Source organism: Oncorhynchus mykiss, chromosome 19 (genome assembly GCF_013265735.2).
Source record: "Oncorhynchus mykiss isolate Arlee chromosome 19, USDA_OmykA_1.1, whole genome shotgun sequence".
Classification (NCBI taxonomy): Eukaryota; Metazoa; Chordata; class Actinopteri; order Salmoniformes; family Salmonidae; genus Oncorhynchus; species Oncorhynchus mykiss.
The window spans coordinates 17,973,014-18,097,631 of NC_048583.1; the positions used below are offsets into that span (position 1 = coordinate 17,973,014).

A 124,618-nucleotide genomic window follows, 5' to 3' on the forward strand; every position below is an offset into this window, starting at 1 on the left:
CCCGCACCTTGTTGTCACTACCCCCTTCTTTAGGCTCCTGAGCCAGGTGGTGATCCCTGGATCTCTCCCCTGCCTGGCTCCCGGCCTCAAGGGCGTCGACGAGTCTGTGGTTCTCTGCAGCCTGTTGCTTGTTGAGCTTATCCAGGGTTTTATTCGAGGCTTTGAGGTCCTCATACTTTGGGAGGATCCTCTTGAGCTCGCGGACGCAATCTTTGCAGTAGTCCTCTGTCTTCTGCAGCTTCCTCTGCAAGTCCCGTTTCTCTTTCTCCAAGTAAACACACCTGTCTTCCAAGGACAGGCTCTCCATTTTGAGCATCTCTCTAGTCCTAGTCTCCTCGATCTTGGATGGTGTATCTTGCCTCTGACTTTCTGGGTATGTTTTGGCCATGTTGAAAGTGACAGGGTGTGTAATGAGTTTGGAGGTGGGACTGTGAGTGTGACCACCAGGCATTTTCTGTGAATTGCTGCCACTTGTTGAGCCTGAGACATTGTGATTGGTTGAAAATGGGCGGTCTTCTGCCATGTTTTCTCTTATCTTCTTGTTGAGGCTGAGGTTGTCCTCCTCCAGTGATACCAGAGCGTTTTTCAGTCTGTCCACCGTATTCTCCAAATCGAATATCATCTCAGATTTGTAGTCTGCTCCGAGTGCTCGGTCTCCTGAGCCACTACGTCTCGGGGAGCAGTCAGAGTCAAAAGCCCTCGGTGAATGCCTGTAGGATGCTCCATGCATCTCTGATTTATTTGTTTCTTTCATCAATGAAACATTGTCCAACTTTTCTGAAGGTATCCCTGATTTGCTGTTACAGTTATGAAGAAGAGGCTGCGTTCTCTTCACGTGCTGTGAAACTGGTGTGGTCCACTCAACCTGAAACGAGTGCAAGGAATGAGTGAGAGCCGTGTTGCTTTCATTTAACCATGAACCATATAGTCAATAATACAAAATTCTTGTGGGTTTAACACAGAGTTGTATACACAGATGAAGTTGGAAGTTTTACATTTACCTTAGCCAAATACATTTAAACTCAGTTTCACAATTTCTGACATTTAATTCTAGTAAAAAATTCCCTGTCTTAGGTCAGTTAGGATCACCACTTTATTTTAAGAATGTCAAATGTCAGAATAATAGTTGAGAATGATTTATTTCAGCTTTATTTCTTTCATCACATTCCCAGTGGGTCAGAAGTTTACATACACTCAATTAGTATTTGGTAGCATTGCCTTTAAATTGTTTAACTTGGGTCAAACGTTTCGGGTAGCCTTCCACAAGCTTCCCACAATAATTTGGGTGCATTTTGGCCCTTTCCTCCTGACAGAGCTGGTGTAACGGAGTCAGGTTTGTAAGCCTCCTTGCTTTTCAGTTCTGCCCACAAATGTTCTATAGGATTGAGGTCAGGCTTTTGTGATGGCCACTCCAATACCTTGACTTTGTTGTCCTTAAGCCATTTTGCCACAACTTTGGAAGTATGCTTGGGGTCATTGTCCATTTGGAAGACTAATTTGCAACCAAGCTTTAACTTCCTGACTGATGTCTTGAGATGTTGCTTCAATATATCCACATAATTGTCCTGCCTCTTCATGATGCCATCTATTTTGTGAAGTGCTCCTGCAGCAAAGCACCCTCACAACATGATGCTGCCACCCCTGTGCTTCACGGTTGGGATGGTGTTCCCTCGGCTTGCAAGCCTGCCCCTTTTCCCTCCAAACATAACGATGGTCATTATGGCCAAACAATTCTATTTTTGTTTCATCAGACCAGAGGACATTTCTCCAAAAATTACAATCTTTGTCCCCATGTGCAGTTGCAAACCGTAGTCTGGCCTTTTTATGGCGGTTTTGGAGCAGTGGCTCCTTCCTTGCTGAGCGGCCTTTCAGGTTATGTCGATATAAGACTCGTTTTACAATGGATATAGATTATGTTGTACATGTTTCCTCCAGCATCTTCACAAGGTCCTTTGCTGTTGTTCTGGAATTGATTTGCACTTTTCGCACCAAAGTACGTTCATGTCTAGGAAACAGAACACGTCTCCTTCCTGAGCGGTATGACAGCTGCGTGGTCATGGTGTTTATACTTGCATACTATTGTTTGTACAGATGAGCGTGGTACCTTCAGACGTTTGGAAATTGCTCCCAAGGATGAACCAGACTTGTGGAGGGCTACAATTAATTTTTCTGAGGTCTTGGCTGATTTCTTTTGATTTTCCCATGATGTTAAGCAAAGAGGCACTGAGTTTGAAGGTAGTCCTTGAAATACATCCACAGGTACACCTTCAATTGACTCAAATGATGTCAATTAGCCTATCTGAAGCTTCTAAAGCCATGACATCAATTTCTGGAATTTTCCAAGCTGTTTGAAGGCATAGTAACTTAGTTCATGTAAACTTCTGACCCCCTGGAATTGTGATACAGTGAATTATAAGTGAAATAATCTGTCTGTAAACAATTGTTGGAAAATGTATTTGTGTGATGCACAAAGTAGATGTCCTAATCGACTTGCCAAAACTATAGTTTGTTAACAAGAAATTTGTGGAGTGGTTGAAAAACAAGTTAATGACTCCAACCTAACTGCATGTAAACTTCTGACTTCAACTGTAACGTAAACTCGTACATCACCTTGGTCCGTACAATTGCCCTTATTTTAGCGCCCCAAAAACGTAATACTTCCAGATCAACTGTAATGTCAGTACCATTGTAAAGCACAATTTCTCCCCTTTCCAACAGAATCAATTACATGACCTAAATGCTGCCCGTTTCTGCATGATTCAAGCAGGCAATGAGCCCCGTCGGGTATTTTTTTAAATGGCGGGTGGGGAAGCGAAACTAATGCGTGATAGTGAGAGATGTATGGGAAAATTGCTTTCTTTCACTCGATCTGTCTAACTTATCACCTTATCGCCTCTAAAATGTAAATAAAACACTATAAAGAGTTTATATAATGTGTCATTCATTATATACCTATTTGAAGGTTTGTGTCAAATTTGAATCGGGTTTTTAGGGCGGTGCTAAAGTGATCTTAGAAGTAAACCACGGCTTTGAGAATGATGATCGCATGCAATGATGACAAAAAAAATGACTAGGTATCCCCCTTAACCCCATCACTGTCCATTATTTGTTTTTAAAGGATGATAGAAGTGCTACACCTGGTGGAGAGAGATTGTAAGACAGAAATAGTTGCTTTATGCTTGCTGTACGTTACGACATGACAGGTCAAGATGTAACGGAGGGTCCGATTTTTCAGCTTTTCTCAAATACTATAGAGCCATTACCATGTCTATCAACGCTTGAATAGACACCCCCAATTTTGACTTCAACACAGTCGCTACAGTCCCATTAGTTTTCTTTGTAGCCTCGTTTGAATGTTGCGGGTGCGCACATTTGTACGGAATGGGGTTAGTTGACGTTACATATTCAGCAGCCATTCTTTATTAGCCTACTCTCCAACAAGTAGGCCTCGCATAAGGAACACTTAAGTCTTTCATCATGAAAGCCTAGTCTATATACTGTATAACAATCATCGAGCAATGTCATTACATAAAAATGCAGATAGATGAAATGCAGAACATGATATGTCGTCATTAACATTCAACCTCGTTGCCTTCTCTTGGAGACAGAGGGGCCTCAGGTGTGCAGGAGCTTCGTCTTCTCATGCTGATCTCTGGGGTGAAAGCCGGTTTGCAGCACGTTTGGACCCTGAACCGAAATGGCCCTGATATGACAGGAACCTAAAACATTAATGAGCAGGGCTTAAATGCCATTACATTTAGGATCGTTTAGATATTGTTCCAGCTAGACCTCTCATTTCAAAATTCAAGGCTAACAAAATGTTTGGGCTAAAAAGCCAGCTACCTACAAGGCGACTGTAGCTAGCTAACTAAATAACACGGTAGCTACTGTAGCTAGCCAAAGCCAGGCGTTGCTGGCTAGCTAATTAGCTACCGTTACAGTAAAACATGGTCAATAATGAATAACTTACCCTCTGCAGGAACTCCGTTTGCGTGTAGCTACATGACACGTTCAAAATGCGAATTCATAATCGTAGCTAATTCGTTTCAATCAGAGTGTGAGGTTACCATGGTAACCGGAATTCCGATGTCCCTCAAATTTGAGCTAAACTCTGATTGGATGTAGTCATCAACAGTTCTTTCACACTTTTTTTTAACACACCTTTCAATTTTGGGGGGGTTTGTGAGCCTTTTGAGACTGAGCCTTTTGCCACTTTAATTAACAAGTCATGTCGTATCTATAAATATACTTAGTATCGTCTTCGGAAATATCTGAAGATATTAAATCTTGTTCTATAGTAGGCCTATTATAGGCCTATTTACAACGTTTCATGGACAACTGGTCTGTTGTATCGTGTACCACCACTCACCCTTATACCATGTTGTAATACAGTCTCTTGCCAAGGTACCCTTTTCCTATTACAACGGGCTCAACTTACCTGTGATCTCACCCTGTCAAATGTCTATGATGTTTTGCCCCACTGAGAAAACATCTGGCATTATCTAGAAAAAGAGGGACATGACACTTGAGCCCACCTACATGTGTGGAAACTGAAAAGTTACCTACAAAAGTCACACAAGATACAGTATTCAGAGAAAGAAAATGTTTCAATGTCTGATTCACTGGGCCAAAGGGCTGAGGGTATTTAGCTGGGGTCTTTGGGGTGCTAATTAGAACCAGGCCCTGTTTTATAGGCCTCTCACAACTGGTGGAGGGATATAGGCCACATCACTGTCAACTTACCTCATAACATAACTTTTTTTGAAAGAACACGCAAAACAAAATGTCATTGACTGTTAATTGTGGCTTAATTTACACATCCAGGACCAACGTGTCTTTTCAGACTACTTCTTCATATCCATTAATTTCTTCACCCACACAGCTGTTGGGATGGCCACTGAACACTTGGGGAAAGTATAGTCTCCTCGGGATAAAGGTTCAAATAATGTCGGGGAGCGACATGGATTGGGTTCCCTTCACTTCAGCAACATGACTCCTCACAATCTCATAATGATCCGCTCATGCACATAGTAGTTATTTAACAAGCTCAACTGTTAGAAGACATGTAAAAAAAAAAATAATCTTTATCTCACTAGTTTTTGTCTAATCACAGTTGCCCTTCCTCGCGTTCATCCCTTTCAGTTGTCACCCAAACACTTGCTGACCTTACAACTCATTCACTGACGCTCGCCATCTGGCTGGACGCCAAATCCCAGGTCGTAAACAGACAGTTCCCTTTATGCCTTGGTACCCTTTATGCCTTGACACCCTGTGAGGAATAACAGCTGACACGGGGAAGGTGACACATTCACAGCTCCTCGTCGTCATCCCCCTTGAGAGACTCTCAGTGCCCTCTGTGACACTGTGACGTGCCAGCACTTCATCTAGTGTGTCTGCCTATTATTCAGTCGGCCAGCCAGCTCAGGAAAGGGATGGAGAGAAAGACAATGAGGCCTTTCCACAACATGGAGTCAAAAAACCCTTTATTTGAAGTAAGAGAATAGTATACAGTGCCTTGCGAAAGTATTCGGCCCCCTTGAACTTTGCGACCTTTTGCCACATTTCAGGCTTCAAATATAAAGATATAAAACTGTATTTTTTTGTGAAGAATCAACAACAAGTGGGACACAATCATGAAGTGGAACGACATTTATTGGATATTTCAAACTTTTTTTACAAATCAAAAACTGAAAAATTGGGTGTGCAAAATTATTATTTACTAATATTATTTACTTTACTTTCAGTGCAGCAAACTCTCTCCAGAAGATCAGTGAGGATCTCTGAATGATCCAATGTTGACCTAAATGACTAATGATGATAAATACAATCCACCTGTGTGTAATCAAGTCTCCGTATAAATGCACCTGCACTGTAATAGTCTCAGAGGTCTGTTAAAAGCGCAGAGAGCATCATGAAGAACAAGGAACACACCAGGCAGGTCCGAGATACTGTTGTGAAGAAGTTTAAAGCCGGATTTGGATACAAAAAGATTTCACAAACTTTAAACATCCCAAGGAGCACTGTGCAAGCGATAATATTGAAATGGAAGGAGTATCAGACCACTGCAAATCTACCAAGACCTGGCCGTCCCTCTAAACTTTCAGCTCATACAAGGAGAAGACTGATCAGAGATGCAGCCAAGAGGCCCATGATCACTCTGGATGAACTGCAGAGATCTACAGCTGAGGTGGGAGACTCTGTCCATAGGACAACAATCAGTCGTATATTGCACAAATCTGGCCTTTATGGAAGAGTGACAAGAAGAAAGCCATTTCTTAAAGATATCCATAAAAAGTGTCGTTTAAAAGTTTGCCACAAGCCACCTGGGAGACACACCAAACATGTGGAAGAAGGTGCTCTGGTCAGATGAAACCAAAATTGAACTTTTTGGCAACAATGCAAAACGTTATGTTTGGCGTAAAAGCAACACAGCTCATCACCCTGAACACACTGTCAAACATGGTGGTGGCAGCATCATGGTTTGGGCCTGCTTTTCTTCAGCAGGGACAGGGAAGATGGTTAAAATTGATGGGAAGATGGATGGAGCCAAATACAGGACCATTCTGGAAGAAAACCTGATGGAGTCTGCAAAAGACCTGAGACTGGGACGGAGATTTGTCTTCCAACAAGACAATGATCCAAAACATAAAGCAAAATCTACAATGGAATGGTTCAAAAATAAACATATCCAGGTGTTAGAATGGCCAAGTCAAAGTCCAGACCTGAATCCAATCGAGAATCTGTGGAAAGAACTGAAAACTGCTGTTCACAAATGCTCTCCATCCAACCTCACTGAGCTCGAGCTGTTTTGCAAGGATTCAGTCTCTCGATGTGCAAAACTGATAGAGACATACCTCAAGCGACTTACAGCTGTAATCGCAGCAAAAGGTGGCGCTACAAAGTATTAACTTAAGGGGGCTGAATCATTTTGCACGCCCAATTTTTCAGTTTTTGATTTGTTAAAAAAGTTTGAAATATCCAATAAATGTCGTTCCACTTCATGATTGTGTCCCACTTGTTGTTGATTCTTCACAAAAAAATACAGTTTTATATCTTTATGTTTGAAGCCTGAAATGTGGCAAAAGGTCGCAAAGTTCAAGGGGGCCGAATACTTTCGCAAGGCACTGTACATGTAAGTGTATTCACAAACAAATGCACTGTCAGGATTTGTGCAAAATAAAGCAAACAGACAATAGAACACAGGAGAACACAGATACAAACAGTTACAATCAATGGTGCCTCACTGGCAGACAGAATTTAGGATGGTGCGTGTGTGTGAGGGTCCTATGCCGAGGGGAAAGTAGTGACAAGGTCATGGCCCTCCGGGGGTCTTGTTCGGGCTCGAGCGTGGGTCTCGCAGTACAGTTGGCCCTCCACGAAGAAGTAGCCCTTCTGTTTAAGGTTGACGTCACAGTCGGTGCACACGAAGCAGCTAGGGTGGCGGAACTTGTCTCTCGCTTTCACCACTGTGCCCCTATAGAAGAACAACAGAGGTAACAACAGGAGTAGGCTGAAGTTACCGCTGACGCTGATCTTGGGTCAGTTTAGCATTTCCCCCACTAATGGTTAGGATTGGTGGAGGGGGCGCTGGAGCGGGGTTGCCAGATTACAAAAGTACATCAATGATTTGGGAGAGTGCTGCCTACCTCATCTAACCACTCAAAGTACACTGAGTATACCAAACATTATGAACACCTTCCTAATATTGAGTTGGTTAATTTTGTAAATTACTATTGTAGCTGGAAACGGCGGATTATTTTATGGAATATCTAAATAGGCGTACAGAGGCCCATTATCAGCAACCATCACTCCTGTGTTCCAATGGCACATTGTGTTAGCTAATCCAAGTTTATCATTTTAAAAAGGCTAATTGATCATTAGAAAACCCTTTTGCAATTATGTTGCACAGCTGAAAACTGTTGTCCTGATTAAAGAAGCAATAAAACTGGCCTTCTTTAGTCTAGTTGATTACCTGGAGCATCAGTTCGATTAAAGGTTCAAAATGGCCAGGAACAAAGGACTTTCTTCTGAAACTCGTCAGTCTATTGTTGTTCTGAGAAACAAAGGCTATTCCATGCGAGAAATTGCCGTTTCCAGCTACAATAGTCAATTGCAACATTAACAATGTCTACACTGTATTGCTGATCAATTTGATGTTATTTTAAATGGACAAAAAAAAAAAGCTTTTCTTTCAAAAACAAGGACATTTCTAAGTGACCCCAAACTTTTGAACGGTAGTGTAGATTTCTACACTATGACGTTGGAATAATACTGTTAAATTTTGAGAATTATGATAATGCTATTTAAAAAGACTGCCTGAAATATCAGCCTGTTTTAGTGTGATGGAGTTTTGGCCTGGTGACATTACCAATAACAGAATTCCAAACCTCTCTGCCAATAACAGCTAGTTTTCCCCTCCCCACGCAAACCACTACCAGATAGTCCACAAAAATATTTTTCTGGAGAAATTGCTCTTTGCTTAGAGTTTATTTCAACTATTTTAATTGAAAACAATCAAAGTAAGGTATTTAATTGTTGCCCAGAAATGATTTTTTAAATGGCTACATTGGACTTTTAAGAGGCAACTAGTTTTTGGCAGAACATTTTAGGTGTAACTCTTCTGGCTTGGGTACCAGTTTGTTTCTGTTATCATTATACTCCTTGCCACTCCTTGTCTGACCAAACACTTTTGATCAACACAACTAAGTAAACTCTCTGTAGAAGAAAGATACTGTTAGGCAACACAGGGGGTTGGTGGCACCTTAATTGGGGAGGACTGGCTCATGGTAACAGCTGGAATGGTATCAAAGACATCAAACGTGTTTAATGCTATTCCATTCGCTCCGTTCCCACCATTATTATGAGCCGTCCTCCCCTCAGCAGCCTCCTGTGTTTGGAATGACACAGAATAAAAGGAGTGGAATGTCATCTCAAAACAGGTTCTGGATTTCAGGCTATAACTCTTCTTATTATAATAAGTATTGAAAGAAATGGGTGCAACTCAGTACCAACTTTTCATATGATATTCTCAGAGCAGCTTCGTCTTCGAAGTACTCACACAATGCCGTTTCCACACTTGTCACACAGGGGCAGCTTCTGCAGGTTTCCTGTGGGCGGCGGTGGCTTAGTCATGGGCGCTCTCACCGTCCTCGTCACCATGGGGCGAGTGCCTGGACAACACATGGGACACACACTATTGGTACCCTAATCCCTATATAGTGCTCTACTTCGAGCTGGTCAATACAGTACATAGAGAATAGGTTACCATTTGTGACACAGAACACAAGTCACAAGCAAATTATTAAAATTAGAAGCATACCGTAATTGAAGGATATTAAATAATTTTAATATTGAAATACAAAAAAGGAGCAGAGCGTTAGCGACATATACTGTATATCGTCACAGATATGTCGCCATAGCACAGTATATTGATGATGTCACCATAACACAGTATATTGATGATGTCACCATAGCACAGTATATTGATGATGTCACCATAGCACAGTATATTATTGATGTCACCATAGCACAGTATATTGATGATGTCACCATAGCACAGTACATTGATGATATCACCATAGCACAGTATATTGGTGATGTCACCATAGCACAGTATATTGATGATAACACCATAGCACAGTACATTGATGATATCACCATAGCACAGTATATTGGGGGAAAAAGGGATACCTAGTCAGTTGTACAACTGAATGCCTTCAACTGAAATGTGTCTTCTGCATTTAACCCAACCCCTCTGAATCAGAGAGTTAGAGCTTGATGATGACGCCATAGCACAGTATATTGATGATGACGCCATAGCAGAGTATATTGATGATGACACCATAGCACAGTATGTGACGATGACACCATAGCAGAGTATATTGATGATGACACCATAGCAGAGTATATTGATGATGACGCCATAGCAGAGTATATTGATGATGACACCATAGCAGAGTATATTGATGATGACACCATAGCACAGTATATTGATGATGACACCATAGCACAGTATATTGATGATGACACCATAGCACAGTATATTGATGATGACGCCATAGCAGAGTATATTGATGATGACACCATAGCAGAGTATATTGATGATGACGCCATAGCAGAGTATATTGATGATGACACCATAGCAGAGTATATTGATGATGACGCCATAGCACAGTATATTGATGATGACACCATAGCAGAGTATATTGATGATGACACCATAGCACAGTATATTGATGATGACGCCATAGCAGAGTATATTGATGATGACGCCATAGCAGAGTATATTTGTGATGACGCCATAGCAGAGTATATTGATGATGACACCATAGCAGAGTATATTGATGATGACGCCATAGCACAGTATATTGATGATGACACCATAGCAGAGTATATTGATGATGACACCATAGCACAGTATATTGATGATGACGCCATAGCAGAGTATATTGATGATGACACCATAGCAGGGTATATTGATGATGACACCATAGCACAGTATATTGATGATGACACCATAGCACAGTATATTGATGATGACACCATAGCAGAGTATATTGATGATGACACCGTAGCAGAGTATATTGATGATGACACCATAGCACAGTATATTGATGATGACACCATAGCACAGTATATTGATGATGACACCATAGCACAGTATATTGATGATATCACCATAGCAGAGTATATTGATGATGACACCGTAGCAGAGTATATTGATGATGACACCATAGCAGAGTATATTGATGATGACACCTTAGCACAGTATATTGCATGCACGGATACATCATCTCAATCTATTGCACACTTCCTGTATATTCACCAGCATTGAAACCCCCCCCCCCCCCCCCCCCCCAAACAACACAGTGGCGATCTGTCATTCAGGGTAGGTGGGGCAGAGTACCACCACCTGTTTTGAGCCCCATATTTTTACATAAATACATAAATAAATAAATATACATACATACATACATACATACATACATACATACATACATACATACACACACATACACAAAGAAATAAAATGTTTTGGGCTTGCTTGTTTTGCATGTTAATTTGGCATTACTACGTAGCACATTTCAGTTTACAAACAATGTAAAAAAATAAGTAAAAAAAAGATATATCATTGAGTTAAATAAATCCTCATTCAAACATGGTCTCTTTTTTTGTTTTCTTGAGTGTGGCAGCTCCAAAATGCAGATGTTTCAGCCTAGCTCAGTGCTTTCTGCGGTGGTGGTGCGAGCCAGCAGAAAATAGGAGCATTGCGCCGTGATTGGCTCAGTGTTCTGTCACTCATGGGGACACTACGTCATCACCAAGTTTAAGTCCTTAGTAAGCATAGACATCCAAAATGTCAACCCTTTGGGTCCTGCCATAGAGTTATATTGCAAGTACCCTTCCAAGAAGGCTCAAGGTCATTGGCCACAGATAAATTACATCAAATCACATTATATCTACAGTAGCTTTGATTGGACTGATCATGTCAACATTTTAGTTTCAAAGTCTTAGCTAGCAGTCACCATCATGAATCAAGTCGGCAATCTACTGACAAATCCTTTTTAATCCTTGTCATATGAAGAGAAAAAAATGAAGAGAAATTAGATTAAACCTATTGGTGCTCATCGGCCATTGGACATAAAGATTACACAACAAGTTGGAAATCGCAAATTCAACAAGGATTGTAAGGATTCAGTGGCTAACTGTGAGCATTGCAAAGCAACCACTAGCCTGCTATATTACCCCCCCCCAGAGTTCCCACCATAAATCCAGAGAATGCCAGACTGATGACAAAATTTGCCCTTACAAGACCACCGCCACCTTCAGAAGGTGAGTCCAAAAATGTATTGTATGCTGCTGCATAAATGATGTAATATGTCATCTTTCTAGTCATCTCTCCTCCTTTCAGGCTTTTTCTTCTCTTGACTTTATATTGCGATTGGCAACTTTCAGAAATTAGGTGCATTACCGCCACTGACCTCGTTCGTCTTTCAGTCACCCACTAGGGTATAACCAATGAGGAGATGGCACGTGGGTACCTGCTTCTATAAACCAATGAGGAGATGGGAGAGGCAGGAATTGCAGCGCGATCTGCGTCAGAAATAGAACTGACTTCTATGCTAGCCCTTGGCAACGCAGACGCTCGTTGGTGCGCACGAGCAGTGTGGGTGCAATAATTGAATAATATTGACATCTAAATTTATTTTGCAACGCAACGCGCACGCGAGCGGTGCAGTCAGCCTGTTAGGTTGAAGAGGTTTTCCAGACCTGGTATTTTTTTTGTTATTTGTTGGTAATTTCATGCGATACCAGATCCATTTATGAAAACCTGGTCGAGGAGACCAGGGCAAGTCGGTCTGATGCTTTTGTGAAAGAAAATGACAGCGTCCGCTTCGTCGTAAAGGGATCTGTCGTCTGTCAGGACGCAGCTATTGATGTTGAACAGGGTCCACACCAATTGGCCAGAGCCACACCAAGACAATAGGCTTTTCAGTTGTTTTTTTTTTTTTTTTTTAAATAGAGAAACTATTTTCAGTTCCAAGGATGGCGATTCTCCTAATCTGGATGGACAGACAATAGATGGTGGTTCTAAGTAAATTACACATAATATCACTGAGCTCACAAGCCCTAGAGCAGCGATCAAAGTTTTGTTGGAAGCTGCTGTTCTTGTTTTTGGATGACATTTTTGCCCTGTAAAAAGGAAGAATTGTTTTTAAATTATAACCTAAACCTAAAGTAACCTAAATTATGTTAAATCTTTATTTCATACCATAGAAACATATTTCATTTCATTCACAGATAAGTTCAGGGATAGCCTTGCAGCTGTCCATACAGGTTATTTTAGTTGTTACAGTACAAGCACACACAACGACAGTCATTAATAAGAAGCTGTCGACTTGTCAGTCAATGCCATGTAAATCGGTATCGTTGATGGAAGTCATTATCTTATCGTATCTTAAACACTATAGGTTGTTCAGAGCAGGTTGCCTCAAGCAACTCAATTCAACATTCAAGTTTATGTTTACATTGGTCTTCTGCAAATGGTGGACTTCAAAACGGATCACAATATGCGTTTGTGTGGTTAAATGAGGTTTGAGAGAGAAAATAAAACGTTGCTTACCACTGAAGATTGGATTTCCAACTATAAACCACATGCATAGTTGACAAAATCAGACACTAAAGAGGAAGTAAAAATAGACAACACTAGTCTGTCACAGGTCTGACTGGACAAATACGTTTTGCGTAAGCAAATCTGAGGACTGAGAATTCCTGCCTAAAGTTTTTTTAATTTTTTTACAAAGCATCCGACTGGGTATATAATATATACTGAACAAAAATATAAACGCAACATACAACAATTTCATTGATTTGATTGAGTTACAGTTCATATGAGGAAATCAGTCAATTTAAATAAATTAATTAGGACCTAATCTATGGATTTCACATGACTGGGAATACAGATTTGCATCTATTGGTCAGACTCCTTAAAAAAAATGAGCATCACAATGGGCTTCAGAATCTTGTCACAAGTATTTGTGCATTCAAATTGCCATCAATAAAATGCAAATGTGTTCGTTGTCCGTAGTTTATGCCTGCCCATTCCATAACCCCGCAATCACCATCAGCAAACCGCTTGCCCACACAACGCCATACATGTGGTCTGCGGTTGTGAGGCCGATTGGACGTACTGCCAAATTCTCTAAAACGACTTTGGAGGTGGCTTATGGTAGAGAAATTAACATTCAATTCTCTGGCAACAGCTCTGGTGGACAGTCGGCATGCCAATTGCACTCTACCTCAACTTGAGACATCTGTGGCATTGTGTTGTATGACAAAACTGCACATTTTAGAGTGGCCTTTTATTGCCCCCAGCACAAGGTGCATCTGTGTAATGATCATGCTATTTCATCAGCTTCTTTATATGCCACATTTTTGTTCATAGGCCTTATCTATCACATCAGTACCACCCAAAGTGACCGTGTTAGCCTGCTGAACCAAAGCCTAGACATGTAATCTGTTCACTACTAATTCATTGGTATATAGAGTTCACTCCTTGTGTACGCACTTTTCAAGATCAGAACAATGTGAATTCTGAATTATCTCCCTGTACTTTGTCTTATAAAATGAATGCCCAACAAAATACTGATTTCAAGTGATTTCTTCATTTTGATTGTGGCTCTTTCCAATAGTTTTTGGGGTCAAAATGTGTGCGATGTTGATAGCTAGAGGTGTTAATTAAACTATAGGTCTTGAAGTGAGTGAGCGGTAGAGAGTTCACCCACACTGACGACGACTTGAACACCAACAGGTTTGTCCTTGATGTGTCTCATTGAGAAAGAATACATTATTATATGCAACCGTGAAGCTCTTCTTAAGTGCGGGACTGCAGCATTATAGCCTGGAATCCACACTGAATGATGATATCATTTCCCACCCATATCATAATGAAAGGGAAGTTACTTAGTGGAGAACTGACCGTCGCTGTCGACAAAGTCCTGCAGGGCCTTGAAGGAACCTGATTGCCGGGGCTCCTGGGGCTCCTCCTGGTCTTTCAGGAGCATGCGGTACACATCAGACTCCTCGATGGAGGTCAGCGTCTTGCTACTGCAGAGAGGGAGACACACACAGAGATGAGCAAAAATATACACACACACACACACACACACACACACACACACAAAGAGGTGAGCATTAACAGATGCAGCACACACAAACACACACAAAAATATCTCACATTTTGTGGAGATGGAGAAAAAAAAGGGAAAGGGGGATACCTAGTTAGTTGTACAACTGGATGCGTTCAACTGAAATGTATCTTCCGTATTTAACCCAACCCCTCTGAATCAGAGATGTGCCAGGGGCTGCTTTAAGTCGACATCGGCTGCACCTGTTCCATCCGAGATCTGCGGCTACCATGGAAAGCACTGTTCATCTGCCCCAGCAGACACCAGGGTAGTCATAACAACACTATCCTCCATATCAGATTTAACATCGGAGTCGTATTGAGGCCTGGGGGTCCAGAACTCCCCAGCTCCAGGTTTAGGGACGGGCTGTAAGTCATAGGGGGAAATGATGCCTGCCAGCTGGGGCACTCTCACTCCAGGGCCCTGAGGCTTTTGGTTATCACAGGCTGCATCAGGTCAAAAGGAGACCTGCCAAACATTACAGAGACCAGACCTGGGGTCAAATACTATTTGAAATAATTTCCAAATACTGTTTTTAGTGCTTTATTGAGCTTTCCTGGCTTAATGGACCAATAAAATAGTCCCACAATGGCAAACCCCACCCATGTGGTACTCCAGGCAGGCTAGAAGTATTTGCGCTCAACGTACTTGAAAGATTTCAAATAGTATTTGAACTCAGGTCTGACAGAGACACACATAACACAGGCATCAGCAGACGTCCATAAAAGGAAGTGAAGAGAGGGAAAAACAGAGAGGAAGAATGGATGGGAGGAGAACGGAGAGAATGGAGAGAGGAGGTTAGAGATGACATGAGGTGAAGAGGCATGAGTGTGCAGACGCCTTTCGTATACACAGCTCTTTTTATAGCCACCACCCATTGTCAGAACACCAAGTCATCTAACCAGAATTTGCTGAAAGAGATCTACAGGCCAATAATACGACACATGGATTGAATACGCTATATATGTATACATACACTGAGTGTACCAGACATTATGAACACCTTCCTAATATTGAGTTGCACCCCTTTTTGCCCTCAGAACAGCCTCAATTCATCGGGGCGTGGACTCTACAAGGTGTCAAAAGCGTTCCACAGGGATGCTGGGCCATGTTGACTCCAATGCTTCCCACAGTTGTGTCAAGTTGGCTGGATGTTCTTTGGGTGGTGGGACCATTCTTTTCTATATGCACTACCATTCAAAAGTTTGGGGTCATGTAGAAATGTCCTTGTTCTTGAAAGAAAAGCACATATTTTGTCCATTAAAATAACATGAAATTGATCAGAATACAGTGGAGACATTGTTAATGTTGCAAATGACTATTGTAGCTGGAAACGGCTGATTTTTAACGGAACATCTACATACAGTTGAAGTCGGAAGTTTACATACACTTAGGTTGGAGTCATTAAAACTTGTTTTTCAACCACTCCACAGATTTCCTGTTAACAAACTATAGTTTTGGCAAGTCGGTTAGCACATCTGCTTTGTGCCTGACAAGTAATTTTTCCAACAATTGTTTACAAGACAGATTTTTTCACATATAATTCACTGTTTCACAATTCCAGTGGGTCAGAAATTTACATACACTAAGTTGACTGTTCCTTTAAGGCTTGGTTGCAAATGGGTCTTCCAAATGGACAATGACCCCAAGCATACTTAGAAAGTTGTGGAAAATGGCACAAGGACAAGAAAGTCAAGGTTTTGGAGTGGCCATCACATAGCCCGGACCTCAATGCTATAGAACATTTGTGGGCAGAACTGATAAAGCGTGTGCGAGCAAGGAGGCTGTCAGGAGGAATGGGCCAAAATTCACCCAACTTATTGTTGGAAGGCTACCCAAAATGTTTGACCCAAGTGAAACAATTTAAAAAGGCAATGCTACTACCAAATACTAATTGAGTGTATGTAAACTTCTGACCCACTGGGAATGTGATGAAAGAAATAAAAGCTGAAATAAATCATTTCTCACAACTATTATTCTGACATTTCACAATCTTAAAATAAAGTGGTGATCCTAACTGACCTAAGACAGGGAATTTTTACTAGGATTAAATGTCAGGAATTGTGAAAAACTGAGTTTAAATGTATTTGGCTAAGGTGTATGTACCCTTACGACTTCAACTGTAGGTGTACAAAGGCCCATTATCAGCAACCATCACTACTGTGTTTCAATGGCACGTTGTGTCAGCCAATCCAAGTTTAGCATTTTAAAAGGCCCATTGATCATTAGAAAACCCTTTTGCAATTTTGTTAGCACCGCTGAAAACAGTTGTACTGATTAAAGAAGCAATAAAACTGGCCTTTAGACTAGTTGAGTATCTGGAGCATCAGCATTTGTGGGTTCGATTACAAGCTCAAAATGGCCAGAACCTAAGAACTTTCTTCTGAAACTCGTCAGTCTTTTCTTGTTCTGAGAAATGAAGGCTATTCCATGTGAGAAATTGCCAAGAAACTGAAGATCTCGTACAACGCTGTGTATTTCTCCTTTCACAGAACAGCGCAATCTGGCTCTAACCAGAAAATAAAGAGAAGTAGGTAGTGTGTATATATATATATATATATATATATATATATAGATATATATATAAATAAATAAATAAGTGGAGGCTCCTCAGTAAAATGTCATAAATATAAAAATAGTACAACATTAAAAAAAGATAAAACGAAAAATTATATTCATATATCACCAAATAATTGGTTAAAATATACTGTTTTGCAATGAAGGTCTACAGTAACTTCAACAGCACTGTCTGTGCTTGCACCATGGTGTAGCTGGAGGAAAGATAGCGTCCATCCTCCTCTGGCTACATTAACTTCAATACAAGATATAGGAGGCTCGTAAGGCCTCACTCCCTTCCATAGACATACATGGTAATTATGACCACTTCCAGAGGATGTCCTCCAACCAATCAAAGCTTTTGCAGTATGAACTGACATCGTGTCCATCCGATCATAGATGTAGGATCAGATAATTAACTTAGTTTGTTGTATTGGGATTGTGCCACAGAGCATTATGGGGGTTCTATGTGTTGAGAAGCTTGGTGACATTGTTGGATAGAGATTAAGAGTGAAGAGTGATAGTTGAGCATTTTTGGGACATTATTCAATTCAGATTAGTTTTTTCAAAATGCAGGAGATGGATGAGGTATATTATACATTGTTTTCTTGGGTTTAGAACTTTATTTTTGGGTCCAGTTAGTGCAATGTATTTAAATTTGCCTTGCTAGCTAGCTACCAGCGCGAGTGTGCAGTTTTCTCCGCCAGAATGGTAGAATGGCCAACGCTGCCGAAAATGTTGGACTTTTTGTTGAAGAACCCCTTTCATTCTCTGGGGTACACGGAAAAGGTGCGAATTAAAAGCGAGGGTCGACCTCTGCCTGAGATCAGTTTCATGGAGAAGGATGAAAAGGTGAGAGCGTTCAATACCAACTGGCATCACATGCAAAGCTGGTTAACAGGGAGCCTATTATCAATCCGCCTGTAAATGCACGCTAAGGTTCTTCACATGCTGAACATCTTTTCTGAGATTTCGAAAAACTACTCCGAATGATTTGATAGCTTCCATTGCATCATCCATTAAAAGTTAGACTAAAAGAGAGAGGTTGACGCGGCGCATTTCTTCTCATGCGCTCAAGTAGGCGTTGCACTTTCCTCCGGAATTTATTTAGCAAAGATGATAACACACAATCACTCCGGACCGACAAGTAAAAACTCATGACATAAATGTCTCAGCATCCCAGGCTACGCCTAAACATTAGAAATCTGACATGCTGTATGGTATCTGCTGTATGGTATCTGCTGTATGGGTTGAAAACAATACTTTTTTCTGTCTGATCAACTGTAGGCTACTAATTAGAGCAGCTGCATACAGTCTATGAGCCCTGTCCATCTGGTCAGGGTAAACTAATTGGTAGCATTATGTATTTATAGTCCGTTTGTGTGTCAGGAGAAATGGGAAAGTGACAACATGTTGGTTATATTCAAAATTGGGCTGGCTAGGTTGCCTATATGTTTTGAATCCAAAATTATTCACTGGAATGAATCAATCAACATAATAGTGATGTGAGTCTTTTTTTTATTTTTATAAGGCCTACAGTTGCACACATGCATAAAGCTCGGCCCCGTGATTTATATTGTCTATCAGTTGTCGTCTGTGTCTGGGTAGAGGAAATCCCCCTCCTAATCTAGTCTAAATACAGAGGTTTTTTTAAAACCATGTGACTTGATTAAGAAAAACTGCTCCCATCATAGCCCATATAAAACGTTTTTACAACTGATTATTAATTGTCATACCTTATAAGGTTCAGAGTTTTCCTAGTTAGGTTAACATATAAGGGAAAACTCCAGGCCCTAGGGGGTAAAAGTTGCTCCACTGCTCTGGGCCCTATGGTGCCCCCATTTTACTTGCAGCTGTCAGTTATCGTCAGGTATGTGGATGATCAGGGCTTTATTCAGGAACGTTTCTTGGGTTACATGATGTCTCATGTGCCCGCTCATCCACTGGCACATTGAATGTTTCCCTTCCAAGCACTGTGAGTACCCCTATCAATTTCCTCTCATTACTGTATGTAGAGTCAATCACATACACGATCCCATTAACACATCAAAGATCTTACTCCTTGCTTGGACTAACTCATTCTTAGCTCTTTTGTCTACCTGTGTAGTGTTTTGTGTTGTTGTTTTTTGTCTTCCCAGTAATATCGTGTCCTCCTGCACTGGTCAAGCCTCTGAACACCTCAACTCATGCCTCATACCCTCATTCAATCACTGCTGTGGTCCCCTTTTCAACACTGTAAGTAGCCTTCTCATCCCTCATAATATTGTACTATAAATGTCTTTAGGTTAAAATAATTAGTCTCTGATGATTTTTTAAACACACTGTGGTCTCTGTGTGTTCCGGGCCTATACTGGAGGTCCCCCATCCTCCTCAATTTTCCAAGTCACCAGCCTCCACTGAAATACTGTATATAAATATATTTTTTACATTGTATGTTTTATATTCAATCTACTTGCAGTGAATCAGCTCAACATCTCCTCCTCATTCAGTCATCTAACAGACTCCCATCCAGAGCGACCCACAGAAGGAACCAGTGCCAACGCCCTGCTCAAGGGCACGTTGATAGATCTCCCACAAGGTCAAAAACGGGGACCAGAACCAGTGACCTATCAGCCACCGGCCAAGCTCCCAATCGCCAGTCCACCAGCCCTCCAAGATACCCCCCACAGTTCCCCAAGAGCTGCCCCTCAACCATCCGAGACACCCCCCCAAGAAAAATGTAATTATCACGCAAAAACAATACCAAAACAAATGGTCTATTGATTCTGTATCCTCACACCAAAATCTGCAGAGCTACGATGATTGTATGTCCCAAATATTCAACATTTTGTTGGTGGCAAGAATTCTGTACAATAATGTTAGCTGAAAAGCACAAAGTCTTGAATCTTGCTTAGTTTTATATATCAACTCATACACCCTGTACCATAGAATCCATACATCAAAAATATCTTCCCAACTATTTTCCAATCTATATGGCACAGCTGTCAACATCCTTGTCCTCGAATGAAACTGGTAAACTTTCCTATTTATGCTATTTTTATTCCTCTGCCAGTTTTGATCCTTTATATTCGGCAGACAGACCAGTTCCCTACCTCCTCCCGCTACCACCTGCCTCCTCCCTTTTTGGGGTAATGCTGTAATCATTTGGTTGTAATCTTGGATTGAGCAGACCTTCCCATATAATTGTGATAACTCTACCATTCCAATTTACAATATAATTTAAAAACAAAATCCCCTTTTCAAACATATTTTCCATAAATACAGGTATTTTATCAGAACATCTGAGTTCAGCCATAATATTTGTTCTATCTTTTCAGGGGGATGAAATGTAAATTGTAGCCTGCTTTGCAATGCTTGTTTGGGGGATTTTCTTTTTCAATTCATTGAAAATGAGACACGGAAATCTGCACAAATGTAAAAAGGTCATTTTTAAACAATGGATGAGCTTTTCTTAGTAATCTACTTGAGAACCATTTAGGGTTAAACTTTTGGATAAGTAAAGATTTTAGAGAGAGGTTTAGTGCTTTGCTATTTAAGAATCTCAACCCTGCCAGTGTATACTCATTTTAAAGATGGGCACGCTTTATCTTGTCTGGTTTAGCATCCCAGATAAAGCTAAATATTATTTGCTCATATGTTTTGAAAAACGAATCAGGAGTAGGCAGCGCCATAAGTCAACTAGTAAACTGAGATAAGACTAAGGAGTTAATCAGTGCATTTTTTCCATAAATAGACAGGAATTTCCCTCTCCATGGTTGCAGTTTTCTGTTGAAATTCATCGTGGAGATCTCATTTATATATTTTGTGATATGAATACCAAGTATGTCTACTTGACTGTCAGACCATTTTATAGGTAAACTGCAGGGTCGTTGTACACTTATCGTAATTAGGTTTTAGTCCAGAAAGGTTATCTAGATCTTCAATGAAACATTGCAGGGATCTAGCTTACGGACTTAATATAAAACTTGAGTCATTGACATATATGGACACCTTCGTTTTTAAGCCTTGGATTTCTAACCCTCTAATGTTATTTGATCTGATTTTAATAGCTAGCATTTCGATGACCATAACGAATAGATATAGTGAAAGCGGACACCCTTGCTTAACTCCTCTTGACAATTCAAAACTCGGAGAAGTAGCCGCTATTTACCATTTTACACCTGGGGTTGCTATACATTACTTTTACCCATTTCATAAGAGAATCACTGACATTGAAAAAATCCAGGCATTTATAAATAAAATACAGCCTTTCCTTATCAAAAGCCTTTTCAAAAAACGCTATAAATACCAGGCCTGGCTTCTTAGATGTTTCATATTGTTTTATTATTTCTAGTAGTTGTCATGTATTTATCTCCAAGTGTGGACCATTCTTGATACATATGGGTAGAAACAACGTTGATTCAACCAGTTTGTGGTCACAGGACCTCACTATTACAAGCACTCAAAAGTTTCTACTGAAATGTATCCTTTCTGGTTTCTACTACACTACTTGATCAAAATATGAACAGTGAAGAGCCGCTGTACTGAACTGTACACTGTAGGCTGATGTGAACCTCGGCTAGCATGATTTATGTCTGTCTATCAGAAACAGCTCCTGCTCAAGCCAGGGAAAAAGTCATTCCTGTGTGCTTGGGTAATACATGCACCGTGGTGACACCCCATATATCTGCTAGCTAGGCTAATGAGATCCACATGACTTCCTGGGAACTGAAAAACGAGGATACAAGACTCTCTATATCCTCCTCTGATTTCCATACTGTCTCAATAAAGTGTAATATATATATTTTTTTTTACACACACACACACACACATATACATATATATATATATATATATATATATATATATATATATAAACAAACTCCCCAAGTACAGGTGTGTCAAGCTTGTAGCGTCAATCCCAAAAAGACTTGAGGCTGTAATCGCTGCCAAAGGTGCTTCAACAAAGTACTGAGTTAAGGGTCTGAATACTTATATAAATGAGATATTTCCGTTTTTTATTTGTAAACATTTCTAAAAAACCTGTTTTTGCTTTGTCATTATGGGGTATTGTATGTAGATTGATGAGGGGGAAAAAAATAATGTAATCCATTTTAGAATAAGTCTGGAACGTAACAAAATGTGGAAAAAGTCAAGGGGTCTGAATAATCTCCCAACGCACTGTATATATGTAAAGTACCTTGACATAACATTTAACGTGTTCTAGAACATAAACTATCAGAGAAGACGACAGTGGAAGCTAACACAGCAATACTGGTGTCACCATGACGACAGATAGAAATCAGACAACCACCCATCAACCCACAGACCATCTCACCAACCCGGCCAGCCAACTCACCCCTCTGGCTTGTCCTGGACCAGGCCCCTCATCTGTCCGTGCATGGCGTCCTGGATGTTGCCTGAGGAGTAGAGGCCTATGGGGGTGTTGTAGGCTGTGCTCACCACCTGACGATGGTCGTCGATGTTAGCTGCAGCTACAAAGGGCTGGGCCTTGCGGTTGTGACCCGTACCAATGGGTTTGAACTCCTGAATGGAGAGCGAGAGAGAAAAAGACAAGGAGGTCTTATGTGATGTTCTCAGACGCACACAAACACCAACAGGTGTAGACACAAATACAACTAAAACAAATACACACACAGTCCCCCCCTCCCCCCTAATTAGATCCTCATGGTATCGCTCACCTGTTGCTCAGCCTCCAAGTTGATTTTGAACGGGTTGGCTTTCCCGTCTTCCGTGACTTGAGGCGACCATAGCCTGGTTTCTGGTCTGGGAACAAGAAACAGGTCATGATTAAACAGAGTTTACTGTCAACTCCCTCGACCGCAGGTGAAACGATTATGACCACAGACCAAACATTGGTTTTACATGGCAGCTGGGCCACAGTACACTGAGCACTCATAAATCAAACCCAACTTCATAGACTTCCTTTGGTGTGTGAACAGTATAAAAGCGTGTGTGTGTATGAAAGAGTATTTGTGCGAGTATGTGCGTGGGCATGTATAAGTGTGTCTGTATTAGAGAGTGGGTGTGTGTAGCTCATTTCTTGGTGTTCTTGGGTATGAAATTGTCTTTTTCCAGCTCTGGAACATTCTACATAAGATGGGACCTTCTATGTGGTATTAAAGCGATCTTGGGATCCATCAAGTACAGTAAGTTCTGTAGATAGTCAAACATGAATGTGTGTTTGACTAGCTATGTGTGTCATTGGATACACCCATTGGTAGTCACTTGTGTCACTGATGTTTGTACACTTCTCTATTGTATGGTGTGTGCTTTTATGTGAGAGGCGTGTGTGTATTTGGGTATGTGTGTTTGTGAGAGTATTACTGTGTGTGCACGTGAGTATTAGTGTGTGTGTACGTTTATGTGAGATGTGTGTGTGTGTATTAGTTTGTGCGTGTAAGTGTGTGCATGTCAGTGTGTGTGTTTACGTGAGAGGACTGTATGTGGGGTGGGCATCAATGTGTGCATGTCAGTGTGTGTGTGTGTGTATGTTAATGTGCATGCGGGTGTGTGTGCATGTATGTCTCCAGTGTGTGTGTACGTATCAGGTGAGTGTGTACGCGTGTCTGTATCGGTATGTGAGTGTCCCACAGTGTGACCCCTGACCTCTGGACGGTGAGAATGAGCTGGTAGATGGCATCTTTGATCTTGTTCTGGGCCTCACAGTGCATCATGTCCTCCGCCGGGATGCCCTCGATGGCCAGGATGACATCACCAGGACACAGGTTGGCCACCGCCGCCTTACTGCCCGGAGTGATCTGCCCAGAGAGAGAGAGAAAGAGAGGGGTGACAGAGATGGATCATTATTAATTCAATTGTCACAAATTATTATAATAATGGTTGCCGTTATTAGTGTCGTCTTCGTTTACTTTGGTGAAGTAAGCAAACGTCGTCACTTTTCATACTTAGAAAGTGAACTGAACTGAGAGAGAGGGAGATGGAAAGAGAGAGACGGAGACAGAGAGAGGGAGATGGAAAGAGAGAGACGGAGACAGAGAGAGGGAGATGGAAAGAGAAAGACGGAGACAGAGAGAGGGAGATGGAAAGAGAGAGACGGAGACAGAGAGAGGGAGATGGAAAGAGAGAGACGGAGACAGAGAGAGGGAGATGGAAAGAGAGAGAGAGAGACGGAGACAGAGAGAGGGAGATGGAAAGAGAGAGAGAGAGACGGAGACAGAGAGAGGGAGATGGAAAGAGAGAGAGAGAGAGACGGAGACAGAGAGAGGGAGATGGAAAGAGAGAGAGAGAGACGGAGACAGAGAGAGAGAGACGGAGACAGAGAGAGGGAGATGGAAAGAGAGAGAGAGAGACGGAGACAGAGAGAGGGAGATGGAAAGAGAGAGAGAGAGACGGAGACAGAGAGAGGGAGATGGAAAGAGAGAGAGAGAGACGGAGACAGAGAGAGGGAGATGGAAAGAGAAAGAGAGAGAGACGGAGACAGAGAGAGGGAGATGGAAAGAGAGAGAGAGAGAGACGGAGACAGAGAGAGGGAGATGGAAAGAGAGAGAGAGAGACGGAGACAGAGAGAGGGAGATGGAAAGAGAGAGAGAGAGACGGAGACAGAGAGAGGGAGATGGAAAGAGAGAGAGAGAGACGGAGACAGAGAGAGGGAGATGGAAAGAGAGAGAGAGAGACGGAGACAGAGAGAGGGAGATGGAAAGAGAGAGAGAGACGGAGACAGAGAGAGGGAGATGGAAAGAGAGAGAGAGAGACGGAGACAGAGAGATGGAAAGAGAGAGAGAGAGAGACGGAGACAGAGAGAGGGAGATGGAAAGAGAGAGAGAGACGGAGACAGAGAGAGGGAGATGGAAAGAGAGAGAGAGAGACGGAGACAGAGAGAGGGAGATGGAAAGAGAGAGAGAGAGATGGAGACAGAGAGAGGGAGATGGAAAGAGAGAGAGAGAGACGGAGACAGAGAGAGGGAGATGGAAAGAGAGAGGAGACAGAGACAGAGAGAGGGAGATGGAAAGAGAGAGAGAGAGACGGAGACAGAGAGAGGGAGATGGAAAGAGAGAGAGAGAGACGGAGACAGAGAGAGGAGACAGAGAGACAGAGACAGAGAGACGGAGACAGAGAGTGGAGAGGGAGAGAGACGGAGACAGAGAGAGGAGAGGCAGAGAGACGGAGACAGAGAGAGGAGAGGCAGAGAGACGGAGACAGAGAGAGGAGAGGCAGAGAGACGGAGACAGAGAGTGGAGAGGGAGAGAGACGGAGACAGAGAGAGGAGAGGGAGAGAGACGGAGACAGAGAGAGGAGAGGGAGAGAGACGGAGACAGAGAGAGAGAGGAGAGGGAGAGAGACGGAGACAGAGAGAGGAGAGGGAGAGAGACGGAGACAGAGAGAGGAGAGGGAGAGAGACAGAGACAGAGAGAGGAGAGGGAGAGAGACAGAGACAGAGAGAGGAGAGGGAGAGAGACGGAGACAGAGAGAGGGGAGACAGAGAGAGGAGAGGGAGAGAGACGGAGACAGAGAGAGGAGAGAGAGAGACGGAGACAGAGAGAGGAGAGAGAGAGACGGAGACAGAGAGTGGAGAGGGAGAGAGACGGAGACAGAGAGAGGAGAGGCAGAGAGACGGAGACAGAGAGAGGAGAGGGAGAGAGACGGAGAGAGAGAGGAGAGGCAGAGAGACGGAGACAGAGAGAGGAGAGGGAGAGAGACGGAGACAGAGAGAGGAGAGGGAGAGAGACGGAGACAGAGAGAGGAGAGGGAGAGAGACGGAGACAGAGAGAGGAGAGGCAGAGAGACGGAGACAGAGAGACGGAGACAGAGAGAGGAGAGGCAGAGAGACGGAGACAGAGAGAGGAGAGGCAGAGAGACGGAGACAGAGAGAGGCGAGGCAGAGAGAAGGAGACAGAGAGAGGAGAGGCAGAGAGACGGAGACAGAGAGAGGAGAGGCAGAGAGACGGAGACAGAGAGAGGAGAGGCAGAGAGACGGAGACAGAGAGAGGAGAGGCAGAGAGACAGAGACAGAGAGAGGAGAGGCAGAGAGACGGAGACAGAGAGTGGAGAGGGAGAGAGACGGAGACAGAGAGAGGAGAGGCAGAGAGACAGAGACAGAGAGAGGAGAGGCAGAGAGACGGAGACAGAGAGAGGAGAGGCAGAGAGACGGAGACAGAGAGTGGAGAGGGAGAGAGACGGAGACAGAGAGAGGGAGATGGAAAGAGAGAGAGAGAGACGGAGACAGAGAGAGGGAGATGGAAAGAGAGAGAGAGAGAGAGACGGAGACAGAGAGAGGGAGATGGAAAGAGAGAGAGAGAGACGGAGACAGAGAGAGGGAGATGGAAAGAGAGAGAGAGACGGAGACAGAGAGAGGGAGATGGAAAGAGAGAGAGAGAGACGGAGACAGAGAGATGGAAAGAGAGAGAGAGAGAGACGGAGACAGAGAGAGGGAGATGGAAAGAGAGAGAGAGACGGAGACAGAGAGAGGGAGATGGAAAGAGAGAGAGAGAGACGGAGACAGAGAGAGGGAGATGGAAAGAGAGAGAGAGAGACGGAGACAGAGAGAGGGAGATGGAAAGAGAGAGAGAGACGGAGAGAGACGGAGACAGAGAGAGGGAGATGGAAAGAGAGAGAGAGACGGAGACAGAGAGAGGGAGATGGAAAGAGAGAGAGAGAGACGGAGACAGAGAGAGGGAGATGGAAAGAGAGAGAGAGAGACGGAGACAGAGAGAGGGAGATGGAAAGATAGAGAGAGAGACGGAGACAGAGAGAGGGAGATGGAAAGAGAGAGAGAGAACTTGAAGTGAGAACCCCGGCTGCTGCCAAGGTATATTTTTTACGATTCTCTCCCATATATAACTCAGACTTATAAAACCCGATTATTCAGAGTGAGGCGGAGAGAGAGAGACGGAGACAGAGAGAGGAGACAGAGAGACAGAGACAGAGAGACGGAGACAGAGAGTGGAGAGGGAGAGAGACGGAGACAGAGAGAGGAGAGGCAGAGAGACGGAGACAGAGAGAGGAGAGGCAGAGAGACGGAGACAGAGAGAGGAGAGGCAGAGAGACGGAGACAGAGAGTGGAGAGGGAGAGAGACGGAGACAGAGAGAGGAGAGGGAGAGAGACGGAGACAGAGAGAGGAGAGGGAGAGAGACGGAGACAGAGAGAGGGGAGAGAGACAGAGGCAGAGAGTGGAGAGGGAGAGAGACGGAGACAGAGAGAGGAGAGGGAGAGAGACGGAGACAGAGAGAGGAGAGGGAGAGAGACGGAGACAGAGAGAGGAGAGGGAGAGAGACAGAGACAGAGAGAGGAGAGGGAGAGAGACGGAGACAGAGAGAGGAGAGGGAGAGAGACGGAGACAGAGAGAGGGGAGACAGAGAGAGGAGAGGGAGAGAGACGGAGACAGAGAGAGGAGAGAGAGAGACGGAGACAGAGAGAGGAGAGAGAGAGACGGAGACAGAGAGTGGAGAGGGAGAGAGACGGAGACAGAGAGAGGAGAGGCAGAGAGACGGAGACAGAGAGAGGAGAGGGAGAGAGACGGAGAGAGAGAGGAGAGGCAGAGAGACGGAGACAGAGAGAGGAGAGGGAGAGAGACGGAGACAGAGAGAGGAGAGGGAGAGAGACGGAGACAGAGAGAGGAGAGGGAGAGAGACGGAGACAGAGAGAGGAGAGGCAGAGAGACGGAGACAGAGAGAGGAGAGGCAGAGAGACGGAGACAGAGAGAGGAGAGGCAGAGAGACGGAGACAGAGAGAGGAGAGGCAGAGAGACGGAGACAGAGAGAGGAGAGGCAGAGAGACGGAGACAGAGAGAGGAGAGGCAGAGAGACGGAGACAGAGAGTGGAGAGGGAGAGAGACGGAGACAGAGAGAGGAGAGGCAGAGAGACAGAGACAGAGAGAGGAGAGGCAGAGAGACGGAGACAGAGAGAGGAGAGGCAGAGAGACGGAGACAGAGAGTGGAGAGGGAGAGAGACGGAGACAGAGAGAGGAGAGGCAGAGAGACAGAGACAGAGAGAGGAGAGGGAGAGAGATCAGTAAGGACCGGGTGGGTGTATGCTGCTGTTAATAATCTACTATTAGCCAGGCAGAAATGTGTGCCATATTTGTGTGGATCCGTAGTCACACAAACAACATGGGAATAATCCTTCTTACCTCACCACACAAGCATGTCATCTCCATCTCAATTCCTTCCTCCCTTGTCCCCACTCTCCATCACTTCCCCATCTCTCTCCATCATAATAAAATGGCATGTACTGTTCTATGTATACATAATGAATGAACACAATGTAGCCTGCTCTATATCAGTGCCACCTCATCATCCGCCTGTAGTTAGGTTGGCCCGCTCTATATCAGTGCCACCTCATCATCCGCCTGTAGTTAGGTTGGCCCGCTCTATATCAGTGCCACCTCATCTATCTGACTGATTGTAGTTGAACAAACCTCTTTGGGCCTAATTGATCTGTTAGGTTAACTGTAGGCCCACTTCTAGTGACACAGACTCCCTTTAAGCACTTCTGGTCCATAGAACCTCTAATAAAAGCATAGACTTGCATGATTCTATTTCCTCCTAACACCTCGTTGCCACAACGTTGCATATAGATTTGGGAGAAGGTTGTTCATGAAATTACCCTATGGCAACATTTTTGACGACCCAATTGTGATGATAGGGTAGCTGGATTTTGTGCACAACAACCCACAACTATATGCTATTTATGTTCATGCCAATTAAGAAGCAATACCCAAAACTCCCAACTCAAACGTCGATTTTGTTGCAAAAGTTGAAATATACATTTGCTGGGAGTTTGCCGTTTGTTTTAGTAGCCCGTCTACTTGACAGTGTCCCGGCCTCCAGAGTACATGGTTGAAACCTCTCTGTGTATGAAGTCAGGAGGTAAACCTCTCTCTCTGCGTATAAAGTCATTTGCCCTCGCTGGTATTTGAGCTGGTGCAAACTGTTTATTTCCCCCATCTCTCTGTGTGGACGAAGTAAACACGTGTTTCGTCCTGCCAACTGACAGAATACAGACGGAATATGGACACGAGCCGGGTCGAAATGATTGGGTTTTATACGTGGTAACGAGTAACATACGGGAGAGAATAGTAAAAAATATAGAGAAAGAGAGAGCAATTGAAGTTAAAACCTCAAAAGTAGCCGGGGTTTTAACTTCAAAATGCTCCCTATTTTTCGTCCATTTACTTCAAATGCTCTCTTTCTGTGTGTGTGTGTGTGTGTGTGGTGTGTGTGTCTCTCTCTCGATCTCCCTCTGTCTCTCACCGCTTGCAATATTTCTTTCTCTCATTCGCTCTCTCTCTCTCTCTCTCTCTGATGGGGTTTTCCTCTCTGGTGGAAGAGAACCATATTGCGTTTCAGGCGCCACAGACGCAACGTTGTAGCTCTCACAGGGGAGACGTTACATTGAAGCTTGGATCACGGGCCTATAAATAACCCAGGAGGAGAGAGTCACGGGATGCGGAGGGAACGTGAGTGATTTACACGATTCAAACTTTGCCATTTTCCTTGACAACCATCTGCATCTCCCTGTGGCGTGCATCATTTTTATTACTCTCCTATCCATTCCGACAGTCAGTCCCACATCGCTCCGAAACCCGTCATTTGGCCTTTTTTTTAAAAACGTTTGCAGATCTGTAAGGTGAAATCAATACGGTGGAAAGGTCCTCCATTACACTGGAACCCATCCAGGCTCTTCAGATCTGCAGACCTTGAAGGGTTAGGGCCAAAAGGAGGGCAAGGAGGCGAATTGGGAGCGGCTCCAAAAGTTTCCTGCATGGATGGACCCCTGGGGTGTGTTCGGGAGGGAGAAAGCAACGGTTTGAAAACGGGGAGCTACGACCATAACTTGTCCAATAAGAAGCCCTCATTTTCATTTTGCTATGCGGTACACACACACACACACACACCACTGAACACAACCCCTAGTTTCTTCCCTACTCCGCTTCCAGTCCCAGCCAAACATGCACGGCCCGCAGCTAATTTAAACATCACTCGTCATCCGTCCTGGATTCCCTCGTTTACTGGAACCCGGGCAATGGACGTCAATTAATAATGTTTCGTTTACGCTTTCACTTGGAAACAAAAATCAACCGAAAAAGGGGATGTTTTTTTAAACAAAAAACAGCCTGGGAAAACATCCCCGAGACAAGATAGAGGTTAAAAGCTCTGCGAGCGAGAGGAATGTGCCAGTGGCTAAATCTCATTGCAAGTGAACAGCCCCTGGAACGAGAGCTAGTAAAGACCACGTAGAGAGGGTTTAAGAAGCTTTCGATCAACGACTGCTGTGTGAGAGGTTAGCAGTAAAGATGAGAGCTTGTCTAGTGGGTGGATTGTGAAGGGATACGTGGCCATACAAAAGGCACACACGGACAGGGTCAAGGGTACATGAGGGGATTTAAATCAATCGAGGAGAAAGATTGAAAAACAACGAACGGAGTCAGATTGTACTTCATCCCCCTGATGGTTAAGGTTAGGCTTGGAGATACGGTAATCTGACCCTAGATCTGTGGTTAGAGGGCACCAGCTACCTACGGTGCCTTTGAAAAGGTGTTAAATAATAAACCCTTGTCTGACATCATGGCCGAGACCCCAGTTTTGGCCCCTCCCTCTCGCCAGCCTCCCTCCCTTTCATCAGCTTGTGGGTTCTCTGCTCACACAACAGGTGTGTAGTGGCCATCAGGGGCCGATGATTCACAGATCTCACCGGTAACTCTTTTAGCTCCCGGCCCTGGTGCCAGGCCTAAACTTAGACACACGACAGGGATTACTGATACTCCTATGGTTACACACACACACACACACACACACACACGCCTAAGTTAAAATACAAAACTATACACACACACACACACACACACACACACACACACACACACACACAGAGAGACAGACAGACACACATACAAGCACACACACAATGTTAACACAAACACATGATGATCTCTCTCACACACCTTCAGTTGAATGTCTTAACTTGAGCAAAATGAAGGGCATTCTCTGAATAACTCCAGCTAGATGCCTCCCCAGGAGGCTGCACTTTGGTCGCCAGCTATTAACCCATTCCCAGCAGCCTGCGTTCATTCAGCTGCTGTGTGTGTGTGTGTATCCTAGTAGATGATGCAAACAGCTATTTCCAACTGAGCTGCAGATATTTACTGGAACACGGGTGTGTGTGCGCACGCACGTACATGTGTGTATGTGTGTGTTCCCCCAGCCTTCCACCACATAAGAAAGACCCCTGCTGTATCATGGTTTAACACAACCCTAAAAGACACATTCACAATCCAGTGGTCTTTCACTGTACATATCTAAGGCTGTTAGGGAATGGCTGAGGCTGTGTGTGTGTGTCCAAATGGCCTCCTATTCCCTTTTTTGGTGAACTACTTTTGAAGAGATTTCTATAGGCCCGGGTCAAAAGGAGTGCATACTGCATGTTGCCATTTGGGACGCAGACTTTTGGCAGCGTTACTCTGTGGTCAGTCTGGTTGAATACACAGAGCTCCTCCCTGCTGTTTCTCATCCTAGCGCAGCTAGTTAACTGAGACGAGAGGTTAAAGGGAAGGTGAGCCAAGTACGCCGGCAGTAAGAGAGAGAAGGGGGGGATGAGGGGGGTGAGAGACACACGCACACCATAGGCTAAAACAGAGCGGATCAACATAATCCCCTACACACAGAATGCAATGGTGGAACGGTTGAGTATAATCTGACCATTTGTGTTCTCTGTAGGAAGACACACACACACACACACCTCCCTACTACTGCCTCCTTCTCACCCACACAAACACCTGGCACCAGGCTCACTCAAAAGATGCTCGAGCACACATCACACATGCGAAACATACTGTAAACACACAATCTCCCACCCATTGTCAGTCTTCTCAGTCTAAAAGTATCAGGTACACTCTCTTACCCTGGAGATGGTGAGGGGCTGGTTGAAGTCCTTGCCGCCAGTCAGTCGGAACCCCCACGGGGCCGGACCATTTAGGACAACGTCCAGTGGCATGTCCCCCTCTGTGTCCCTCGTCTCTGTAGCTGGAAGTACACTGGTGTGTGTGTGTGTGTCCCAAACACAACCGGGTTCTCAGAAACAGAGCAGCGGGACGACTTACTCGTGTACCCTTTTAAACTCGCGGAGGGGTGGTGGTGGAGGGGGGACCCCACCCCCTGAGTGAAGTCATTGGCCCCGACTCAGGACCAGAGGCATTTCTCCCTCTCTCGCTCTTATTCCTCCTTTGGCTGGCGACACTTACTCCCGTGCTCCTTTACTTCTGTTTGGTCTCGCTCTCTATCACTTTCTCTCTCCCCCTCCTTCTCGGATGTAGCAGCTCTTTCCCTCTTTCTGAACACGATCCTGTACCTGTTACACTTGAACTCAGCCAACTCATGTAGCGTCATCCTTCTCCAGCTTCGTCTCGCTCTCTTGCTCCACCTGTATGCCTATGAACATCCAGGGGAAGAGTGGAGGTAGGCCAGTGTCTGTGAGCGTGCGGCCCACTCGTCTCTCCTCGTCCCCGGGTTGCCTCGGAGCCTGCCTGACTGGGTCCTCCACTCCGCACTCTGGCTGACGCGCTTGTCCGGCTGCTCCTGCCCTTATTTGGTCTGCAGGCGCAGCTCCTCGCGCAGGGCCTATTGATATTTAGCGCTCCCAGAGCACTCTTCATTTAATTTGAGATCTCTGGTTATTTTTCTGTTTGTGATCTGGACACGAACCAATCTCCATTCTTAACGTTTCACTCACACACGCTCTCTCTCGTGAGTGTTTGACAGAAACGAGTTCGGAGGCGTTTGCATAACCATTAGTGGAGGCAATTGTTCTTCATCTCTTGCACTCCTAACAGAAACCGTTACAAAATATATAATGCAATTAAGTCATCCGTCAAAACACAAGCAGTTCTTATGTGTGTATGTGCATGACAACAATGTAAGTGTAACGGATGTGAAACGGCTAGTTTAGTTAGCGGTGCGCGCTAAATAGCGTTTCAATCAGTGACGTCACTTGCTCAGAGACCTTGAAGTAGTAGTTCCCCTTGCTGTGCAGAGGGCCGCGGCTTTTGTGGAGCGATGGGTAACGATGCTTCGAGGGTGACTGTTGTTGATGTGTGCAGAGGGTCCCTGGTTCGCGCCCGGGTATGGGCGAGGGTACGGTCTAAAGTTATACTGTTAGATAAGCGCACAGTAAACATTGAAGCAAGACAAGCTAACCTATTATAAAGTTGTCAGCCCTCCCTGTGTGCATAAAGTCTGTTTTCATAACGTCTATGGGGAGGAAGAAAACCAATCAAAACAATGGATGGGCCATTAAAAAAAAAAAAAAAAACAAGCCCAAATATGACATCATATCAGTCGTTCATTCTCCCTTCGGCGTCGATCTCCTGAAATGACTAACATAGCTCCCTCAAGACGTACCAGTCCGGGTTTGTTTGTACAGTTGCCATGGGGACAGGTTTTAGGAAGGAGCTGACTCCTACACAAATAAAGGATGTCTGGGATGGTGCGTGTCTGTAGAAGGAGTGTACACACACGTCTCCAAATACGTACCTACCTCACATAGAATACTTTAAATTGTCTTGGTCCAACTATACAGTCCAAAACATATTGGGGCAGCGTGAACTTGAACCTTTCCTGGAACATACACACAGTTTACCAATAGAACAAAGGTATACCCAAACGCGCTACAGCCCAGCTGTAAACAAAACGCTCCGATGGGAGACGATTTATGCCGAAAACATAAGCCTTTTGTTTGTTTGTCCCGTCAATAAATCTATCAGATTTACCCAGCAACAGAGGGCTCCTTTGTCTTTATCCTCCCTGATCGTCACCAGCTGAAGTATCCTGGGGCAAATGTTTTTTTTTGTTTGTGTGTGGATACATACAGCTTAATTGCATACATCATTCATTCCTACGTGGACCACACCAGAACATAACTACTGTATAACCATGTCACACCAGTGAGAAAAGGAGTCCGCCTGTTACCAGACTTTCCAAAGAGGGGAAAAATACAGAAATTATCAGGCAGAATTTATTAGGAATATAGTACCCAGAAATCGTAAAATGAAAGCAGAAAGACTGGTAGAAAGACTTGTAATAAGAATGTCATTGCAATGCATCCACTTGAGTTAACATTCGGACAAACCTAAGAATCTGCACTTGTAGCACCCCTTTCTGATTCAATATACACAACTCCAATGTGAGCCGGGATCCTCCAAAAGCCCACGTCTTCAGTCCAAAACCTTTAAAGTCCCCGAAAGTGGTAGCAAAGGCAAACTAGAAATATTTAAAACATTACATTCTATCCTCATTCAATTACGGGTAACGTACCTTATACTCCATTTTGATCTCCAGAGCGGGTATCCCTTGTAACACTACAAGGTACCACTTTACACTAAGGTACCTTTCATAAAGAGCACCTTAAAGTAGTGTAACCCACTATAACTATAACCCACCCACTTGTTTTTTTTTTGCATACTGTATGGCTGTTTGGGGCGATTGAGGTGGATGTAGGAAAAGGTGGTGTGAAAATGTGAGAGAAAAGAGAAAAGGCAACCCAAACGGATGGTGGGTGAGAAAATAAGAGTTTATAAAGCAGTGGATCATGTCATCGATTTACAGCTGCATACAAAAGACGTACAAAAAAAAAAAACAGCACCAACAGACACGCAGTGCTCTCACATGCCAGGGTAGTGTTCATTAGGGATAGCAACGGGAAACGTTTGCAACAGAACACGAACATTTGCATTTCTTATTTGACATGTCCAGGTAGTCAGCTTTCTTCTGTTTGGTCCCTAATGAACACGACCCAGGGAAGGGTGAATGAAAAGGGGATGGTGAGAAAAATAAACGAGAACAAAAGCAACCAAAGACAGAAACCAAAAATAAAGTAATTACATATTAAGGTGCTTAAACAATTGTTCTGCGGCCAGTGTCCTTCCTATGTGAATACATACTCATTTACACACGGGAAAAAAAGGCCAAATAAATTCTTAAAATCACATTCATTGAACACAAAAAGTATGCCTAACAAATGTTATTCAAATACATTGTAACAAGCTATTGCATTGACACTAATCGTTTCATTCATTCCGGACAGTAAAAAGGTCGCCGTCAGAATGATCTAGAGAAAAAAAACAACGCCAGGAAGATAACTATATAATTCAAATTACGCCGCTTATCTGATTATATTCATTTAGAGTGAAGTAAAACATACAATTTGGACAAAGGCAATGAATGTGGCGACAACATTAGCTAAGTCATTCCTAATACAGTATTCAACAGCGATCTTAAAGAAAACCTCGTCATAGAATAAAATAACACAATTTCAAAAAGGAGGCTTGTGTTATTGACACCTGAAGGTTTGTTGTATATTGACAAAAGTAAATGTCAGACTTGACTGGGAACAAATGTAGGCTATTGTCTCGTTATCTTAAACATGGCAAGGGGATTTTGCTGTGGTTGAAATGAGCCAAAAGCACACTTTACCTTAGGCCACTTCAACTAGAAGAAAGTACACAAAGTAAGCTGAGAAACTTATGTTGCTCTATCCAAAGTTATATTTATGGACGGAGACATCTAAATGACGTCCTATCAATATTCAATACTTTTCCCACTATAAATATCTTCACATACAAGAAAAGTGGGGAAACGGGTTGCTTTTGCATATGTTTTTCCAACGGTATCAAACTCCTAAAGCCCTATCGACAATCCAATCTAGCTGTCACGTGTAAAATCCGTAGTTTACTCATTCATTTCAAGTGAGAATAAGGATAAATCGCCAAATCCATCGATCAATAAAATCCCAAATCTATAAATATTATTTCCCATCTAAAGTACAAAATGTACTGTAATTGTTCAAACAGAAGGGCTAAAAAATAAAATATCGACGATTCCACATTTGAAATAACTCGCCCATATAAGAGTTTGCAAACACTATAAAATGAGAAACTGGAATTGACTGTAGGCCCATAGAGGGCAGATATCTAGAGCCTTCCGGTGCAATGCATTTGCCTCCAAACACATCTTACCCTATCCCGTGGTATCCAGCAACACTTTCGGGTATCATGCATCATCATTTTCACTAGAGAAATAGGTGAGTGTTCCTGTGTTGGTGTATTACATTTATGGGGGGGTTCTCTATTGATTTAACACTGAGGAAAAAGGGGAAAAAAACATGTCCAAAACCAAGATGGCTGACATGTTGAAGTCAAGGCAATCCTGAGTGGCAGTTTACTTGGCATCTCTAACTCTATCTTTACCATATTTGACCTTTCTGAATGTTACACAATCAACTTATCAATGCAAGTTATTACATTACTGGGTTAAAATATATCTAATAAATCAAATAAAAGCAGATGTCAACATTTAAAGGTGGCCATCTTGTTTGGCTACCCTTCCTTCAGTATCTGAGGTGAAAGGAATTCAAAAGTATGGATCTTCTTCTACAGCTTCTCGATCCTTTAGAAAATAATTGTTTAATTAGTGGAATAGTCTCCTTTAGAGTTGGCTAGTTAGAGCTAAAACAAAATATTTTTTTGTGACGTTGTCGCACATGCTTGAGCAAGGCTTCTTGGATGACCTGTCGTAGTGAGGTCATCCTAGGGTCAGCTCCACCTCCCCCAATCTTAACCTTAAATTAACCATTGGTGGGGAAAGTGCAAAACTGACCAAAATCAGTGTCTGGGGGCAACTTTACTCCGGGTTGGTTGTGTCCAATATGGGTTGTGCTAGAGATGGAAGGGTCCAAGTAAGGAGGGTGCGGGGGTGGACCGGATTCATCATTACAGTTTCTTGACGTAGTTTCCTGGAAAGGTTCCAAACTGCTTGCTCCGTCGGGAAGTCCCTTTTTAAAAACACAAAAACAGAGATGCCAATTTTCCACTATGTAGACATCCACGGTGACATTAAAACATCATTATAGGTCGTAATTGTAAGCGAGAATGTGTTTAATAAAGGATAATAATAAACAATGAAAGGTGTCCGTTTACATACTGTAGCCCACTAGAAGTGATTGATTCTAGAATTTCAGTGGTTCTTCTATGCAGAGGGAACTATCCAAAGAATTGCTGTATTAAATTGTGTATTCAATTATTGCAAAAAACACAAATGACTCCCTGCACCATTAAAATAAACCCAAGACTGTACATTCAAACTAAAGTTTATTTTTCAGAAGCTGTCTGTGTAGTTAGTAGCATTCCTACCAGACTGCAATGTAATCAACATCCAAATCAGGAAATGAAAGATCTCGTCGAGCTAATTGTAAGATTTCACAGAGGCCCCCCAAAAATCCCATTGCAACATGGCTGGACTTTGAGGAAGGAAGGAAATACAAGGACCTAGAATTAAGGGGTCAAATTAATTCTCAGTGCAACCAGTCTTTAGTGGATAATATCACCGCTTGGTATCTGGCTGAGTGGTCAAAATGGATTAGGTGGACATTTCAGAGTGGGAGAGGAAGGCCCTGTTCTGAAACAACTCCTACTCCCTAGGCACTTCCCCTAGCCCTTAATCCCTAGACACTTCCCCTAGCCCCTAGTCCCTAGGGAATTCCCCTAGCCCCTACTCCCTAGGCACTTCCCCTAGCCCTTAATCCCTAGACACTTCCCCTAGCCCCTAGGGAATTCCCCTAGCCCCTTCCCATAGCCCCTACTCCCTAGGCACTTCCCCTAGCCCTTAATCCCTAGACACTTCCCCTAGCCCATAGTCCATAGGGAATTCCCCTAGCCCCTTCCCCTAGCCCCTACTCCCTAGGCACTTCCCCATAGCTCCTAGGCATTTGTAAATCTGAGAGGACTGCATAGAGCTAAGTAATGTGGCAGAAATTCCTGCTTGCCTATCAGAGGGCAAGGTGGGACCATTACCACATTTCATATCCTTATCAAAGTTTTTTAGATGTACGCCCCAAGTGCCTATAGGCTAGCGGTTGTTTCAGGATGGAGCTGAAGTGTGTTGCACTCAGGCCACAGGCAGTAGATCACACAAGGAACTCGAGCACCACCTACTGGTCAGAGTGAGGTAAGAGTTGAACATAAATGCGATTCAGTATCCACTGCTGCAAATCTCCTAACTTGCAGGGCTCTCTAACCCTGTTCCTGCAGAGCTACTGTCCTCTAGGTTCACTCCAATCCTAATCTAGCACACCTGATTCTAATAATCAGCTGGTTGATGAGATGAATCAGGTTAGGCACGACTGGGGTTGGAGCAAAAACCTACAGGAGGGTAGCTCTCTAGGGACAGGGTTGAAGAACCCTCTACTACAGCCTACCAGAGCGTGCACCCTTCGATCCTCCTTATAACCTTGAAACTATTTCCGATCTTCTGTCATGACTGAATAGACAACAGCTTTGCTTTTTAACAATCAAGTACTGCAATTCTGTGAGGAAAAGGTGAAGTATTTATTCTTCTCTCTTACCGACAAACCAGCCGTCGTCGCACTTCTCCATGACATCCACGATGTCCCCCTCCTTCAGCTCCAGCTCGTCCTCGTTACGGGGCAGATAGTTGTACAGGGCCTGGAACCTGGGGGGGGACACAACCAGGGCTGTGTGAGAAACGTGGCCCACACCACTATAGCTTTGTGATAAGATCATTATCGATGGGTGATGTTGATGTAGGCAGTTAGCCTAGCGGTTAATTGGACCAGTAACCGAAAGGTCGCTGGTTCGAATCCCAGAGACAACTATGTGGGAAAAAATGTGCCCTTGAGCAAGGCACTTAACCCTAATTGCTCTGAATAAAGAGAGTGTCAGGTCAAATGTATGTTGATGATAATGCTGATTGTACAAGTGATAAGGGGGCTATGCTGACAGATCATACCTGACTCCAAATGAAATAAATGTAATGCAGAACATCTGAGATGATGTTGCTGAAGAGATAGATGATTACTAGAACGACCGACGGGGCCACAACCATGGAAATACTAAACCAACATAGTTACAGTCCTATGATAAGAATATTGTTGTGTCAATGATTGAGATACATGTATCACTAGCCACTTTAAACTATGCCACTTTAATGTTCACCTACCCTACATTACTCATCTCATGTGCATATACTGTACTCGATACCATCTACTGCATCTTGCCTATGCCGTTCTGTACCATCACTCATTCATATATATTTATGTACATATTATTCATCCCTTTACACTTGTGTGTATAAGGTAGTAGTTGTGGAATTGTTAGGTTAGATTACTCGTTGGTTATTACTGCATTGTCGGAACTAGAAGCACGAGCATTTCACTACACTCGCATTAACATCTGTGTATGTGACAAAGAAGATTTGATTTGAGATTCTACTGTTACTTACAGGTCTCCTCCACCATGGAGCGAATCCTGCACAAACCTCTGAGACAGAGATAGAGAGACAGAGAGAGAGAGAGAGAGAGAGAGAAATAAGTACACTGTGACAAACAGTTGATATGGTGATATAAATCCACTGCTTTGGAGAGTCACACTTATCATTTGGCTCCATTCCCCTTTCAGATGAGAACAGAATCAAATAAACCCCCGTATCCACTCCTTAACAAAAACACACCCAATCTCATTGCTCGATCCCCCACGAAGAAACAAATGCACTACAATGTGGTCCAACAATATCATGCACTGAAATCCAGGGGTAGCCAACAGGGTATTTATTAGAGGACAAAGACTACATTCCCCACAATGCACAGCTGCTAGTGTCACGCCCATACCCTTCGACCTCTAACAGGCGACAGACAGGACCTTCGGGTCGCGACAGGGCTACGGGGGGGTTTACCGTCGACCGCGAGGAGGTCGTGCTTAAAGGGAGGCTGAAAGAACCAGAAATGCGACAACAACAAGAAGACAGACGGCCGTCAGCCTCCATTTTCAGAAAGAACAAGAGCAGGCATTTTGACCACAGAGAATCACTGGTATTGTCCCGAAGGACACCCTATTCCCTATATAATGCGCCATTTTTTGTTACAAAGGTAAAGGTTAGTGCATTCTATAGGGAATACGTTGTCATTTGACACAAAGACACTTCGGTTGCAAACTCCTGAGCCACTCATGCTTTAGGCAAGGGCGGTCTTCCCATGCATACAAAGGCATACACCGTTTATACAGCATAGGTGATTTATACCACCTCTTATAGGCTACACACAATACATCTAAAAAAAAGCTAGCCTGGGTACACACACTGGCACTCTCTCATATTAACACTGGCATACACTGAGCATATGGGCGTATGCAACCAGACATGGACACCAGTCCAACATGCTGCTAATTTACGCATTGTTATCACACAGCCGCGCACACACACACACACACACACACACACACACACACACACACACACACACACACACACACACACACTTCACTGGTCCAACAGGTGAGTAAATCAAATGTATTAGGGCACAACACACACATACACACAGTCCGTCAGGGTTCATTTGAGTTAGCGTTTCTTATAAGTTGTTGTAACACAATATGAGCACCTGCAGTGTCTTTTTTTACCTTGATCTTAGGGGACCTGGGCTCTGGAAAGGGGACGAGTGGAGGGGAGGGAGAAGGAGAGGAAGAGAGAGGAGGAGGAGGAGGAGGAGAAGAGGAGAAAGGGAGCGCATGTTGTGTATCAGGGATGGGGGAGGTCGGAGGAGAGGGATGGGGGGGAGCAGGGGAGACCAGGGGTGGGATGGGTTGATGTGAGGCCAAAAGGGAGGAAGCGAGAGGGGTGTGAGAAGTGGGGGGAGGAGGAGTAGAGGATGGGCGGGAGGTAGGGAGGGGTGAGGTGGTGGGAGGCGGAGAGGTGAGAAGTGGAGAGGAGGGTGAAGGAGAGGAGAGGTGAGCGGGAGAGATGAGGGAAGTGGGGGGAGGAGAGCAGGGTGGCACAATCTGTGGCGTGGAGGAGAGGGGGATTCGGGGAGGGGGAGAAAGACGGGACAGTGTAGGAGAGGAAGAAGAGATAGCCAGGGCTTCAGCTGGTTGTGAGGCAGAGTAAAAAGCGGGGGATGGTGAGGAGGGAGGAGAGACGGGGGGAGGGAGGAGGGTGATGGGCTCTAACTGTGCCGGGTTGCACAAAGTGCTGTGACAGCGGGCATCAGCCTGGGAAGGGAAGGAAAATGTGACACCAATCACACCCAGCGTCAAACCTCGAGCTGAATCACCATTCCAAAATGTAGGTTCATTAACAAAGCATTATTCCGCATTACCAAGTAAAATGAGCCAGAAAAGGCAAGATGTGAAACTACAGGGGTTTAGGGTCAATTCCATTTCATGACTGAAAAGCCTCCATACATCCATATATGAATTATAATAAGTACATCTTAAATGTATTATCAAACTGTGTAAAACTGCTTGGAATTGGCTCGGGTTAGGTGTTAGCAAGCATGTGTGTATGTTTCAACTTAGTCTGAAACCTGGTCCACACATCATGCGCTACCTCTGTTTTCAGTCCCTCTCTGTGGACAGTAATAGTACCACAGTCTACATCAATGTTCCTTTCTTCTTCCTCCTCCTCTTCTTCTTCCCCTCCTATAGCTTCCTCCTCTTCCTCAATGTACAACGTCATCGGCCTCTGAGAACCCGCCGTCCTCCTATTCACCCTTTTTGATTGGCTGTCCTGCGTGATGGACATGGGCTGTGCAGTCACGGGCCTATGAAACTCCGTCTCGAGGCTAACCCTGCTCTGTGATTCGTTGGTCAGTGCCACGTGCGGGGGTTCCACGGCCGGCCTGAGAACCTCCCCCCCGTCTTTGTCATACATGGGCTGATCCAGGATCATAGACAACAACTGATCATAGGGATCTTCCACTTGCTGCTGAAGAGACAGGGGTTCTGTTTCTAGTTCTAGGGATACTGGCTGAGCACTTGGCCTGTACCATGGCAACAAATCTGCGGGAGTGTCCGCCGGCTCGGGTTCAGCGCAGAAGAATCCCCCTCTGCCTGCTAGGGACAGTGGTTCGTTCTGTTCACTGTCTCTTAGGCCCCTGTCTTCGAGGTATCCCAGGAAGGAGTCGAGCACGGGGGAGGGAGAGGAGAAGTCAGGAGGAGGGGGCGGAGAGAACGGAGGGACTGAGGGGGGGGAGTCTAAGTCAAACAGCCACTGCTTGACAGCCGGGATGGAGGCAGCGAGACGACTGGATGCGTTTCGGGGCGGAGGGGTGAGCCCTCGTTTGGGCGGTGCGGGAGGGGTGGCCCTCCGTTCTTGAGCTTCCAGGAAAGGGAGGAGGCTCGTGGGGATGGGGTACGGCGTGGGTGATACGGGGCTATCGGAGGAGGGGGAGCCGAGGACGAGCCACTCGCCGGGGGCGGCCTGCAGACGGCGGGTCTTCACAGGAGGAGGGGTGTGGGGGGAGGGGGGCGTGGAGCGAGGAGGATGGTGGTGATGGAGGTAAGGGGGGGTGGGAGAGCTGTCGAATGGCTCCGGAGGGAGGGAGAGAGAGAGAAGGGGTATAAAAGAGGAAACTTACACACCAGGAGTGGAGAAGGTGTGAGGGACTGAGGGAAAGAGGAGATGCACACAAACTCGCCCACACTGCTCGTCCCTCTGCCATCCAAACCCAACAGTACCCTCTCTCCATCTCATGTCATGCTCTAGCACATACACATATTTCACCAGGCTCAAAATGTTCTACACGCGTCTGGGTCCACTTGTGTGAAGCCTCTCCGTTAAAGGGATAGGTCGGATATTTTGACATATTTCGGTATTTGTTTCCTTACCGTGAAAGCAGTCTGTGGACAAGGAGGGACTGTAAATCCACACTCAAATATCCCAATTAGCATTGTAATGCCATCCCTTAGGGTGGACATGACTTCCTCTTTAAGCCACAGCATGTCGACAGCTACTTGAGACGGCATGGTACATGTGTAGGTTTCTTAAAGGGGAGGTAGTCGGATCCCTAACGCATTTACAGCGCTTAGGAAAGAGGCTTTACACAACGTCCAGAAAGAGGACACTGTGCAAGTGACAAGACAACTCTTTGGGGTTTTTACGCTGGGTATCTTTAAAGCCCTTTTGACAACTGCTGATGGAAAAAGAGCTTTCTATATGTATCTTTTTGGTGTCGATTGATTAAGACTTAAAAAGGTGGCTTCAGCGATATGACATCATCGTACACAGCGCGGCAACTTGTTGCTCACTGACATAAAAACACAACAGAATTCAAATCTGCCAAGACAGACTGTCACAATTGGCTTACTCCAGTTTGGGCCCTCCCCTGAGGCGTGTCCCAATGGTGGCTGAATAGTGTTTAACACTAGTTACAGATCTAGGATCAGCTTCCCCTCCCCCAATCCTAACCTTAACCATTAGTGGGAGAAATGCAAAACTGACCCAAGATCAGCATCTAAAGGGCAACTTCACCCTGCACCAGATGTGTGACCTGCTCATTGGGCGCTGCACTGTGGCTCCCATCTGCTTCAGCCTCTGCAGCCTAATGTGTGTATGTGTGTGTATTGTATACTGGAGCAGAAGACAACATTTACAGTCTTTTATGGACCAATAAAATCATTCTTCTTCTGTCCCTACCTTGGCGGGCGTGGAGCCCGGTGTCCTGTTGCTGGGGTAGCCGTGTGGGTCTGGGTGGTGGGAGGGGGCAGGGCTCTTGGATGGCGAGCGTTTGACGATGTCTATGTAGGCCACGGGGAAGATGCCCTGCTTGTTGGTGTCTGGAATCTTCCCCTCGTACCAGTTCTGGTCCACCTGTCTCAGCAAGACTACCCGCTCACCCTGCAGATTGTATACGCAGGTGAACACACATGGACAGACGCACAGATATATGTGCATATCAACGCAGGCAAATATGGGAATTTAAGACACTTCAGTGAACAGATATGCACATTGAACCATGCACAAATCACACCAACACGCACAAATTTGTGCACACACACACACACACACACACTCCTTACCTTGCGGAGCGACAGTTCCACGTTAGTGTCAGCGTTGAAGTTGTAACGGGCCACCCCCTCCCCGATCTTTTTGACGTGTGCTGGTGGAGGAGGCCTAATTGGCTGCTGTTTCTCTGGCAACAGCATCTTCTGTGTGTGTGTGTGTGTGTGTGTGTGTGTGTTTGGAGAAAGCGATGGGGGAAAGCAAAGGTCAGAGAAGTAATCAATTAAACTGCAAACTGGATGATAACACACACACACACAAACAGAATCATTATCATCTGAAACACACACACAAACATAATCATTATCATCCGAAACACACACACACAGGTAGGCGGCAGGTAGCCTAGCTGTTAAGAGCGTTGGGCCAGTAACCGAAAGGTCACTGGTTCAAATCCCCAGAGACCGCAAGGTGGAAAAATCTGCCTTGAGCAAGGCTGTTAACCCCCAACAACAACAACTCTCCAGAACTGATTCAGAGGGGAAAAATGCGTTAACTGCCAAAGACATTTCAGTTGAATGCATTCAGTTGTGCAACCGACTAGGTATCCCGCTTCTCTTTTACCCCACACACACTCAATGTGCTCTACCTCTATGTAGGAGATGGGGAAGATGCCCAGTCGTCCGCGGTGCTCTCCCTCGTACCAGTTGCTGTCGATCTGTCTGATGATGTTGACCGCGTCGCCCTTCTTGAACGTCAGCTCTCTGAAACAACGGTCGCAAGATGCTTCTTAAACCCCCAAAACAACCGTCTCCATGGGCCGGTCTGGTAAACCGGCAACCAATGACATGTATTGATTATATGTGGCCCACGCAGGAATTAAACCCAAAACCCGGGTGTTGGCAGCCCTGTGTTATAAAGGGAACACGCATTGAGTCATACGGAATCGTCAATGTGACATTGTTAACCAGCCAGGAACTAGTCTCGAGCCCAAAGTCGAGGCGTGTTAAGCCGGAAACATTGTGGGAGGCAAGCTGGATGTCTAAGAGACTAAGCCAAGCACCATTTTAGTATGAAGAGCAATGGCAGCAACACTCGCCCATGCACGCCTTTTCAAAGTAGGGAAATTATTAAAAGATGTGAAGGTAAGCAAGTCACTGCTTTTTAACCTACAATTATTTACCCACTGCACCATACCAGTGTCTATAGTACAGTATGTGAACCAAGCAATTTTGTACGTTGACATAGTAAAAACTTCTTTTTTTTTTTTGAAATACGAGGAAGAGTCCTAGAAAACCAATTTATCTTTTTGATAAAAAAAAAAAAAAAAAAACACAAAAAAACATAACAAATCCCAATTTTCACTTGTAGACACTGGAATGGGCTGGAGATAACAAATATGGAGGTCACTGCCCATAACTGCGGTTAACTTTGGCCCCCTCAAAGAAAAATGCGTGCCGTCTTGTTTCAAGCGCCGCGCGTGCCCAGCCTACATGCTTCCAAACCAGTGCAGCACACGCCAAGGTACCCTGCATCTCCTCGCCACACACGTGCATTTCAATTGCATTCAGCCACTCTACTCACTTAGTGGTCTGTGCCTTAAAGTCATATATAGCTCTGGCAGGCTGTTTCTGATGGAGGAGAGAGAAGAGAATGAGTTGGGTCATCTGCTTATGGGAGACCTATGAAGATGAGAGATGAGAGAGGGAGGTATATAGAGAAAGGGGAGAGAGCAGTCTTGTGTTACCAGATATGATACAATTCTATTGACATGTCAAGCTTATCAGGACAGTGAAACGATTCTTATTGAATCAATCAACAACTAGGTAGAGAAGAAAAACAGAAGACTGTTCAAAATAAAACACATCTTCTAAATAGGAGTACCAGTGTTTCCCCTAGAATTGAATAGACGGGGGGGTGTCTAGCTCTTTGGACCCCAACTAAAAGAATGTGGATTCAATTGAAAATGTTGCAGATTTAATGTGCCCACCACGGGTAAATAAATAATCTATGGGAAACACTGGAATGTACTGGTTTAGCTAGGTCTCGCGATGCTATACTTCCAAGTCTCATTCACCACTCGGCTATATTGGGGCCTCAAAGTTAGTCTGGAAAATCAAAGTTCTGGTTTGGCTACCTCTCTGTCCGGGGTGGCTCGTCTGGTCTGCCCCCCTCCCCCGTCGCTGGTGGTTGTGCTGTACCCCCTGGAGGCATCCTGCTCTGTGAGGGGGGGGGAACAGCACAGGGGTCAGGGGTTATCGTCAGGGTCAACAAAACAGTGTTACCATGGCGATGGGACGACACATGCACAGCGGCGCCGGGAGGCACGTTCAGAAGGGCGAAACCGTTACAGCATGCTCAGATAGAAATGCATTGTGCAGAAACTGACACGATCGTCTTTTATGCAGAACATCATGTTGGCTCTATTCGTTACATCTCCCATGGGAGGACTCAGAACGCTGCAGGTGGACATGCAACATTACAGAGCTGACACGATTGTCTATACTCCACGATTAAAAGCGGAACGTCTGTTCTACTCAATGTATTCTGTGTCTTAGCGTTCTGTAGCGTTGCGGCCTCCCTGAGCAAACCACGTTGGTATACGTAATGGGCGATGACATCATTCAGGGTAGTGACATCATTCAGGGTAGTGACATCATCCAGGGAATGAGTGTCGGGCAGGAAAATGACTAAATCAAATAATGAATGAATTAAAATGCATTTTATTTCCATTTCGGGGGAAAACGCATGGTTTGGATAGCGTAGGACAGTAGGATTGAAAGGAAAAGCATGCACGTCACAGAACCGGAACAGAACATTTGAACAGAAGAGAACAGAAGGATAAGTCATTTCAACCAGCAAGCACATACAGTGAGCTCCAAAAGTATTGGGACAGGAACAAATGAACAAAAAATGGAAAAATCGCTGGACATTCCAAAAATATAATTATCCAATTGATAATTTTTTTAAAAAAAATTGGCTATATCGGGATGTCTCATAGTCTGACGAACACGGCTGTAGCTCAGCCACCTTCCACGGCAGACGTGGAAGGCCGACATACTGTCAGAGGACGCGGCGGATTGAGATGCAGTCCGCGCAGTATCTCCAGCTGAAACCGAAACGATTTCTTTTGTTATGTTACTTCGACTGACGCACGGGTGACTCTTAAGGATTAACCCGCGAGTCATTGTGTCATTTCAAAGCCAAAGTGCCGGAGCCCACAGAGTCACAAACAGCTGAAATGGTGTCATTGTCCCAATACTTTGAGCTCACGGTACATTTAAAAAATACTTCAATCCAATTGATAAACCATCCATAACAACATCATAAATACAAGTGGTTCAACATAACAAGGCACATAAAGGGGAGGGAAACGATACAGCAAAAACAACTGAGAATCAAGTAGCAAAAAGAGATCTGCGCCAGCAATAACACAACTAAACCTAGTCATGGATGGATGATACGTCTCAAAATGATAGGGGACCAAATACAGTCAACAACAACATCATTTAACCATATAAGGGAATGAAGAGGAAGCATGCGGTCCCTGGGTATCTTGAGGATGAGCCAATAGGAACAGGGCTTCTTTAACCTCAGCTCTGTTCATTGGCCCCTTGCTGCGAGCACAGTGACTGGTAGGAGGGAGGTGGTCACAGGCAGGCAGTACTGGGGGAGTTGAGGAGGGAGAGGGACTAAGGGCTGGTGTGTGTATGTATGTATGTGTGTGTGTACATGTATGTGTGTATGTATGTGTGTATGTGTGTACTGTATGTGTGTGTGTGTGTATTGTGTGTATGTATGTGTGTACTGTGTGTGTGTGTATATGTATACTGTGTATGTATGTATGTATGTATGTATGTGTGTATGTATGTATGTATGCTCCACCTGCATTGCCGTTGCCTGGCTCCTCTCCATAGTTGTCATTATTGGAGGCGTCGGTATGACGACTGTAACAGGCACTTAGCGGCGACTGTAGCCGCGGCGACGAGCCGTACACCGCTGGACTCCCGTCGGGGTACAAGGAGCCCGAGGAGGGACCCCCCTTGCGGCTCCCCCTCTGCCCCCGTAACGAGGAGCTCCTCTCGGGCACATCCGGGAGGATCTCAGCCAGTAGCCTCCGGAGGATGCTATCGTCTGGTTGCCTAGCGCCGCTCCGGCCTCGCTCCGCTTGGATGTGTTCGTAGATATCCCTCAAGGCCGCATCCAAAGCTTCATAGACGGCTTCTTTAGACTTGGGCCTGGTACTTCGACCTCCACTACTCCTTCTCGAAGTGGGTGGAGAATCACCCTTTTTCCTCCGGAAAGGCACAGGACTGACGAGGAAGGCCAGCTTGGACATCCCCTGCTGGGTTTGGGCTGCTTGGGACGAGGGGGGTAGAGCATGGTGGTCCCCTCCGCTCCCTCCCCTTCCCCCGTGTCTGGTTTGCTGTGTCTGGGGGGGTTTCTGCCGGAGCTCCTGGCGGGCCCTCTCCCGCTCGTGGCGCAGCATGGTGGTGAAGCGGGTGTTGGAGGCCGGGCAGTGTCCTTTACACGAGCTGATGAGGTGACGGTGCTGGTAGCCCTGACCCTGACCGAGAGATTGATGACTAGGGTTGTGGTGGCTGTGGCTGTGGCGGGAGGAGGGGCCGTAGAAGCTCTCGACCGACGAGGTGAGCGAGCAGTGGTCGAAGTCGCTCTCGCTGCAGAAGGAGGATCCTTCGACTTGGACAAAGTCACTGAGGTCCGAGGCGGCTGCATCCTGCTCCGACTCAGAGTACTCGGCCCCCGGGACAGCGGCCCGTCGATATACGAGGGGGTCGGGGAAATTGTGGGGGTCCAGGGCGAGGCGGGGTTGACCCTCGGGCGGGCTCCTCGCCCCCTGGTGAGCGTGATGGGACGTCCCGTTCCCATTGTTAATGTCCTCCTCTAGCAGAGACTCAATGGAGAAACGCCGTTTGGGGTACACGGGTGTCTCCCTGCCCCCGCCGCCTCCTCCCCCGCTACTACTGGCGCGGGACGATGACCCGCCGGGCGTGGTTGCGCCAGACGGGACCTCGCTATCTCCCAAATCGGGCATCGACTTGGACTTCTGGATGAGTTGCTCGTATGTGGAGATGCGCGTTGGCACCGTATCGCGAGGGACCTCCAGGCCCCACGACGGCCCCCAGGGGGAGAGTTTTCGGGGGAAGAGGTGCGGCTGGCGCTCCAGCTCCAGGATGCGGACACGGACCGAGCGGATGACGTCAGAGGGCAGCAGCTGGGCGCGGTCGATGTGGTGCATCTTGCGGTAGAGCTTCAGGAAGCCTGGCGCGTCGTGGGCACGTCGCCGGTGCGGGCGAGGCAAGGAGCGGGTAGAGGACGATGCGGTTTGCCGCAACGGGTTGTCGAATACCAGTGACCCGGCGCTCTCCGAACGGGTAGCCTTGTGCCCGCCGGTGCCGCCCGGGTGCCCGTCGTTGAGCAGGTTGTCACAGCTACGCGACCTCAGCTTTGCGGGCGGCGCGTCTTCGGCGCTGCTCCATGTCTCGGCGTCCTGCCGCCGCGTCTGCCAGCCATTCTTGAAGCAGGTGACGCGCTTGAGGGGCGAGGAGGCAGCCCCCGGGTTGGCACCGTCGATGTCGCGACGGTGGGCGAGGTTGGAGGGCACGGGGGAGAGAGGGGAGCGGAGGTACGGGCCCGGGGAAGAGCTCAAACGGGGGGAGCAGGTCATGTCGCACGCGTCCCCACCTTTCAGACGATCCCATAAACCAGAGCAGCGTGGTAGAGAGGAAAAGAGAGGAAGAGAGTGAGAGGAACAGAGATAAAGAAATAGAGAGAGGGCGAAATGGATGCCATAACAGAGCACTTGAACATACTGTAGCCTTCATTATGCAATGGTGGAGAGGGGGAACGAGAACGAGAGAGAAGCTAAAACGGAGCACTTGAACATCAGTTCCATTGTGCCAATCACAGAGCGCAATGGTGGAGAGAGAGACGGAGAGATTTACAATTACACATCTCACATCCTTTTCACGATACAGTGCACAAAACATTAAGAACACCTGCTCTTTCTATCACTGATCCAGGTGAAAGCTATGATCCCTTATTGAGGTCCCTTGTTAAATCCACTTCAAATCTGTGTAGATGAAGGGGAGCAGACAGGTTCAAGAAGGATTTTTAAGCCTTGAGACTTAGATTGTGTACGTGTGCCATTCAGAGGGGCAAGACACTGCAACGCTGCTGGGGTTTTCACACTCAACAGTTTCCCGTGCGTATCAAGAATGGTCCCACCTCCTAGAAGACATCCAGACAACTTGACACAACTGTGGGAAGCATTGGAGTCTACATGGGCCAGCATCCCTGTGGAACGCTTTTCGTCATCTCGTAGAGTCCATTCCCCCGACGAATTGAGGCTTTTCTGAGGACAAAAGGGGTCTGCATCTCAACATTAGGAAGGTGTTCTTAATGTTTTGAACAGTGTATACGCAACAGAAACAGATGCACGACCGACAAAGGCAGATGACAAAACACTAATCTTTTCTGTTGTCACCACACTATAAGAGACAAAACCTGTGAACATAATGAACGGAATTAGACACCACACAACAGACTTTATTTCACAATCCATTCCTGGGGGGGGGGGGGGTCCCGACAGGGGTGGGGTGGGGTTCCCATTTTTGCTCCAGCCCCGTAATCACACACCAGACTCGACTAATCAACGGCGTGGTTATATGTTGACTTGACATGTGGATTTGTTTGGGGCATGTGTTTGCGTTAGCCTGTAATCCTAGCAGATTTCTTCCATTGGCTATGTTCATTTTTTATTGATTTATTTTTGTATTTCACCTTTATTTAACCAGGTAGGCTAGTTGAGAACAAGTGCTCATTTGCAACTGCGACCTGGCCAAGATAAAGCAAAGCAGTTCGACACATACAACACAGAGTTACACGTGGAATAAACAAAACGTAGTCAATAATACAGTAGAAAAATCTATAAACAGCATGTGGAAATGGGGTAGGATAAGAGAGGTAAGGCAATAAATAGGCCATGGTGGCTAAGTAATTACAATATAGCAATTAAAACACTGGAATGTTAGCGCTGGGCTAAGACAAAAATGTGCACCCCCTGAATTGGACTGAGAAACACTGAGTTAGAACGTTCCCATTAGCTCGTGGAACATGGTTGTTTGTTTACGGTGTCAACACAAGGCTATTTAGACTGGGCTGGATGCTCCTTGACCTGGAAGAGGCCCTCAGCATAGCGTGAGAAGAGGAGATTTGTCTCTCAGTGGGCTTGTGTACGGTCTGATTGCTGTCGGGCATAGAGCGAGTGAGCACAGAGAATGTGTGTGTGTGTGTGTGTGTATATATATGTGCGCGAGCGTGTGTTTATGAATGCTTGTACATCTGCAAGGGAGAGGTTGTTAATATTGAGTGTGTGTGTTTTTGAGTGTGTGCGCGTTTGAGAATGCTTATACATCGGAAGAGAGGAAGGTTGATTGTACTGAGTGTGTGTGTGTTTGAGAGTGCTTACACATCGGGAAGAGAGGAAGGTTGTTTGTATTGAGTGTGTGCGTGTCCTTTATGGGTTTCTCGTTCATGGCCGGTTTCCTCAGGGTGCAGGCTCTATAGGGATCCAGTGTAGCCTATTTATGCGTGAGTGTGTGTGTGTGTGTGTGTGCGTGCACATACGTCTCTCTGTTTGCCTGTGTGTGTGTGTGTGTTGTGTACCTTTGGCTCTGGAGGGGGAGGAGGGGAAGGAGCGTATGGCTGGTTTCCTCAGTGTGCTGCTGCCTCTGTAAGGGTCCAGTTGTTTTGGGGAGACCTGGTTCTTGCCCTGGTCACCCGAAGGCTCCGACTTCCTCCTCTTCCTGTAGTCACTGGCAGCACTGGAACACAAAGTGATAGAACACGCGGTTTTAAAGCCACAATCCCACAGTCTGTCACCTGTTCAGTCATTATTTCTAAATCAGTTACTACTTCAAGGGAGGAAGTAAGTTCTCCAATAATTCGAACGGGGCCTGAGTTTCAGCCCAGCGAAAGCCCCACCACTTTGTTTGGAACAAAACAAGATACGTTGGGAAATGTAACGCCAACTACTCTCACACCTCAATTACTATTTCAATTCAAGGAAAAATGACAGATGGTTCCTTTGACCCAGTTCATATAATATCCTGGGTTACAATTCCCTCTGGTATAATAGCGTTCTTTCGCCCTTTTGTGGATCAACAAAGAGACCCTTAACAAGGAACAAAAGAAAGCGGGAAAAATAGACCTTTAAAAGAAGTTGTTGAACTTGACTATTTCATGAAAACGTCATCCCCGTCAATTCAATTCACAATAGGATGACGGAGAACGACTGCTATTGCTCCTTAAAATTTGCCCTAGAACCTGCGCCGACTCCGGACTACACATGACCCCTGGCGACGAGAGAGTCAGTCGGCCGAACCCGGGGCTCGGCTGTGCCTTTCCTATATGTAAACCTCTCCCAATCTAACTCTCAACAAAAGCCTTCAGATCAAGACTTCTAGTGTGGGTTAAACAGGCTACTAGCCATTCAACTACACAGAATAGAATCCCAGTCAGCCTTCCACGAATAACATCCTCTTTTCAACCATCCCATTCACTCGGAGCCAATCGAACAGATTAAGCCTAGCATCGGTGAAAGGGAATGGGAGGAGGAGGGGAGGAGAAGAGGGACAGGGTTGAAGGACAGAATCAATAGGCAGAGTGGATAATGTATGCAGGGTGTGTGTGGAGAGAGTCACCCGTCACACACACATTGACACAAACCCACAACGACGTATGTTCAATCAACAGAGCTACAAAAACACTGAGTGTCCTTGTGAAGGAGATAATATGAGAGAGAGAGAGATTGAAGACTCACCTCGCCGGCCTCTCTGGAACCCGGTCAGCAGTGGGAGTGAAGTACAGCGACGTCTGAAAGAGGGCAGACAACAAAAGGGAGGGAGAGGAAGAGTGAGCGCCGCACGGACAAAGACTGGTGGAGGAGGAGGCGGCAGTGGTACACACAATGCTCAGCCCGCCACGCTCAAAACGCTCCCCCGGCTGACGGCATGACGGAGGTAGGTTCCACATGGCGTGTGTATGGAAGCTCGGATGGGCCTGCCGGTGGCGCTGAGAGCAGTGACCGCTGATTCTGTTGAACTCTGACCGTGGCCTGTTTGAGGGGTTCTTTCAGGAGGGAGAAAGGCCACGAGTGAAGTGAAGCACTAAAGGGGAGAGCGAGAGAGGAGACGAAGACGCGCCCCCGGAAGACCCGAAATGCACTCTTTGGATCATTGGATTGGCTCCATGTGGTAACAAAGCATAAAACGACAGACCTGAGCCCTGTGCTGATCTAGGATCAGGTCCTCTCTGTCCATATCATCTTATTCGTTTTGAATCCAACAGGAAAACCGACCCCAGATCAGCAGATACATATTGAATCCCAAAGAGGACCTATTCAAATATGAGCTTTACATCTGACATGATATACATGGGTTGACAGCAACCTTTATAATTCATACAGTCTTGAGTCACATCAATAATAAGCTGTCAACAGATCAATTAGATTGCGATATAGCGAGAGAGAGAAAGATAAATTGCTAGACATCATGATTAGAGTAAGTTTTTCACGAGTATATTGGAAATACATAAGTGCAGTACTGTTTATGCTGTTATATTTAAGCAATAAGGCACGAGGTGGTGTTGTATATGGCCAATAGACCACGGCTAAGTGCTGTTCTTGGGCACAACACATCGCGGAGTGCCTGGACACGGCCCTTAGCCGTGGTATACTGGCCATATACCACAAACTCCCAAGGTGCCTTATTGCTATTATTAACTGGTTACCAATGTAATTAAAGCAGTAAAAAATACATGTTTTGTCAGACCCGTGGTATAGAGTCTGATATACCACGGCTGTCAGCCAATCAGCATTCAGGGCTCAAACCACCCAGTTTATAATGAAGACATAAGGCCCGAGGAGGTATGCTATATGGCCATTATACCACGGCTTGGGGCTGTTCTTATGCACGACACAACGCAGAGTGTCTGGACACAGCCCTTAGCCGTGGTATATTGGCCATATACCACAAACCCCTGAGGTGCTTTATTGCCATTATAAACCGGTTACAAATGTAATTAGAACTGACAATCACCATTCAGGGCACGAACCAGCCGGTTTATACCTAGTAATAAACACACTGAATTGAGTCACTAGCAGTAAATACAGGCAGTTGAAGATGCAATAAAGAGATGACTAATGACTGATATGGATGCTGAAATATGAAAATGTCCTGCTATGGTGTACTATACATGGTGACAACTGTCCCCATCAGTCCTCTAGTGACATAGGTACAGTGTAATTACAATGTAGGTACATATTGTGCCTGTGTCGACGTAAGGTGGCCTAATAAAATGTATAGTCACAGTAGGAATGGTGGTTTTCATCCAAATCACGCAACATGTAGGTGATCAGTAACAAAGCCACTGCAGGTTTGCGTTAAACTCCTTATGGAATTGCCGTGCCTAGGGTTGCAAAATTCCAGTCTCTTTCCCCAAATTCCCTAGTTTTCCAGAAATCCTGGTTAGAGGATTCCCGGATTTCCTGCTTCTTCCCTCGATACTCCAGGAGTCTCCCATCCAGGATTTCTGGAAAACTGGAATTTTGGGTAAGTCAGTAGGATTTTGCAGCCTTAGTCATGCCTAACGAGTTTGGCGTGACAAGGAGTTGGCAAAACAGCACAGAATTTTCTGGAACCAGGCTATTCAACTCCCACCCAATCCTCCCAATCCCACAATGCTGATGAATGCCAATGTTTACCTCGGTGAGTCGGCCAGAGCAGATGTCTGGATTATAATCCAGCCGTTTTTTAGGAGGCTTGAGCCCCAAGCAGCGGTGAGGAGGAAGAGGAGGAGGAGGAGGAGGTGAAGATGGAGTGGTGGAGGAGAGGCAGTGGCGTCATGGGGGAGAGAAGACGAGGTGGAGAGAGGAAAGTGACATCCGTTAGAGCACAGAGGAACTGAAGACTGACGAGTTTCAGACACGCTGCACACACACACACTGCAGTTATGATTAAGCCAATTTGAACACACCTAGTACATTATGTGAGCTCCAACACACACTCACTACTGCTAGGCACAACTACAAACCCATAACCACGAAGCAACACACACGCGTGAGCACACACAGACATGCAGATTGTGAGAGCAAAGAGGCAGAAAGCAGAGTGAAAGGGCATATATGCACTACAGCGCAGTGATTCAGTTGTGAAGACAGACGAGCTAAAACATGACGCTGGTGGAACCATCCCTCTCAAAACTAACCTCCAGCCATGCGCATTAAGGAACCTTTTCTATGTTGTGTAGGGTTTACTCAGTGGTGGGGTCAGAGTGCAACATAAATAATATTACAGATGGAAATGTGGTACAGAAACCTGGGCGTTCCTTATTCTGCATGACATCAGAGTCGTGTCTTTTCTAGGCTGCATATTTCTAGCTGAACATTCCGAATCAAGTCAACTTCCTCGACCTAACAACAGACCGACTTAGAACAGTGTTTCTCGCCCTTCTCCCCCAAAAAGTGTGCACTTGTACACTTCCTCTCGTGGATTTCCAAAGGAATGGGACGGGGCAAGGAATATGGTGGAACACAGGAACTCAATCCAGCCCAAATTTAAACCAATCCAATACCATTAATCCCTTAGGTCGCCTAACGTTTAGGAGGAGTGAACGAGTTGACACTTCAGGAGAAGAGGTAGGAACCAAAATGTCTAAACGAGCAAACAGAAAGAAACCACACAAAGCTGCAACATACAAGAGGAGCATGAAGAACGGTGCAGAACGACGCTCTGACCAGATGCTGGGGACTCATTTGTGGATTTTAGCATGTCGTTTCGATTGATCTCGGTTCTGCTCAGTTCTACCGGCTGCTCCACGAGTTTATCAACAACGGTAAGCACACACTGCAAAATAACCTGCATTTTGTTAGCGAAAAATAGCAAATTATACAATGTAGGAAAAGAGGTTTGTAGGACAATTTTTGTGATTAAAAAAAAGGACCAATCCATATTAATTTGGGACTTCCGTTTTGTTTTGCAGTGTATGAGCTTTCAATGTGTCGCAGGGCCAGCTGATAACGAGACAGCCACACTACGCAAAACCAATTCACCAAGACTCAGAGACACAAGCAGACCAGTCACAAGGAGCTGCACACAACAGGCGACTTGCCAGAGCACCCAGCACCCAACAGCATGCCGAAGCAACTACAACAGGAAGGACCCCCAGACTCAAGCTCCTGGAGAGCTACTGTCACACAGGCCTTTGTTCCAACTCAGCACTAACACACCTGATTCAGGCCCAGTCTCTGTCCAGACTGAAGACCGATTATGTGTTGCGAAATAAAACAAACAGCCTTTCGTGTGAATCAGGTGTGTTACTGCTGGGCTGGAACAAAAGCCTGCATATCCACTAGCTCTCCAGTCCGAGAGTTGGACGACTCCTGGACTACATTGTTCCCACCTAGCTACAGTGGGGTGAAGACTGAACGGGTAGAGGGGAGTGGTGTGGGGGGGGGGTATACCTAAGGCGGGGGGGTGCCGAGGTGGGAGTTACGGACCCTCACTTACCGGACGGCCGAACTCCAGCTCGGAGAAGAACTTATACCAAGGCTCGTTCTCTAAATCTATGTCATCTGGGTTTAGCTTATAGGTCTGGAGAGAGTGGAGGGTGACAGAGAAAGAGGGAAGGAGGGAGAGAGAGGAAGAACAGAAAGCACAGAGAGAAATATGGATCTCATGGTTAGGATAGGGTGTGCAGCACCAAGCTGCAGGGGCTGATGGGTAAAGAAGGGTGGGTCCAGATGGAGAGTTTAACACCAGGGTAAAGAGACAAAAACCGTGTTGCTAACCAGGGCACACACCATTACACCCCCCAAAAAATTAAAAATAAAATTGTGGCTAACTATGACGCGTGTCAAATAGAAAGTACTGATGTGCACTTCAGTTTACTCGGTTACTTTTCACATTTCTCATTCAAATAATGGAAAAGGGGATAAAACGTTGAATGGGTTGAAGGAGAATGGTCAATTCAATTGAGAGCTAAAGACATAACATCGGCTCATAAAGTGTCCTGAGGCTAAGAAGCTAAATTGCGTCAACCATCCGCTGTACTGCCCTGTATGAAAAGTCTCTTTGCTACCTTTAGTGCCTTTTGTTACTTCTAGGTTAGACTACTGCAATGCTCTACTTTCCGGCTACCCGGATAAAGCACTAAATAAACTTCAGTTAGTGCTAAATACGGCTGCTAGAATCCTGACTAGAACCAAAAAATGTGATCATATTACTCCAGTGCTAGCCTCTCGACACTGGCTTCCTGTTAAGGCAAGGGCTGATTTCAAGGTTTTACTGCTAACCAACAAAGCATTACATGGGCTTGCTCCTACCTATCTCTCTGATTTGGTGCTGCCGTACATACCTACATGTACTCTACGGTCACAGAACGCAGGCCTCCTAATTGTCCCTAGAATTTCTAAGCAAACAGCTGGAGGCAGTGCTTTCTCCTATAGAGCTCCATTGTTATGGAATGGTCTGCCTACCCATGTGAGAGACGCAGACTCGCTCTCAACCTTTATGTCTTTACTGAAGTCTCATCTCTTCAGTGGGTCATATGATTGAGTGTAGTCTGGCCCAGGAGTGTGAAGGTGAATGGAAAGGCTCTGGAGCAACGAACCGCCCTTGCTGTCTCTGCCTGGCCGGTTCCCCTCTTTCCACTGGGATTCTCTGCCTCTAACCCTATTACAGGGGCTGAGTCACTGTTTTACTGGTTCTCTTCCATGCCGTCCCTAGGAGGGGTGCGTCACTTGAGTGGGTTGAGTCACTGATGTGATCTTCCTGTCTGGGTTGGCGCCCCCCCTTGGGTTGTGCCGTGGCGGAGATCTTTGTGGGCTATACTCGGCCTTGTCTCAGGATGGTAAGTTGGTGGTTGAAGATATCCCTCTAGTGGTATGGGGGCTGTGCTTTGGCAAAGTGGGTGGGGTTATATCCTTCCTGTTTGGCCCTGTCCGGGGGGGATCATCGGATGGGGCCACAGTGTCTCCTGACCCCTTCTGTCTCAGCCTCCAGTATTTATGCTGCAGTAGTTTGTGTCGGGGGGCTAGGGTCAGTTTGTTATATCTGGAGTACTTCTCCTGTCTTGTCCTGTGTGAATTTAAGTATGCTCTCTCTAATTCTCTCTTTCTCTCGGAGGACCTGAGCCCTAGGACCATGCCTCAGGACTACCTGGCATGATGACTCCTTGCTGTCCCCAGTCCACCTGGCCGTGCTGCTGCTCCAGTTTCAACTGTTCTGCCTGCGCTATGGAATCCTGACCTGTTCACCGGACGTGCTACCTGTCCCAGACCTGCTGTTTTCAACTCTCTAGAGACAGCAGGAGTAGTAGAGATACTCTTAATGATCGGCTATGAAAAGCCAACTAACATTTACTCCTGAGGTGCTGACATGTTGCACCCTCGACAACCACTGTGATTATTATTATTTGACCATGCTGGTCATTTATGAACATTTGAACATCTTGGCCATGTTCTGTTATAATCTCCACCAAGCCCAGGCAGAAGAGGACTGGCCACCCCTCATAGCCTGGTTCCTCTCTAGGTTTCTTCCTAGGTTCTGGCCTTTCTAGGGAGTTTTTCCTAGCCACTGTGCTTCTACACCTGCATTGCTTGCTGTTTGGGGTTTTAGGCTGGGTTTCTGTACACCACTTTGATATATATTTGCTGATGTACGAAGGGCTATATAAATACATTTGATTTGATTTAGTGTGTGACAACACACACGCTCTCCTCACCAGTCGCTCACTATAAAGCACCAAACCAGAGCAGAAAAAAAGTGTTGTAATGTTTAAACTACTACAGCAGAGGGCAATATCTTCCTGTCATAAAGCCCGACAACTCTGGTTCATTTCGGCACACCGGGGCCACGTTCAGTGGCCGAACGTGATCAAACGTTTCAGATACAGAGCCAACGTGATTCCTTATTCTACATGTCAGAGAGTCATGTTTACGCTACAAAGCATATTCCTATTAGAACATTCCAAAACGTTAGGTCCTGCTGAACGCGCCCCGGTTGAGCGCAAAAACGCTGAGCGCGCCGTTCTTCAACCGTTTTCCGAGGTTCGTTTGCTCTCGTTTGGTCGGTGTGGCGGCGTGTGACCTGATCAATATGGTTATGACCATTCTGAAATCCAAACTTGTGCAGCACATCATACAAAATCGCCCTCTGGGAAATGACAATCACAACATTCGACTGATTATGGTGCTGTTTCTGAACATCCATTGAATTAAACGTTGCACACCACTTCATCCTGCTGAGCATGGCCCCGGGTAAATGAGGTAAAAATAAAAGTAACGTTGGTTTAACTGTTAATAAATTACTTGGCTGGATTCTTTCTCAAAGTCTAATTTAAAACTTCACCGTGTACTCTGCCCAATACTCTGTACTCTGAGCTTAATATTAAAAGTTCACTTTTATACCTGGAGCAAAAACTCACCTTAACTGAACATACAGAAACTCTCGCTCTCCCACCTCCTCTCCTGAAGGACTTACAGCTAGAACGTCTCCTACACGCCAGTCCTGGGCCTTATTCCTCAGTCACTCTCAATGAGGTTTACCTTGGAGCAGAGGAGTGATTCACTGCAGTGCCCAGCACACTGCAGGCTTGGCTGTGACATTTACCACCCCCAGTGTCTCCTGGGAAATGTAGTTTATGAGCTGCTGGGGGAAAGGCTGCCCACTTTTATTGGCCATCTTGGAAGTGCATTGTGTATTGGACTTGCAAATCAGCTACTTTAGCTCAGGAAGAGGTGAACTGCACTGTGGAGGGGACTGTAGTCTCACGGACACCTCTGTCTAATTGGAGTAAATCTGACCCAGAAGAAAGTAGAGCACCAGACGTCTACAGAGGTCAACCAGCCCCCCCCCCCCCCCCCCCCCCCCCCGGCTACTTCATGCCACAAGGCCAGAACACTGGTGCCTTTTACCAGCTGTCTCAGCTGAGCCCCAGCCCTCGCTGGGTGACCCACGTCTACGAGCTATTTAAAAAGGGATACTTTGGGATTTTGGCAATGAGTCAGACGAACACGTGCGATACCATTTCTATGGTCTCTGCGTCCAGCACGAAGGAAGTTAGAGGTGACTCTGCGAGTCAATGGACACTAGCGTTAGCGCAATGACTGGGGGTCTATGGACACAGTATCTGCTAGCATGCTAGTAGCTACCCACAGACCTCCAGTCTTTGCGCTCACTGGCAGTGATCAGACTTCCATCCAAGAAGTGGACCACAAGATGTTAACAACCGCCTTCTTTATGGAAGGCCATACCCAGACAGAGACGTGATGTGTGTGAACTAGTTTTTCTATCAGCAGCGGAGAGACCCACACCACCACCAGAAACACACACGGTGACGCGACGGAGGCTAGAAACATGGTTTATTGTGGCGTTCTCAGAGAGAAACAGGGAAAGAGACGGCGTGGTTGGGATGCATAAGGGAGCCTATAGCTCACCCTGCATTACAGACTTCCCTGACTCAGTGATATTCCCCCCCACGCCTGCTCCTCTCCCTGTGCTCTACTTGGATTAATTCCCACATTAGTGTGTGTGCCAAATGGCTCTCTATTCCCTACACACTATAGGGCAGTTGGCCCTAGACTTTAAATAACACTGCTATAGGGATTTGGGTGCCCGGCAGGAAGCAATGTAGTTCTGGAGAACCGGTCTAAAGACATTAAATTAAATTGTGTTGTCCCTTTTTAATCTCAATATCAAATCATTTCTGGGTCACAATTAAGTGCCACACTGACTGTTTTCAATTCAAATGTTCAAAAAGAAACAAAAATAGCTTATTTTAGCAAAGAGCAATTTCTCAAGCAAGACATTAGCTAGCTGTCTGGTAGTGGTCTGAGTGGGGAGGGGGAAAACTGAAAACTACCTGTTATTGGCAGAGAGGTTTGAAACTCTTTCTTATTGGTCTATTAACTAATTTACCACCTGGTGATGTCACCAGGCAGGCCAAAACTCCATCCCACTAGAACAGGCATACATTTCAGGCAGCCTTTTCAAACAGCTCTTACACTAAAAGGATATCATCATAATTTCCACAATTTCAGTTTTATTCCAACCTCATAGCGTGGAAATATATATAGAAACACAGGAAAATCATGTGAATGATTGCAGATACTAAACACCATAGAGCAGACAGTCCAGCACGTGGGTGGCCGACCCTCCTCCTGGAGAGCTACCCTCCGGCAAGACGTCGCTCCAAACCGAATCAGGTGGGTTACAACAGGGTTGGAGCAAAACCCTGCATAGCGACAGGATCTCCAGGAGGGTTGGCCAGTCCAATAAAGCTCATACAATACACAACTATCACCGCTATCACAACTTCACCTCTTGCCCTCAATTCCATGTAGCAATTAGCCCCAGCCTGGACAATACAATTTTTTTATTTTTTTTATTTCACCTTTATTTAACCAGGTAGGCTAGTTGAGAACAAGTTCTCATTTACAACTGCGACCTGGCCAAGATAAAGCACAGCAGTGTGAACAGACAACAATACAGTTACACATGGAGTAAACAATTAACACAGTAGAAAAAAAATAGTCTATATACATTGTGTGCAAAAGGCATGAGGAGGTAGGCGAATAATTACAATTTTGCAGATTAACACTGGAGTGAAAAATGATCAGATGGTCATGTACAGGTAGAGATACTGGTGTGCAAAAGAGCAGAAAAGTAAATAAATATAAACAGTATGGGGATGAGGTAGGTAAAATTGGGTGGGCTATTTACCGATAGACTATGTACAGCTGCAGCGATCGGTTAGCTGCTCAGATAGCAGATGTTTGAAGTTGGTGAGGGAGATAAAAGTCTCCAACTTCAGCGATTTTTGCAATTCGTTCCAGTCACAGGCAGCAGAGAACTGGAACGAAAGGCGGCCAAATGAGGTGTTGGCTTTAGGGATGATCAGTGAGATACACCTACTGGAGCGCGTGCTACGGGTGGGTGTTGCCATCGTGACCAGTGAACTGAGATAAGGCGGAGCTTTACCAATGGGTGACAGACAGACGGAGTGTGAAGAAAATTCCAACCCTTTGCGGTCCCTTTCATTTTTGTTAAAGGTCACTGAAATACTTTATGAGGAAACCCTAGAGAAATTATACAAAAACGATATTCAACAACGGGTTGGTCAAAACAAGCATTGTGATTGGCTGAGACGCATTCTAAGGCATACTAAACAAACAGTTCGGCACGGGTAAACCTTTGACGCCAAAAAAGGGCATCTTGCTTTCTGTTCCATCTGAGAAATCCCTGTGCATCCACTGTACCATCAAGCCCAGCCAGCCAATCAATTCACTTGATCTCTACTGTAAAACGCATCTAGACATCATCTCCCCTTGCTTCGAGCCTACACAATTGCTTTATTTGGGCACAACACCTCCACTTTAGTTTGACAGCATCAGGAAGGTGATTGAGTGATACAGAACACTGTCTGTTGAATAAATTAAAATGGGTACAATTTATGAAAATCTAAATATAAGCTTGCTTCTAGGCCTACAGTGCCTTCGGAAAGCATTCAGACCCCTACACTTTTCCCACATTTTGTTACGTTACAGCCTTATTGTAAAAGGAATTAAAATGGTTCGTTTTTTACTAATCAATCTACACACAATACCCCATAATGACAAAGCAATACATTTTTTGGGCAAATTTAAAATAAAAAATAAAAATTGAACTATGACATTTACATAACTATTCAAACTCTTTACTCAGAACTTTGTTGAAGCACCTTTGGCTGCAATTACAGCCTTGAGTCTTCTTGGGTATGACACTAAAACTGCACATACTATACATATACTTTCTTTTATTGTGTTATTGACTGTGTTATGTTTGTTTATTTCATGTGTAACTGTTGTTGTTTGTGTCTCACTGCTTTGCTTTATCTTGGCCAGGTCGCAGTTCTAAATGAGAACTTGTTTTCAACTAGCCTACCTGGTTAAATAAAGGTGAAATTAAAATTTTAAAAACAAGATTGGCACACCTGTATTTGGGGAGTTTCTCCCATTCTTCTCTGCAAATCCTCTCAAGCTCTGTCAGGTTGGTTGGGGAGTGTTACTGCACAGCTATTTTCAGGTCTCTCCAGAAATGTTCGATCGGGTTCAAGTCCGGCCTCTGGCTGGACCACTTAAGGACATTCAGAGACTTGTCCCGAAGTCACTCCTGCATTGTCTTGGCTGTGTGCTTAGGGTCGCTGTCCTGTTGGAAGATGAACCTTCGCCCTTATCTGAGGTCCTGAGCGCTCTGGAGCAGGTTTTCATCAAGGATCTCTGTACTTTGCTCAGTTCATCCTTCCCTTGACCCTGACTAGTCTCCCAGTCCCTGCCAGTGAAAAACATCCCCACAGTATGATGCTGCCACCACCATGCTTCACCGTAGGGATAGTGCCAGGTTTCCTCCAGACGTGACACGTGGCATTCAAAGTGTTCAATCTTGGTTTCATCAGACCAGAGAATGTTGTTTCTCATGGTCTGAGATTCCTTTAGGTGCTTTTTGGCAAACTCCAAGCCGTCTGTCATGTGCCTTTTACCATAAAAGCCTGATTGGTGGAGTGCCCAGAGATGGTTGTTCTTCTGGAAGGTTCTCTCATCTCCACAGAGGAACTCTGTCAGAGTTACCATCGGGTTCTTGGTCACCTGCCTGACCAAGGCCCTTCTCCCCCGATTGCTCAGTTTGGCCGGGTGGCCAGCTCTAGGAATAGTCTTGGCGGTTTCAAACTTCTTCTATTTAAGAATTATGGAGGCCACTGTGTTCTTGGGGACATTCAATGCTGCAGAAATGTTTTGGTACACTTTCCCAGATCTGTGCCTCGACGCAATCCTGTCTCAGAGCTCAACGGACAATTCCTTCAACCTCATGGCTTGGTTTTTGCTCTGACATGCACTGTCAACTGCAGACAAATCATGTCCAATCATTTGAATTTACCCCCAGGTGGACTCCAATCAAGTTGTAGAAACATGTCAAGGATGATCAATCGAAACAGGATGCACCCGAGCTCAATTTCGAGTTTCAAACTTGTTTTCGCTTTGTCATTATGGGTTATTTCGTGTAGATTGATGAAGGGAAAAAATGATTTAAACCATTTAAAAATAAGGCTGTAACAAAATGTGAAAAGGTTCCCTAAGAGAGCATCTATATCATTCATGTTCAAAGGCCACCTTTCTAAAAATACCCCTTTCGAGGATAAATCCCCCCTCGAGCTTAAAAATTAACAAGCATTAACAAGCAGTAAGTTGGACCACTTCAGAACGCGTCATAGAAATGTGTTGATCCCTCTAATGGTTCAGGTACAGTACCTCTAAAGGCTTCTTCCTAGAGCGGAGGTCAGGGGTCTCCGACTCTGTTCCAGTAGACAGAGCCTTTGTGTGTAGAGGGTTTTGTTCCAACCCAGCTCTAAAACACATCGCTGATACATTCTGGTTCTTACTATCTGGAATCGGGTGTATTCATGCTGGGCAGGAACAAAATCCTACACATCCATTGAGTTCTCCAAGACCGAGAGTTGGAGATCACTCACTTACTAGGAACCAAGGATGGTGTAGAGGGTGATTATGGGTAATGGAGTTTTAAATGGCTTGGATAATGACAATGTAGGCCAGGGGTGTCAAACTGAATTCCTGGAGGGCTGAGCGTCAGCGGATTTTCGCTCCTCCCTTGTAGTTGATTGATCAGTTAAGACCGTTGATTAGTTAGGAACTCCCCTCACCTGGTTGTCAGATGAATTCATTTATGTCCGGCAGTCTAATTGGACACCAACTGAATGGGAATGACAAAAAAAAAAACAGCAAAACACACAGCCCTCCAGGAATGGAGTTTGACACACCTCCCCAACCAACCTGATGTAAGCTAATTAAAAAATGTTAAAAAGTGACAGACGTGCTTTTGGGCACTCACCGGCCTCTCCTGCTCCAGAGCGGATGATTTCCCAGGCTCGTACTCAAAGATACTCCGGGGTTCAGCGCGGTACTTTCTAGTGTCCACTTTCCTATCGGGAGGGCCCCACTGATTCCTGCTAATAAATAAATAAAGACATCAGTGTGATCTTGGACCTAGTTTAAGATGATGCCAAAGGCGCACCACTAGCCTAGGTATAGGCTCTAGGGCTAAGGTAACCCCTAAGGTGAGGGGTGTCAAGGGACTAGACCTAGGTAAGGACTAAGCCTGGGTCCAAGGCCCATGTCTAGGCCTACATTGCAGACTATGCCTAAGTCTAAGCCTAACATGGAGACTAGCTAGCCATTGGTCTCGGACCAAGCGAAAGAGAAACCAGACCCGCGGTGTGTCTTACATGGTGTCGGGCGAGTCTCGCTCCCGGTCGCTGTCTCTGGACCTCAGCTGGAGGAGGGAGGGCATGGGCGGGGGTGGCGGAGGCACGGGGGAGGGCTCCCTAAAGGTCCCGGGGCTTCCGCTGCCCGACGGACTCTTGGCCAGGGGCCGGTACGTTTGTGTCCTGGGGGGAGGGTATGCCATGGTGGGGTTGGAGGACTGACCATGTGTGTCTGGGGAGAGAGAGAGAGAAGGGGGTCGTAAACTAAGTATTCTTGCAAGTCGGGTGTTTGAACACAGGACAACGTGACAAACCAGTGGCATACATTTGAATCGTCAAAAAGAGATCGAGAATCTTACCGCTGTCACCGATGACAGTGTATGTGGCGTTGTGCGCGTCGGCATAGTCGTCATCTGTAGAAACACGGAAGGTGAGCAGAACAACACATACTCACACGCACACACACCCTGCCGAGAGTACCCTTTCCCCTGCATCCATTTGTGCGCACATACAGATTCTCTACTTTCGTCACTGCAGAAATATTCTGCCCGCCTCAGAGAAAACCTCAGTGGGCAAACTAAAGCTCCCTGGGTAGCTTATCAGCAAGGTGAATACTGAAGATCAACGTATAAGGACCGAGGAGAACAAAGGGCTGACTATTGAAGTTATCCTTTGAGAACTACAATGAGCTGTGTGTGTGTGTGTGCATTGTTAAGAACAAATATGCCTTGTATTGACTATTTGATTTGGTGACGCCCACACAGCGGAGCAGAGATCGCGGCAGTGCATCTGTAGGTTCGACGAGACACCGCTTCTCCCACTCAATCCCCCTCGCTCTCTCCCCTTCCTCTTTCTATTGCTCTTGTTGTATTCGTCTCGGTCTCTCCCCTTCCACACTCTCGCTCTAATTAGCTCTGGCTCTGTGGAGCTGTAGTGTTCTGGCTCAACAAGGGCACACAGAGAGAAACCCACACACACAAACAAACACAATACATGCATGTCCATCCACACACACACTACATGACCAAAAGTATGTGGGCACCTGCTCGTCGAACATCTCATTCAAAAATTATGGGCATTAATATGCAGCTGCTATAACTGCATCCACTCTTCTGGGAAGGCTTTCCACTAGATGTTGGAACACTGCTGCAAGAGCATTAGCAAAGTCGGGCACCGATGTTGGGCGACTAGGCCTGGCTCGCAGTCTAGTCTGCGTTCCAATTAATCCCAACAATGTTCGATGGAGTAGAGCTCAAGGCCAGTCAACTTCTTCCACACCGATCTCAACAAACCATTTCTGTATGGACCTCGATTTGTGCAGGAGGGCATTGTCATGCTGAAACAGGAAAGGGCCTTGCCACAAAGTTGGAAGTAGAGAACTGTCTAGAATGTCATTATATGCTGTAGCGTTAAGATTTCCCTTCACTGGAACTAAGGGGCCTAGCCCGAACTATGAAGAAACAGCCCCAGACCGTTATTCCTCCTCCACCAAACTTTACAGTTGGCACTATGCATTGGGGCAGGTAGCTTTCTCCTGGCATCTCCCAAACCAAGATTCGGCCGTCGGACTGCCAGATGGTGGAATGTGATTCATCACTCCACAGAACTTTACACCAATCCGGTCGATGCTTGGCATTGCGCATGGTGATCTTAGGCTTGTGTGAGGCTGCTTGGCCATGGAAACCCATTTCATCAAGCTCCCGACGAACAGTTCTTGTGCTGACGTTGCTTCCAAGGGCAGTTTGGAACTCGTTAATGAGTGTTGCAACCGAGGACAGACTGTTTAAACGCGCTTCAGCACTCGGCGGTCCCGTTCTGTGAGCCTGTGTGGCCTACCACTTCGCGGCTGAGACATTGTTGCTCCTAGACGATTCGACTTTACAACAACAGCACTTACAGTTGACCGGGGCAGCTCTAGCAGGGCATAAATTTGACAAACTGACTTGTTGGAAAGGTGGCATCCTATGACGGTGCCATGTTGAAAGTCGCCGAGCTCTTCAGTATGGGGCCATTCTACTGCCAATGTTTGTCTATGGAGATTGCATGGCTATGTGCTCAATTCTATACACCTGTCAGCAACGGGTGCGGCTGAAATAGCCGAATCCACTCATTTGAAGGGTTGTCCCACATACTTTTGTATACATAGTGTACACACATGATGCATGCATTCACACACACACAGCCCAGGTGTTTGACCAATCTTGGTGAACAGCAAAGAAAGACAGACCGTAAAGTAAGCATTTCACGGTATTGTATTAGGCGCATGGGACAAATGAAGTGGGATTTGACCGTACATACTGCAATGGACACACTGTACCGTCTCCTCCGGTCTAGTGCACTTCTGCCCACCTGCTTTGTGAACCATGTGGATCTGCTTGAACATGGTCTTGTACCAGTCCTTCGGCCTATCCACCGTCTGTGGGGAGAGGGAAAACAAATCACAAATCAAATGGAGGCTACGGACACGTCGGCAGGCATATGGGGCGGACAGACGGCTCGATAGACGGACAGGACAAGGAGAAGTCTGTGTCCATAGCCATGTGTCTTTTGCTTGTCCCACACTCGGTCATGTGTCATCGGGTGACGGGGGAAGTTCATCTCATGGCAAGTCCATAACATTGACCACCACCGCGAACGTGACTAGGCAGAAAAGTGTATATTTCTAGTCCAGAGTGTGTGTGTGTGTTTGACCAGACGTACCCGGATGGCCCAAGCTTGGCCACACCTCCACTAATACCATGGTTACCAGCGAGGGGCCAGAAATATTTTCCACACAGCATCTGTCTCTCTCTATCTCTGACTATCTGTTTTGGTCTCTCTCCCTCTCCTCTCCTAGTATCCACAGCCTCTCAATAGAGTGTTGACTAGTGTCTGAAGTACTTTTATACACGGCTGAGATACACACACACACACTGCTCATTGCCCTGTAGTACAATAGTGAGGACTTTGACTAAGTCCCTAATTACAGCTAGCGTACATAGAGAGAGAGAGCGAGAGAGAGAGAGAGAGAGAGAGAAAGGCTGCTCATTGCCCTGTAGTACAATAGCGAGGACTTTGACAAAGTCCCTAATTACAGCTAGCGTACATAGAGAGAGAGAGAGAGCGAGAGAGAGAAAGGGCTCTGAAGAAGAGGTCTAAAGCTGCTGACATCTCAAAAGCATTCCTCCCACTTGGTCCTGCTCACATATCAGACAGGAGACAAGGCTAGTCAGGGCCAGAGGTGCTCCACACAATGGTGAGTCATGCATCCCAAATGGCACCCTATTCCCCATACAGTGCACTACTTTTGGCCAGGCCACATAGGATTCTGGTCAAAAGTGGTGCACTATAAAGGGCATAGGGTGCCGTGTGGGACAGAGCCACCGTCAACAACCACAATATATGAAATATAGGCTTACTGCTCTGAAGCGAAAACCATCCCAACTAAAATTAAAAATAACTTTCTAAGCCTTCTTAAAATGTGTTCTTAAAGTAGGCGTCCAGAGTTTTTTTCCCCACTTGTCTTGTCGTGTGTATGACTGCCTGTGTGTCCACGCCTCACCGTGCGAATGGCGATGGGGATGCCCGTGTCATCCACGGGGCCGATGCCCTCGTAGTGGGGCGCCTTGATGACCGACACCCTCTTCTCCTCCTCTGAAAAGCGGGCGATGGGCACCGTGCTGCTCATGCTGGTGTGGCCCGACATCACCGACTCTGAACCTTCTGTATGGTGTGTGTGTAGTGCAGTGTGTAGAGCAGTGTGTAGTGCAGTGTGTAGAGCAGTGTGTAGTGCAGTGTGTGCAGGGGGAGAGAAGAGGAGGGAAAAAAGGGATGAATAGAGGGATGGAAGAGAGGACAGTGAACTGATGTGAGTGATTTGGATGGGCTGGCCCAGAAAACACAAACACACACACACACACACACACACACACACACACACACACACACACACACACACACACACACACACACACACACACACACCCCCTCTCATCTACAATGTTGGATAATCCCTTCACAGTAGTGGTGAAACAGTTTATTAGAGATATCCACGGAGTATGCCAAACATTAGGAACACCTTCCTAATATTGAGTTACGCGCCTCAATTCGTCGGGTGGAAGGGAATCTACAAGGTGTCGAAAGCGTTCCACAGGGATGCTGGCCCATGTTGACTCCAATGCTTCCCACAGTTGTGTCAAGTTGGCTTGATGTCCTTTGGGTGGTGGGACCATTCTTGATACACACTGGAAACTGTTTAGGGTGGAAAAACCCAACAGCATTGCAGTTCTTGACACACTCAAACCGATGCGCATGGCACCTACTACCACACCCCGTTCAAAGGCACATACATCTTTTGTCTTGCCCATTCAACCCCTGAATGACACATACACAATCCACGTCTCGATTGCCTCAAGGCTTAAAAATCCTTCTTTAACCTGTCTCCTCCCCCTTCATCTATACTGACTGAAGTGAATTTAACAAGTGACATCAATAAGGGACCATAGCTGTCACCTGGCCAGTCTGTGTCATGGAAAGAGAAAGCGGTTCCTAACATTTCGTACACTCAGTGTGTATACGGTACATCATAGTACATGTAGGGATGTGCAACGCCGATGTGAGTTATGCCCCGATAAGCATATTCCCACTGCCAGGTCCACTTTGTCAGCAATTCATTTCCCATTGTGTTCCCCTATCGAGTACTTCCCTTCTGCCTCTAATAGGTGTAAATACATCATATCCTGCAAACAACAATAGTCCCCATTAGATCAACTAACTAGACAAGTGCATTAAAAAGGGCCATTATTTCTGGGCGGTAGAAAGAGTGAGGGGATCAATATCAGAACAAAGTGAAAGTTGAGTATGAGTTGAAATAAATCACCACAGTAGCCTGATGACGTGTAAATTCATAGAAATCTGAATACCGGCTATCAATTGGCATACTCTGTGTGGAGGCGTACATTGTGGTTCAGGATCGTTCTTAGCGTAAGAGTGCTTGGTTATGTCGTGGTTGTCAAGCCATATTCTGTGCTCATTATTTTGTTAAAGGTAGACTCAGTAATATGGCATTGTGGTTAACTGCAGGGCAGCTGCCTGCTTACAAAAAAAAATCAGCCCAGGCTGACACGGTCGGGATCCCCACTCTCACCTGCGTTCCGACTCTGCACGTGAACTCCTCCTGGGCTGAACGAGGCAGGGAGATGGGGGTAGGCCGGGGGTGAGGACGGTCTCTGGGGGTGGGGCGCACCTCCATTCATTGCCACTTGAATAGCTTGGCCCTGGAGGGGGGGGGGACATCAGAACCAGTAGGGTAAAAACAGTGCACTCCCATTTGCAAGAAACAACGTTTATAGTGGTCAAAACGTGATGGGACAGACACCCACATAATGTTATCAGCTGGTTAAGACTCGAAGACTCTTAGTCTCTTAGTCTGTAATAACAATAGGTTTTACCGGTAAGACTAAAATGGTTATACGAGTAGACTGTGATTGTTATGAGAGGAGTGCAACAGACAGTATTGGAAAAGCGTGCTGCATCAGAGAAAACACAACAGGTTAGTTAAAAAAGAAGTAGTGGAGTAGTCGGACGTCAACAAACAACATGGGCTTACTTCAAAAATCAGGTGTTTCATTATTGGTTAGAAATGACACGTAAAAGCCGGTGTCAAATCCTTGTCACATTTAAAGACCCACAATCAAAAACTCCCACAATGGAAAAAAAAAGAGACTTAACAGGCATAGGAAATAAGTTGTTGTACCTAAAAGTTAATGACAGTTGGACAAATCCTCACATTTGTGGTATGTGAGAAACACAAAAAAGACACGCTAAGGTGGGATAACGATGCATCAAGACGTTGTTAGACTAAACCATCAGAAGAGTGCAAAGGGTGATGTTATGACAGTGGGACAGGGGGGATAGGGCATACATGAGCGCCTCACTCAAGACGGGTGAGTGGATTAGTTGGAGGAACTTGTAAACACGATATTGTTTGGGGGTGGAACAGTTTGAGGTTGGGGGGGGGGGGGACTCAAGCTTCCTTGGTGTAGCCAGTAGTTAGCGACGTTGTGGGGGGGGGGGGGGATAGTTACGTTAGTGGCAGCAGCGGAGGTTAGCAGTGGCGCCTCGTCGGGGCCCGTGGTGGACGACATGTGGCTGAGGGTGGGCGAGGGTGAGGGAGACACGCCGGGGGAGTCCAGGCTGCAGATCTGGAGCTCCTCCAGGAGGCCTGCCGTGGAGGACGAATACTGGCTGAGCGCTGACACTGTCACGGGGGAGAGCAAGGGTGACCTGCCCCCCATACCTCCACCAGCACTAACCATGCTAATGCTAACACCGCCGACTACGCCAATTTTGTCCATTCGGTCCCCCCCGCCGCGCTCCAAGGTGGCATATGGGGACGGGACGTACGGAGTGGGCAACAGGGCTTTGAGGCCCGCCAGGTAGTCCAGTGAGTCGGCGCTGTGGCGGTTGTAAGGGGAGCACCGGGCACTGTGGTCGGGGGAGCAGGGGTGAGGAGGCGAGCCCTGGTAGGATGGAAGGGGGTTATGTAGGAGGAAGAAAGGGAGAGAGTTTAATGATGCGGCTGTGCATGGTTGGATGGTCCAAACAGGGCAGGAAGTGACACTGTGTGTGACATAAAATGATGTGCTGTTTTGTCGCACTGCATTATAGTGTGCAGACTGTTGTTACCTTCATTGTGGGGTATGAGGATTAGTGCAATCACGGTGTTTGAAGATATTGGACTCTGAAGAAAACACACTGTGCTCTAAATCTGGCCAACCCCCTGACAAACGCACAATCACAGTTAGTCTGGTTGGTTGATTGTGCCTGACAAACCACTGTGGTGCTGTTGAAGAAGAACTGACAGAGGTTGATTAGGAAACTGAAACTCAGTTATAGTACCAGCACATTCGCTTCGGCCGGTCGAGGTGGAACTGGAGGGGGGCCTTTCACCTTCCTGGCCTCCCCAGGGTCAGAAGCTAGGGTGGGGGCCTTGGAGCCCGGGGGTTTGGGGCTCCGCGGGGCCATCTGGATGGAGAGAGAGGCTGTGTGATGGCTTTGGGAGCCGATGGAGGAGTCTCTATGGGGGGGAAGGTTAGAGGGAGGAGGGGAGGTGGTGAGAGCCTCGGGCTGGGGGATGGGCTGGTGGGAGGGGGGATCAGGGATGGTGACGGGGGTGAGTCTGAGGGAGGACACCTTGCGCTCTGCAGCCTGAAGCTGGGTGGTGGTGGAGGAAGTAGCAGTGGAGGCTTTGACCTTGCTGGTGCCACTCGGGATGGGGTTGGGTTCTGGTTCAGATTGGGGTACAGAAGTGGTGGTTGTGCTCTGGTGGTGGGAGTAAGAAGACCTGCTCTTGACTGTGTAAGACTCTTTGAGGACGGCCTTCTCGTTGGAGAGGGCCAGCATCCCGGGTCCAAGGGTCTTGGCTAGGAGGGAGCTGTAGGAGGGGGGGATAGCGCCTGTGGCGGGGGAGGGGTAGCTCTCTCTCCTAGGGGGCGGGAGGGGGAACTGATTGACAGCCTGTGCAGCCAATTAGAATCAGAGAAGGAAAACAGCAACAAACAACATTGTTTATCAATGGAACGATTAAAATAAAGATATGAGACGGACAAAATCCAGTCCAAAGTAAAATACAAGACCAATACACCCTTGACCGGAACATTTTATGAGGTTGTGGTGCGATTTATTTCCCACTTTAAAGCCAACATCATAAAAATGTGGCCTGAAATCAAACAGAGATCATTTTAGAAGATTGAAGAGATGTGTGGAGCAGACTGCTTCCTGGCTGCGTTTATTATCCCCAAATGACACAGACTCACACTCCTCTGGGGGGAAGAAAGGAATCTTTGATTAGTCTCTTCATCGCCGCTGGAAAACAACATAAACTTATCAACTTGAATCAACAGAACAACTTGACAGGGGAAATTCTCTGGAGGCACTGGTGGTGAAGGAATAACACTGTCGGATTTATTCACATTATAAACTTCCCGATAAAGAACGCTTTAATACTACAGATTCAACACTGATAGCTTTGCCACTCAACTCAATCAGTGTGGTGTGAAAACTCTGGTTAAACGGATTAAACATCTTAAAATGCTGTATAGGAATTCAACAATGCACAGTGTGTGTGTGTGTGTGTGTGTATTCACCTGTGTGGGGGACCTCTTGTCTTGCAGGTTGGGCCTGACACTGCGGAAGCCCTTCGCGGCCAAGGAGGAAGTGATGTCGTCGCCGTTCCTTAGGCCATCGGTGCTGCGTGACCTCCAAGCATCTGGAACACACACACACACAATTACAGGTCACAGTCACACATCTCATAAAACAATTCTACGTGACAACCCATGATGTATCCCTTTTCACTGCTTATAGTGTGAGATAAATTGGATGTGAGCGTCGAGTCAAGATAAGACGGACCACGTTGAACTGCAGTTACCTGAATCTGACGAGTGAGACTCGCTCCCTGCGAGGAGAAAAGAAACGCACACATTAACGTGACTTTTGGTGTGCATGTCTAGACGCAGGGTCCTCGTCAATATGCAGCCAAAGAGACATTGGAATGGTGGGTTCAGTAGTTTGAATACATATGCAAACGAACGAGACAGACTTCTGAAAGAGGGGGAGAATAACATTTAGGGAAGGAAAAAGGGACAATGCAATGACACGTAGAAGGGAACCGGCTAATATGGAGTGCTGTTAGAGTCACGTCTATTCTACACCATCGATTTCTAGCAGAATGTTCCCCAATGTTGTGTTCGACACAATCTATCCTCATCTGAACGTTCCGCAACGCTGTGCCCTTCTGAACGCAGCCCTGACAAAAGCCAATAGAGCCGAGACAAAGCCAGGACATTATGACCCAGTGCACACAAGAGAGATAGAAACCAGGGTCATGTTCTTTCAGCACCAAACGGAAACAAATAAGAGGGAAACGAGGAGGTACAATCTGAACTTTTCCGAATAAAAAAATGCTAGTTTTCCATTGCAAAACATTTTGCCACGCTGTGTGCCCTATTGAACATGACCCTGTGTTACCGTCCGCATATCCCAACTGCTATTAACGCGAGTGTCAAATAGAATGTAGATTTATAAACCTATTAGAGGTAAGAGGACATACAGCAGCTAACCAGCTAGATACAGTGCCTTGCGAAAGTATTCGGAAACCCTTGAACTTTGCGACCTTTTGCCACATTTCAGGCTTCAAACATAAAGATATAAAACTGTATTTTTTTGTGAAGAATCAACAACAAGTGGGACACAATCATTAAGTGGAACGACATTTATTGGATATTTCAAACTTTTTTAACAAATCAAAAACTGAAAAATTGGGCGTGCAAAATTATTCAGCCCCCTTAAGTTAATACTTTGTAGCACCACCTTTTGCTGCGATTACAGCTGTAAGTCGCTTGGGGTATGTCTCTATCAGTTTTGCACATCGAGAGACTGACATTTTTTCCCATTCCTCCTTGCAAAACAGCTCGAGCTCAGTGAGGTTGGATGGAGAGCATTTGTGAACAGCAGTTTTCAGTTCTTTCCACAGATTCTCGATTGGATTCAGGTCTGGACTTTGACTTGGCCATTCTAACACCTGGATATGTTTATTTTTGAACCATTCCATTGTAGATTTTGCTTTACATTGTCTTGTTGGAAGACAAATCTCCGTCCCAGTCTCAGGTATTTTGCAGACTCCATCAGGTTTTCTTCCAGAATGGTCCTGTATTTGGCTCCATCCATCTTCCCATCAATTTTAACCATTTTCCCTGTCCCTGCTGAAGAAAAGCAGGCCCAAACCATGATGCTGCCACCACCATGTTTGACAGTGGGGATGATGTGTTCAGCTGTGTTGCTTTTACGCCAAACATAACGTTTTGCATTGTTGCCAAAAAGTTCCATTTTGGTTTCATCTGACCAGAGCACCTTCTTCCACATGTTTGGCGTGTCTCCCAGGTGGCTTGTGGCAAACTTTAAACAACACTTTTTATGGATATCTTTAAGAAATGGCTTTCTTCTTGCCACTCTTCCATAAAGGCCAGATTTGTGCAATATACGACTGATTGTTGTCCTATGAACAGAGTCTCCCACCTCAGCTGTAGATCTCTGCAGTTCATCCAGAGTGATCACGGGCCTCTTGGCTGCATCTCTGATCAGTCTTCTCCTTGTATGAGCTGAAAGTTTAGAGGGACGGCCAGGTCTTGGTAGATTTGCAGTGGTCTGATACTCCTTCCATTTCAATACTATCGCTTGCACAGTGCTCCTTGGGATGTTTAAAGCTTGGGAAATATTTTTGTATCCAAATCCGGCTTTAAACTTCTTCACAACAGTATCTCGGACCTGCCTGGTGTGTTCCTTGTTCTTCATGATGCTCTCTGCGCTTTTAACGGACCTCTGAGACTATCACAGTGCAGGTGCATTCATACGGAGACTTGATTACACACAGGTGGATTGTATTTATCATCATTAGTCATTTAGGTCAACATTGGATCATTCAGAGATCCTCACTGAACTTCTGGAGAGAGTTTGCTGCACAGAAAGTAAAGGGGCTGAATAATTTTGCACGCCCAATTTTTCAGTTTTTGATTTGTTAAAAAAAGTTTGAAATATCCAATAAATGTCGTTCCACTTCATGATTGTGCCCCACTTGTTGTTGATTCTTCACAAAAAAATACAGTTTTATATCTTTATGTTTGAAGCCTGAAATGTGGCAAAAGGTCGCAAAGTTCAAGGGGGCCGAATACTTTCGCAAGGCACTGTACTTAGTTTTGGGCCCCGTTGAGTGTAACACGGCTAACTAACTAACAAATATTTATAGCTACCAAATAAATCATTGCAATCGCTAAATGTATTTTATCAGAGAACACCACATTGACTATAGATTATAGCCACGCTGCATACGATGGTGTATGATGTGTTTTTATCTTCTAGCACAGTGGACTAAACTAATTACCACACCAGCTGAATCAGTTGTGGTACTGGAATAGATCAAATAAGTGGAACTGGGGGGGTACTCAATGAAAGGTTTAGGAAACACTACTGTAGAAGATGGGAGAGGTTGCTGTTGTTGGGGGGAGCCAACTGAACACAGACATACAGTACCATCAGCCTAACTAATGAATCTATTTCAAACCTCATAGGTTTGACTATGGTTTGCTTCGGGGGGAGCAGCAGAGTGGAACACTGATGACAGAGAAGCCAACACAAAGCCAGAATAGAAAGGAATCTCCCGACTAATCAGAATAAAAACTCTAAAGAGGCTTGGCTAAGTTAGCAGTTTAAGAGGTAGGAGAAAGCTATCAGAAATACATGGAAAGAGGGATGAGACAGTCGGGGTCAGGGAGATGACAGGGAATTCTGGGTACCCGGAGATATTCCGCGTTGACAGGATATGTTGTAATAGCTGATGCCGTCGTGTGCAAAGCCATCGCTGCCTTGCATTTTCGGGGGAGATGTCTTTCACTACGTTACCCATGAGCAACGGGTGGGAGTGGTCTATTACTTTTCACGGCAGGGAAATTAAAATGTGGTTTCCACCCCCCCCCCCATTGAGCGCTAGCTGGGTCCCTAAAATGAACAGCCTGAGGCAGACCGCACTTGAATCTGTCAACTTGTTCTATACAGCAGATTTGAGGTACAAGTTGAGCTTAACCACAGATCTAAAATCAGATTATCGTACCTTTCAACCCTGGCTTTAGTCATTGGGGATGGCATAATATCTGACCCTGTATCAGTGATTAAGGCCAACTTTGATGCTAGGTCACCACACCCTTTAGACCAGGGATTGTCAAATAGGTTTGGCCTCGGGACAATTTTTTTCTGAGCTAATAGTTGGTGGGACAGAACATAATTAGCCTATAATATTAGCACAATTAATTGGCCTACATTACAAATTGAACAACATTTTTAACATCTGATAGTACATAATAAATTCATAGTATATAATACATTCAGTGACTAACAATGGTTTCGATCTGATTACGCTCCTATTCAATTATCATTTTTGTCTATTTCACTGTGTGTTGATTGGTGTGTGGCCTAGGAAATGTGTGGCCTAGGAAACGTGTGGCCTAGGAAACGTGTGGCCTAGGAAGCCCAGGTGGAGAATTATACTCTCTTGCTAAGAAAACGATACCCTCGCTGGATGAGGACACAATTGAATTCCAGACATCGAGCCAAATCAAGGATGCGCTCAGGAGTGCCGAGTTTTGAGTGGCATGCGCAGAGAAATACAGCACAACAAAGAAACGTGCATTTTATGCGCCAACAATGCTTGGGTCGCCTTACACCTGCGAGCCCTCATTTTCCTCCATGAACGCAATATAGACATCCACTAGATCGTGTCCGAGGGGAGATGCAACTTTTCCCATTAAGTAACTTAAGAGGCCTATATGACTGTAAATAGTAACATTATTGTGAGTGCTTATCTGGAGATATTTAGATCACAAGCTGACAGTATTTTACGTTTTGATCTGTCCTTAAAGGAGCAGGCTATCCCGATACAGACATCAACTTTTTTTTTATCTTTAAATGATTTTTTTATGTAGGATGCTACATTTTTGGTCAGTTGAAATTGTAAATAGGCCTAATTTAAAAAATGTAAAAAACTTCTATTAGGCCATAATATTTGGTTCTTGTGAAAGACGCTGTTGAGCCTCATCGCCTACCTCAGCCACTTAAGTTATTTTATATGGGCCTAGGTTCGGAAGAAATAGACTCCAATTATGCCCTCGTCGTTTGTAAAATTAAAATTAAGATTATTGTTGAATTACTTGACGGGTGTAGTTTTTCTCCATCTGCTGCTGTGCAACACTTGCATAACAAGTTCGCTATATTTTCAGCACCTGGCGCTGTTCACCTATTGATTGCAGCTTTACGTTTCAGCACCTCAAAATGGTCCGCTACCTGCTTTATTAGCTGACTGTCTTCTGCATTCTCTCACCTCGTGAATGAAGTTAAAATGTAACTATAGCATTATTTAGGTAGCGTAACTTCCTTCTTTAATGTAAAAAAAAAATCATAATTAATTTGGGGGGGTCCTAATAATATTGCTGGCAGGCAAGATTTGGCCCGCAGACCGCCAGTTGGGGAACCCTGCTTTAGACTATGCAATACCCTCACAAGCAATATTTGTGTTTGATGTCAGTCCATGAAGATAAAAGTAAAAGACAAACACACAACATCCCTGTCTGTTTCCCACTAGATCCAAGCTCAGAGCCAAAATGTAGGGTAAGAGTGAGTCGGGGGTTGCCATGGTTTCGAGCCACCACAGCACCATTTCTAAATTGGTCACGCCCAACCGTGTACAGTGCACACATCCGCTGCAAAGCACGTTGGGAATCCCCTCGACTCGAACAGAGCCCAGTCTTACCCAATCACAGCAAAGCTCTGAGAAACTGACACAAACCATCTAGTTTCTCAGAGGAATGAAAAAAGAACAAAGGTGGAAGAAAAGAGAGTGATATTGAGTGATAGCAGAGGATAAAGGAGAGGAAACGGAGTGACAGATCGTGAGAAGGACGCTGGTGCCAGAGGATGACAAACGACGGTTGTCACAGGGAGTAAGACAAAATGAAAGCAACAGGAAGTGAATGATGTCAGGGCGGTGGAAGGGAAGAGGTGGAAGAAAAAAGACAACATTTAAACAAAGTGGCCATTTTATGTCTTTATGAAACCCCACGAAGGACACTATTAAATAGAATGGTATGGGGTATTAACAAAATTAACAACTGTTACAGTAATTTACTCAATTACAGTGCATTCGGAAAGTATTCGGACTCCAACTTTTTCCACATTGTTACGTTAGAGCCTTATTCTAAAATGGATCGATTCCCCCTTCAATCTACACACAATACCCCATAATGACAAAGCAAAAACAGGTTTTTCCAAATGTAAAAAATAAATAATGGAAATATCACATTTACATAGGTATTCAGAGCCTTTACTACACCCTTTAGACCAGGGATTGTCAAATAGGTTTGGCCTCGGGACAATTATTTTCTGAGCTAATAGTTGGTGGGACAGAACATAATTAGCCTATAATATTAGCACAATTAATTGGCCTACATTACAAATTGAACAACATTTTTAACATCTGATAGTACATAATAAATTCATAGTATATAATACATTCAGTGACTAACAATGGTTTCGATCTGATTACGCTCCTATTCAATTATCATTTTTGTCTATTTCACTTTGGCAGCGAATACAGCCTTGAGTCTTCTTGGGTATGACGCTACAAGCCTGTCACATCTGTATTTGGGGAGTTTATCCTATTCTTCTGTGCAGATCCTCTCAAGCTCTGTCAGGTTGGATGGGGAGTGTCGCTAATTCCGGATGGGCCACTCAAGGAAATCCCCAAAAGGATGATGCTGCCACCACCATGCTTCACCGTAGGGATGGTGCCAGATTTCCTTCAGACGTGACATTTGGCATCAAGGCCAAAGAGTTCAATCTTGGTTTCATCAGACCAGATAATCTGATTTCCCATGGTCTGATAGTCCTTTAGGTGCCTGTTGGCAAACTCCAGCTTCCGTCTGGCTACTTTACCATAAAGGCCTGATTGGTTCTCCCATTAGCACTGAGGAACTCTGGAGCTCTGTCAAGAATGACCATTGGGTTCTTGGTTAAATCCCTGACCAAGGCCATTCTCCCCCAATTACTCAGTTTGGTCGGGTGGCCAGCTCTAGGTGGTTCCTAACTTTTTTCATTTAAGAATGATGGAGGCCACTGTTGTTGTGCAGAAATGTTTTTGTACCCTTCCCCAGTTCTGTGTCTCGACACAATCCTGTCTCGGAGCTCTACGAACAGGTGTTTGCCTTTCCAAATCATATCCAATCAATTGAATTTATTTGGACTCCAACCAAGTTGTAGAAACATCAAGGACAAATCAATGGAAACAGGATGCACCTGAGCTCAATTTCGAGTTTCATATTTTTTATACATTTGCAAAAAAAAAAAAAAAAACTTTCAAAAAACCTGTATTGGCTTCGTCATTAGGGGGTATTGTGTGTGGATTGATGAGAAAAAAATATATATTTAATCAATTTTAGAATAAGGCTGTAATGTAACAAAAATGTGGAAAGCGTCAAGTGGTATGAATCCTTCCCGAATGCACTGCATGTCTTATTTGCGCATCGTCAAAAGTTGCACTGATTGACTGTGTTAGCACGGCCTTCACTTACCCCCTTCAACATCCGTGTGACTCAATGATCGTCTGTACAGGCCTGCGTATGTGTGTTAGGCATACGGGTTGTGTTTTGTTGGTGTGTGTGTGTGTGTGTGTGTGACAGTGGTGTGTATTAGGTGTGTGTGTTAGTACCTGTAGCCAGATTCGGGACACTCTGGACCCGCTTCATGTGGGAGCGGGTGACTAGCAAGGCGGTGCTTTTGCGAGTGTGTCCTCCGCTATCTGAGAAAGCACAGCCAGCAGCCACAGCAGCAGAAAGCAGCGCACACACACACGCACAAGCCAAAGGCCCCCCAGGAAAGAGAAGGCAAAGCACATGCATTACAACGGCTCCATTCTCATAAACAATGGGGGACGGGAGGAGGATGACGGCTCATGTCGAGATGGATGGAGGGAATAGTCTGTACTTACATACATCATAGTATCCTATGCCATTATACACAGTGTTGTTGTTTGGCTTGTCAGCAGGAAGTTGCCCACTGTGATGTCATATCGCTGACTGATTGTCTATGTGTCTACTCTCTTAGGTTGTCAATACTGAATAGACCTAAAACTATAAAAGGAGAGATTCTATAACAATCATCACCAAAAACCTCTCTTAACCGATTGTGTGTTTGTTTACATTCTGGCCGATTCAGGCATGCAGTAAAACACACAGTAATTAAAAGTCCCCCTTCCTACTTCATATGAACTATGACCTCAGCGCAGCTTAACGTTCATGCTTGCTTGGTCATCGACGTGGGAGTAATGAAACGCTGGTTACTTCTCCAAGAGGGCACAGAAACACTCTGCATGCAAAACGTTTCAGCGCACCCTGCCATTTCGAAGGCAACGTTCTGTTGGCAAACACTGTGGGATGTTCAGTGACTCAATAACTTGTGATGTAAACATTAACCAAAGCTGGAGCAAAGCTCTGATTGTAATGTCATGGAAACTAAACGAGGGCATATGCCTGGTGGACTTGATAAGAGCATTCTAGATTGTGCGGAGGCTATTGGCACCTCGATAGGTCTTGTGCTGTGAACAATTGCCATAGCAGGAACAAATCCAGACTTTCCTTGGCAGAGTAACAGACGGCGTAGGAGTGTAATAACACTAAGTGAAGGATTTGTCATCATAGCTACTGTAATGAAACACTCCATACATTTTGGGATGCGGGCCAAGTTTAAGATGGAGCTTAAGAGGCCGATTTATGAATTAAAGGCCGATTTATGAATGAGAGGAATTACGTGGGTGTATAAGTAGATCATAAAGCAATGGAATATGTGTAATGCCTCTATGAATCTACATTATAGAGCAGGGGTGGCCGTCACTCCTCCTGGAGAGCTGTTGGACGGGGGGGGGGGCATGTTGCTTCAACCCTGTTGTAACACAAGGTCCTATGAGCAGCTGATTGGGAGGGTTGGGTTTGTTAGAGCAGGGTCGGAGTGAAACCCTGCAGGAGAGTAGCTCTCCAGGAGGAAGGCTGGCTACCCTTGCTCTATACGTTTCATTGATCAAGGCTGGAATCGGCCGTCCTTCATTCAAAGCTTTTCTGAATGCTAGGCTAATGCTAACAAGATGCCGATACTCTAACAGCTCTAAAGGTCTTCAAACAGATCATTTGTTATAAAAACAAATATAAAAATAAGAGATCTGTTGCGAACTTGCCTCAATCTGAATCTTGAAATGAAATGAGAGATGTTTGGAAAAAAAAGAAAAGAAACCGATGACATAGCTAAGCAACTCCGGCAGCAAGCAGTACTCAACAGCTGGCAAATGTCAACGGATATGCGCAACGCCTTGAGGTCAACATCCTAATGTGTGTGTGCGCTTGTGTTGCGTGGGGTTTAAAAACAGGCCCATCACATACCTGTATTCATGTTGAAGAGTTCTCCTAACAGTTCTACCGTCGCTGGGTACACTTTCCTGGAATAAAGGAATCAGAGATAGCGGTTGGATTATTGCCCACTGTACAGCCCTCAGATGAAACAGAAATCCTACTTCTCGTTCACATTACCTGGTGCAATTCGGCTCGTCACGCCAGGTGAAATGGACATTGTGGATAATACACGTACTGTACCTCAAAAAGTTCTCCATCAGAAATAACTTGAGCGTCTGATTCGAAAACTAAAAAAGTCTCTTAAAGGGGGACATTTTGACTACAGAAAGTAGTGCGGTTGTAAAAACAGACCTAATTTCCTCAAATAGTTCCAACATGCATTCCTCCCATTGGTGTTAAGGGCAGCAGAATTAACATTGCCCCAGTTTTGTGCCAGGCTCAACACGACTCGTAGCCTAAAAATGAACATTCATTCCTGTTTGTTTGTCGTTTTCTTGACTTCTGAAATCAGGTGGATTACTGCTCGGTTGGACACCAGTCCTAGCAGTCATACAGTAGCTAGGGTAGCTGCATCTCTGCAGAGTAGCTCCTGGAATTGAGTATCACAAGCATGTAGTCGTGGAATGTGAAACATTTTAAAATGTTTCCTTCCTTTAATCTATATTGTATGAGGAAACCCCCTTGAGTTGTGCAGCTATTTCCCAGGGGACAAAACACGCAAACTTAAAAAAACATTTTTACATGAATTTATTGGAGGTAATAAAATAAATATCCAATAATTTGTGCAACTATGTGGATGATAATATAAATTCAACTTGAAGCACTGAAAATATATTATACATGGATAACTGAATTTATAAATCAACAAATCTATAACTATTGCATAATATTATAGGCTACACATAGTATGGTCTTTTGTGTGATGGCCTAAGAAAACCGACTTCCTGCTTCACTGAGCACAAGTTAGATCTACAGATACATAACTCGTTAGGACAGAGCGCCAAACAGAGGGACGGGCAGAAACAAACGGGTTCACTTGTGGAGCGATGAGCTCGCGGCTGACGGGCGAATCAAAATCAATTAGTGTACCTCAGATCTGGCACGTCTTAATGCATCTCCCCTGCCTCGCTGTCGACCGGAAACAAAGCTAACCTTACTTTTAAAATGAGGCCATTTTCCAACTTACAACAATAGGGTAGGTATCTTCCTCCGAAAATCCCTGGCAGAACTTAGCCTTAGTTTAGTAAGATATGGAGCAAAATATCACCTTTGTTTTGAGATATTCCCTTCGAGTGTCTGCTATGTTTTTTTGTTTTTTATGTCACTCAATGTCCGCGCTGTCACACTAGCATAACGTCATGATAAGGGACTGATAAATGCTACAGGCCAACAATACAGCTACTTAACTGTACCGTATGTACCCGTACCAAACATACACCAAATGTAATTCCTTAATGCTGTACATGACGGGTGATGAATCAGCTCTGAAAATACTCTTGTCCATGATTGATATAGAAAAAGGCCCTGTTGGAAAGTCCAGGCCTTGGTATATTTGTGTACGTGTGTACATGTTTAATGCATATATGGTGCCTTCAGAAAGTATTCACACACCTTTACACTAATCCATAATGTCAAAGTGGAAACCTGTTTGTCGAACATTTTAGAAATGTATTAAAAAAAAATTGAAAAGCTGAAATGTCTTCAGGGAATAAGTATTCAACCCCTATTCAACCCCTTTGCAAGCCTAAATAAGCTCAGGAGTAAAAATGTGCTTAAATTGCATAAGAAGTTGCATGGACTCATTCAGTGTTAAATAATAGTGGTCAACATGTAGTGGTACAGATCTCTGTAACCCACATAAAATGATCTATAAAAAAGGTGCCTCAAATCGAGTAGTGAATTTCAAAACACAGATTCATCCAAAGAATCTGCCTTGAAGGGCACCGATTGGTAGATGTGAATATTCTATATTTTTTTAATAAGACGCTGAATATCCCTTTGAGCATGGTGAAGTTATTCATTACTGTAGGCTTTGGATGGTGTATCAATGCACCCAGTCACTACAAATATGCAGACATTCTTCCTAACTGAGTTGCTGGAGAGGAAATGACATTGAATGCTCCGGTGCTTGAAATTCACTAGTTAAAATTTTTATTGAAAATCTGCTTGAAAGTCTAAAGTTAAAGACTTGTAAATGGTTGTCTAGCAATGATCAACAAATGAACTTGACAGAGCTTGAAGAATTTTCAAAAATGACAAAAAAAATGGGCTAATATTGTACAATCCAGTCATGCAAAGCTCTTTCCCAGAAAGACTCACAGCTGCAATCGCTGCCAAAGGTTCTTCTACAAAGTATTGACTCAGGGGTGTGAATACTTATGCAAATTAGATTTCTGTAATACATTTTTTTTAAATATATATATATGGGCCTATAATGATAGGCCTGTTTACCAATTGATTCTGGAAGAATATAATTTGTAAATGCTTTATGACAAACGCATAATTCAAGCTACTTAACTATTCACCCAGACCCTCTATTAGTTTAAATGAGAACGTGTTAGTGCTGGGTTAGAACAAAAATTTGCGACGTCGAGGGTACCCCTAAACTGAAAAGTTGAAAAGTACTACTAGAAAACACCATCACACCATTATTTCTAGCCAACCATTTACAATAAAACATGGTCACACAGAAGCTAATCAAAAAGGCAACGCACAGTAATACATTAAATCACAAGCCTTGTAAACGTTTTGTTTACAAATGCACAAGTTAGCAGTTGTGACACAGATGATTAGGTTAGCCACAGAGAGATGTTACTAGGCTGAGGGCACAGAATTGTGTTAAACAAATCATAATATATTTTATATTTGAGATTCTTCAAATAGCTACCCTTTTCCTAGACAGCTTTGCACACTCTAAAGGACACCATTGCTCATGTTTCTTGGCCCAAGCAAATCTCTTCTTATTAAGTGTCCTTCTATAGTAGTTTCTTTGCAGCAATTCGACCATGAAGGTCTGATACACGCAGTCTCCTGTGAACAGTTGATGTTGAGATGTCTGTTACTTGAACTCTGGGAAGATATTATTTGGGCTGCTATTTCTGGTTGGTAACTGTAATGAACATATCCTCTGAAGCAGAGGTAACTCTGGGTATTCCTTTCCTGTGGTGGTCCTCATGAGAGCCAATTTCATCATAGCGCTTGATGGTTTTTGCGACTGCATTTGAAGAAACTTTCAAAGTTCTTGAAATTTTCCGGATTGACTGACCATCATGTCTTAAAGTAATGGTCTGTCGTTTCTCTTTGCTTATTTGAGTTGTTCTTGACATAATTTGGACTTGGTCTTTTACCAAATAGGGCTATATTCTACCTTGTCACAACACAACAGATTAGCTTAAACGCAATAAGGAAAGAAATTCCACAAATTAACTTAACATGCATTCCAGGTGACGACCACATGAAGCTGGTTGAGAGAATACCAAGTGTGCAAAGCTGTCATCAAGGCAAAGGGTGGCTATTTGAATGAATATATTTTCATTTGTTTAACACTTTTTTGGTTACTACACGATTCCATATGTGTTATTTCATAGTTGATGTCTTCACTATTATTCTACAATGTAGAAAACAGTACAAATAAAGAAAAACCCTGGAATGAGTAGGTGTCCAAACTTTTGACAAGTACAGTTGAAGTCGGAAGATTACATTCACCTTTGCCAAATACATTTAAACTCAGTTTTTCACAATTCCTTACATTTAATCATAGTAAAAATTCCCTGTCTTAGGTCAGTTAGGATCACCGCTTTATTTTAAGAATGTGAAAATGTCAGAATAATAGTAGAGAATGATTTATTCCAGCTTTAATTTCTTTCATCACATTCCTAGTGGGTCAGAAGTTTACATACACTCAATTAGCATTTGGTAGCATTGCCTTTATATTGTTTAACTTGGGTCAAACGTTACGGGTAGCCTTCCACAAGCTTCCCTCAACAGACACACACACAGAGCCTTATGTTCAGGGGGATACCTCAACAGTGGATTCCTCCCTCTACAACCTACAGCAAGGCAGCAAAACATTTTGGTTGGGTGAATGTTGGCCCATTCCTCCTGACAAAGCTGGTGTAGCTGAGTCTGGTTTGTAGGCCTCCTAGCTCGCACACACTTTTTCAGTTCTGCCCACACATTTTCTATATGATTGATGTCAAGCAAAGTGAGTTTGAAGGTAGGCCTTGAAATACATCCACAGGTACACCTCCAATTGACTCAGATTACGTCAATTAGCCTATCAGAAGCTTCTAAAGCCATGACATCATTTTCTGGAATTTTCCAAGCTGTTTAAAGGCAGTCAACTTAGTGTATGTAAACTTCTGACCCACTGGAATTGTGATACAGTGAATTATAAGTGAAATAGTCTGTCTGTAAACAATTGTTGGAAAAATGACTTGTGTCACTCACAAAGTAGATGTCCTAACCGACTTGCCAAAACTATAGTTTGTTTGTAGTTTGTTTGTTGTAAACTCAGAAGTTTACATACGTTTTAATGACTCCAACCTAAGTGTATGTAAACTTCCGACTTCAACTGTATGTATGTATGTATGTACGTACGTACGTACGTACACAGTATATGCCTTAATTTCTAAAATATATTGACTCTTAGCTTTCATTTGATATATTGGTGCTCATGGGTCCTTTTAGATGGAAATGCCCATTACTAGTGGTGCAACGGATCACAAAACTCACGGTTTGGATCACGGTTTTGAGTCACAGATCGGATCATTTTTCGGATCAGCATAAAAACAAAAAAAAGGGAGACAAATAACTTTGCTTTCCTTTTATTACTTAAAGAAAACAAAGCAAGGAACTTTAATGTTTAAATCAAATCTTAAAATAAAAAGTTCAATACTCAATTGTTAAATTACAGTGCAATATGAGGCATGTAACCTTCCTTTGAACAATTGTGAATGCAAAAATTGCCTGTGTCCACATCATTAAAAAAAAGTTTTAAAAAAGGCCAAGCAAAGCAGACCTGAGCTTATAACTTCAAATTATATATATATTTTTTAATGAGGATGTCTACATTCTCTGGGGAGAGGGTCGCCCTCTTTGCAGTCACTATGTCCCCTGCCGTGGAGAACACCCTCTCGCTGGGAACTGAAGTGCCAGGCACAGCCAGGTAGCATCTAGCCATCATGGCAATGTGAGGGTATTTACACTCATTGTTTTTCCACCATGCCAGTGGATCACCATCCACTGGAATGCCGCTTGCTGCCTTGTAGGATGCCACCTCCTCTTTGAAGCTGTTGGCAAACGTCTTGCCCGTGTCCTTGCTCACAAAAGGTCTTCCGGCAAAGCTCCTTCATGGCCAAATTATTTTGTGGAGGACATGCCTCTGAGTCTGCACTGTGGCTTGACCCTGCAGAAAAAAATGACTTGATCTAACTAACTATTTATGTTCATAGAACTATAATTGTGGCAATAACATTTAATAAAAATTATCAATTATTATTACAAATTTAAAAAATGGATGATTCTAATAGCAATAGCACAGACTAAGATTAGACTGCAGTATATTATTTAAGTAATTCACTCACTTTTTTTTTACCTCTTCAGTGGCCACAATCAGCGGTGAGATCACTATGTCCTCCGGTATAGGGCAGGGTCTAGGTGAGACAGGGACTTGAACCTTGGATCCAGTGCAGTAGATCTACGAAGGTAGTCCTGTACATTAGGGGGTTATCTGGGGTTCAGGTCCTCTCGAAATGGCAGCCTTGACATCACTTGGGGCCATGGATTGTAGAATCCTGGTTTTCAGAGGTAGGATCATGGACACAGACGGTGCAGTTTCAGTGCTCAACAGGCTTGTAACCGTTTTGAGGGGTTTGACCACATGGAGGACCTCCTCTGCCACTTCATGTCATCATCAGACAAGGTGACAATGTCTTTATATTTTGTCAGGGTCTTGTCTATCAGTGCAGAGTATACAGCTGCCTGCTGCTCAAGATGGCGCTCCAACATGTCATAAGTGAAGTTCCATGTTGTTGTGACATCGTGTATGAGCTTGTGGGTTGGTAGCTGTAACATTTCTTGCTTGGTCATAAGCACATGAGCGGCTGTTGTGCTTTGGTGGAAAAGGAAACCACCTTCTTGATCCTCCCAAGGAGGCTGTCCATCTGGTTCACTGAGATTCCCCTTTGGGATGCTAAATTGATCACATGTGCAAAGCAAGCTATCTGTGGCCCCAGTCTAGCTTCTATCACTGCATTTACTTGGTTCTTGGCATTATCTGTGGTGATTGTGATATTGGGCCTCTAGCTTCCACTCTGCTACTGCTCCTAGCAGTACCTGCACCAGATTTGTTTCTGTGTGACTCCGAGGGGGGAGTGTCTGTAGCACCCGGACTTCGCATCTCCCACTCCTCTGTGGTGTAGTGAGTAGTCACAGTCATGTAGAGGATGCCTGGGATAGTTCGGCGACAATTTATGATCTTTTCCTGTTCATAAAGTTCTGGCACGATCTCCATACTGAAGTGGGTCCGCGAGGGGATTTCGTAGCGTGGCTCAAGCACTTTCAACCATATTTTGAAACCCTTTAGTTTTCCACAACCGAGTATGGCCTCACGTCTGCAGCGATAAACATCCCAATAGATTTGGTGATGGCTTTAGTCCGGTCTGATTCGGCAGCAAAGGGCTGCTTAAATGCCGCGGTGAGAAGTTGTCTCTTGGCTGAGTTGGCTCCCGTCACTGACACATCAGGGTGATGATGCTTTAAAAAAAAATGTGTGGCCACGCTCAATGTATATCCGTGATCACACGGCTTTCTTGTGGCACAATGACTACACACCGTAATGGTGTTGTCCACCACCCTTCCTCCATCATCATATTTGACAGGGAAGCCAAAATGCTCCCATGCATGAGACTTAAATGAAGCGGGAGGCTTTTTCCAGTTCTTCAGCTCCTCTGCCGGCCATGGCAGTCACTGCTTTTTTCTTCTTAAGCTTTTTTCAACGCGAGCATCCAGGATTGATTCTTTGGGATTCAACGGCTTTAAAAATACTACTAATAATAAAATCAACCTTCAGAGTAAAACACAGCATCGGTCTTGTCTTTACCTTTTCACTGCAACTCTGAGTCGAGATTTAGGGAATTAATCCCTTTAAAAAGTATCAGCGGCAGTAAAACTATTTCACACTATGATGGTTAAACTATGCAATTGATCTGCGGTTCACATGCGTGCCGAACCATGTCGGGGTGATCCGCACGGATCAACTACGGTCCGTTACACCACTACCCATTACCCACAATCCTTTCCTGGCAGCCAGTACATGGAAAACCACTTAGTCTCCTATGCAGCATTGAAAATAGTCAAAGGTGGATAAATATACAGCAGGTGAAAATGGAACTGGGAGGTTGAGAACAGCAGGAAGCTGAGGACTATGTTGCATTCTGGTTACTGCAGGAGGCAGGAGCCAGGAGGACATGGGTTGCATCTCAATACACCAAATACATTCATATCTGCACTGGCATTAAAGAACTGGACAGGTGAAAGCAGCTTACTATAGCAGGCATCCTCCACATTGCCTTCACTTTCCTGTGTTTTCAGAAAGTCGCAGAGGGTGAGGAGAAGTCACTTTAGAAAAAGGTTATGTCCACACACACACACCGCTTGTTTGCTGCTCCCACAAGTGACGTTTAACTAAAAGCTACCGAAACAGCGTCTCCTCTGACATGGTTGTCGTCAGGTAACCAAACCCACATGACACACGGGATGAAGCCATGTGTAGACATGTCTACAGCTTAGTGGACACGCCACGCCAGGTCTGCCATCGAGACACGTTTCTCACATGGACGGGACTGGAAACAGAACGATCTTAAGCATTCATCCCCAAATGCACCATCATGGATGGATTCAAACAAAAAAGGGTAGACTCAATCATTTAATGGCTAAAAAAAACAGAACCTACCGATTGTGGGTCCTTTTAGAAGGCTAACAAATAACCAAGCTGACAGACAGCCGATAAAGCCCATCGAACAACCGGGGCCACCTCTAATTGGACGGCAAACTGGAATATTCATCTCTCCGTTTTAAAGAATGTGCAAGAGAAGCACTTAGGACTCTATTGACTTTTAAAAACAAGCCATACGTCTTGCCAACACAGCCAGTCAAGGGTGCTAGTCAAGGGGCCAACACTGATGGGTTTCTATAGAGCGCCAACGATAGATGCTAAATTCTGCTATACAATGGCTAGTTGTCTGTCCATTTACAAATCTCACACATCTACACACATTGGGGTAAATCCCGGGGCTGGCGTCATGGCTTGTCGCCATCCAAACCAGGGCCAGGGGCAGAAAGGATCATGTTTCCGGGGGACAGACCAGCGACGACACAGCAGCTGTGGCCACCACGGCCCACGGGGGAAGTGTTATGGTGGGACACTGGATCCTCTCTTTCAAATGAGTGCTATTCAAACTTGTTCAGCAAAAACTAGAAACTTTAGAAACTTGGGTCCTATATTATTTCACAAAGCAAGTTGACTGAGAGAACAATTACAATTCACAACTTGTGTCCAATTGGAATCTGGGAATACGCAGGTACACCTAAAATTTCTTTCCACACCGGGCCCCATCTCCAACTGCAATTCCACCGAGTCCCCCTGACCAGAGAATCAGCATGGAGCCATTCGAATGTCTGAAGCTCTAATGCCTATAAAACAAGTCACAGTCCTCGTATCAGACGGTCATGGGGACGGTTGTGACAGCGGCTGTAAATATTGAAGCCTGGCACGTCCCGCTGTGATTAAAAATCGGCAAGTGCAGCGGCGCTATGTTTTCGAGGCATTAGATGCCAGCACCTGATGAATCTCCAGACAAGCCAGTTGCCGCATATCAACGGAATAATCGTTTATAGAACAGGAAACGAGGAAGGCGGATGGGAGGATTAAAAGAGGTCGGGAAAAGGGAGGTCGGATAAGAGAGAATACAATTGGAGAGTGAATGGCCGGTCACTGCTTGATGCTCTCACCAGAGCTCCTTATTGCATGTATGAATACATACAATGTCTGAACTATTACATTCATATCATGAGACTACCATGGTTGAATTGTGCCATTCTATGCCACTGCAATGGCCACTTAACTTTGCATATAGGCCTACTACAGCTCTGATTGGTTATGGCGCACTGGTCTGTGTAGAGTACGGGCCTGAGTGGTGCCTGTCAATGCAATACAATCCTACTCCGATGCAGTCTGCCTACAACAAAATCTCTTGCATAGTTAGTTTTGCATACTAATAAGTATTGCATGCCTCCCGAGTGGCGCAGTGGTCTGCGTCACTGCAGACCCAGGTTGGATCCTGGGCTGCGTTGCGGCCGGGCCGCGACCAGGAGATCCATGAAGCGGTGCACAATTGGCCCAGCGTCATTTGGGTTAAAGGAGGGTTTGGCCGGTCTGGACGTCCTTACCCCATCGTGTTCTAGCGACTTCTGTGGCGGGCCGGGCACATGCACGCTGACATGGTCGCCAGTTGTTCAGTGTTTCCTTTGACACATTGGTGTGGCTGGCTTCCGGGTTAAGCGAGCAGTGTGTCAAAAAGCAGTGCGGCTTGGCAGGGTTGTGTTTCAGAGGACGTACAGCTCTCTACCTTGGCCTCTCCCGAGTCCTACGAGAGTTGCAGCGATGGGACAATTGGATATCACAAAATTGGGAAGAAATTGTCTTGCCTAGTTTGTTTTGTTTCTGTATGTTGCATTGAAAGTGGCTAATATTGCGTTGATTCTATCACAATTCCCACAGTCAAGGGAAACGTTGATAGTGTTAACTAAAAATGGGGAAAACTCTAGAAAGTTGAATCTCGTGATTCTCTGTGCGGGATGATATTTCTTCTGCTTCGTCAGTCCCGGGGGAGCTGCGCAGCTTAGAGGGAACATTGCTTAGAAGGCGTTTCACACTTACAAAAGTGGATGTGAAACGATCCATTAGAGATGGTAATTAGGCATTGTGAGCATGAAACCATTGTGAATCATCCTGGATTAAGAAGACCCTCCGTGCAGGTGGTTCATTTCAGTCGGATAACCATCAGACTCTTACAGATCTAGATAAAGTCCATAAGGAATCTGAGGGGGGGGAGTAATACACAAAATTATGATCTGATAAGAAATTATGCCTGTTCCATGATGTAATATGATAAATGGTATTAAAACAGTGGATTAGTCATGAGTCTAGGATGGCACATTATCAGCTGATTGACACTGCACTGTTTTCAGTTAAAGTGGGACTTACTTCAGTTTTAAAATTTGAGTGACCTTTTGTAGCCTTAAGAAAATAGATGCTCTGAATCAAGATGGGGGATTAAGTTTTGGTTTATAATTTACTGAAGTTTATGGCACAATGTTATATTTCTATAAAGATTCACAGCACCAGTCCTAGGGACACTAATAAAATCAGTAAACCTCCTATCAAGGGACCTGCTGTGCACAACGAGCCACTATCAAAATGTTGACAACAAAAATTAATGTCCATAATAACTTCCAATTGTGCATCGGGGCAAGCAATGGGACTGTAGTTCCTTCCCAAAGTTCAGACATAAAATGCCAGACTCCAGCTCGCATAAATATTAGTAGAATGTATTTTTTTCTCTGGTTATTTTGTTGGCTTGTTCTTCAGGGAAAACTCATAACATTCAGAAGTCTATTGATATAGCAGCACTATGCGCAACTCCCATTCCCCCGTGCCCTTAGAGGACAGAGTAAAATCTCATTTAGACTAAAACGTCTGGGGTAGGCCTACGAATCATATCCAGCTGACACTTCTGGTACCACCGAGTATGTTATGAGCGTAACATCACTCTTTTTATACCACAGATGTTTAGAATGATATAAAAGGCAATTCTATCTGAGCCTGATGTAGAAGCTCAGTACAGATAAATTATGCATTTCCTTAAACTCCATGTGGGAAAATACTTTTTCCATACTTGAATTTATTCAGTTCTCGGCTTTGCAATTTATTGAATCCTCCCCCAAGAGTCAAAATAAACTGAGCTAATGGCAGAATCTGTGGGTAATACCGAACAGAAAGCCTGGAGAGGAGGAACTCCAAATCTCAAAAAGAAGTAGTATTCCCTTCTTCCTCTCCATTTTCAAGCCCTAAAAACATATGTTGAGATTGCCTAGAGCTGTTATATTTTATTGGGTCACAGTGGTTTATCCGTAGATTGTATTTAGGTGTTGGTGGAGACCTCTGGAAAGTTGTGTATATAAATCAAAAATACGGAACAAATTTTATTTTTTAACAATTCCAACGATTTTACTGAGTTACAGCTCATGTAAGGAAATCAGTCAACTGAAAAACTCATTAGGCATAATCTATGGATTTCACATGACTGGGCAGGGGCACAGCAATGGGTGGGCCTGTGAGGGCATAGGCCCAACCCACTTGGGTGCAAGGCCCACCCACTGATGAGCAAGGCCCAGCCCAGCTCCTCAGTTGTTTCTTCAGCTGTCCGGATGGCTGGTCTCAGACAATCCTACAGGTAAAGAAGCCAAATGTGGAGTTCCTGGGCTGGCGTGGTTACACTGTGCTTGTGAGGCCGGTTTGACGTACTACCGAATTCTCTAAAACGTTGTTGGATGTGGCTTATGGTAGAGAAATTAACATTAAATTATCTGGCAACATCTTGGTGGACATTCCTGCAGTCAACATACCAATTGCACGCTCCCTCAAAACTTGAGACATCTGTGGCATTGTGTGACAAAATTGTAAATTTCAGAGTGCCAATTTATTGTCCCCAGCACACGGTATACCTGTGTAATGACCATGCTGTTTAAATCAGCGTCTTGATATGCCACACCTGTCAGGTGGCTGGATTATCTTGGCGAAGGAGAAATGCTCCCTTACAGGGATGTAAACAAAGAGCGTCCTCTCACCATTCTCCACTTTAGAGAGTCCTCGTCGGCGTATGCTGATAACCTGGGAGAGAGAGGTGACTATTAAAGTGTTCTCTGTGGCCATTTGTGGTTCTCCCTCTCCCCCCCCCGATGACTTGGCACTTTCCCAAACCGTCAGAGCTAGTGCTATAATAATGATGACCTCAACAAACCTTGTGGCCACACAATTTATTTGAGTAAGAGAGAGCGATCGCAGATGCTTTAGACGGCCCCTCTGAAATGCATTTAAGCGAGTGGAATGCAGTTTTTAAAATAGCTGACTTTAATGGAAATCAAGACAGGCCCTCTTGTCACAGCTAATATGACAGTGGGATATAATGGACTTGGCTGAAGCCCAGAGGTAAATAAAACATTTATTTTTAATTTTTAAATCAGAGCAGAAAATGACAGTAAGCGCCATCCGCGAGCATCACTCAGTGACAGTAAATATAAGGGAAGTACATTGGAAACAGACTGAGGGTATGTCCCAAATACCACCTATTGGCCCTGGTCAAAAGTACTGCACTAACAGCAACTAGGGCGCCATTTGGGACGCACCCTTATACGTCAAGGAAGATCTCGGGGGGGAAAAGTCTCCAACTTCTCCCTCTCCAAATACAGATTTTTCAAATTGAAGCTCTAATCATATTAGAAGCTATGGTTATATCTCAAATGAGCTGGTTGGTGTATTTTAGTGGAAAGGCCTGATTAAATAGTGGATGCAAAAGAGACATGCTATATGCTGTTTGACGTTCCTCACTGTCCGTGACCGAGGTAATAACATTGCAGTTACGCTCAGTGAAATGTTCATATAAAACAGGGAGGCAGAATGTTTGCCATTGAAAAATACCAGGCGCAAATAGTGGTTTCGATCTCTGTGTTCCTTGATACACACGCGGTCACATGCACATACACACACATTCAAACATACAGCGTTTCAAAAGAGAAGTGTGTGTGTTTTCAGGTTGGTTAGTGTACATGGAAGGTTCCTGTTTGTGTGTGTGTGTGTGTGTGTGTGTGTGTGTGTGTGTGTGTCAGTTCAGGTTAGTTGGTGACCATGGCCAGACTGAATTCGTACAGCATGCATGAGTGTGTGTGTACGCAGACACATGAGCGACTCGGACAGCCGGTGTTAGATAAGCTGACTATGTTCTCATCTACAAGGGGTCATGACCCCACAGTGCCCACTCAGACACACGCGCTAGCAAGATGTAAGCAAGTCATAAGGAGGCGGGGGGAAGGGCTATTTAAAGACGCACGGCAAAAATGCAGCCGATAGACCAAACCAAAACAAAAGGCTATTTTTAAGCACGCATAAAGAATTACTTAAACTGTCTGTGAAAAATGTTTGGACAATAATGGAGTTTGACTAAGTGCAATATCCTGAGGTAACGTCAACGTTTCAAAGTCCCAGTTAAATTTTCTTTGGGGTTGAGAATAAACCATAGCCTGGCAATTTGGTGAGGATCTCTACGACAGAGAATGAGAGACGGAGACCAGAAATGTAAAAGCAAAGGAATGTCTGTCAAGTCCAGAGTTAATCTCAGTCAAGATGGAGTCTGGAGTCTGAGACTCCCCTTAAAATTGACCGAATGCCGACGGGACACTTGGGAAACACCACAGGAAAAAAAAAAAAGGACACAATCCACAATTACACTCTCCCACAATTAACGGAATTGGGGCCAAGTTATTTTTACGGTGTATTTTTGTGGGAAATATGTGGGGAGCTACGGCCGGTGGCGCAGGAAAAGAGACGCCTGGGAAACAAAATAAGAGCTTGAGAAGGCTGGTATGCCATTGGTGGATACGGTCCATTTTATGGGTTGCTTGGGGTTTTAGCTGCGGGTATTTAGGTGCGTTACTTCAAAGCAGTGTTGTCTGGAGCAAAAGCATGATTTGCATTTAACTTTGAAATGAAATCCAATAAACCCAAAACAATGAACAAAACACAATCATTTTAAAAGCTCTAATTGTGGTTTTAGATGTGGGTATTTTGGTCCGGCACTTCTAAGTGGTATTGTCCGAGCAAAAGCATGATTCCCATTAAGCTTTGAAATGAAATCAGATCAACCCAAAACAATAAACAAAGCAAAACACAAAAGCTCCACTGCTGTACAGAACAACTGCTGAGAAGGAAATGGATGAAAATGTGGGTTGTAATCTGGGATTATAACAGTTTCTTATTAACTGATCCAAGGTCAGTAAAACCCACTGTTGTCCACACATTGAACACATTCTCTAAGAGTAACATCTTATCTAGGACCAGTGACCGTAACAGGACAAAGCAGTCGCGCAATTTGTAAATTAAAATGTGCCCATCAACTAAAGCCTGTCATTCAAATGGCTGCCAGTGGATGTCCTTCATATTCAGTGCCTTGCGAAAGTATTCGGCCCCCTTGAACTTTGCGACTTTTTGCCACATTTCAGGCTTCAAACATAAAGATATAAAACTGTATTTTTTTGTGAAGAATCAACAACAAGTGGGACACAATCATGAAGTGGAACGACATTTATTGGATATTTCAAACTTTTTTAGCAAATCAAAAACTGAAAAATTGGGCGTGCAAAATTATTCAGCCCCTTTACTTTCAGTGCAGCAAACTCTCTCCAGAAGTTCAGTGAGGATCTCTGAATGATCCAATGTTGACCTAAATGACTAATGATGATAAATACAATCCACCTGTGTGTAATCAAGTCTCCGTATAAATGCACCTGCACTGTGATAGTCTCAGAGGTCCGTTAAAAGCGCAGAGAGCATCATGAAGAACAAGGAACACACCAGGCAGGTCCGAGATACTGTTGTGAAGAAGTTTAAAGCCGGATTTGGATACAACAAGATTTCCCAAGCTTTAAACATCCCAAGGAGCACTGTGCAAGCGATAATATTGAAATGGAAGGAGTATCAGACCACTGCAAATCTACCAAGATCTGGCCGTCCCTCTAAACTTTCAGCTCATACAAGGAGAAGACTGATCAGAGATGCAGCCAAGAGGCCCATGATCCCTCTGGATGAACTGCAGAGATCTACAGCTGAGGTGGGAGACTCTGTCCATAGGACAACAATCAGTCGTATATTGCACAAATCTGGCCTTTATGGAAGAGTGGCAAGAAGAAAGCCATTTCTTAAAGATATCCATAAAAAGTGTTGTTTAAAGTTTGCCACAAGCCACCTGGGAGACACACCAAACATGTGGAAGAAGGTGCTCTGGTCAGCTGAAACCAAAATGGAACTTTTTGGCAACAATGCAAAACGTTATGTTTGGCGTAAAAGCAACACAGCTGAACACACCATCCCCACTGTCAAACATGGTGGTGGCAGCATCATGGTTTGGGCCTGCTTTTCTTCAGCAGGGACAGGGAAGATGGTTAAAATTGATGGGAAGATGGATAGAGCCAAATACAGGACCATTCTGGAAGAAAACCTGATGAGTCTGCAAAAGACCTGAGACTGGGACGGAGATTTGTCTTCCAACAAGACAATGATCCAAAACATAAAGCAAAATCTACAATGGAATGGTTCAAAAATAAACATATCCAGGTGTTAGAATGGCCAAGTCAAAGTCCAGACCTGAATCCAATCGAGAATCTGTGGAAAGAACTGAAAACTGCTGTTCACAAATGCTCTCCATCCAACCTCACTGAGCTCGAGCTGTTTTGCAAGGAGGAATGGGAAAAAAATTCAGTCTCTCGATGTGCAAAACTGATAGAGGAATACCCCAAGCGACTTACAGCTGTAATCGCAGCAAAAGGTGGCGCTACAAAGTATTAACTTAAGGGGGCTGAATAATTTTGCACGCCCAATTTTTCAGTTTTTGATTTATTAAAAAAGTTTGAAATATCCAATAAATGTCGTTCCACTTCATGATTGTGTCCCACTTGTTGTTGATTCTTCACAAAAAAATACAGTTTTATATCTTTATGTTTGAAGCCTGAAATGTGGCAAAAGGTCGCAAAGTTCAAGGGGGCCGAATACTTTCGCAAGGCACTGTATATCAGATACAGTGCATTCGGAAAGTATTCAGACCTCTTGACTTTTTCCATATTTTGTTACATTACAGCCTTGTTTTAAAAATGGATTATATTGTTTTTTTTTTAATAAAGCAAAAACAAGCCAATTTTTTTTTTTTTTTACAGAAATATCACATTTACATAGGTATTCAGAGCCTTTAAATCAGTACTTTGTTGAAGCACCTTTGGCAGTGATTATGGCCAAGAGTCTTCTTGGGTATGACACTACACGCTTCGCACCCCTGTATTTGGGGAGTTTATCCCATTGTTCTCTGTAGATCCTCTCTAGGTCTGTCAGGTTGGATGGGAGCATCGCTGCACAGCTATTTCTGGTCTCTCCAGAGATGTTCGATCAGGTTCAAGTCCGGGCTTTGGCTGAGCCACTCAAGGACATTCAGAGACTTGTCCCGAAGCCATTCCTGCGTTGTCTTGGCTGTGTGCTTAGGGTCGTTGTCCTGTTGGAAGGTAAACCTTCGCCCCAGTCCGAGGTCCTGAGCGATCTAGAGCAGGTTTATCTTTCCCTCGATCCTGACTAGTCTCCCAGCCCCTGAAAAACATCCCCACAATATGATGCTGCCACCACCATGATTCACCATAGGGACGGTGCCAGGTTTTCTCCAGACATGACGTTTGGAATTCTGGCTAAAAAGAGTTCAATCTTGGTTTCATCAGACCAGAGAATCTTGTTTCTCATGGTCTGATAGATCTTTATGTGCCTTTTGGCAAACTCCAAGAGGGCTCTCATGTGCCTTTTACTGAGGAGTGGCTTCCGTCTGGCCGGTCTACCATGAAGACCTGATTGGTGGAGTGCTGCAGAGATGGTTGTCCTTCTGGAAGGTTCTCCCATTTCCACAGAGGAACTCTGCATCTCTGTCAGTGACCATTGGGTTCTTGGTCACCTCCCTGACCAAGGCCACTCTTCCCCAATTGCTCAGTTTGCCCGGGCAGCCAGCTCTAAGAAGAGTCTTGGTGGTTCCAAACTTTTTCCATTTAAGAATGATGGGGACCTTCAATGCTGCAGACATTTTTTGCTACCCTTCCCCATCTGTGCCTCGACACAATCCTGTCCCAGAGCTCTACTGACAATTCCTTCGTCCTCATGGCTTGGTTTTTGCTTTGACATGCAATGTGGGACCTTATATAGACAGGTGTGCGCCTTTCCAAATCATGTCCAATTGATTGAATTTAAGAGTACTTTTGGGTGTCAGGGAAAATGTATGGAGTAAAAAGTACATCATTTTTCTTTAGGAATGTAGTTAAGTAAAAGTTGTCAAAAATATAAATAGTAAAGTACAGATACCCCAGTATTTTTACTGCATAGTACATTGATGATAATTCGGTCCTGGCCAGATAGGCAACTCCAGAATACCTTTTCCCAGAATTCTCATACTATTTAGAAGGCTTTTAGTACTGAGGTACAGTACTAAAGTAGTATTCAGTAAACAGTATGTAGTATGACAATCCAGTCACAGACCCGGCCAAATAGGCAGCTAGTGTAGGACACTTGAGAACACCATCTCATTATAGTAAAGCGGCATGGGCTAAAGGCTGCTATGGTATAGTAAATCTGTCAATGTGCCCTTGAGCAAGACACTTCACCCTAATTGCTCCTGTAAGTCACTCTGGATAAGAGCGCCTGCTAAATGACTAAAATGAAAATATCGAACTGCTTAGACCCCATATCACATTTGACACACAGTATATCACACAGTTTTAAATCAAAATAATATCTCCCTGTTACCTGGCATCTGTTTCTTCAACCTCTCCACCCATTAGCGAACCCCCCTCTGTGTGAACAAATGATCCCAGGATGGGGGGGGGGGGACGACGACACAATACGCTGACCTCGTCGTGCCCACTACCCATACTGGGTCCGAGGCAACAACAGAGCCCTGTGTTGTCCAGCAGGGTTGCATCAGATCATCGAGCAGTAGCCACTGCCCTGAGAGCACTAATGTAAGCTTATGCAACACAAGGCCCTGCTCTGTGCGTTGTGGCTGGGGGGGGGGGGGGGGGGGGGGGGGGGGGGGGGGGGGGGGGGGGGAGCAATAGGATGTGACAACCTGCGATGTTGCTTCTGTCCAGTGTGGGTCACTGTGCTACTGTTATTGTTATAGGGCAGCTGTAGAAACCTGTGGAGGAGCAGGATGAGGATTAGAAGAGTGAAGAGGGAGACAGAGTGAGGCAGGAAAGGGGGAGAGGGGGAAAAGCGACAGAGTAAAAAAGACAGAACGAGAGACGGAAATAGAGACAGAAGGAGGGAGAAACAGAGAAAGGGAATTAGCGTTAGCGACGGTATTAGCGCCAGCTACGATTAGCATGGTAGCGTTATGTAAGCTGTACGGCAGGAAGGTCCTCTAGCAGTGAACAATACCTCAAGAGTTGCTGCAGCTGTCTCCTCTACACCACTGGGACACGGCCATAGCGATTAACTGTCAGCGCTAATGGGAAGCAATTGCAGTGTAGAGATGGACCGCTATCCAAAACAAGATAGAACCGGTTCATCAGAAAAGTAGGTATTTATCACATGAGTAATTTGTCTGAATTCAAAATGCGGTTCTCTACCATTGTGTGGAGATGTGGATGGTGATAAACAAGTCAAGGTAGCCTGGAGTGAAAGGACTACCTATAGGTCTGGCTCAATTTGGCACTCTTTCTGTTGTTCTGTCTGCCCATCTCTGTCATTCTGTTTACCCGGCTGTGGTCCTGTCAGTTTCTCAGTCAGTCTCTCTATAGATCTACAAAGTCTGCAGTCTGGCAGGACTCTGTGTGTGTGTGTGTGTGTGTGTGTGTGTGTGTGTGTGTGGGTGTGTGTGTGTGTGTGGGTGTGTGTGTGGGTGTGCATGTCTGTGTGGCCTCGTCAGCGGCGGTATTTCAGCACACATCTTTATTCTCCTGAAGGACTGTCTGTCCACAGGCCATCACGTCCATATTGCATACCCTGATGAATAGACCTGGCACCATGTGACATCACTATGGAGTCTCGTGGAATCATCTACTGGAATGCTGTAGACATGGCAAAACAGTTGATTTCAGATACAATAGTCAACAATAGTCAAAGCCACACTTTTCATTTTCAAGCCATCTTGTAATGCGACAGGGCCTTCGATCCCGCTGTGGGACACAGTGCATGGGCTGACTAACTGTTAAAGCAGTTTCGTTATCTGCCCTGCCAGACAGTCCCTTTGCTGTAAAACAGCAGGCATTACTGACAGGCCACGGTTGGTAAGTCAAATCAGTGAAAAGTCACTGCTAAGCATCTGAGAAGGGTCCTAAAACGGGCCACTGCTAAGAAGGGTACTAGGTTCTAAAGTCCTAGGAGGGCATAGGGCGCAGAGCTTTTTGACTCCATGCTTGGAGGGCCGAGCCCCAGACACTGCCGGTGTTCCCCAGACACTGCCGGTGTTCCCCAGACACTGCCGGTGTTCCCCAGACACTGCCGGTGTTCCCCAGACACTGCCGGTGTTCCCCAGACACTGCCGGTGTTCCCCAGACACTGCCGGTGTTCCTTCTCCACGCTTCTAATTGTGACATGAATCAATCCATTGTGGTGAGCAACTAGATAGAAAAGAAAACAGCAGTACTTCAGCTCTGCAACTAAAAAGCCTTGGCGAGGGCCTCTATACTGTCTTTCAATCTCTGTGAATCCGACCTGACATCCATTTAATAGGCTTGACCTTTCCTATTCACGGCTAGGCGGGGCGGAGGAGACAGACGTTGCGGGGGAGTTGGGAGCGAGAGCACCGTCTGTTAATTGGGTGTTTAGCCTTGGAAAGAAGACCTTTCGTGACGTGCGAAGAGCTGAAAAGCCCCACAGGGGACTTGCAGAGTCTTTGGACAGCAGGCGAGAGAGCCTCATTGTTCTAAAAAAAACACTCCTATGCTAATGCTAACACTAACTGCTAATGAGTTTGAAGGCAGAGGGAATGTGGTAGTAAGAGTGAAGCAGCTAGCCTCGTGCTGAAGGAAATGCCCTTTCGGTGTAGAGTATCATTATTCAGGCAGGCTCAATGCTAATGCTACATCGCTAATGATAATAGCTAACTGCTAATTGTTTTGAAGGTGAAGGTGGCCATTTGCAAGAAAGTGGAATGAGGGGTGAAGCAGCTAGCGCAAAGAGAATTGCCATTCCAGTGCAGAGAATGCTAATGGTACATCCCTAATGCTAAAGGTTTTTGAAGGTGAATGCGGCTATCTGCAGGAACGAACCAGGAGGGGTGATGTCATGCTAAGACAATTGTCCTTCAACTGCAAAAGGGGGACAGTTCCCCTGCATCCTTGCAAAGGAAAAATTTTGCGGAGTGTCTAAGGAATTACCCCACTCAATGAATACATGTTGGATATAACATTGATATTGACCTAGCCTACCATCAGGCTACTAGACAGGCACGATTAAAAAAAGTAGATGACAACAGACCATTATTTAATTATTCGATTAGCTGTAGCTAACAATGGTATTAACTCCCCATAGATCTACTGAATTACACAGGAGCAGGGTGAACTACGGCTAGTAGGATGATAAGGGGGTATTTATTCAAGGGTGAGTGGGTTATACTTATGCCCCTTAGACAGGGTCTTTTGCCCTCCAGGGGGCTCCGGAGGGGGTCTGGAACAGGGAGAGAACTCTATTTGAGTTTACATTCTAGTCCGTTAGTAAATGGTCTTATCCAGGAGCAATTAGGCAACTTCCTCCCACTTCAACATTTCACAGTGAGGTCGTAGGGCACATGGATCAAAAAAAGGTCACCGGTGCAAACAAAGTTTATAGACTCAGAGGTCAAAGTATCTTGGAAAGGTGACAAAGTCAAAAGGTTTGAAATGTAAAGAATGTCAAAGACAAACTCTTGGTGTGTGGAGTTGGATTGGAGAGCCCTTGTTTTGGTAGCAGTCTCAATCTTTTTATTCCGTGTACCAGAATAATACTTTTAAGTACCCTCCTGGTGATTTGGGCTCTTGTTACAGACAAATGTACGTCTATTTTAATCGCCGTCATCAAATAGCAACAGGCCTAAAGAGTTTAGCTGTGACACAACCCTGACACACTACTCTCCCAGCTAACGGGTAAGCAATGGCAGACGTTACATAGTCCTGAAAATGTGTGTGTTATTGTGTGTGTATGTCTGTGAGTGCTGTTGCACTTGTGGGTGTTTTTGCTAACCTCCGTGTGTGTGAGCATGCATGTGTTTGTACGCGTGTGGTTCGGTATGCACGCATAAGTGTATCTGTGCATTCGTGTTTGCCGAGTTTCACATTCTTACACGGCATTGTAACTCAAGAGGCTTGTTTTTCACTGCTCGCTGCAAAGCAATCTTTGGAAGATAGTTTGTCCTTGCGTACAACAGGGCCTTTTAACAAATGACCCTAAACTGGATGGTATGAGGAAGATGAAAAAAAGAAACACGAGTTGCCAAACCAGACACATTTATCTTCAACATTTTTCAACCTAACTAATGATACATCTGCAAATACTTCAACTGAGCCCTCTTGGCTATTTGTCAGTCAAGCCCTCTTCTTCCTGAACTAAACTGACATCCTTTGCCTCTAAATAAAACTGAACCACATTCCATCCATTAACGCCCTATCGATTGATCACTGTGCGTACACAACCCTGCAGGGGTAAAAATGTCTCTGTCCCATTTGCCATTGGGCATGCAACAAAGTGTCCCTGTGTGTGTGTGTGTGTGTGTGAGGTCAGGGGGAACAAGGGCCAAGCGAGCTGCATGCTCTCTCTTTGCATGTGTGTGTGGACTCAAGTGGTGGTGGTGGGGGAGATGAAGGTGGCATTCCACAACACCTCAGAGACTAGCCTAATGGACAGATCATTGTAGAGGGGGGAAAATAAAAAGGATCTGGTGTCGATGCACTCTGTGGACGTTAAAAGGGTAGAATGAAGTAGGAGAGGGAGAGAAAAGCAGGGGAGGGTTTGGGGAATTGGTTGGTTTCGGTTCGCTTTCAATATGGGTTCAAATTGGAGAGTTATGGAAGTCTTCCTGGTACGACACAAAATTAAATCCATCCCACAACCTCCACCCCCCCCCCCCCCCCATTGTCCCTCTCTTTCATTATTTTAGCCATGTTGCATTTGCAATATGATGACACATCAGGGTTCAAGACAGCCAAGTGGCACAGGACCAGTGAGGCTGTGTAAACATGATGAGCATTGACAAGATTGCAGAGGCAATAGCACTAAAGGCCATACATCATTTTGACAGGCAGCCAAGATGTTAGAAGTGAAAATGCAAGCAACGTATTGTCTTTGTGCCTGTATTCTAGGTTATTTGAAGAGCCTGGTTTGGGTTTGACGTTTCCGTGTTCCAAATGAAAGCTGAATACTGTTTTTTTTTTAGGTTAGGGAAGAAAAACCTCAGTTTTCATTGAAACCATTTTTGTCCTGTCCACTGTTGGGTTTGGCTATGGTGTAGTGGTACTGTTCTGTTCCAACAGACAAATAGTAGCCAATCTAATCATATCACAAAAAAAAATTCAAAAAAATAAAAATTGTTTTAATCAAAAACAATAAATCACCCAAATCAAATACTATAACGCAAAACTAAACAAAGCAAAAAAACTTTAAAAAAAAGTAAAATAAATACTTGTTTATCACTCCTTAATTAATTATTCATACTTTGAGTGCAAATAATTACTGCTGGACTATTCCATTCACATTTGCCCCTCATTATTGATTTGATGACAACTTATGAATTGTTATCAATATCATACATCCAGTCCACTAATACGCAAGTGGTTGACTGCCTATGGTCCATTCAAACAAAGCCTACTCTGACTGACATTACACCTGCAAACACAGCAAAACCCATGACCTTTCATTTACAGGCAGCAAGTGCAAGAGTGCCCCAAAAACAAATCTTACCGTCATAAAAATCAAAAAGCAGGGAGACTTATTTGGGTTAGACGGACATCGGCGATCACAATTCCACACTCCACCTCAGGCTTTAAATCCAGAGTAGTCTGTCCGTTCCTGGGAAGCACACAGATGCAACAGAGAGAAGAGAAAACAGAGTTAAAGAGAGAGAGAGCTCCTTGTTTAGGTGAAGCAGTGATGAGATAGCCCTATTTTGAGACACAGACATGCTGCAACTACAGGACTGGAAAGTTACCCCTAGAGTAGGGGGGGGGGGGGGGGTCAGAGTGTGTGGGAATGTGTATGGGGGGGGAGGATAAAGTGACAGGACCTGATTCTGAATATACATACATACATACATACATATATATATACATAGATACATACATACATACATACCACACACGTACAGCCACCACACACACACACACACACACACACCTCCCCATCCCAGGCATGAGCTACACCAGCAGTGCAGTAGCAGACAGGCATTCCTCTGGCCAGATCAGCAGCACAGTAAAAAAAGAAAAATGGATAGGAGGAGAAGGGGGACAGAATGGGTAGACTGCGTGGAACGAGGCGTCAGCGGTAACGCACAACCATCTCTCCCTGGCGTCGCCATTTGAACGGCTACGTCCGTGCCATTCACTTGTTGAGGGCCATGTAAAAGTGGAGTTTCTGTACAGAAACAAAGTTGAGCAACAAGCCACATTTGATACAGCCCGTGCAGTCTCTGAATGGTTGATGGAACATGCCGTACACAAGCTTTCGCTCTCTGCTGTTGACAGTTTGATCATCTGTCAGAAAAGTTGGCCAGGCTCAGTGTGATGATCCGCGCGGGCATAAACATTAAGCTCACACACAGACACACCCTCCCTTCCACCCTATCCCGACCAGCTAGTCGCAGGCAAGTGATGCAACCAGAGCTATATTCACCTTGCATTTAGAGGCTGGTCATACCATGCTGTAACACAGCTACTGGACAACTTCCACCTCTCTAAATGCAGCGGTAAACCAGACAGACACAAATAGATGCAGCAAGGGACATACACAACATAACATAAGCTTCATCCGCCTGGTCCCCGAGATGTTTATTAAGTTCCTTTAATGAACCCCTTTGGATGAGTCAAATTAAAAACTCACTGGTGGTCACTGATGCGGTAACCAATACTGATAAATTATTCAACCTATTTAAGAAAAAAAAGAGTTTGCCATCGTGGACGAGCCTCAATTCATTACCGCAACTTCGGTGAGCTTCACCGGCTCACACTCAAGTGCTCTCTCATGGGCTTCGTGCCAATATAACACATGGCTTCATTTTCTACTTTCCAATCAAAACAGATGGATGACAAGACTGGATAGGTTTTTCAATTAATTGCTTTCATCAAGATAAGTAATTTCAAAATCGGTGGCCATGAAGGAAATGAGGAAGCTTTCAAGGAAATAGCCGAATAGAGAGAGGAGAGAGATGTTTCACTTGTTGCCATTTTGAGGCAGAGGCTTCCATAGCATACATGCCTACAGAAACTGCTGTGGACAACCACTCCCTTTTCTTGTGGATCTTGGGTGACTCCTATAATTGCCAACCACAAGAGCTACTTTGGCCATTTGGGGTGCAGCTTTTTTGGTTGTGAGGTCTGCGGTTTACAGAAAGGCACATTGACGTACAGCACAGTGCCTATTCCGTGGTTCCCACTGTGAACGTTGCTAAGATAAATGGGAGAGTTTCATGTTGTTAGAGAGATGAGGACAATGCTTTCCCTATCTGTGATGTGAGAGAAAAAACATGTTGTGCGCCATCCACTGCTATAAGTTTCTCTTGCATTAAAAATATTGCCAACGGTCTGCATAGATAACTTCCGAACATTACTTAACATCATGTATTATTGAGCTATAAATATGACGACTCGCATGTCAAGGTACCATACAAAACATGGACTAACTTCATTTCACAAAAAGTATATTTGCATAATTATAAAGTGAAGTCACGCAACCTGAAGTATTTAGGTCATCCACATGCTTTGAGACACAGAACTCACTGTTAATCGAATAGGTGTTTAAATGATTCTGATGCAAACTAAATAACGTGACGCTAACTAATACCAGTTGCGCAACAACGCAAGGCTTCCGGGAACATTTGTCAAGCAAACCAAGCAGACGAGGTTTGTGGTTTGAAAATACTTAAGTTGTTCATTTTCTAGATTGGAGCCAACGTCTTCAAGTAGTTGAACGTGTTATTACTCCAACTTTGTGAAAGTGACAAACTGACACTTTTATTTTAGTCCAAAACAACTTTATATCAAAAGGAGTGCATTTGATTTGATGGCATGAACAAGCGCGGTTTGGCGCGCAAGACGACCGTTAGACCTGATGACGTGTTTCTGTACATGAGCTTAGCTAGCCAATGTCACGAGAAGCAGTTTCTGCCTACTTTCAACTAGTTAGCTTCATGCTAATGGATACTAACAACAAGCTAACTCCTTGCAATAGAGCTAGCAACAAGTCAACCGCAAACTGTGCTAACAACAACAACAACCTGGTGCTAACAACAAACTAAGTCCTAGCAATAGAGCTAGCAACAGTTGAACCGCTAGCGCAGTGCTAACAAGAAGGCCCAGAGAAACTCTCATCCAACTGCATGTCCAGCAACTATGCAGTGTGACGAAATGGTAAATGGAGCATCGATTCAGCCAGCTGCCCGTCCCGGATCAGCACAGTCTGAGTCCCTCTGTCACCCTGCCAATGATGAAGTGGTAATGCTCAAATCCCCTCTAAAAAGGTACCGACGGCCACCATGGAAACAAGCAGCGCTGCCGACATGATAACATGTCTCCTGCCACTGAGGTAGTCCCCTTCTAAGCCGGAGACCTTGAGGACCACAGCTTGGGGCGTCAGCTGTCATGATTAAGCGGCAACTGGTAGCGCTAAAAACCGCCGATCGAACACGTGCCGGGGATAGCTGCGGTATCTCACGAGCTGAGAATTGACATGTGCTAATGATGTAACCTTGGGGAGGGGGGGATATTCAGACCGATCATGGACCTAAAAAAGGTGCGGTCTGTCATTCTGTCTGTTATTCTGAGGGCCAGAAGGAGAGCAATTTCCAGTCTGTTCCATTTCAGATCTAGTCACGAAGAGACTTTCATCCACCCTGGTACTGACTAGTCTTACAGCATTTAAACACAAATTGGGCCTTTTCGCTGATTGCTGTTCAGGTAGAGACTTCAATAATACACATATTGATAAATTAATAAAGTATTAACCAAATATGGTGCACAAACAGCTCTGGAATTATCTCATTAAAGTACCAGAGACAAAAAGCTGTCACACACGCGCACACACACGAGCCAATCAGGACTAGACTGGGCACGTCAACATCGTCTCCCTGGCCTGATTTCAACACCCAATCCATTATCAGCACCAATATGGGTCCAGCCATTCCCAGCTAAGTAAGTGACAAGTTATAAAAAGCAGAGGAGCAGGGTAAACACAAATTACAGTGACACGATGTCTGTGGACCAAATGACACTATTCCCTATAGAGAGTGTACTTCCTATAGGGCTCTGGTCAAAGTAATGCATTCTCCCTGGAATAGAGTGCCATTTGGGGCACATCCAACCTCGGTTTAGGGATGGACCAAAAATATATTTTTTTAAAAACGGGGCCCTAGGCCTATATTTCACCCCACTAGCAAACATCCCAGAAAATAACCTTAAGCTGACATGTTTATTTTTGGGTGGTTTGCTTCATACAAATATAATTACTCTATGGTTGGCTTAATATATGTCATCTATGGATAACGAGGAACACTGTCCTGGTAGGCTGCTTATATAAAACCTGTTATAATAGCCTGTTAATGAGTTGCCGTGGTTAACAGAACATAAACTAGGCCTAAACTAAGTTAAATCATATATAGAGCTACAGTATACAGTAGTAGGCTGTGACCTTTGCCATGTAAAGGTTAGATACAGCACTATAAGATTAATGGCAAAATGGCCCCAAATATAATTCAACATAGGCTATGGCTAAAGTTGACATACCCTTCACATATAAAATAAACTGCAGCTCACTGTTGAGCCTGAACCTTAAAAGTTTTGGGACTTGAAGTGTTGGGAGATGGATGTCATAAGTGGGAACATTATTCTCCTATGCTAGAGGAGTGCTGTAAGAACGTTATGAACATTATGACACGAGTCATCCATCAAGCCTGTTCAACCTCTCCCAGACTCCCTCACACCTCTGCCCTGGGACCCACCGACGGGCCCATTTCCTGCCGCCTCGCCCGGCAGCCAATCGGGCACCCACGCTCACTACTTCCCTCGCATTCTGCCCGGTAACAGGATCCAAACTGTTGGCGGGGGCACTCTGGCATTTTGGCTTAGGACGTGTCAACCCCGGGATTTACACATACTTGACTGGTGCAGGGTTTAGAGACGGGAGGCTTTCTTTAGCGCTACATCTCTTTCATCAAACCCAGGAGAGACAGAAGCAAGGAAGGGAAAGAGAGAAAGCCAGAGAGAGGGAGGGTGGCATAACATTTAGGATGGGTGTGCCACGGGTGGTGTGTAGCACTTACTTCCTCTACATACCCAAATGCCAGTTCCTCCATACCGGCACCTATTGCAGAGACGTTGGCGCAAACTACTCTCGCAGCTGGTACACCGTCCAGTAGCGTGTGTCATCGCAGAAATAGAATACACAGAGAGAAGGAGAGAAAGGGAGAGAGAGAGGAAGAGAAAAAGAGCGAAACGGATGTCGGATTATCATTAATACTTTCCTCTGTAATCTTTATGGCTCACTTTCACCGCCTACCCCGTGCCCACAGAAAGGTCACAGAGGAACAAGCCTTGGGCCGGGGCCAGAGGGGCACCACCACTGTGCCTTTTCAGAGAGAGCTTGACCTTTGACCCCCGCGAATCACTGCACTTTTCATCTGCATGCAACAAACGGGACATAAACAAACGAGACCCGGAAAGGGAGCAGCTGGTTTGACACTTTGAAAACGGTCTTATAAAGAAACTTAGGCTTCGTACATTCATTAACCTCAGAAAGAACTCTGACAATTGAAACACTGCAGGCTTAAGCTTTCAGTACTTTGTGTTGATATCTAGAATATTCTACAGCGGCCTAAAGCGTTAGAGGATTTTCTTGACTCAGCAATAGCTGTTTCTAGAGAGGGGGGGGGGGTCAAATGAAACCAACTGTAATCCCACTGTAGCACTTCAGAAAAGTACAATAGTCCTGCTACATGTAGAGAAAAAGCTATTGTGTGCCCTCTTTCACACAGAGAAAATATGGTTGGTCTTCCGGTGACATCGACCCCTCTTGAAGCTGTGAAAATAGCGCCCGGCTCCCAAATGACACCATAACCCCTATATAGTGTACTACTTTCGACCATAGCCCGATGAATAGGGCGCCATTTGGGACACACACACACACACACACACACACACACACACGTGTCATATCCCACTGCCTGAGGGTAACGGTCAATTGGGTCCTTTGTCACAAGAAACTCAGCGGTGGGACTTCCTTATACAGGTCATGTCCATGTAAAAGGACCCATGAGCACCAACTTGAAGAACATAGGAGCAAATTCATAGGAGCATATGAAATTGGGCCCGAATGAAAGTTAAGAGTATATATGTATGTATGTATGTATGTATGTATGTATGTATATATATATATATATATATATATATATTTTTTTTTTAAATGAAGGCATATACACTGAGGCACATTGACTGACTAGGTGAATCCAGCTGAAAGCTGTAACCCATTATTGGTGTCACCTGTTAAATTCACTTCAAATCAATGTAGATGAAGTGGAGGAGACGAGTTAAAGGATTTTTAAGCCTAGAGACAATTGAGCCATGGATTGTGTGTGTGCCATTCAGAGGGTGAATGGGAAAAACAAAATATTTAAGTGTCTTTAAACAGGGTATGGTAGTAGGTGCCAGGCACACCGGTTTGAGTGTCAAGAACTGCAACGCTGCTGGGTTTCACACTCACAACAGTTTCCTGTTTGTATCAAGAATGGTCCACCACCCAAAGGACATCCAGCCAACTTCACAGAACTGTGGGAAGCATTGGAGTCAACATCGGCCAGCATCCTTGTGGAATGCTTTCAACACCGTGTAGAGTCCACGCCCCAACTAATTGAGGCTGTTCAAATTGAGGTCAAAAAGCGGTGCAATGTTTTGTACACTCTGTGTGTGTATACTTTTTATAGCTACTGTTTATAGGCCTCCTGGGCCGTGTACAGCATTCCTCACGGAGTTCACAGAATTTTCAAATCGGACCTTGTAGCCTTGGCAGATATTGTAATTTTTGGTGACTATTATTCACATGGAAAAGTCCACAGACCCACTCCAAAAGGATTTCGGAGCTATCATCAACTCAGTGGGCTTTGTCCAACATGTCTCTGGATCAAATCATTTCCAGACATACCCTGGATCTAGTTTTGTCCCGTGGAAAAAATATTCTGGATGTAAATGTTTATCCTCATAATCCTGGCCTATCAGACCACCATTCTATTACGTTTGCAATCGTAAACAAATAATCTGCTCAGACCCCAATCAAGGATCATCAATTCTCGGACAACCCAAAGATTCCAAGATGCCCTTCCAGACTCCCTCCACCTACCCAAGGACGTCAGAGTACAAAACTCATTTAACAAACTAATTGAGGATCTTAATGTAACCTTGTGTAATACCCTAGATGCAGTTGCACCCTTAAAAACAAAGACATTTGGTCCCTGGTATACAGAAAATACCCGAGCCCTGAAGCAAACGTCCAGGAAATTGGAAGGGAAATGGCGTCACACCAAACTGGAAGTCTTCTTACTAGCTTGGAAAGACAGTACCGTGCAGTATCGAAGAGCCCTCAGTGCTGCTCCATCATCCTATTTTTCCAAACTAATTGAGGAGAATGAGAATACTGTTGCAAAGCTAACTAAAAAGCAGAATTCAACAAGAGAGGATTGCTTTCACTTCAGCAGTGATAAATTCATGAACTTCTTCAACGGAAATCATCATGATCATTAGAAAGCAGATTACGGACTCCACTTTGAATCTGCGTATTTCTCCAAAGTTCAGTTGTCCTGAGTCTGCACAGAACTGCTAGGATCTAGAATCAATTGAGACAATCAAGTTTTTTTAAATCCTGTATTGCTTGACACATTCATAAAAAAAAAGTCATGGCCTCTAAACCATCAAGCTGCATACTGGACCCTAATCCAACTAAACTACTGAAAAAGCTACTTCCTGTGCTTGGCCCTGTGCTTGGCCCTCCTATGTTGAACATAAATGGCTCCTTATCCACCGGATGTGTACCAAACTCACGAAAAGTGGCAGTAATAAAGCCTCTCTTGAAAAAGCCCAGAAAACGTATAATAAAACTGTTTTTTGAATTTTTAATATGAAATTTTTTTTTGTAACTTTTTTTTTTAAACATTTTTTATATATATCTTTTTTTAAATAGGCCTATATTGAATCTACCATTCCTCTCAAAAATGTTTTAAAAGCAGAAACTCACTGCCTTCCTGAAGGCAAATAATGTATACAAAAAAAGTCAGTCTGGTTTTAGACCCCATCATAGCACTGAGACTGCACTTGTGGTGGTGGTAAATTATATTTTAATGGCTCTGCATCTGTTCTCTGGCTCCTAGACCTTTGTGCTGCTCTGAGAGATGGGTAGGAGCAAGCCCATGTAATGCTTTGTAGGTTAGCATTGATCACCAATTTTTTGGGGAGAGATTAGAAGCCCTAATTGGTTTACACAGACAAGTTCTTGCCTGGTTTAGATCTTACCTGTCAGAAAGATATCGGTTTCTCTCTGTGGATTGTTTGTCCACTGACAAATCAATTGTAAGTTTGTGTTCCTCAAGGCTCCGTTTTAGGACAACCGTTTTCACATATATATATATATATTCTACTTCTTGGGGATGTCATTCGGAAACACAATGTCATCTTTCATTGCTATGCCAACACAGCTTAGGTCTACCCTGGACGCCTGTGTTTCAGACATAAGTAAGTGGATGGCAGCAAATGTTTTACTTTTAAAGACAAAACAGAGATGCTAGTTCTAGGTCCCAAGAAACAAAGAGATCTGCTGTTGGATCTGACAATTAATGGTTGTACAGTCGTCTCAAATAAAACTACTCTGGACCCTCTTTTGACAAACATATCAAAACTGTTCTAAGGTCAGCTTTTTTCCATCTTCGTCACATTGCAATAATCCAAAACTTTTTGCCTAAAAATGATGCAGAAAGTCTAATCTAGAAGTGACAAAAGCATGGATTAGGTTACCGCAATGCTCGAATCTCTGGCTACCCGGATAAAGCACAAAAAAACTAAACACGGCTGCTAGAATCCTGACTAGAACCAAATATTTGAGTGCTAGCCTCTCTACATTGGCTTCCTGTTAATTAATTAAGACTAGGGCTGATTTCAAGGTTTTATTGCTAACCTACAAAGCATTACATGGGCTTGCTCCTACCCATCTCTCAGATTTGGTCCTGCCGTACATACCTACACGTATGCCATGGTCAAAAGACAGGCCTCCTTATGGTCCCTAGAATTTCTAAGCAAACAGCTGGAGGCAGGGCAGGCTTTCTCCGATAGAACTACATTTTTACGGAATGATCAGCCTATCCATGTGAGACACGCAGACTCTGTCTCGACCTTTAAATCTTTACTGAAAACTCATCTCTTCAGTAGGTCAGATGAGTAAGTGTAATCTGTCCCAGGGGTGAGAAGGTGAACGGCGACGAACTGCCCTTGCGGTCTCTGTCTGGCCGGCTCCCCTCTCCCGACTGGGATTCTCTGCCTCTGACCCCATTACAGGGACTGAGCCACTGGCTTTCTAGTGCTCTTCTTTGTCGTCCCTAGGAGGGGTACGTCACTTGAGTGGGTTGAGTCAGACGTGATCTTCCGGTCCAGGTTTGCGCCCCTATCAGGCTTGAACGGTGGAGGAGATCTTTGTGGGCTATACTCAGCCTTGTCTCCGTGTAATAAGTCGGTGGTCTGTTGATATCCTTCTAGTGGTGTGGGGGCTGTGCCCTGGCAAAGTGGGTAGGGTTCGCCCTGTCCGGGGGTATCTTCGGACGGGGCCACCGTGTCCCCCGACCCACCCGTCTCAGACTCCAGTACCTATGCTGCAATAGTCTGTGTCGGGGGGCTAGGTCAGTCTGTTATATCTGGTGAGCTATCATGTCTTATCTGGTGTCCTGTGTGAATTTAAGTACGCTCACTCCAATTCTCTACCCCTCCTCTCCGGGAGAATCTGAGCCCAAGAATGCCTCAGGACTACCTGGCCTGACGACCCCTGGTTGTCCCCAGCCCACCTGGTCGTGCTGCTGCTTCAGTTTCAACTGTTCTACCTGACCTGTTCACCAGATGTGCTACCTTGTCCCGGGCCCGTTGTTTTCGACTCCCTCTCTACCATCTCGACCTCTGAATGCTTGGCTATGAAAAGCCACCTGACATTTACTCCTGAGGTTCTTATCCGTTTCACCCTCTACAACCACTGTGACTATTATTTGACCCTGCTGGTCATCTATGAACATCTTGTAGAACAATCTGGCCTTAATAGCCATGTATATTTATAATCTCTACCCGTCAGAGCCTGGTTCCTCTAGGTTTCTTCCTAGGTTCCTGCCTTTCTAGGGGATTTTTCCTAGTCACCGTGCTTCTATTGTACATCTGATTTGCTTGCTGTTTGGGGTTTTAGGCTGGGTTTCTGTGTAGCACTTTGACATCTGCTGACGTAAAAAGGGCTTTATAAATACATCTGATTGAACAGTTGAAGTCGGAAGTTTACATAAACCTTAGCCAAATGCATTTAAACTCAGTTTTTCACAATTCCTGACATTTATTCCTCGTAAAAATTCTGTGTCTTAGGTCAGTTAGGATCACCACTTTATTTTAAGAATGTGAAACGTCAGAATAAGAGATAATTATTTATTTCAGCTTTAATGTCTTTCATCACATTCCTAGTGGGTCAGAAGTTTACATACACTCAATTAGCATTAACTTGGGTCAAACTTTTCAGGTAGCCTTCCACAAGCTTCCCACAATATGTTGGGTGAATCTTGGCCCATTCCTCCAGACAGAGCTGATGTAACAGTCTGGTTTGTAGGCCTCCTTGCTCGCACACACTTTTTCAGTTCTGCCCACAAAACTTCTACAGGATAGAGGTCAGGGCTTTGTGATGGCCACTCCAATACCTTGACTTTGTTGCCCTTAAACCATAACTTTGGAAGTATGCTTGGGGTCATGGTCCATTTGGAAGACCCATTTGTGACCAAGCTTTAACTTCCTGACTAAGGTCTTGAGATGCTGCTTCAATATATCCACATAATTTTCCATCCTCATGAAGCCATCTATTTTGTGAAGTGCAACAGTCCCTCCTGCAGCAAAGCACCCCCACAACATGATGCTGCCACCCCCGTGCTTCATGGTTAGGAAGGTGTTCTTCAGCTTGCAAGCCTCCCCCTTTTTCCTCCAAACATAACAATGGTCATTATGACCAAACAGTTCTATTTTTGTTTCACCAGACCATTTCTCCAAAAAGGTCCTTTGCTGTCGTTCTGGGATTGATTTGCACTTTTCGCACCAAAGTACGTAATATCAAGGAGACAGAACAAATCGAGGAGACCGAACGCGTCTCCTTTCTGAGCGGTATGACGGCTGCGTGGTCCCATGGGGTTTATTCTACAATGCAGAAAATAGTAAAAATAAAGAAAAACCTTGGACTGAGTAGGTGTGTCAACATTTGACTGGTACTGTACATACTGTTTTGCTCACGCACAGGCCATCGTAGAAGGGCCCCCCCTCGGTACCAGCTGAAAAAATTGAATGGAAGAATATATGGAGACTATTTAGTGTCAAAAATAGGGGGTTAAATACATGCCAAAAAATATGTTTTCTGAACAAACTTCCTTTCAAATATTTTTTGGGGAGGGGGACCATCTGTTGTTCCATGTAGTGAATCTGTTATTCAAAGCGTTTCTATGGGCTATTAGCAGTAAGGCCATATAGCTTAGTAGAACACCCCCTCCCCACTTGACATATCATTGCGCAACATCATGGGTAAACTCTGTCCATCGTCTTTCAGCTCGTTAAAGTACAAAAAAGTAGAGTATAGTTCAGTACAGTTAAGTACACAGTAGACCACACTAGAGTTGAGTACACTAATGTACTGTACTCTACTGTGATGTACTTTGATGTCCAAACATAGACATCGATGTTAGTTTCAGATTTAGTCCGACCCGGACCAATCAAAGTTGGTCTTGTTTAGGGGCAGGGCTCATTAAAATAATAGCGATTGTGTTGAATAATACCCAAATATGAAAAGGAAGATATTGCACATTTGTGCGTCTATTTAGGATACATCACCATGAAGAGAAAGACATTCATAATTATGCATTTCTGTGTAGCACAGATCAGGGATCCATGATGAAATTCCGTTACCATAATTCTGTTACCGGGTGTAAATCCACTTCACTTACTGTAGTTCAATAATCAAAGAGATTTTTTTTCAAAGTCATAACTGACACCCCATTCTTTCTGCAGACATCTTTGAATCTTTAATCGGAGAAGATATTTCGTAACGTTTTTGGAAAACACATACAAATAAAACAGAGATTTAATGAAATTATTTGCATCTGCACAGTCCTTCAAGTAAATGTGTTTTTATAAAATGGAAAATTGTTAAAAGTGCATTGAGTTGTATGGTTTGTTAAACTTTGACATTAATGGTTTGGCATAGATTTTAAGTAAACAATCTGAGTTTCAGCGCAATTCTATTTCCGTGGAATTGCCCTCCATTGGATACACACTGCAGATGTCTACAGCTGATTGGACGGATCCCTTCTTCCTGCTTCCTCTGTCACACTATAGACTCTCAAATCCTTGCATCCCATCTCCTTTTGGAACAGAATGCAGCCCGTTAGGATTCTTATTTGGATCCCCATTAGCTGTTGAGGAAGCAGCAGCCATTCTTCCTGGGGTCCACATCAAAAACACAGAACATTAAAAAAAAATGGACAACAGCGACACAAATTCAAACTAAGAACACTATGACTATTTAAAAAAAACAGACGAGAGGCCATTCTCCACTGATCTAGCCTTGTGTGACTATGTAATCCCACTATAGCTAATCAGGCTCAGGGCAAAAGGGCAACTCTGAGCTGCTTACTCTGAGGGAAGCCATAGAGTCCATGGCATGCAACCTTCCAACTTCACTTCTCCATCATTTTGAAGAATTCGCAATTACCGTGTCATGTAGTCGTTTTACTTACTTTAGTTAAATTCACTGACTAAATCATAGTAAGTAGGAGCGTCCGCCAAATGACTCAAATTAAAATGTAGACTGATGGCAAACACGGTAGATAGTTGGAAGGGCTACTAAGATGAACGTCTCTGTGGAAAACTGGCATGGGAAAACTACAGTGCACCTGAATAAAAGGTCATCGAGTTGCTGTATTGGAGATCAGCAAATATGCTCCACAGCCCTTTTATCAAAAAGTGTTCTTGAGAAACAGTCCAGGCAAGCATTTCAAAGACAGACCACTTGAGCCACGCCATCAGCTCTTCTTCTAAAGCGGGAAAGAGAGAGAGAGAGAGACAGAGACAAAGGAAGAGTGAATGGGCAAGCAAGGGAAATAGAAAAGGAAGAGAGCTGGAGAGAAGGGGGAACAAAACAGAGCGAGTGAAAACAAGAGCGAGAGGGGACTGTGCGGCCCGGCCCGTTCTGTACTGTCGACAGGAACCGTATGGCATTCTCCAAATCCCAGATGGCCCGCCAAGATCCTGCACCACTCCCCTCTGCTCTCACTCAGTAACTCGAACTAGCAGGTAAGCAGGTGCAGCCACATAGCTGTAGTGGCAGGACACCGTAACACCATCCCTCCCTGGGCCATCAATCAAGTGAAAATGCGATGACTGTCCCATTAACGTATGGTTATATTTAAGCCGTCCCTCCGGAATGTGTATTGGCTAGCTCGTCTTAGTGACATCCATTCAAACGCCAAGTTGCCAACTGTTGATTCCCATTATGAGTTTCATTGGACAAGGTTGGATTTCTCTCTTGTTCACACATGTTACAAAGTAGTTTCCAAATTACACACAACTACTTCCAGAATTACACACAAACCCACACACTAACACTTCTGCAAACACACACACACACACACACACACCCTAGACTTGCTCTCAGGTACACTCAGACACGGTATGCGGTTCCCCGTAGTGATAGCATTAGGAAAGGAAAGGAGGGATACCTAATCAGTTGTACAACTGAATGCCCTAAATTGAAATGTGTCTTCCGCATTTAAACCAACCCCTCTGAATCAGAGAGGTGCGGGGGCCTGCCTTAAATCAACATGCACATCGTCGGCGCTCGGGGAACAGCCTTGATCAAGTGCAGAACGTCATATTTTTACCTTGTCAGCTCGGGGATTCGATCCAGCAACCTTTCGGTTACTGGCCCAACGCTCTAACCTGCTGCCAAACATTACACAATATTATTTTTATTTTAAATTGAGCCGGAAGAGAGGCATTGAAATGAGTGTGTGCTTGTACGTGCGTGTCTAACTAATTGACTAGGCCGACAGCAGGAAGTTACTACCGGCCTTTCACTTTTCCTCATTACATCATCCCTTTATTTGTGGGTGGGACCGAGTTACAGTAAAAAAAAAGGGGATTCAAGCCTCGAACATTTCCTGTCAGATCTGGGATGTCAACTCTGGGCATGAGTGAGCTCACTGAGCTACCGTACGTCTGAGACACAGCGGCTGTGAAAAGAGACTACAGTATTACGGCGGACGTAAATAGCCTACATGACAGTCCAGCTGTTCTATGTGACAGCATTCATTTCACCAACTGAATAGGCCATCAACGTCAAACAAGTCATTTATTTTGTGCTACCGCATATAAATTCAACTTATTAACTCATTTGATACAACACATAAACCAACATCCTATGATCACCTTTAGGCAAATAATTATTCAAATTTTATGACTCATCAATAATTGCCTACTCTGGCATATGTTAAGACTGACTGCCATTGTTGAAGGGCATATTATTGAGTGAAGGAAGTGAAAACTCAGTAATGCTGCAACAATTGGCCAGGGTAATCTTCTTAATGTGCACTAAGCCTTTGATGCCCATGAACTGGGGATGGTGTAATGACACGAGACCATTCTGCTAGAGCCCAGTGAGTGAAGGGTGGTTAATGAGCGTTTGAATCTAAAATAAAGTGATTTTGTTCATCAGTGAAAGAGAGTGGGTGACAACAATGTAAAATCAATTTTATCACTGTGGTTTTAAAATGTTCAAGGCAAGAGGGAAGAAGGGGGCATTATTTGGAGGTATGAAAAACGAGAGAAAATGTAACTTAAATTCGCTCAATGTCTGGTTTTCCAAGTAGGCTATAGTCGTTTCATTCAATATCTCTTATACAAATTACAAAGTAAACATGGATGGGGTTGATTGCTGGCTTGGATAATGGTCACCCAGTCCAGGGTTTCCTAACTCAGGCCTGGGCCCTCCAGCCCCCTGGGAGCATGGGTTGGTTTTTCCGTAGCACTAACACAGCCGATTCAAATAACCAACATCATCAAGCTTTGATGACTTGAATCAGCTGTGTAGTGCTTGTGCAAAAACTAAAATGTACACCTAGAGGCAACCTGGTCACAAAACATTTCGTATTATTCTGTATGTAAACCCGTGACACTTCATTTAATTAAAGGGAAAGGGGGATACCTAGTCAGATGTACAACTGAATGCCTACAACTGAAATGTGTGTTCCACATTTAACCCAACGTCTCTGAATCAGAGAAGTGCAGTGGTCTGCCTTAAATCAGTATTCCAGGTCTTTCATCAACCGTATGATGTTACGTTTCGTATATAGTATCTATTACTTTGTGGATGTTCATCCCCAATTTTGCATGATATGTTACGAATTTGAAAAATTTATTTTATTTTACAAATTCTAGCTAGGTGGCTAACATTAGCTAGGCTAGGGTTTGGGTTAAGATATATGCCCACCCATCATACTTTCGTTTTTGCCTTAAGTAACCATCTGTTTTATGTAACCATAACAAAAGTAACATATTATACTAATTTGAGTGTGCCGGATTTACATTTACTCTGTTACATCTAGTCTATGAGACCAGGCTGCCAGCGGGGGCCCCAGGACCGAGTTTGGGAAACACACAAGCAAGAACAGTGCAACAATGTCATTATTGTATTCAACAAGACATCCACTTTTCTCCTCACAACCCCCGGACCGGTCTCCACTAATGACAGTTTAATGATGGTCCTTGCCTAATTGTTATGTTAATTAAGGTGGCCAAATATTGGCGCATCAACTCGAGTGCATCCTTTCTTGTTCAAGAAGGTCACGCTAGATTGGGTTACCGTAATCCTTCTTATTCATTGCCAAGAACTGGCAACACCGGTCCACTGGAATGTGATCCAATCGAATTGAAGTCGAGTTATCTAGAAGTTGACAAGGAGAAACTCTCCATAATAAAAGCTCAAATTTGTTGTTCAAATTATGGTGAGTATTTTATAGGCTACAGTAGAGCAAATTAATTTTGCAAAGTAACAACAACCATTCCGCTATGGCAGAGGACATTTAGGCTCGGCATCAGCACTGTTCTTTTCGTGAATGCATTCCCAAAGAAGCAAACCACGATGTTCCATTCCTTTCAACATTGGCAACATTGTAGACTCTGCTCAAGATATTGGATAATAACGCTTTATCATCTTTGACATGAAACTCTGTAGATATACTAGCGACAATATTATCAGATGTGCGCAAATTGCCGTAGCTTGCAGTGGCTGTTACATTGCTTACCTCAAAGCGAACGCGGAGACATCTGAAGAAATTCGCTCTGCAACAAAATACTGTATCAACCTAGTCGACAGGGGCCTGCTTGACCGGAATTAAAGTCCATACAAATCTGATATGAGACGGGAAAATGGACAGCGTCTACCAAGAACAATTCCGAATGACACCGCACACCTGCCTCGACGTCCTCAATTGGCTCGGTCCAATTTCAAATAAGCAAACGTGCATGGACGTTGCTAGTGCACGGTGCGGCCAGGCAAAAGCGAGGCAACACCCTTTCTCCCGGGTAACTTGCTCTCACTCGGAGCTATGGAGAAAGCATTGCAGTAAAACTGTCCCTTTACTCCTGGCAAAACGCCGTCCCACCACGACAACACCTCTTGACTGAATAGGGGCTGGCTGAAGAGGAGGAGACGAGCGCTCACATTTTTTTCCGCATGCTCTGTGCGTCGTTGCTGGGTGCCCCGGATCTGACAGCCCAGGAACAGCTCGCGTTTATCAGATATCCAATCGCTCAAGCCTGCCTCATTGTTTCCCAGGGAAAGGGCGGTTGTATGCGAGGATGATGATGTTATATGCTGTGAGCCCCTCCATGTGCAAAAATGGCCTCGTGCAGTAGGTTACCGGGCAGCCGCGAGCAGCTCATTGGTCCCTCCCGTAGTCATGGCAACGACCGTGGCTCAATTATGTGCTCTTCTGGGAAGATGGGATGGAGATGAGAGATGTGCAGGTCACCTGTAATAGGGCCAAATGCATTCCCCTACCTCTGAATGTAGTTTGCAAAATACCTTCATGTGCTTTCATCGCAGTGGCCTACATTGAAGCCTTTGGCCTATACAGCCGGATTCTCTGCACTACTGGTTAGGATGCACAAACTGAGTCTGCAGTGTGTGATCCATAGCTAGACTAATAGAATACCTGATGATAAAATGCATATCTTGATATTGCAAATGCGTGCGCACACACACACACACATTGTATTACCATGGCTATGAAAGTATACCAACAATATTACAGTACATGTACACACAGTGAATATTGAAACACGATGTAGCCAAACACACACACACACACCACTGAATTATTCAGATGAAGTGTAAAGGGGTTGCCCATGACCCATATAGTGGATGTCCTATGAGGTTTCTGGTCATGGCAGGGGAAAGCACATTGCTTTGAGAGCAGGTTTGACACATGCTGCATTACACACAGTGGAAGCCTCATACTCACTACCATAACCTTGGTCACGGTCCAAATGGCTTTGAAAGCTATATGCTCTGAATGAAATGAGATATGATACTCTCTGTGAAACATAGGGCATCATTTGTGTGGAGCGTTTCACAAAATGCCTCCTTGTGCATTGTACATTTGAGAATTTTTTGAGACGAGTGTCTGTGTCCAACCAGCTATCGAAACCCAGGCTTTCCAACCAGCTCTGCCAGCCTTCGATACATCACTCTGGGCCATTCAAGTGATAGAGATGACCTCAACTCCACAGTGGTTATTATTTGGCCCTGCTGGTCATCTATGGACATTGGAACATCTTGAAGGACGATCTGGCCGTAATGGCCATGTACTCTTATAATCTCCACCCGGCAGTGCCAGAAAAGGACTGACCACCCCTCAGAGCCTGGTTCCTCTCTAGGTTTCTGCCTTTCTGGGAAGTTTTTCAGAGCCACCGTGCTTCTACATCTGCATTGCTTGATCTTTGGGGTTTTAGGCTGGGTTTCTGTACAAGCACTTTGTGACAACTGCTGATGTAAAAAGGACTTTATAAATACATTTGATTGATTGATTCAACAGATAAGGAATCATTTAGTCTGAGTTTCCAGGGCTATTCTTTACATTATCTGCTACATTACCAGTCCTTATAGCAGATGCTAGACCGCTAGTGTTTTGCTACACTTGCCCAGACAGTTGTCAACCCTTAACAGGTGTCGATGTGGAATAACATGATTAAGAACAAATAGATTTTACCTGGAGTACTAATGCATCGTAACAGCACTGGGACAGAAGTTAATGAGACTAGCGGAAAGGGGGCACACACACACACACACACATTTGCACACACGCACGCACACACGACCATATCGCTTATGAATTCTTCAAATGTTTTTCCAGCGTAGGTCGTTATGAACAGTCTAGTGGGCATATCAGTGGGGGACGACCTCATAAGGAAGTGAAGACATAAGAAATGCCCCTGAAAGAAAAACGATTGTTGAAAGAGAGGAGAGCTGCCTTGTGTTTCCAGCCGAGGCACTTGTCCTACTGTACATCTCTCTCAGCTGTAGTCATGTTGATTGGTTGACTGAATTTATTTGATAATGAGAAGTAGCAGGCTGCTCCAGCCGGAGACCACATTAAACATTATCTAGGATAAAACCACAACAAAGCTTGAAGGCTTATTTGCATTGTGGTCCTCCGAATGGATTTGGTAGAAGTTGGCCATACCACTGATCTAGGGTCAGATGTTATCATACCCCTGATATGGTTAAGGATTGGGGTTCAGGGTAACTGATCCTAGATCTGTGGTTAATGGCACGTTGTATATGAAGCGTCCATCCAGTTTGGTGTCCCCAGCCTCTCCCTCTACACAAGATCAAAGATGGCCAAATATAACCATTCGTTGATATGACCTTTGAGGGGTGGCAATAACATCAAAGAGTGTGTGTGTACGTGCACACACGTGTGTGTCCAAATATGTGTGTGTGTGGTCTGTTTAGTTTCTGCTACCATCTTGAAAAAATATACTTGTACTGCAAAATCCAAAAGCATCCTACTGTTGTCAAGTGGAGCCCTTATTTTAGGAGGGTGTTATCCGCGGGGCATAGTGGACCCTTAAATAGCACCCTTATCCAGTCCTGTCGACTCCAGGGGGACAGACATGGGACAGGCCCCTCGCTGGGTCTGGAGAGAGAGGGTGACGCTGCGGTGGAGTCAGGTATGCAGAGACCCGCCGGTGACAGGGACACAGGCAGATATACTTAGGGGTGGCGGCTGGGGCCATTCCAATACACTGGTGGTTCATGGAAAATGCACGCTCGTTTGCTGGAGGTCAGGCCTGTCTGCTGGATCTCTTGGCTTGATTTGCTCTTAACTTGTACCTAGTCAGGATTGGAACTAGGCCTCACTGAACCAAAGGATTTAGAAACTAAAATGCATCCTTTTTATTTCATGGGAATAATCACTGATAAGACATGACAGGATAAGTCAATACTTCCTATCTGACCCCAGCACTTAGCCCCAGTAGTCACTTCAACGCGGGGAGGAAAGAAGCAAATATGTCTTTTCAAAGTATTGGAACATGGCTTGAGAGTCTAAGAATTCAATGTTTAGAATCAAACCCTTGGTTTTTGGGCAGTGAGGCCTAGTTCCGATGCTTTGAAAATACATACGTCCTACTTCCTGTCTTGAAGGTGTCTGTGAGTGTAGGAGCTAATAGCTGAAGTTCGATTCATAAACATGAAGGCAAAGCACAGCAGTCAGTCTGACATAACAAAGGTGTGCCATCATTCGGTACCCCCCCCCCCCCCCCCCCCCCCCCCGTGTCTCTCTTTAATTATCTCACGTCTAAGGGTTAAACATAGCGCCATGCCTCATCTGTGGTCGTTCACACAGCCTACAATAAAAGAGCTAGAAAGGTCAACTCAACACTCCATTGGAGAAAATAACTTCTTTATCT

General features: G+C 44.8%; 3 protein-coding genes across 5 annotated transcripts in view; all 3 read right to left on the reverse strand.

The window, feature by feature from the left end:
• Positions 1 to 3,708, reverse strand: part of LOC110498559 (coiled-coil domain-containing protein 110) — a 4,991-nt gene extending 1,283 nt beyond the window's left edge. The window contains exons 1-2 of the mRNA XM_021575222.2: positions 3,585 to 3,708; positions 1 to 865 (exon numbers count right to left, since the gene is read on the reverse strand). The exon at positions 1 to 865 is cut by the window's left edge and continues 654 nt beyond it. Coding sequence (XP_021430897.2) covers positions 1 to 865; positions 3,585 to 3,644 — 925 coding nt within the window. The 5' untranslated portion in view covers positions 3,645 to 3,708. The remainder of the gene's footprint in view (positions 866 to 3,584) is intronic.
• A 3,334-nt stretch (positions 3,709 to 7,042) lies between these two features.
• On the reverse strand, positions 7,043 to 32,737 carry LOC110497455 (PDZ and LIM domain protein 3). The gene is made up of 7 exons (XM_021573562.2): positions 32,104 to 32,737; positions 23,853 to 24,004; positions 22,925 to 23,009; positions 22,582 to 22,769; positions 14,480 to 14,607; positions 9,059 to 9,170; positions 7,043 to 7,474 (listed from the first exon to the last, which is right to left on the reverse strand). Exons 1-7 carry the CDS (start codon positions 32,194 to 32,196, stop codon positions 7,285 to 7,287), a joined length of 948 nt encoding a protein of 315 aa, XP_021429237.2. The 5' UTR covers positions 32,197 to 32,737; the 3' UTR covers positions 7,043 to 7,284.
• Positions 32,738 to 34,643: 1,906 nt separating this feature from the next.
• On the reverse strand, positions 34,644 to 121,516 carry LOC110497456 (sorbin and SH3 domain-containing protein 2). Of its 3 annotated transcripts, XM_036954377.1 has the most exons (30): positions 120,946 to 121,516; positions 105,087 to 105,194; positions 82,328 to 82,383; positions 80,608 to 80,697; positions 73,729 to 73,755; positions 73,445 to 73,566; positions 72,198 to 72,815; positions 71,384 to 71,818; positions 70,444 to 70,573; positions 68,860 to 69,020; positions 67,668 to 67,734; positions 65,678 to 65,731; positions 65,340 to 65,550; positions 64,946 to 65,063; positions 56,573 to 56,656; positions 54,769 to 54,825; positions 52,828 to 52,880; positions 51,672 to 51,829; positions 47,868 to 49,688; positions 46,120 to 46,202; positions 45,567 to 45,664; positions 44,632 to 44,746; positions 44,060 to 44,188; positions 43,677 to 43,877; positions 41,589 to 42,569; positions 40,664 to 41,251; positions 39,877 to 39,975; positions 39,492 to 39,529; positions 38,596 to 38,702; positions 34,644 to 37,026 (listed from the first exon to the last, which is right to left on the reverse strand). In XM_036954377.1, exons 3-30 carry the CDS (start codon positions 82,335 to 82,337, stop codon positions 36,965 to 36,967), a joined length of 6,717 nt encoding a protein of 2,238 aa, XP_036810272.1. In that variant the 5' UTR covers positions 82,338 to 82,383; positions 105,087 to 105,194; positions 120,946 to 121,516; the 3' UTR covers positions 34,644 to 36,964. The 3 variants fall into 3 exon arrangements, with proteins under 3 accessions (XP_036810272.1, XP_036810273.1, XP_036810274.1); XM_036954378.1 differs by lacking the exon at positions 72,198 to 72,815 and having other exon boundaries at positions 67,617 to 67,734; XM_036954379.1 differs by lacking the exons at positions 71,384 to 71,818; positions 72,198 to 72,815 and having other exon boundaries at positions 67,617 to 67,734; positions 120,946 to 121,514.
• Between the last annotated feature and the right edge of the window lie 3,102 nt (positions 121,517 to 124,618).

Coding starts and splice junctions, on each gene's coding strand:
- LOC110497455 (XM_021573562.2), bottom strand. CDS start 32,196: ATGCCACTGGACGTTGTCCTAAATGGTCCGGCCCCGTGGGGGTTCCGA. Junction 14,608..22,581: donor GTCCAGGACAAGCCAGAGGG/GTGAGTTGGCTG, acceptor CCCTCTCTGCAG/TAGCAAGACGCTGACCTCCA. Junction 7,475..9,058: donor AAGTGTGGAAACGGCATTGT/GTGAGTACTTCG, acceptor GTTCTTCTATAG/GGGCACAGTGGTGAAAGCGA.
- LOC110497456 (XM_036954377.1), bottom strand. Junction 65,551..65,677: donor CACTGTCATCGGTGACAGCG/GTAAGATTCTCG, acceptor CTCTCTCCCCAG/ACACACATGGTCAGTCCTCC. Junction 54,826..56,572: donor AGCTGGAGTTCGGCCGTCCG/GTAAGTGAGGGT, acceptor TTGGGGCTCAAG/CCTCCTAAAAAACGGCTGGA.